Here is a 144,179-nt window from a genome sequence, read left to right on the forward strand (position 1 = left end):
GATTAAACTTTAGGCATGAAAAAGACTTGTCCGACAGAGCTATAGAAAAGGTTATTCCAGAACGACGAATGGTCTTACTGTATCTTATGAATCACTCATGACAACATGTAGCATCGATGCGTGAAGCTGGGATTGAACTCCCGACCTATTTAAGACAACGTGTGATTTGTTTGCTTGACTGAAGCACTATTTTGGTAAATCTAAAGCATCCCTCTGACAGCTGCAATGTATACGTATGGGTCTCATGTTGAACGACGATGCTTCTTGCATACATACATACATACATACATACATACATACATACATACATCGTAAATATAATAATGGAGTTAACGAAGAATGCTTAAACTTAAGCTTATGAAATAAATGTGGAAACTGTGTTCTTAGGTATCATTTTTCCTAAAATACATTGAGATAGAGTATGTGTCGAAAAGTCAATTATCTAAATAAATCAAGATTTAAATCTTGATTTGATTTGATTTGATTTATTTCAGCACAAGAAAATAAACATTCAGTACACAGTTATACAGAAAACAGTTACAACAGACAAAATAAACGTTATTGTGCTGGGATAACACAGTTAAGTTAAAAACTTATTTCCACTGTGGTCCCACACAGAACAGACAAACTCAACTTTACCAAAATACAGATTAAACTCACAAGAGACAAAACACCAATCAGTAAAAAAGGAAGTCAGCCTTTACACATCGATCCATTAAATCATAAAAGTATCTTTTCAACCTTTTCTTAAAAAGAGTACTAGAAGTTACGCTCTGTACATTACTTGGTACTTTGTTTCATTGCACACTGGCTGTATACACAAAACTATTCTGATAAAACCGAGCCCCGCCTGGAATAAAAATAGAATAGGGACCGGGTCTAGTTCTATATACATGACTATTAAAAACAAATGGATCGGATAGATACTTCGGGGCCAATCCTGTTCTAACTCTATGTACATGGTTGAGCTTAATATATGAAACCCTGTGGCCGACGGGGAGCCATCCCAATTCTTTGAAGTGAGTTGGTTCAATATGAGTCCGCGGTGGCATATCCAGGACAAATCGAATAACCTTATTTTGAGAAGTTTGAAGTTTGTGTTTGCTTTTCATAGTCAAGGCACTATACCAATATGAGCTGGCATAATCAAAATGGCATTGAACTAGACAATTGGCGAGTAGTTTTCTGATATTAGTATCAAGAATTTCTTATTGCGATATAAAAACTTCAGACGAGAGTGCGATTTTTTAACAACCTTTAGCTGCCATAGATTCACTTGACAAGGATTGGTCCAAGTCAGCTCCAAGGTATTGAACACATTGTCTGGCAGCGATATCGACACGCCATACGAAACATGCATCTCCGAACATTGTTTTAGTTTTCGATTAGAGCCAAACTAGTTTAGTGACATTTAAGTAAATTCATGGCAATGAATAACAAAAGTTATTGTCACCATATACAAGGTGGAAGACAAACCTGATTTATGAATATCCAAGTGGGGTTAAATTTTATCGTGCATTGTTTGGGAATATTTAGGTATAGCATCATTGCGTATGGTAAATGGTATGGCTTTCCAAATATTGGCAAATAATGGGTTGATTACCTCTAATCAGCACAATTGGTGAACCTGTGGACATGGCTAATTAATATGCAAACATGTATTCTTAGTTTGTATAAGTTTATCAAAAAAATTGAATTGGATGGGTGACATTATATTTCTGCAGCAAAATGCATATTATGATAAAATTGTAATAAACTAAACTACTGATTAGGTTGATTAGCATGCACTATCTTCAAAATCTGATCAGTTCTTGTCATTATTATCGAACATTTCATTTGAGATGAGTGAGACAACAATTTCATACAGAATCAAACAAAAAACCAAACAAACAGACAGACAGACAGACAGACAGACAGACAGAGGCAGGCAGGCAGGCAGACAGACAGACAGACAGACAGACAGACAGAAATTGACAAACACAACCTCCCTCACTCACTGCAGGTAATAATTGATTGACCTAGTAATGTGATTACTACTGCAAATACAAATCTGTTTTGATAATTAAAGATATTCCTCAAACAAGGCTGTTATATCAATCATGTATTTTTGAGACAAAATCAATCAATCAATCAATCAATCAATCAATCAATCAATCAATCAATCAATCAATCAATTAATCAATCAATCAATCAAGATTCAAATAAATAAATCAATCAATCAATCAATCAATTAATCAAGTTTATTGACATGGGCAGGTGGCGTTTCGTTATAAATACCCTCAGATAAAGTATTTTACAAATATAAACTGTGAATAAATAGATGTGTGATAAATGGTAATGTTTTTAAAAATTATAGTACAATTTATTATAATTATATTACTTTATTTTATTTTATTGCAAGTTTTGGAAATATGTTTGATATCCTGTCCTGTTAAGTCGTGTTATCATAAATTTTAGGCATTTTACAAACTACACCTTAATATAGGATTCCACATCTTTTCGAAGCACTTTGCACAAATAAAACCACGCAAGAATCTGTCAATGCAATATTGAAATCAAGATTAATAGCAAACCAGTAAATAACCATTTAAAATTCAGTCTTCAGCAACTGACCTTATGATCTTAATGTTCTTATCAACTAATAAGAGAGTAACCAGAGTTTTAATCGAATAACTAAAATACAAGTGTCAAAGGTGAACAGCTGAATTTACTGCATTCATTAGATCTGTTAGATGTATGCATGGAATTAGTAACATACAAAATGTATGATATATGACAATGGAACAACTAAGCCTTACAGCCTCGTTCTGCTCTGATACCAGGCTCATTACTTTTCAGATAATCAATATCATAATACAATGTTGCATCTCATTGTCTTTCATATATAAGGGTTTGGACAGACTGTACTCCTTATTGTGTTTACATGAACACAACATTTCATCTGTAGAATATGCTTACAGCTTATAAAACCAAAGTTGTGTCAACATTACAAACTTACAAGACATCCTAAAGAATTTACCAAGTAGTTGTGATTTTTTCACAATGAAAATCGTTTCTACACTCAATATGCATACCATGGATCAGATATTTGCCTTGAATGTGAATAGTCCTCTAGATATATATTTGCCTAGAGTCAAGCTGTGTTGAGATTTAGATATTTCTCCCCTCTCATCTAGCATTTTGCTAATTTGATTTTACTTTGATTTGACTTTGATAAAACTTTGGTAAGAAAACAGTGCAAATTCTTATTAGGCTTTCAATTTGCCTGCTGTGAGACGACATCAATAGTGTCATCATGCAAATAGAACCAAAAAATGTGATTGCAGCAGTACTGTATAAACATGATTTCCATATCATTGACATTGCCGTGTCTAATTATAGGTTTGAATACACAAACACTAGGGAAATGATAGGCATGAAATAGTCGAAATCCCCTCATGACTTGACTATAGGCTAGATTTTTCCAGGCATAGGAAAAGACAATTTGGGCAAAACTATGTACCCAATTATTTACCTTAGATCTTTTGATCAAATATCAAGTGCCATCCTTCACAAGAAATAAACCAAGTAATCTGAGTGTAGGTTTTAACTAAAAATTACAGTCTGACATAATTTGCATGTCAGTCAATTGGCTCTAATTACTTTACTTGGACAAAATCACACAACTATAAAGCACAAGCAATATATCCATTGAGTACCAAGAAAATTGGTCCATGTTTAACCTTTGAAAGGGAATTCCAGTCCAGGAAATGAAGCTATTTACATAAACTTTCACATCACACAAATTGCACACAATTACCAAGAAACAGCAAATTGAACTGTATTTTACCTTCCTTGTTCAATGTTATGTGAATTCATGGGACTCTCCAGAATGAAAAATTTATCAAAATACTTTCATTTCCTAAAGTGGCATTGCCCTTTAAATAACTGACCCAAAACAACATATTTCTACTTTATTTAGATCCCGAGACGGTCATCTTGTAATAAACAGGGTGTTATCTACATCTCCCAAGAAATACCCTTATCAAATACGTCTTATCTGGTGCGCAGCTTTCCAGCTTAAGTCTTTTGACAACAAGTCATACTATTGCAACTTATTTGCATATGAAAGATTGAATCAACTATTTTGGTTTGAACAACCCCAAGCATTAGACAATTTAGTCCTAAAATAACTTTTTACTCTATTTGCATAAAACAGATATACGCCTACTTTCCCTGGAACAATTTCTAAACTAGACATCGAAAGGTTTTATCATAAGCAGGTGCCCAATTTATTGTAAAATGCATTACAGAGCATTTCTGAAGAAAGATAGTCATGACACTAAAGAGACACACATTTCAGTCTTTTAAATGTCAAAAGCTTTACTTTCAGAATGTGAACATCCCGTTTGAATGATAACATTGTCCTTTCTCTACAACATGGATATCAAATATCTGGCAGTTACCATGGATTCTAGGTTTAGTAAAATGAAGCCATTTACAAGAAGAGCAATGAAAAAATACAACCAATTTAATCTCTGGGGTATGATTTCAAACAGACGATTGGGATTTTATGTGAATGTCAACATCACATGAAGTGTTTCCTTCTATACTATCATTTCCTGGGAAAGATAATTGCCCATCTTTATCATTTGCTGTATTGCATACAGTCTGAGCAAAGTGATCCATTGACATTTCTACATCTATTTCAGATTTCTGTGATGAAGAACTAATATGATTCTCTCTTTTAATCTCGCTTTCTTGGATGACGCTCATATTCTCTGCTGGACAAATTATTATTGTAACATCAGAATTTTTCATGACTCCACCTTTGGAATTAGATTCATCTCTTTCTAAGACACCGGCACTTTGGAAACTACATATATCTGACGTTTGTGCTCCATGCCTGCATATATAAAACAGAAAGGTTATACTTCATTAGGTTGTCATTACTTGAACAATCATTTGATATTTTGTATTATACTATCTGCAATATTTCATCAGAATGTCTGTTGCTATTAACACTGTCTGCATATCTGAAATAGATGATTAATGGATAAATTTCATCTAATATCAATGTTACAGATGGAGTCTTTTCCACAGACTAAAAACTCTGATTGGAACTTTTCTTAAATCATCAGGCTTATAAAGGTAATATCTAAAGAGTGTTCTTGCACTCAGAGATGACGTTGAAAGGAATAATATGAGTAGGTGACATCTATAGAAAAAATATATAAATTGGATAAAAGCATTAGGGTGATTAATTTACTAATACAAAATCACCTCATATTTCATAACACAAAAGAAATATCTAGAAACATATTACAAACTTAGATGTCTCAGTCTCAATGGTGTCATCAAAGGAATCTTGAATTACTTGTTAATATGTAAACCATCATATCAGTCTGAGTACTTTGACTTAGTTATTATGTGAATCAGTAATCTAATGAAGCCAAAATTGAGAGATGTAATGAATTAACTGAAGCCATTTCTTTAAACAAAACTACTCTATGGTATGTATAGTTATGTAAACTGACATAGGGTGACCTTTTCATGTTTCCCATCAATTTTTTTCTCTGACCCCATTTTATAAAATGATTTTGTTGAATCAAGGAAATGTTGGTTTCACATCTCGAGACACAAAAACAAAAAGGGGCTGCCTTCATGAACAGTACCATGAGTTACAATGTAACTTTTGAACTGAACTACCCAGACAACTGTGTAACATTGTTATCAATCTTTACTACTCATGCAGAAGATGATGACTCCACATGTCTGTTTGCTGTATAGGCTACTAAATAATACAATCAAGTCACTTTGCCTTAGTCAATGAACCAGGGCTAGGTAATTACTCATTTGTTGAAGATGTAAGCATCAACTAGCTCAGCATTGTCCAATCCTTAATCAAATCATTCACTAGCTGTCAGCCAAGCACAAATTGATTTAATCAAATTATCGTAATCAATCAGCTAATCTTGACAGTATTGCACAAGTATTCAGGCAAGTACACTTGGACAAATCGGCAGCTGTGACTAGACTGCAAGTTTAGCCTGTACATGATAATACAGTCATTTGAGAATTAGGAGTAGTGTTTGAAAGTGGCCATAGGATGAGGTTTACGTACATATTTAGGATTTTTTAATTTCTAAAACAATTTTATCATGAAAGAACGTTGATTAAGTCTGTGTTTATAACTCAATAGATTGCAAAAACGTTTGTTATTGTATGTACAATAACAAACATTTTATATGTTTGTTAATTTTTGGCTAATTATTAAGTTACAAACCAATGACTTGCCATATATTGTTTCACATTGATTTTTCAAGTAGAAAGTCATGATACAATTGTGGTATGAATTAAAAATCAAAAATAAATACGCAATCTTCATCCATATGGCCACTTTAATTTGTTCATGTGGGGCAAATGTTTCTAATGGAACAATAAATTTGAGCAGAGGGTGTGTAAATGAGGCGAGTATGAGACTAAGGTCTACCTTCGACTTAATTTACTCATGGTAATCTCTCCCCTCGAGTCAAAAGTGGTACTGCGTCTCATACTACCCCTGGAGAGAGATGGTAGTTAGGTGAGCCTCATCAGGTAGGGTAAAAGTTTGGTAAAGGTTGGTATATTAGACTTTTCATGGAGTGATATAATAGCAGCATTTTGTTATGCTTAGGGCACCCAGCAAAATTATCTTTACTAATCTTACATCACACAACCTTTGTACAATAGCATAATAATAGTTGGTAAATCTGGCTAGTAGGAGAGAGTGCCTGCTGGACATAAGGGTGAAGAATTGAGGGACAGAAGCAAAGTTAGGTGCTACACACCTCTTGAAACAAAGACTTACAAATGCTGAGGCTAAATGTGAGAACAAAAAGAAGCTCCTAGCATTGTTTGTTTTGGAGAAGTCACATGATGCAAGATTGGTGAAAATTTCCCCTACACATAAAGAAATGCAGCTGGGATAAACTCAACCTTTTCTTTGTTCTCCTATCAAGAAATTCAATCATATTAGTTATTAGCACTGACACTATACCACATTGATCTGCTATATCACATAAGACAAATGAACGCTCATTACTTCAAGAGTGTCTGTCTTTCAGGTTCAGTGGTAGCAGCATCTTCTGTTGTTTCAGCTATATTTGTTGTCTTACTGCCAGCAGTTGTAATAATCTCATCAAGAGCACGTGGTCGAAGACAATATTTTGCCACACATGCAGAGATGCCTATTAAGACTGCCATACAAGCAAGGAGAATTGGTATAGTTGCAGGGCCATGGTGTGTCCCCATAGTGATAAAGGCAATACATAGAAGTGGAGAAACAAAGATAACCATAAAGATAAGTCCAAAAACCTTATCATTTAGTTGGTGCATGCGACTCAAACTCTTGCGACGGATTTCTTCAGCTTCATCAATGACACTTTCACATTGTTCCTCTGACTTTTTCTTTCTTTTTGACTTCCACATGTTTGACATGAAGGCCCTGGATGTAAATGAGATTGGGTTGGTAAAATCCTGCAAATGAATGGGGATAGCAAGAAGTGAGTCTTACCATAGACACTACACGAATTTTAATTGCTCTTACTATTTAACTATACTATTTACTATTTGTTTCATTATTTGCACATTTCATAAAAATACATACAGAGAAAATCAAAGTATTAAGGCAGAGAATATGACATAGAATAGAGGAAATTAAGGACACCAAACATTCCACAACATACTACTATATGAAATCATCTTTGACAAAATAACAGAAACAACGGGATTACATGATAAATAAAACCTGGTCTTTTTACTCAAATTCTCATCAAATGATGAATAAACAAACCAACACACATATTATAATACTAGTATTCATATCAAAGATCATTTATGCCAATTTAGTACACCAAGACTTTTTGTTCATGGTATTAAATTTTGTTTGAAAAACAATCACTTATTTAGAGGATATGAACCCACTTGAAAGTTGCACTATCAACCTTGTACATCATACCAAATGTCATAGCAAACACGTAAAGCCTAGACTGGGACTCCGGGATGACATGATTGTTCCAAACCTACACTCATGGCCCCAAGAAGTCAACATATGTTAACTCCCAACATTTCCAATACAGACACTTTATAATGTAAATTGTGGTGTCAAGTCAATTAAAGGCCACTGTGCTGGAGAGAAGACTGTCTAAAAATACATTCTGCTAAAGTAAGGTTATGGATGATACTTCTTATATTAGAGAAAGAGGATATAAGCAACTGACTCAGAAAATGAACAATCTGTTGTTTGTGAATGTCAGTACCTCACTAATGGTTACAAGTATGGTGGCAGTATTGCATGGTGGGAATTGTCTGTTCACCACGATATGGCCATGGATCACACTTTTGTCGATTGCCAATGAAACAATGATGCAATTCCCTACTATTACCATTTACATGCAATAACAGTTGAACATGGAAAATTGGTTTTGTTAAGTTTGATTTCAACATGTATATTATGGCATATTGAAATAACTAAATATTTCATCACCGAGTTATGAAAAATCTGAAATTGGGTCACATTGGTTCCAACTCAAATTAAATGTCTTTATCAATAACTGTGCACATGAGAGAAAATAACAAACATGCGATTCTAATCAGCGATGCCACAAATCTGAGGGTTGATTTTGAGTTGTTTTCCGCCTTAAGATTTTGAAGCGAGACCTACAGAGCATTCCGAGTTAAAAGTGGGCGATATTTGACATTTTTGTTAGGCGTATAACGGTATACAGTACTGTACTTGAGACAAATTCAAAATATTAGTCCCACTCTCTACAAATTCAACAACAATTTCAAGTCACGTCTCCAGCTAGCTCCCCTTTGCTTTGGCACACTAGATATTGATATAACTGAACACTGACGTAAAGACAGGAACTGATGATAAGTCATTGAGTGACGTCATAGACACACGTGACACACATAAAACGTAATAATACCACACTCGACTCTGAAACTAACACTTAGTACTATGTGAGTTGAGTAAATAAAGATTGAGTGCGTGATATAAAAACAAGGCATGTATACATGTTATAAGAAAGATGTTCCTTTTAAAAAACGGTGAACACATTCCTGTGTAATGACAGCTTGTAGCTATCTCAGTATCTGTACACCACCGGCTTTTGGGATCCTATGTGAATTGACCTGACCTAAGGCTGAGGACAATTCGTGACCTGACGGCGAACTTGTCCAGAATAGCGAGTAGGTTTAAACACTAACGCTTACCTTGTAGTTGTTGTAAAGATGTGTGATCAAGCTGGTTCAAGCCATTTGTCAAAGAACGAGCGAATAAACGCCGATTTTTGGGACAACAATATTATAACCCACGTCCGCCATCACAACAACTTCGAAACTAGGTCACACTCAGATTGAAATTTGAACGATGGTGGCGCGCGACATCATCACACGTCCAAGTGACATAATTTCAGTGCGCGCGTATGTGTATGTGTGTGTATGTGTGTGTGTGTGTGGGGGGGGGTCATATAACCTTTGCAACGTACAACATGATTGATTAAGGAAGGATATTTAATTTAAAATTTTGAGCATTTAGAATTTTTATCAACCTTGAGTGATCTTGAATCGTAACATCAGGCATACTGTAAATAGTTTTTTCATGTATCTCGATTGGTAACCTAGATAGCTTAGAGCTTTTAAAATCAATAAACACACTCGAAAAAATAAAGACTAATTTTAATTTGTAATCTGATCAAGGATGTGGCGCCATTCATTGAAAGATAGAGACAAAACTTTCTGGAAAGGTTTCCTATGAGACGAATAGTTCACTTTTGGTAAAGATTGGACACCCTGTCGCGATTTGGTTTACGTTTAAGTGACGCCATGAGTAAAGTGAAAATTTACTATAAATTGACAAATCAGGTTTCAATTAAAATAAAGATTATTATTGGATGTTAACACCCATTACAGTAGTTTAATTAAATTACACTTTTAATTATAAAATATGCACTGTTCATTCAGAAGAACAAATTGTGGGTGAAACATGACACAGTAGTTCATATTTAATCAAATTACATTTTTTTAAAAATCAAATCGACCCTACATGCCTCAAGATTAATTAAGCTAGTAATCGATCAAACTTGTGCTCTATTATCACAGGAAGACAAAAATGTAAGTGCTATTGTATGTGAGGCTGTGTATGTGTAATGTTGTTCAGCAACCCCCCCCCCCCAAAAAAAAAAGAAAAAAAGAAAAAGAAAAGAAAAGCAAACCCTCTCTCTTTTGCGATCAAATACAGCACATGCATAACTGAAATCAAAGGTCGCCATGTTTTTGGGGTTTTTTGTTGGTACATTTCAATCAAAGTACAAATGTACATAGACCATTTTCCTCAAATCCCCTCACAACCTTTGATGTTACATTACTCACAGAATAATTTCAATATGATAGCTTCCCTTGAAATCAGAAAGTTTGGTTGTGTCCGTTGGTGGATAATAATAAGGGCCAAAGCTAATTCTAGAACCTGTTAAATCTTACCAAATTTCTCCATTCTGAGATTGGAGTTTTTGTAAGTCGGGGGAACACTTCTTCCTCTTTTAATATTTACATTTTAATTTTTACATAATAACCAAAAGATGCGTCACAACACATACACAGAAAATGTCATCATATTCTTTATTCCAAAGGTTAATATATTCATACATTTTGACTCACAAATCATTCATTTGTAAACAAATATTTTCAGTATTCTCTACAATTTGTACTCCATGTATTATAGCATTGACCATGGCCAAATGTCCATGTTATAATTGGCAACTCGAAAGATGAATTTTCAACACAGTCATGTTCTTGAATAGATTTAGAGATAAGAAACTGAAATAAAAATACACAATATTGCACAATAAAAAAGATTGATTTTTTGGAAGGGGCAGGATTAGCAGTGGGAAGAGGAAGAGGAAGAGGAATTCGTCGCTACATCAAGCTGGACTTGTTTTTGTAAATTGACAAGTCTTGTCCTGAAATTTTCAAGAGTTTGAAAGTAATATATTTGTTTTTCAAAAAACAGATTTAATAGTGAAATGATAGTCTTTGTACAAATATAACCTTTGACACCATTCTTTGGTTTGAGTATGAACATAGCATGATTTTCTAAGATATCAAAAAATTAACATGCCTATTTTGTCAATATTACATTTTATTCTTCTTGGACCCACCCCCAGAAATCTGTTCCATGCATATATTTCATATCATTCCTTTAATCAATCACATAATAATACTGCTTTTCATTGGTAAAAGTAGTAAATTATAGCAGTTCAAATTTGGAATCCCATTTTCTGTTGAGACAACGTAACAGAAAGTACAGCATGATATTTAAGGAATTACAAAGGCATCTTAATATACTAGTGGATTTGTTTTCAAATTAGAGTAAATTAAGCATGCTTGCACGATATCATCTGATTAATTATATTGTTCAAAAACTTTGCTCTCAGACATAATCCAATACATAGTTTTCTAAAGCTATCTCTCTGTATTCTTGAAGTGACAGCTTTAACATTTTGGTAAAGTGATTAGATATTCCATCTCTCTATATAAAATACTAGTAAATGTAGTTTTATGATAATGTATATCAAAATATACACCCATTATGCTCCTCTCTGGTTATAGGGTAATTATCTAATTTATCTTTTACATGTCCCTGTCTGGCTGCAAGGCAATCATCAGTCTTTTCAAACTATACACTAAACTGTGTGTCCTTCTCTAGTTACAGGGCATGCAGTCACCTATACCTCAGTCTATTCAAACTTTATACATATTCTCTCTGGTTACAGGCAATTGATCATCCGTCAATTCAATCCATCCATATCTCTGGAATGGTAATGGATAATGGAAAATATATTGTTCACGGTTCCATGAATCAATAGGATAGTAATATAAAGTTATTTTGGAATGGTAAATTAGAAACGAATGTGACATTTTGATCCTTCTACTACAGATCTTGATCACTCAATGTTTTAAATTATTCAGTGATAACATCTTGAGAACTTGCAGAATAAAGTATGTCCATAAATTAATGGTAGCTGACACCCCTTGTCCCTGTGCATTATGGGTCTACTCTTTCTGGTGTAGATGGCTTCTTTTACTTTTAATCATACAGAGGAGACCCATTATGAACAGGGACCTAGGATACCAACTACCATCAATTTATGGTTGTATTATTGCACCATTTCCAAGGACATTAACGCTGAATAATCAAATTATTGCATGATCAAGGTCTGTAGTACACAGCTTGATACATCACATTCCTTTCTAATTTACTGTTCCAGAGTAACCATATATTACAGTCCTATTAATTCTTGGACAAAATGACAATATATTTCCTTCATCGATGTCTCCTTCTCTGGTTTCTGGACAATAATCTAAACCTCACTCTTCTCAGGATACATCACAGTTTTGCAGTGTTCTGGTACACTTGCTCTGTATTCATCACTGGCAGCAATACCAATCCACAATATGATGGGAATAGCAGTGATAATCATTCCAATGTAAGCTGCAAACCTATAGTTGGACCTGTATAAGTATACATTTCACAAGGGTCACAATTTATAAACTACATTAATTAAAGCTGCACTAGCTGCAACTGGAATATTTTTTTTGAAAATGTTTTGTCAGATAAAATAACTTACTTGTCATATATTATACACCCCAAATAGTATTGAATCACATTTACTTCAATCTATTTTTGCATTATTTACTTTTCCTTCTGGTAACAAAACATCAGTATATCAATGTGTAAGCTTAGACATTTCTACTGATCATTTTATCAATATTCAGTCCTGATTTTGATTAAAAAGCTTCATCCATGTCACAGTTTGCATTTTTTGGGTAATATACTTACTCTTCAGAGTTTCTACAGATCAGTAACCAAGCTGTGGCAAAGAAAAGCCCACCAAGTTCCCTATGAAAGAATTAATAAACATACAAGAAATAACTTAATAGCTGTTCTCTTATAAATGAAAGACAAGTTAGTTGTTATTTCAATATGTTCTTCTGAATTGCAAAATGATAATTATATTAAAGGCAATGATAGGTATAATCACTTATTGTATTCATTTGCTCATTTCAATGATGTAGTATTGGTACATTTCCTCCTAAATACTGTATGTGTGTGATCTACATGTATGCATGTATGTATACATATGTATGCAAGAATGCACGCATACATTGTGTGCACATGCATGTGTGTGTGTGTGTTTAAGTTAAGATATGTATATATGTATGTATGCATGTATGTGTGTGTGTATGTATGTATGTATGTATGTATGTATGTATGTATGTATGTATGTATGTATGTATGTATGTGTATGTATGTATGTATGTATGTATGTATGTATGTATGTATGTATGTTTGTATGTATGTATGTATGTATGTATGTATGTATGTATGTATGTATGTATGTATGTATGTATGTGTGTGTGTATGTATGTATGCATTCATATATTGTGTGCATGTGCACACACACGCGCATGCATGCATGCGTGTATCATTAGTGACAATCAGCTACACAAATTATTACTCCCAAAAACTAGAATCATACAGCACAGAAAACATACCTTGCTTCCTCCATTTCATAAAATTTCTGATCTGTTGTACTGTTCATGATAATTTTCATCTGGTACAAGGTGAAAACACAGATGCCGATAATGTGAAGTAAAGATGCCACCCTCCATATTGGATTACCTGTTGGATAGAAATTGAAAAAGCTCAACAATGTTATCTTTGTACTAAATCTCAATACATAATGCATTGCATAGATTCTCTTTGATTTCTTGTCCTCCTTTTATACCAAACATATAAAGAATCTGTACAAACTCCTGAATTAATTATATTTAAATTTTCATCTCATTTGACACTATTCTTGAATCATGTTGATAACCCCTAAATTACTTACTAGTTAAAATCTAGGGAGATTTCTTTTCTCCTAACAAGAAATTAAATTCAAATTCACAAAGAAAAGGCAGAGTAAATAAATGAAAAAGGACAATGTAGATGATAATTCATATATTTATTCTAAGGATATTATTTAGTGCTCCCATACTCAACTCATTGAAGTGTTCCCGTTGTAAATTCATTTATTCATGATAGTGCCTGAGGATTTTTTTGTTGAAAGGTTTTTCAATCCAACTAATGAAAGACTCTCCAAATGAAAATTAATGAAGAGTATGAAAAGGAAGTCCCATTTCTGCATATCATTAGCCTATATCCTTCGCACTGGCAGATTTTGACTTCACAAACACTTAGGACTAATTTAAATCTAAAATTAGACTCTGATTTTAGACAGCGACAGTTCAGTTCAACCCCACTTAGATACGTCTACATCCATCGTGACATCCATCTACATTTGTAATTGACTGATCTTGTCTACAGACACAGACTCATCAGTTCTGATCATGTGATGACACCTATGACATCATCTGACAAAGCTGCCGGGTAGATTTAAAACCCAGTAAGTATTGGTGACTGTTTTATGGCCAACACTTCATAAAATATTGAAGCAGAAGTCTAAGCATATGTGGACTGGACATAAGTTGAAATTTGCCAATGAAAGGATCTACTCTAATATATTGTAAGATCTTTGAAAATTGAAATCACAATTATTTTTCATTTAATTGATATATGATTGTGTCAATTTGAGCAATCTCAAGATACATTGTATTATGTAATGGCAATAATGTCGTATTTTATGATGTGAATGTTTATTTGATTTATCATTATCTGTCTTGTCATATTTCATCCCATTCTTTGAGTCCATGTCTGTATAATACTAAAGAATCATAAATAGTTTCCCAGACTTTATAATAATTACTAACTTCATGATAATGATTTGCACTTACTTGTTGCATTGGCTGATATAACCAGAACAAAACAGAGCATTGCAGGAATTAAGTAAACGGCCTAGAAAAAAAACAGTAGTTAAATAGGAAATAAACTAAATGAAAACCATAAAATATTTATTCATCAAACATCAACACATAACATGATTGCTGTGTTATGATACTGTGAAAAGGAGGACTTGAATTTCTAGTAACAGCTTTGCCAAATAATGAACAAAGTCCAAATGACCTCAGTAACATCATAAATGTAGAATCATCAACATGTGCATGATCTCTCTCTCTCTCTCTCTCTCTCTCTCTCTCTCTCTCTCTCTCTCTCTCTCTCTCTCTCTCTCTCTCTCTCTCTCTCTCTCTCTCTCTCTCTCTCTCTCTCTCTCTCTCTCTCTCTCTCTCTCTCTCTCTCTCTCTCTCTCTCTCATGGTATTACATACACAGTCTGAAAAAATATGGTATGGTCTTACTCACTATCCATATTTCTGGGTCAGGGTCATTTTTCTGAAGAACAAAATAAAACAAGAAATGTTGCCATAGTATTTATTATATTGAAACAGTATATTGTGAATAATAAACTTCTATTGGCAGGAAATTGACAGGATAATGTTACATGTTCTAATACCATACAATTCTATAGTGAAATTATGATCTTTATTGGTTATTGTCTGGTTATCAGACATTAATAACTAAAAAAATTAAGAAGATTCAGTACTTGTTGCTGAGCTAGCTAATTTTAACACTAAATATTTTTTTCAATTAAGATATCAAAGTGTATGAAATTAGCCATATATATTTATAAATGAACAATATTATCAGAAATAAACTGCAAAGGAATCTATGCAGCTGTCTTAATTTTGTTTCAAATTACAGTACCTTTTAGTAATACTTGCAAACAGAACAAAAGAAATTATGGTATGTGAAAAAAATAGGACCAAGTATGCTAGTATTTGTATTTAGTACAGTAGCAATATTATTACAGTGAGATCATGTTAGAGTCAGGGTTTTTATCATGATTTGTCCAGTGTACATGATTAAAATTTATAGCTTACCTGCACATATGCGAACAAGGAAAATAAACCTGCAAGAAATAGGTTTACCAGTTTCCATTCCAGCGGTTCTTGACTGTTTTTTAAGTCTGGCATTGTAGGTGTTACGTGCAAACGTACACTGACATCTAATTTATCTCCATGTCAATGAATAATAAAAGATGTAAAGGTTTATGAACGTGCTCGTGATTGTTCGTACCACTGCATATTGTGAGCGACCTTTGACCTTTGAACTGTGACCTCGTTGCCAACTTCTGTCTCTCTCAACGAAAAGGGTGATTTTCTGACGTGCAATGAGTACCACACCTCAGTCAACAGCCCACTAGTTTTCCATATCTCTTCATGATAAGGAAACGGGGGAGAAAACATGACCACGCTCCTGGCGGCTAGCGCGTAAGTGTACATCATACATGCATATTGATAGTATACGCCATTGCTACAAATTGTTGTACATCATGTCATGTATTATATTAATTATATTATTTCATACGTGGGAGACGGTATTTTGATGTCGAAGTTGGATCGCTACTCCAAATTCAGTTACAAGTACACAACACAACACAACCCGCCACACACCATCGTCGTAAACCATGGCCTCGTTTACAGCTCTGGTTTGCGAGAATGCCACACACGAGTTCACTCGTATTTAGTGAATTTGAAAAACACACTTTCAGCCAGCTGTGCTGAAATGTAATGAATGATTCAAGCATGATTTTTTTTAAATTTGAATACATGCATGTCGACTACAGCTAGTTGAAGTCATATACCTCCATGAAACCATATGCATACTAAAATATCACCCAAACATACAATACCAAGATGTAAGCAAATGCAAGATGCATGTATTATGAAGCTAAATTAATGTGTAAATACTATATAGCATGTATTCATTTGTGCTGTATTTTGTGCTGTATATCTATTTCATTGTCAGTGATAATGTAGATTGCAATCTCCTGAATTGTGATGAGTAAATTATAAGCAACTTCAAACTTACATATAAAATGCATTAATTTAACAAGCCAATACTAACACATAATCTGTGATTCGATCTCTCCTCTTCAATTCTTTCTTGCTCTGTTTTTCTTGCTTTCTATCTGTCCTAGACCTAAGTATGATCTTAAGAAGGACATCGTTGTTTCTGCTGTCATTTTTGACACAGAAAAGAGAAGATATATTAATCTTGCCAATTTAACCAAATATTATGTGAGTAGTTTGTATACAGTACTATATAGTGTGTTAAGTTAATGTGCAGTGTTTTTGTTAAGGGCGGTTAAAGCAAGGTAAAATATACTCGCGTTCCACAATCATTTTACTTGGGTTCCCCACACAAATTATGGTATCAGTATGGTACCGGTATGGTATGGAAAAATTGGCAAATTATACCAGATTTCCCTCCTCTGTTACTTTGGTTCCCAGACCTTAGCAAAAACACTGGATGTGTTAATAGCATTGATCCATTTTGTCATTTGTTGCTAAATTCAAAAATATTTTGGGTACTCGTTTTCAATATACAAAAATGTATGCTGTTTCAAAATTTGGAAATTTTTCAGACAGAAGATGGGTGCCCATCCTCACCTGTAAACATATATTGTGGTCCTTGGCTTTGATATTATGTTGATGCAATAGCTCATTGCTATCAACTTCAATCATGCTTCAATGTTTGGTAAAAAAATGGATTAAAGCATGCCAGCGTAACCTGATCCAAGTGACTTCAGGAAAGTTTTTATCAAGTGTTAATTCCACTTTTCTCCAACATTTGACATCAATACTGTATGAGCAGTAGATTAATTGTCTCTCTGATAAATTGTATGTTTCAAATGTCATTCATGGTCAATGCTATTAATGTGAAAGAGTTGAAAAATACATTTTTTTCATCAAGTGCACCGGTCCCTCACTGAGTCATGTAAAGCACTGACATTAATTGGCTGGTAAGATAAATGGAACTTCAACATCAAAACCATGTATATTATGACAAATTTATATGGAGAGAACATAAAAAATCATGTCGATCTGTAAATAAAATGAATATCTAGATAAAAAATATTCAAAGCCTCTTTTGTAAACCGTATGTATTAAGACCTGTGTTATTGCCATTGTAACTAAGAAATACTTCCTCCTTTTGCTGTACATACTGCTCTACTTCACCACAAGAGGGAGACATTCATTGGAATGGTTCATTGAGTTGTTCTTCCATCCAGTTACATTGCTCTTTATTATCACTAAAGGGTGATTTATCTAAAATGTCAATTTGTGGTGACTCATTGTGTTTATTCTATAGAAAAAGTAAACATCATTTGGGGGAAAAATTGAAATGACTAACATGCCCTTTATGGATAGACCATGATCTTTAATTAACTCAGTCTCAACACTCAAAATATATTGCTGTTTTGATCATTCTTATTGTGGTCAAAGCAGTGATGTTGTATGACAAAATGACCCAAACATATATATTGTATTATCCCAAATTTATTATATATTCTTACAATATATGTTATGATATATCAAATGAACATTTCTACTCAAAGTCCAAAAAAATGTTTGATGTGAGGCCCAAATGTTTACTGACATCTCATTGGTATCATCAGAGGTGTACTACATTCATTCTTCTATATGTTATGTTTTTAAAAAATTTGTATAACAATGGTTATGATCAGCTTTAATATGTAAATATGTAATTTAAAAAGAATCATAGAAATATGCATGATATGTGTACTATGTGTTTAACAAAACATTCCAAGTGTTTTGACAATCAGATATGATATTACCACAATGCCAGTTATTTATACTATGTGAGTTGTTTTGTGTGTTTATAATATAGGTGTATTTCATTGAAGTGACTTTGAAGAGTAGGAGATCTTACATCATAGTCAGACGATATAGTCAGTTTGATGGTTTGCAGGCTAGACTAGATGACAGGTTTCCATTGCAAGCAGGGAATGTGTCTACCGCTCCAAGAACATTACCAGAACTACCAGGTCAGTTAACATAACTCTAGATCTCAAAATCAACCATCATCATACATGTCATATCGCTTTTAGGTCAGTGGTATGTATAAAGAAGTCATTTTTTGACACTTGTGGATGCGGTACCAATTTTCTTGCATCTTGGCAAAATTTGATTTGTTGTATTCTTTTCTAATCATTTCTTCATTTATAAAAATGGCTAGATTTTTAGATAAAATTGCACAATATGAAGCCAAAAAAACAAGAGAAAAAAGTGTATGGTTTTAGTAACCCAACCCTACCTTGTCTTTACTATCAACAAGTGTGGTGCTGTGACAAATACTTTCAGAACAACAAGTGCAGCTAGTTGAAGTGCAGGTTGTCACCTGTAGGCCCTTAAGCAGCGTACTTTATATATTTTACTTGTGCATTGTTGAAAGAGACATACCAGGCCTACATGTATCTATTGTAAGTTTTGAAAAAATTTTGATATAAGATTCAAGAACCATCACAAGATATCAGTACGGTTTTGCAATAAAAATAGACAACATACAAAACAGTGACAACTTTTTATTCTCCTTTCCAGGTAAGATTTACCTGAAGAGAAGTGCTGTCCGAGAAGTGGCAGATAAGCGGATACCTGACATCAATAGATACCTAAAGGTAAATAAATAGAAACTTAAAGATACATAAATAGAAACATACTCATAACTCAGTCATGTTATTGTCAAAGAGATGTCTGGGTGTGCAATACACAAATACTAGCACTGACATGGATTCATCCTGTGCTATTTACTTATTCTCAACAGTTTATATGTTTTGTACTACTAAATAATGAAAAATGTGTAACGAAATATCAAATTTTGTAGATCTGTAAGTTTACTCAATGCCTTTCCTTTAGATTTATATATGCTGTGAGAAATGCCATAAAAGTCCTAATTTGAAATGCATCTTTACGGGAAGTTTTAGGCATTTTTGCAAACTGATACATGTACATGCACTGAAGTGTTAGCTTTCACCAAGTCTAGTTTTGTATTGTGATCGCTATATGAAACATTACAGTAATGCTGAAAAGCTTTATTTTGACTAAGTTCAATTATGTAACACCATTGACGTGTACAAAACACTATTCTGAAGAGAAACCACAGCTTAATTTTAGAATTGGTATTTCACAACTTCTTCTTGCCTCATAATAATTTATACTCTCAGTTGTCAATATCCTTCACTACTCTAACAAGTGATGTCAATATCCTTCACTACTCTAACAAGTGATGTCAATTTCCTTCACACAGAAACTAGTTAGCCTTGATCCCAAATTTTCTCAGCATGAGATAGTGTTGGATTTTCTAAGTCAAACACCAGCTGATATTGATACCCCAGTCATCAAAGGACCTGATGGGAAGGTGCAATATGTGACTCCAGCTGAGAAAGCTAGGCTGCAAGCAAGACAACAGGAAGTGGATGGAGCTGAAGAGATGAAAGGAGCGTATGTATTGTAGAGTGGTGTTAATTTTGTATAATTTCAAATATTCATTTATCAGACTTAAGAATTTCAATTTTTTTGCTTCAATTATAGGTAGTCATTGGCACATTTGCAAACTGTCTTTACATTCAGTGATTCATGAAATGTATAAACAGTAAAAAAACACACCAGGTATTAGCAATGATCTATATGCCAAAGATTCATAAGTTGAACATCTAGAAGAATGTTTGTGTCTTAAAATAGTCTAGTTCCCAACTTTCACCGTCTAGTCAAGCCCATGACTCTCGCACAGAATTCTGTGCTCCCCCAACAGCATTCATATAAACATGCTGACGTTGCATCCCCACATGATTTTAGTTTAAAGAGACAGGAGGTGGAGTCCTGGTTGGACATTTGCATATCGTATCAGTCCTATAAACATGAGAAAGGTCAAAAAATGTTTGAGCGATGACAACAGCCTGTCAATTTGTGATGGATTACTACTGACATGCACTGTTCGTGCTTCGCTCAGACCACAATTAACGCCTCAAGTCACAGGCTTGACTAGATGGTGAAAGTATGAAAACAATATCACCGTCGGGAACTAGACTACTTAATTTAGTACCAACGATGCTGTTTATCTTCTTATTGTGACAGAACATTTAAGCCTACATCATCAATAAAATCTACTGGTGAGCCCCCCATTGCTACAGTCCAGCCAGTGAAAACAATTAGTGGACCAAGAATGGAGGTAGGTACTTGTAATAATTAGGATAACTAACCATTGCTCTCTCATCTAGATGGCTAAAAACCTATATATACATTATTAAGGGATGTAGGTAAGGGCCAGTAGCTGGCAAACACTACCAGCTACTCCACAATTTCTTACTGGCTACCTTTTCAGGAATTTGTGTTTTAAAAATTCTTTGTTTCAACCACCACCAATCTATTGTTGGGCATATTCATGAGTCTCTCTCATAGGTTTACTTTACCAATTTTTAATACAAATTAGCTACATCCCTGGTATTAGAAGTTCAGGACATGTTGTCAACTTCTATAATGTATGTGTACTGTTACTGCCATACATACATGTAGTGTCTTCAAATAAGGTATTCTTAAACCAGGAATGAAGATGGCATGTATTCCCAGTATAAAAGTAACACCATTTCTCCCCCCCTCCCTCCCTCCCCCCCCCCCCTCTCTCTCTCTCTCTCTCTCTCTCTCTCTCTCTCTCTCTCTCTCTCTCTCTCTCTCTCTCTCTCTCTCTCTCTCTCTCTCTCTCTCTCTCTCTCTCTCTCTCTCTCTCTCTCTCTCTCTCTCATTTCTCTCAGATCTCTCTCACACTTTCTTTCTTTCTTTTAGTTTACTTTGGTGTGAATTTGTCTTCAATGGTATACTATTTTCACATTTTCAATTTCAAACATTTTCACTTAGTATGCCAATATGATAAATGATATACTAAATTTCATGATGGTTGTCCATTTTTTCTCCACCAGGCTTTACATGATTTTTACTCCACATCTTCACACGAGTTAAGTTTCAAGAAAGGTGATGTAATACCATTGATTAGTAAAGTAGATGCCAACTGGTTTGAGGTAAGGACATGCCATTTTGTATATTCTCTAATGTCTACAGATAATTGAAAGGGGATAAATATCAGGGGGGGGGGGGGGAGGAGGAATAAAGTTAATGTTTTGATATTAAATATATGTAATTTCCATAGGTTATCCAGAAGTAGGGGGATACATGTACTTGCTACAAATCATAGCACATTTTTTCAATTTATTTGACACTGTTGGTTCATCACTTGAGCACCCATACTGTCTTTATCATGAATTTAATGATACTATAATATCAATTTGTTCTTTGTGTCAGGGTTCCCATCATGGAAAGCTTGGACTAGTTCCTGCTCCATTTGTCAAGATAATAGAGGATGTTATAGATGCAGGATGGGAGGTAAAGTCTCTGTCTCAGATTTGAATGATGACATCTAGAAATTTCAAGTCATCAAAATAGACATTGGTTTTTTCGTATGTACTCAATATTCTAATCCCCTTGTACTTACACTTTTTCACACAAAGCAATTATTTGGATCCTTTGCACCGAAAGTTAGAGATGTTGTGATCCATACAACATTTCAATCATGTAGTTTAAATATAAAATTTAATGTACTTGGCTTTTACAACCTATCTACTGGCCCAAGTCAAAATATTTTATAATGTGTAACTTGGTCTGGTAGAATAGGTAATATGACCAAGTTCAATATCAAACTCGTATCTTTCTCCTCAAGTTCTAGTCTCCTCACGAAATGTGCATTCTCTGTAGTTGGACTGATCTTTGTTTGTTCAACAAACTAATATGGTCATTATAAAGAAAAAATAAACCAATGACACACCATCATATTCATGCAATATTTTCTATTTTTGTGTATGTTTAGGATGAGTGGGAAGATGATTCACCAACAACTGTGATAAGATGTTATTATGAAGGCTCCATAAAGTAAGTACTGGTACATTGTACTTACAAACCTTTGGTCCATCAATTGGTGGCAAATACTAGTACACAAGTTTTTTATATATTTGTGTGAAGGCTTTGTATATGAGATATAGATGTAGATGTACAGTTTATAAGTAGATGAGACTCATGTACTTTGGACAATTTGTGGATGAAGCTAGCAGTACCTTGAGAACTTTTTAGATGTAGTGTCAGGAGGTTCCATCTACTTTTGGTGCGAGTAGGAGATCTACAGTAGATCTAGTATGGACATTCTTAATGAAGCAATGCCTTTGAGAACTTTGTAGGTGAAGTGTCAATGGGTTTCATTTACAGTAGAGCTCGTTTTAAAATGGTAATATAGTATAGTACTGGAAAATACCTGATGACTAAAATATTTAGATTATTGTTGACATTGTAGTGTGTGTAGTGTATGTAATCAAAACATGAGATTGAAAATATGTCTAACAACCAAAACATTTTGGTCAGTGTCAATACAGTAAATTCTTGAACTATTTCAACATTTTTCAGAATGTGACAAGATGCGCTTTCAACAAAATGTTTGATTGTTCACCATAAATGAAACACTGTCAAGAACATAAGAACCTGTAAATATGTGGTGTAATGAGAGAAACACACTAATACCAGTATATAGTTTATCTTACCAAGCATTGACAGTTATTTCGTCTCTTTTTTTCAGAGACATTGATGTAGATCCAAAATTAGCTGACAAGCCAACATATCCCAAACTTTGTGAAGCAGTCAGGTAAATTAAGATATTGTTTTCAGTTTGAATTCTGCAATAAAAGTATTAAACCAATTTATAACATTTACAGAAAAGTAATCGTTGTACTGAGCAGTGTTACATTACAAGTTTTAGATTCAGTGTAATTCATAATGCCCTTTCAACTCTGGTCTCGTCTTTTTGAAAACTTTGAGATCAGTATGTGTAACTAGTCAAAAAACTACTATTTTGTAAATTGTTTTTCTACAATATTTATACAAAGAAACGTATGTGTTCATACTTTCACATTAAATTTTACTTTTAGCTTACTCTTCGTCACATCTTTATTTGTTTGCTGCTTTCAATTACAATTATTGATTTCAAAATCATTCTTTACAAACATGGCTGACTACTGTACTTTTTTTTTTAGCTCTTGTAGTAAATACACCAGTTGTATAAAAACTGAGATTTTGGAGCCAATTTGTAATAAATATTTTAGTAGAATTACTACCGTATGTTCTATATTAATTATTCATCAGGAGCTCTCTTGGGAGTAAAAACCTCATACTTAACTATCAGGATATACAAGGAGATTTGATAATGCTGAAAGACCAGAGCGATATTGATCTGCTACTTGTGGAAGCATCAGTTAATCCTCAACAAGCAATTTCTGGTTATGTACCATGGGAATTACATATCTCAAAAGAAGGGGATTATTCTGTGTATAATGTAAACCCGTACAGATACTAGTCACTTTGTGACTCTTTCCTCAGTGTGATTGCAGAATAAGTGTACAATTGCATTAATTTTAAAAATATACATGTGATTACGTTTTGCAATATTTTTTTGTACATGTGATTACGTTTTGCAATATTTTCCTCGTTGAAATACTTAGATCCGTTTACTGTGCTTTTCAGTGAATATCCAACTCTTCAAAAGTGAAGTATAGTAGTCCCCATTTTTTAGTTGTTCAGCCAAGTGGTGATATACAAGTAACATAAGGGGTCTTTTATTATGACTCGAGAATTAGGATACTGATGTACTAGTTTTTAAATCTTATCAAAGTAATATTTGGAATAGCTGAATCGTATCATGTACAAGTTAGATGTATGACACTTGTCTGAAATATCAGCTGTTTTTAATCGAGCTAGTGTACAAATCTGATGACAGTACACACATTGTTGTGATGTAGATCTTGTGATACAGAATTAATGACATAGGGCACTCATTGTCATGATGTAGAACTACTGAAGTGATGACAAAGGGCACACATTTCTATGATGTAGAGTTAGTACAGATCTGATAACAATGGTCACATATTTCGGTGATGTAAAACTACAGATATGATGACATAGACACATCGATGTGTTGACGACTACAGAAGTGATGACATAAAACCCTTAACTACAGATCTGATGACAATGGGCACATATATACATGATGTAAAGCTACAGATCTGGTGACACAGATACGTCGATGTGTTGAAGAACTACAGAAGTGATGACATAAACCCTTCATCATGTTAAACTACAGATCTGATGACAATGGGCACATATATACATGATGTAAAGCTACAGATCTGATGACATAGATACACATTGTTGTGATGTAGAACTACAGAAGTGATGACATAGGGCACATATTTCCATGATATAAAGCTACAGATATGACAACATATCGCATTGATGATTTGTGAGTAGAACAAACCAATATACAACTCTGGTATTTTGAGTTTTAAATTCTATACCTTTATGTGTGTGATGTTACATATTCATGCAGTGATGTTATTTTGTAAATTTCTACATCAAAAATATGAATCATATTGTGTATTTGTATTGTTGAACAATTTTATGTCAAATGTTTAAATAAGAATAATATATAAAATCATAAGATTTGTCATTTGAATAATAAATATTGGATGTTTTATGTATATATTTTAATAAACAATAATTAAAAACAGTAATTTTTACACTGCAATGCCAAATGTTTTGTGAGATTTGTAATAAAGATGTTGATTTTTAATTTCTCTGTTTGTTGTGGTTTGTGAATGAATTATACTTGCATGAAATGTACCAGAAATGTATTTTACCAGTCATTGTAACTGTCTCTGACGTCTTCAGGAGTCTCATGTTGGTATTTACATGCCCCGTTAGTATTTATATTTGAAGTGAAATAAGTCATTTTGGTGTGCAACTTGTTCTAAGTGGAATCTTGCAAATTCATCAACTTTATGTAATGTATGAGAAATTTCAGATATAAAATTTAATCTTCAGTCTGGGAGAAAACATGGTTTACAAATACCACTGTCCAGATTTTCTTCTTTTTTTTTCATGGTATCTCGTTCATTTGTATCAATACATTCAATATTGAATTATTTCAATGTTTTAAGTAAATCAGTTGAGTATTAGACTCGACAGTCGTTCGTGCCTTTTTTGCTACGTTTTCTCTAAAACTAAAGTCGTTGCCTCGCTCCGATCCGGAGCAATACTACAATAACCGCATACTGATAGTGAGGGTCATACGACTTTAGTTTTAGATAAAACGTAGCAAAAACAGGCATGGACGACTGTCGACAGTCTAAGGAGTATAAATCCATACACAAGTACATTTAAACTGAACACCAATGGAACAGTAACACTTTTTCACAGATTCAGTTGACATTGTACATTCAAGTGCATTGTATGTGGTGGTACAACTTTCGTTATCTGGCCATCTTCACAGTACTAAATTTAGTCCTTTGACCCAGTCTTTACATTCTACTTCAATACACATCCATACTTCAACACCAGAGGGCGCACTTCTCAAAGGTTTACACACTCGTTCCCCAGCAAATAACACACTCACACTGCAAATGCATCATATATATATATAGTGAAATATTTAGATTTTTATTTTTACAACACAAAATTTTCATAGTGGCATGATTGAAACAAACATTATAAAAACTAATCCAAAACACACAAAGAAATATAATAAACCCTGAAAACATTTACACTGAATCAAAATCAACTTTGCAGTCAATCCTTTAATACATATATTCCATCTCTTGAAAATTAACACAATTGGCAGAATTCAAGCTTTCTCTCCATAAGCACTTCAAAATCTTTTTTGGTCAAAATGATTGTACATTTCAGTGCCGTGTATTAAGTTAAATCATAGGTGTCCAGTAACAGCACCAATGTTCGGTAGTGCAATTGCCACCGCTGAAATCTTATGCATCACATTGTCTTGAATAAACATTTTAACTCTTCTTTCATGCAAAAACAAAGCTTGTACCTACTGTTGTTTGCTTGACACACTTTTGTGATGACCGAAAAAATCAGTGTTAGGAAATTTTACAGTTGCTGATAGCACTCAAGTCGCCATTGCTGAGATGAGATGCATCACATTGTCTTAAAATACATCGTAACTGCCATTCATGCATGATGTGAATCAAAGCTTATAACTACAGTTGTTTGCTTGATACACTTTTGTGATTTCAGAAATTCAGTGTTTGGAAAGTTCACCAGTTCCTGATAACACACTTCAGAGTGTGAATCACATAGCAGAGATATACGGTGTAATGTATTGTCTTGAAACTGCCTTTTTATGTAAGCACATGCTTATATCTATAGCTATGTGCTCGAGACACCTAAATCACAGGACTAGAAAATTTCCCCAGTGCTCAATAGACTCAATAGTAGATACAAAATCCACCCACCTGACAGGTGAGATAGATTCTCCTATACCTATAAAGTCTGATGTTTGTCATTTTGATATTAAATACAGTCTGTTTGGGTTTTGTGCTCAAGTCAAGTCAGGAAGATGAATCAACAAATTGCCTTGCACAAAATATTGAACAGAATACTCAATAATTAGGGACTTTATCACCTTGCTGAACTACAAGTTTGTAAGTGACATACCCTGAAACTGGAAAGAAACAATCACAGGACAACACTGTGTGTTGGATATTTCCTAATACTATGTAAAACATAACACCTATGGCTGGGGGGGCTGGGGGTTGAAACACCTTTCTTGAAATGAACAGTAGGGAAAGTAAAAACATGAACATTTTACAAAATGACACCATGCATGTTTACTGGCAAGAGTGAAAGTTAACTTGTAAATGATATTTTAACTCTCAAATCGGAATAATCATCTCAAAATGTCGCTAAACACGAAATGTATTGTGTAGGGCATAACAACATACAGAACTTGTGCTTTTATAGTTTTTTTTATTTATGAATATTGGATATCATATCCTAACCTAAGTCTTTTTTTTTGCATACTTTGTGATTTTTAAATTTCAGACAAGTATCAAGGCTGTCATCTGCTTATTATCAATCATCTAATACGGCCACTATACTCACACACAAGCTATTTCATTGTGGGAATCCAAAATAAAATAAATTAATCCAAGATTCGATATGCAAATTTCACGACACAAACATGTCGTTATTCTTAGATATTTTGCAAGTTGACATGTTTATCTTTCCCAAACCACTCATGAACTTAAACAATTTAACAAATGTAAAAGAAGCCTTCAATCCCAAGTTTTCTGATACCGATTATGCTGCAGAGTACTCAATATTTTACCCTACGCATGTTTCGTCAGTATCCATGGCAACAAAAGAAGGCAGTATGTGCTATAATGTACTTTTTGGCCTTAATACTGAAATCCTAATTATATAACTACTTTTCTTTATGTTTTGTTTTTGATTTCTTTTTTGTTTTCTTATGTTTATGTTTTCTTTTCTTCGCTTTGCTGCCGTCCTCTTCCTTGCCGGATATTTTTTTCTTCTTGTTCTTATGTTTTTTATGTTTTTTGTGTTTTTTGTGTTTCTTGTGACTTTTGTGAACAGGACTTTTACTTGGACTTCTGCTTTGGCTGTGACTATCACTAGAGCTACTACGACTTCTACTCCTACTCTTCTCACCCCCAGAATCACCAGCCACAGACTCATCTTCACTTTCCGACTCGCTGGACTCATTGTAATCAGGCTGAAAATTAGCTTCGTTTTGGTCCAAGTCAAGTTCACTTTTAGGGGAGTTTGACGCTGACAGTGCATTGCTGCTCCCCGACTCATAGTCTTCTTTGTCCCACTTAGACACAGGTACTGTTATGGTTATCATTTCTTCAGTTTTACCATCTGTGTTTTCTGCACCACTTGCCATGCCTTCTTTCTTGACTGTAACTTCACGGTTACCTTTCTGCTGGTTTGGCTCTTCCTTCACTGTAATAACTGATGATACTTTCTCTTTAAGTTTTTCCTCTGCTTTGATTATTTTACTTTCAACCATTCCAGGTCTTTTTTTCCTCACTGGACTACCACTTGATCCAGCACTGGAGTAGTCCACGACCTTGACTTTGGATTTCATTTCTGTCTTTATAGCTGATTCCACTTTCACGGGTGCAGTTTCAGTTTGAATGACAATTATATTGCTCCTGCTGGTGAGTTCTGTTTGTGGACTTTCAGTTTTCAACTGAACAGAGTCAATTTTTTCTGCCTTTATCTGAACAGGTTCTTTTTCAGCTTTATCGGCTTCCTCTTTTTTAACTGTAGTATCATCATTAATTTTATTTGCAACATCCCCTGTCTGATTCTCTTTTGTTTCTTCTGGGATATCTTTCATGTTTGGAGAAAACACATCACCTTTTGCCACTTTCACAACTGGTTCATCAATAGCATCACCAGCATCTGAAGATTTAGAGTGTTTTCTTTTCTTCTTTTCTTTTGATTTCTCCTTCTTTTTAGTTTTAGATTTCCTCTCTCCATCAGTGCCTGACTGTACAGCATCGCCTTCACCTTCTTGTATAGTACCATCTGCAGCCATATCAGTTGCTGTTTTCTTACCTTTATCCCCCGACTTTCTTTTCTTTTCTTTCTTTTTCTTTCTGTCTTTTTTAGGTGAAGCCTGTTCAGTTTGCTTGATTTCAGTTGTTCGGTTTTGTACCTTGGAAGACTTTGATTCTTTTTTAGTTGATGATGTAGTTCTTTCTGTTTTTCTAACATCTCTTGGCTTTTCTGTAGTTTGCGTTCTTCTGGGGTCAACATTACTTTTCTGTACATCCTTTCTAAGTTTTTCTTTACTTCTCTGCCTATCTCTATCTCTGTCTTTATTTTCTTTTCCGAGATTTCTCTCAGTGCTTGTTGATTTTGTTCTTTTCCTTGGTCTCTCAGTTTTGAGAGGAGACCCAGATCTTGGTGCGGGGCGTTTGAGGAGTCTGTCCCTAGAGTCTGGTCTGTCCCGGGTATCTGGTCGTAATCTGCTAGCTGCAGCTCTGGATGGAGGCATTGGTGGTGAAAGGCGACGTCGTTGAGGTGACCAACCTCTTTCATCTAGTAGTGCAGGAGGCGGTGTTCTGTATCTGCTATCGTAATGTCTGGACTCATACCTCAGATCAGCTCGTGGATCAGCTCGTGGGTCACCCCGTAGATCCGTTCTTGGATCTGAGCGAGGATCAGCTCGTGGATCTGAGCGAGGATCAGCTCGTGGATCTGAACGAGGCTCAGCCCTTGGATCAGACCGTGGATCATATCTGGGATCTGACCTTGGATCTGACCTAGGGTCATACCTTGGATCATAACGTGGATCATATCTTGGATCGTGTCTCTCATATCGATCATCATATCTGACATCATAGCGAGGAGGTGGTTCAAATCTATCATAGTATCTTGGATCATATTTAGGGCCATCATATCTTGCAGCATCATATCTGTAATCGTATGGTACAGGTTGATGTGATGGAGACCATCCTCTTCTTTGTCTGTAATAATGTGGAGGCGAGTTTGATCTTCGATTATATTGATACCGCGAAGCTCCATAAGGTGACCGTGAACGTGACCTTCGGTATGCTGGTGGTGGCGATCTTGAATACCTCCTCGCTGGTGACCATGATCTCTGTCTTGACCTTGATCTTTGTCGTGACCATGACCTTGATCTTGACCGTGGTCTGGATCTGTTCCTTGATCTTGATCTTGATCTCAACCGTGAACGAGACCTTGATCTGCTGAAATATTTTGGAGATTTGCTTCTGCTACGACCACTGAATGAGGTTGAGCGTGATCGTGGACGTGATCGAGAACGAGAACGAGAGCGTGCACGTGATCTTGAACGTGAACGATAACTTGATGAACTGGAGTAATATGATGACCCCGAATTTGATGAGGTAGAACGAGACCGAGACCGAGACCGAGACCGAGACCGCGACCTAGAACGAGAGGAGGAACTTTTACGAGTCAATTGTCGAAGTTTCTGATCACGTTTATATTCCATCAATTCTCTTTCAAAGTCATCCATAGGGTCTGGCTTCTTCTTAGGTTCAAGAATTCTGAAAACAAAAGGAAAATATGGTGATTATACAGTTGAATCTATGATTGTCATCCTTGACAGCAATTAGACTGACAGCAGCCATGGGGACAGAGACAACTACACTTGATTGTCACTGAGATTAATAACAATTCTTCATTTAGTTGTCAAAGTACCTTTTAAATAAAATCAATTAGACTACAAATGTATCACTTCATGGCAAATGGTAATGCTACAAATCTATGTAAATAATAAATGCCTTTTGTGCTAACAGCATTTATACATTGAATCAAGGCAGGGGGCATGTGGGCTTGGACACTGGGCTGCAACGAGCAGATTACCTAAACATGCTGCCAGTGACAATCACACTACATTGTAGTTAACCAAGTGGGTGGAAAACACTTAGCATGACAAACAGACTTTCTGAATCAATTTTAGTTTTAAACTTTTACTGCTATATTTCTGTCACTATCAAAAGAAAAGTTCATTCTATCAAGACTGACACCTACTGTTTCAATTTCTTTTGTTCCCTGTAGAATTCCTCTTCAGTAAGTGGTCTGTCACCAACGGGTCCAGGATAGACAGCTGGTGGTGGTGGTGGTGGTGGTGGTCCATGTGGAAAGTTCGGTAAAGGTGGTCCTGGTGGTCCAGGCATACCTGGCGGTCTCATTGGTCCACCAGGGGGACCAGGCATTGGTGGTCCAGGTTGATGCATTGGTGGTCTTGGCATAGGACCTGGATGTCTTACTGGAGGAGGTCCTCTGTAACCTGGAGGTGGTGGTCCTGGTGGTCTTGGTGGTGGTGGTTGTACACCTGGAGGTGGTGGCATTCCTGGTGGTGAGGTGATACCTGGTGGTGGAGGTGGCCCTCGCGGTCTTGGTCCTCCAGGTCCAGGACCAGGATGTCTGGGAGGTTGTGAATATCCTGGATGCTGTGGTGGAGGGGGACCATGCATACCAGGTGGTGGTGGAGGTCCTGTAGTACCTGGAGGCATGGGTCCTCTAGGTGGTGGGGGGCCTCCAGGTCCCATTCGAATAGGTGGACCGGTTTTAGAGGCTGGGCCTGGAACACCAATAGGAACATTCTTGTCTGATTGACAGACAAGGAAAAAAGATACATTACCACATTGTCCAGACCTTCTCACCCTCATGCAATAAAGGAGGGGCATTCAACATGCAGAACATTCCACGGGATTTCTACATTATTACATTCATGAAGTATAATTGAGAACTATCACAAAAGGTACATGTCACATGATTTCAAACATAACATATTACCATGCAAACTATACCTAAATCACAGTGGTTTATCATTCATGAAAATATTTTCACCACAACTACTCCACCCTAGCATTTTACTGATATTCTCTAATCACATGCACTCCAGTTATGATATGAATAAACATCACCACTGATCATGCTCAATACTTTATATTTTTCTCTCTGTTTATAGTCAACTTAAAAAGACACTAATTTTCACTTTACTTTGAAACTAAACACTGCACTTTTTCATTTACTTCAAATCAAAGACGAGATGGTATACCGGTAGTAGACAAAATGACTCATCACTTTTCAATTGCAATATATACTCACTTGGCAATGGTCTTGGTCCTCTCAGTTTAGCTGGAGCTAAATTCTGACTCACAATTGGAACGTTTGCCCTCTGAAAGCCCACAGGAAAGGGAAAATAGATTATTACTATGGCTATTTTATTAGTGACATACATTGCACTATGAAATACAGATTTTCCAGCCAAATGGTTTATATGTTACCTTCAATGAAACACAAAGAACTTGATGCACGTTGGTAGATCTTGTATATACCAGTTAATTGATAATCACATACATGTATTCTACCAGCAGAGATGATTAGTGTGTGTGTCACCTCTGTGTATGCATGATCTGCATAAATTTATCTTCCTAATTGGTCACAAATTTACTATTCTTGGTCTTCCTCAGAACTATGTTATTGAAAGATGCAATACAAATCTTACCATTCTGTACAATCACAGCCACACAGACACTGATTAATGTAGTTGGATCCTTTGCATAAACTATTTAGAATTCAAAAATCTAATAAAATAGTGTAACTTACAATAAGCAAGAGAGACACTAGATAAGTGAACAGTCATATTTTGTGACATCCTAAATGGTGAGAGGTGCTATATATAAAATCTCACACATCTACTTTCGATATATCACAATTATGACTCTTACCTGCATACTTGTATTGAATGGTACATTGACACTTAACGGCATTTCATCTTGTACAGGTGTACTTGGTCTGCCATCATCAGATGACTGTGGTGGTGGTGTTGGTAATTGAGAACTACCACCAAGAGTGTTATTTTGTGGTATTTGTATAGGAGGTGGATGAGGTTTACTCCTCATAGTACTGGGAGGTGGCGGTCTAACATGCATAGGTTCTGGGTGTCTTGTCATTTGTGGTGGTGGTGGTGGTGGTGGTGGTGGTGGCAGCTGCCTCCTTCTTACTTTGGTATATCCAGTTTCATTTTTGAAATTGGTCACTGCCTGAAAAGATCACGTATACATATACACTGTAGTTTTTAAGTCTTGATCAGTTAACAAACTGCCTTGTTTGCTTGGTGACTATCACATGAGTCATCAATAATAGTACACATACAGTCTACTTCGATTTATTGGTATCCTCCAAACAGCTTTTTGGTAAAAATCACAAATATGGCAAGGTTTGGAGGTAGTGGGTTATCTCCTGAAATGTATGATTACAACAATGCCATGCCCAGTCAATCATTATTAAATTTAAAGCTTCAAATACAACAGTTAATAGGTTTACCGTGAGAACAAATTTTCATAGACGCTGGGTTCACAAAGTTACTTTTTATGAAAATTTCTACTCTGAAAGTCAATGTCTTTTTTTCTGGAATTCACGTCAATTTTTTTTACTCTGAACATAAAGTTTCATTATTAAACTCATAGGGTTGTCGGTGGCTGAGTGGTTAAACCACTTGCCTCTTACCACTGCGGTCGGGGTTCGAACCCCATTCAGGGTTTGATTAAATTTACCACGCTGTAAGTAAGAAGAGTGTCGTTCAGTTTGACTCTACCGAACAACGCAGGTTTTCCCCGGGTACTCCGGTTTCCTCCTGCATTAACACTGAACCCATGAGGGATGGCCCTCACTGGACTTCTTGGGAGACAAGTGTTTATATGCTTAAAGAACTATCCAGTATAAATAAAGATTATTATTATTATTATTATTATCTGATTTACTGTGTACTGTGAACATTAAACATGTCATATTATGATTTAAATTATCACCACTGTCCAGGAACACCTGGGGTCTATGATTCGCTTGAAAATAATACCAGATTTATTTGAACTACAACAAGGAAATCATCATCTAGAAAATGGTAGTAAACCTAAGGATAGATTCTCATGCAAGGTCAAACTCAATAACAACATTCTGACACAAACGTATCTTCAGTGAGTTTACGAGAGATAATTTGTTACATCAAGACTTTAGAGTGTTTTCCTTGCATTTAAATATCACAATTTGTTCACATTCTTACCTGTCTTAGAAATTTATTTGCAATAAGTGAATCTGGGGAAACATCTGTCTCGTGGCATGAAGGACAAGTATGTTCTTCTGTTTCTAGAAGGGCATTTCTTATACCTGTAAATATAAAGAAATGAATCATAAAATAAACAGTGAAAAAATAAATGCGTAAATATGTAAGATATGTATAAAAACAAAATTTAGTAAATACTGTGGAACCTGTGAAAACACATTCAATACATATCCTTTGGATTGTTGAGATTGTTTTTATTTATTTATTTATTTATCTGTATGTTTGTTGTGCTTGTTTATTTCTTATATAGGGGTTGGGGTATTAACTTACAATCATCACAGTAGCTGTTCCCACAGCAAGGCACAACCACAGCATCTGTTAATAAGTCATTACAAATCTGACACTGTAGTTCTGTTGGTACTGCTGTTTCTTCAAGGAAAGCAGGCACTTGTGGTTTCATTTCTGGTATAAATGGTGGCTTCTCTTTCTTCCCTGTCCTGTATGCTTCACTGTAAAACCAAACACATACATCATCATTTACAGTTAACATGTGAAACTTTTCGGAGATTGATTCACATATTTCTGTCTTTGCAAAAATATGCACACTTATGCATCAAATATAGAAGAAGTATATTGTCCTCCAGAAGGTGTTAACATTGCATCAACCAGGTAAAAGGCAGAAACTAAGCATACTTGCGCATCAATTATACAAAATCTCAGACCACTAAAATTAGTCATCTGAGACAAAATGTAGGTACAGCATCGAGCCTAGATGGTGTTAACATTGTGCCAATGAGGTAACTGTCAAAATCTCTGCATACTTACGCATCAATTATAGGTACAGCATAGTGTCCAGATGGTGTTAACATTGCACCAGGTATAGAAGGATCATCAACGGTCTTCATAAAACTACGGGGGATACCAGTACTGGCTTTCATTTGTCGTACTTCAGTTCTACCATCCTGTAATTGCAATACACCAAAGTTTAAAACAGTATCACTGTAACCAGCCCTTACTACCTGTGATGTTGATACACTGTGTTTTGGTTAAAAAGACCACAGTTTTGGAGAGACTACTTAATGCATCTTAATTCTTTGGTATTGAAATATTTCTTTTTCTGTCAACAGGGATAAGAATTTTTCCATTTTTGTTAATTTATTTCATTATTTTTAAGCTGTTGTCTTTTTAGACAATAAATGTGGATAAGTTTATGTATATCTTTACACACATAAAAATACAATGCCTCAACTCAAAATCATTATTTCTCTTTTAATGAGGAGCACTGCTTTATAAGTTAATTTTGACTTGAATCTAGCTAATAGAGTACTCTTTTGGTTATTATTTCTAAATCAAACTTTCCTTCAGTATGCGGTGGACACTGACAGAAAAACTTGACGTGTGAGTGCAAGTGTGGCGTATGTAGGGTATTTGAACAAGTGTTTACAAGGTTCTCTGCACCCATACTTTCACTCACTGCACTCGTGAAAGTACAGCAGAAAACACTGCAAGCACAAGTGCAAATACCCATAAGTACCCACACTGGAACTCACATGGCATGGGGTTTTGTTATTATTACATGTTTATCTGAAACGCCAAATTTTCATAAATCATACAAATTATACAGCGCGATCCGATGATTTCATGTGTAGTGAACAATGGTGTACTCATTTGTATATCATTTGCATGCAGGTATGCAATGATGTTTTCGGCATTGCACTGCAGTGAAAATACCACTAGTATGTGCACACACCAGTGCATGTAATCTCAGGTACATAATTATGTAATAATAATACTTACTGCATTTGTTGGACAGTGCCTGATGTGATGACCTGGTTTGTGACACCGAAAACATAGATAGGAAGGTGGTGGAGGACCTGTTGAATACCGTGACTTTGGGTACCTGTAATAGTCAAGATTTCTACAACCCTTAACAAAAATTGTGGTATTACTATGATAATAAGTTTATTTCTGTGTACAAGCTAGACCTAAATTATGGTATTAAATACACTAGCTTGTCTGTGAGGCCATCAAAACATTGTAACAGCATTAATCAAAAGTTGCTAGTTTTATTGTGTAGCATCAGAAATAAGTACAGAAATTGCCTCAGTGGATGGCTAAATTTGACATTACAAGGATGCTTGGTAGATAGAAAGTGTAAGCATGAAATTACAGTAATTAATTCCTTTTACTTTCATAAACTGGTGGATATACTACAAAACAACTATGATTTATGGTATGTCATGTTTTTCATTAAAGCAATAAGTGTGACGGTTGATTAATTGCAAACAAAACTATGGTTATCAGTCTGACACACTTGTCATACCTTGCTAAATATTCTATTTATTTATTTGACTTTGGGATGTGACCTTGCAAGAGAAGGTCAAGGTAAGTGATCTCAATTTGCACAACAATCAGATACCGGTACACCATACTTTTACATTACATTGGTTATACTGTGTGTATATATTTTTTTCAATCAACTGCTTTCATTATTTTCTTAGTAAGCCGACATGTCATCGTAAACAGCACAATTACTAAATGCATACTTTCATTGCACCTACTATGACGTTTGACTCAAACAGGAGTATCTGACTAAATGCCAGTCTCAATGATCACACAGTGATAAAATGAAAACCTTTACACCTTCATCACATTTTAATTTTTGCAATGATGTCTACAAATGATTCAAGTTTAAAATTTGACATTAAAAATGTCAAGCAAGGTCATTCTCCGTATGTCATATACGTGAAGGTATGGAATGAGTCACATATATTTACTACAGAATTAACTTTAAATTTGACCTTGCCATTCAAGTCATTATTCCAATTCACAATATGACCTAATTTACAACATAAAGTTGATGAGCACACATCTTTTTCATAAATACCACATGGTTAATAAGAGATGTTTTGATCACTTCATTAAAAATACCTATCAACAATAATTTGAATATTTGATTGATCATATTTAACAAGCCCACGGTTTGTTCTTTTAGGAAGAACCCTAAAATATCTCTTTTCAGGAGAGCTTTCACCACGTATACATAATTGTACAGCGCCTCTGAACTTTACTTAGTATTGGATACTGGCACTTCATAAATGCCTTGATTGATTGATTGATTGATTGATATGCATGAAATGATGTCTGATGAGTCTTGATGGCCACAGCCAACAAGTAAGCCGGGCCACTGAACCATACTACAAGCAATTTAACTATATCTGGTGCCAGCTGTGGAAAATCACAATTTAACAACGTTATACAAGTACAACAATTTGAAAACTCTTCATTAGAAGAACATTTTTTGGACAGATTAACATGTACTGTGATCCATGATCTTCAGGCTTCTGAATCCTCCATCTTGTTTCAAGTTCTCTAATTTTTGTATGTATACTTACGTTGATGGATCATAATCTTTGCCAGACTGGGACATCATTGCTGTAATCTTGTCATCTTCTGAGGCAACAGCACTAACCAGATCTGCCGTCTGTAGAATAGAAAACATAGCACTGGATGCATATAGAGGGCCTAAAACCACACTATTGTCAAACAATCCAAGTAGTGTGTTTCAAACAATAACTTTGATTAACCAACAAGTCTGCCAAAATGTTTTGATCACTTCATTAAAACTTACTATCACCAATAATTTGAATTTTTGAATATTTAACAAGTCCATCAAATTGATTTGACCATTTCATTGAAACATCTATCAATCATGCGCTGATCATGTATGACTTCTCTTTACTATAAGTTCAAAGTCTTGTTTTCTTCTGTTTTATTGTAGCCCTTTCAATGGTGATCACCTCAGACTATATTTTCTATGTATTCCAGCAACACCTCGTTTGATAGCATATATAAGTGTATAAAGTGGTACACTTTCAAGAAACTTTGGGAGTAAGGTAAGAAAGAAATTTGAACAGTGAACATAAAACATTTGAAGCAGTGCATACAGTTTCTCTTTTTAGGTGTTTACATCTAGATGAATTGCACCAATGTAATCAAATTTTGAGTTTAGACAGTTTATATGTTGTTAATTTCACAAATTGCTAGATTTATGTGCCATCACGATCGGTTGCTTGCTAAGAACTGAAAATAACACCGTCTAATCTGATACCATGGAAACGGGCTAATTTTGTTCGGTTTCAAAATGGAAAGAGAAATGATACAGAAATCCCTTGGATTAACAAGTGTCATGTCGTCACGGAAACACAGGTACATGCAAGTAGACCAACAAATTTGTCACTTGAGGTGCTATTTGACCTTTCACCTTCAAGTGACAAATTCATCAGTCTTGTCTTCATTGCCTCTTCAGTAGGCATCTTGATCTTGTCTCCATAGCAACACAGGTATCATATTTCGAATACCCATCTGACATCAATAACTGCCTTGCACCAAGTCACACAATGTAAATATCACTTTTTTATTTGGTAACTTAGACAAAATATATTAAATCTATTTACAGATGAAATGGTTAAGAAAAATACAATACTTGCCAGTCTCTCTCAAAAGAAAATTTCATCAATGAATTGCCAAAGTTATCACATCTCAAAACTAATCTGACCAGGGTAAAAATGTTGAACTGTTTCACACAAAAATTTAAATTTACATTATAAAATGTACCACACAAAATCACTTATGGAAAAGTGAAAATAGAAAAAAAAGCCGACACCTTTCTACTTGTTTGACACCACTATACATTAGGGTAGTATGTTCCTTGGAAATATAAATCTTTCAAAAAACTTCTGCTATTCAAGAAAACAACTCATTCTCATGGAAATTTTCTTAACCAAGCTCAAAATTATATAAAAACTAACCCATTCTAGAATCCAAAATGGCTGCCAAATATGGTGTTACCCCTTTTGGGAAATAAATGATCATTGATATCCTTGAAAGGAAGAGTGGATCTAAAAATGTTGTTTCTTACTTTAAAATGACTAAGAACAAGATTTAAATATGGCAAACTTTCAAGAGAGTTGAATTTGTTGATTTTGAGGGAAATTTTCTCCAAGGTGCAGGCTACCTTAAAGTGCAACATGTTTGTAGTGACATCTCGAGTCCTCAGTGAGAACATATATACACATGCATCACCATATCTACATCTAGTGTATAACAACATTATGGCATAGTATATTCTCAAGTTCAATGACAATCAATACATAATCTTGAGACACTGTTATCAAAATCTATAGAATATCATTCTTCCCATTTCAAGCACATTTACTTTGTCTGACATTTTGCTGAACTGGATTCATGTAGTCTAGTTCCTGATGACCATATTCCAATTTTACACCATACGTTATCTTCACACTGATCAATGTTGTTACTCTAGGCATTAAATGTGGTTAAACGCCGTTCTGAGTGAAGCGCAAATGGCTCATGTTAGTAGTAATCCATCACAAAGTGACAGGCTGTCGTCATCACTCATTAATATTCATTTGTAAATATGTGAGACAACTCGTTGTCGGAGAGAAACCTAACTCCACCTCCAGTCTGTTGAACCTAAAATCACATGGGGATGTGACAATGTCATCATGTTTATATGAACGCTGTGGGAAAGAGGGGGGGGGGGGGGGAACAGAATTCTGTGCGAGAGTAATGACATTGACTAGACGTAATGTGTGAAGATAATGTAGTGTAAAATCGGAATACAGTCGTCAGGAACTAGACTAGGATTAATAATGCTACTTAAAATAATGAATTTATTTCCTCATCAATGTCAAAATATTTTGAAAATTAGTCACATTCATGAACCTGATTGACATAAGGTAACTGATATCTCTTAGACCCAACTTGTTCATTACAGGGAATTTGGTTGATTACAGAATGTATGCAATGTAACATGATAGTCCAACAATCTCTATAATATGCATCTGTCTCGTTAACATCATTTTCTCAGAATTGTAAAACAAGGAACTTAAAATGAAGGTATCATTACAAAGTCTAGACTTCTAGGTACCGTCTTCATCAGTATTATCCAAAAGAAGTCACGAATTCATTGCTGTAAATGTCCAATCCAAAAGCCACGGTAAGAAAATGTTCCTGATACAACATTCCCAACCCTATCCCCACTCCAGTTACATTGTAAATCAATTTTACTGTGTAAACATTGTCTTTTATGTGTTATATACAGTAATATCAAAAAACATCTATATTTGTATGTATGTGCACTTGTAATATACATTATATCATACATGTTTACATACTATGAACATCAAACAACAGTTTTGCTTCTACTTTCCAGGTATTTGTTGTAATTATAACTGCATAACAAGGAATATCTTGACAGTTTTCCAGCATTTCCGTGTACTGTGTAATATACTATTCCATGGAGGCCTATTCATCACATATGTAGGTCCTCCCCTAACAGTCACTACATATTCAATAACCCCATGCTTACTTCTTCTATATACTTGTGGTAATGGCCTTATATATATTTTGATACACAAGAGGTTGTATATTGATGGCACCATGACAGCACAAACATTTTTGGACAACAACAAAAGGAGATACAGGAAAATTCTTCAACTTCAAATGGTATTTTACAGGAAACAAACGTACATAACACAGAACAGTTACACAAAAGTGGCGAGGGAATGCAAAATCTTTTCAAATTCAAAGCAATGTTCTGAATGGCAAGAAGGTAAGTTGTGTAAAAATGTACAATGCTGATGTAAAATGTACATGTATAGCTACAATGTATATAAACTTGACCAGTAATTTCATCAGCAAACCATCTAAAACCTGGAATGTCATCATAGAACATACAATGTAAAGTCAACAAGTGATATAGGTTGTGTTACTGTTCAGTTTGCTATTCATTTCACTATAATATTCAGAATTTAGCGTTGTACATAAATAGCCTCTGCAGTAGCCTGGGTAGTCAGCCTGGCAAACATTCTCTCTACATAGCCAGTTGCAGATAATGAGTTGTAGCCAAAAATACTGAAATAGATAATGCTGAGTTCCCAAGCTGAGTGGTGAGACTGGTTGCCAGGTCAACCATCCAGACTTCTAGCGAGACTTACAAACATAATGCCCTGTCATCGTCTTCTAAGATCTATGTTACAGATCTAATAAACTGTGTTATAAACATGGTCTTTGAAAAGCAAGAATGTTTGATTTCAGTTACAAGGCCAAGGTCAATTTTACAATCCTAACTTGTGATACAAATATTTGAGTATATGCAGAATATATGGTAATTGAAAAGTCTTCTCAAATTATTGTACCACATTCACTAAATGGAAATGAAATAGAACATGACACACTTGCGATTACATTATAGCATATCTACAAGATAACAAGATTAAATGTCAAAGGTTTGATTAAAACATCAATAATTCAGTAACATAAACTCATTTTGTTTCCTCACTTTACATATTATAGTATGTAACAGTATATTATTATATAAAACTGAAATGCATTTGTCTTTGCTGAAACTAGTGATGCAGCAAAACATGCATGCAGTTGCAAACTTTGCTTATAGCTTGAGGTGCATTAAGTTGTACCACGATATTAGGTACCAGATGAACTGTACTGGTGTTTGGCCGTTGGTGTTTTCAAATAACACCATATCAATTGGTGAAGACAGAATATGCATAAAATACACACTGTAACATGTGAAACATCACTTCATGTGACTGAATCAGAATGGTCCTCATGTAAATGTACATAAAACTAAGAAAACAAAATAAGTCTTTCTCAGGTTGAAGATTTACACTTGTATGACATGTTTGGTGAAGAAAAAAAGTAAACTCAAACAAAAAACATGTATACCTAACTACATACTACTACTAGTATCATCTAGAATAATCAAGGAATACTGACTGCAATATTTTTTGTCATGCCTTGAACAGTTATCTTTGACAGTAGAATATGTTAGCATACCCAAAAGAATCAATCTGGCTACCATTGATGACTAACTGCCTGACTTAGTGCCTTGCTGTCTTCACTGGTTTTAAAGATGACATCACCTATGCCTTGTTGATTCTGCGAAGCTCTGATATCACTCAAATGGCATTAGTTCAATTTTTGCTTCAATCTAAAGCAGTGCAACCGGTCTTTATGTCAAAGCACCTTTTAATTACACTGATTAATTTTAACATCAGAGGCAGCCATGTTGGAAAAACAGTTGAAATGGATAGTATAAAAAGAACTCTATGATAGGTCAACCTAATGACAAATAATACCAGCTTGTACTGTTTGGGCGCATACTAATATATACAACTCTAAAAGAAGAGAGATCAAGGGATGATGACGAGAAAAGATGTTAGAATCCCTTGATTATTGAAGATGATGATAGCCATGGTAATATTTTCTTTCAATCATATCTCTATAAACAGTTCAAAACATCTCTAAAAAAAATATACAATATATATCAATTCTGGCATTCTGATCTGCACAATGTTATACAAGAAAAAAATGCAAAACTTACTGAACTGATACTATAGTGTGATACAGTGTACCTTTTAACACAGTTTTATACTAGTTGTACATGATATTTACTATCACCAGTGTTCTCCAACGGACATTTAAGCATGTCATTCAATAAAAGTAGGAAATCATATTTGCATTATAACAAAACACATCATTCATATGTAAATTTATCGTGATGCTTGGGTATGGTCCTGGGGAGAACCCCCGAGATTCATCATACAACTTACATTATATCAAATACATAACTTAAAAATATATTTTTCACTATATACATCGTATTAAGTACTTTAAACACAGCAAAGTTTTGAGATGTGATAAAATGGTCATGAAATTACTGAAATTTAAAAACTTTTATTTTAATATATACCTGACTGAGCTTTGCAAGTGACATGGAACGGTCTTCAATCTGCTTTATAGTTGATAAAAGAACATAATCATTAGTGTCAATGGATAAACAAAAGAATAGAGGGACAGCAAGTTATACAATGTGTTTGTTTGTTTGTATGTATGTATGTATGTATGTATGTATGTATGTATGTATGTATGTATGTATGTATGTATGTATGTGTGTGTGTATGTATGTATGTGAACCATGCAAAATCCATTCAGTGAGGAGTGTTTTCTACCAACATTTTTGTACACCTCTGTCTATACTGTCCCAGCACCATTTGTCAGATATTTAACCAGATATTGTGGGATGTGAAATGATGTACTAGATTAGACTCTACAGTTATGAAAGCAATAGTTCAACCTGAATTGGGTATAGTTGGGGGAGGGGGGGGGGGGGGGGGGGGGGTAGATTTCAGAAGTAAATTCTATCGAATGGTCTAATCAAGGGATGGGGGTTGTGGGTTGGCGAATAGATGTTACTGATAAGCCAATTTTATGGAATGGTATAAAATGGCAGGGTCTAAAAATTGCAATCAACAGTTGAATGTACATTTGTATGTCTGTAATGTCTTTATCAGTGAAAGTTTCAGTTTTAAGATTTGACTGGATCTCCAGTGGTCATGATAATTACTGTGGTGGTCACATTATGCTGGTCTTCTTGAACATTCAAACATTCATTTTTCTATCTTAAGATGTTACTTATGGCAAAAGTACAGCAGCACAAGTGAAGTCTATTTTATATGAATAAAAGCATCACAGTTTGAAATTAGAATGGTGGACATTAAATACAAGAATTATCATAAATTGTATAAGGTATATGCAATGGTCTACACAAATGCATTGTGTTATCTTTAAGTGAAGAATATCTTGGACTGAGAAATCTGTCTGTAGTGGACACCAACAGTGGGCCCGCTAAGTCTATTTGATATGCCATGATGCTCAACATTCATGAGTGCTTTTAACAATGTGCCGTTTTCTGCTGCACTTTCAACCATAGTGAACACTGCAAGCTGTTGAGTCAATACCCATGCAGTATGCCACTTTTGGGTGTTGAGTGAAGTTTTGTTAGGAAACCAACACAAGCATGTCATGATTTGCTGTACACTGAATTTTTATTTTATCAGCATGTTTGTTCTGTCTTGAAAATTGAGTGCATTTTAATATGCGGACACACAGTTTAACTATTTTTTCACGTTCTTTTCTTTTGCTACATTAAATTTTTATTTTATCTGTTATGTTCATGGTCTCGAAAATTGTGTATTTATACTGCAACAGTTATACACTTTTTTCATGTTCTCTCTCACAAAATGTACAAATGTGATTCCTTCTACCCGTATAACACATACACTACTTGCTACTTACGAAAATTAATCTGTCATTCCAGCACATTAAAAGCTATGAACTTTCAATGAAGCAATTAATTTTCATTTCAATTCAAACCAACAAGGATAATGTACATACTACAACTCAATAATGCTAATACATCATTGTTTGACTGTAAACATTTGTGCGAACACAATTCATCCAATTTTTTGGATGTATGCATCACTGGGGACGTGTCATAAACAGAGGACAAATGGGGCTTTTCTGTTCTCATTCCCTTTTAAAATAAGATAGTTATTCACAGTTCTAAATCTTTTTGTGTAGTGGTGACACGGTGTGCCTTCTAATAATAGCCAAATTTTGTTGTGAGTCAAAATGAGAAAAACTGGCATTGCTTGTGAGTCACCACATAGTAAGAAATAAATTTTGGTGCGTCACTAGAAATTGTGTACATCAGTGGCACGTCAAATTGGCTTTGAGGGCACACTGGAGACCTATAATAATTTGAATATGAAATGGCGTTCACAAAACATTTTCCCAATATGTTGCTTCTTTCAGCAACAAAATACTTGTGACCTAAGGGGTTTGACAAGAGATCCCCTAGGTTAAGGGCCTTTTCTTTGGCTGAACAAAGAAAAATACAATGTATTGGGAAACAATATCTAATTATGCCACAATATCATTCAGTGACATCATAATAAAAATACATGTGCATGTGTGTCACAGAGTATTACAACTTTTGAAGTGTAGGGCAGTTGTAGCCTTCGATCAGTAATTAGAGGGGGGGGGGGGGGGGGGGTCAGGCCCAGGCTGTTGCATAATATATGACCTGATTCTGTCGTGCTAAAAAAGTGGCCCTCCCTCCCCTTTAAAATATTGTTATTTACAATGGTTTTGATGCTGTTAGACATGAAAAAGGCCATTAATCCCAGAATCAATGGTTTAAAGGATGCAGTCCCACCGCTGCAACCACATTGAAAATTTCAAGGATATGGTTATTTCCCAACTACTACCACCAGAGTGAATTCACTGCATTAATCAATACCCGAGTTTTGATCTCAGTGGCTGAGCTGAAGGCAAGAAAATTAACTCCCAAACACTAGATGAGCACACTCCCGATATTGTCAGACCAAGGTCAGCATCTCTAGTATCTTACCCGACTTCCTATTTTACTCCTGCAATACCCACTGTGACTTCTCTCCTCACATCACACCTATGACAATTAATTCACTACATCGATGTCAGCAGCAATTTGATTGGCATGCTCTGAAATTACAGTACTTAACCCCAACACTACCTAACCCTAACCAATGTAGCAGCAGTGAGATACCAACTTCCAATAACGAGTTAAAGTAAAACTATGACCCTCCACTTATCCCATTTTCTAAAGTATGGTCCTCCCCCTAGAACCGATTTGTAAAAAGTAACCAATCCCCTAATCCCCCCCCCCCCCCCAAACATATACAAGTACAGCAGGGAAACATAACGCTAATGAGAACAGAATCATGTGACAAAATTAGTCCAAGGAAATCATGATTGATTCATATATGAGAAACTTGATTTGATCTTGAAGTCAAATGGGATGATGTTCCTCTAACACAATTAATCCAATAACAGGAATTCCTGCACATTGACACATCAAATAGAAGATTTTCGAGTTCACCTTCAGGCAAGGATGCCAATATGAACTTGGAAATCTACCAATTGGGTGGAATTGGTGTATTATGAATGGAAGTTCAATGTTGTCGTAGCAAGTTGAAGCAAACATTTCTGCAGACACACACATTGTGGTTGAAACAATATGAATATGGCAAAAAAATGACAATTTCATTTGATGTTTAACTCTTCAACATATCGTGTTGTTTGCCTCATTGACATGCTGTGTATCTTTAGTGTTTGAGAGGGGGAATACATATTGCTATAACCTCAAATGGTGCAAAGTTTTGCATCATTTGTTACATGCAAACTATGGTATTCTTGTGTTTGATCAAGAATGGGTTATGGCCAGGCCGGCTCTAGACAACCCACTGCAAATATGGGCTTCTGATTGGTTATGTGGGTCATCAAGCCACATCATGATTTGCAGCAGCAATGGAACAACAACTACAAATTTCATGGGGTGGGTTGATTGTGATCATGAAATTATGACACAACCCCATGATGCGCGAGTGCAAGTTTGGCATACTCGGACGAGTGGTTGCAGTGTTCTCTACGGTTATACTTTCACTAGCATAGCGAGTGAAAGTGCAGGAGAAAACACTGCAACTACAAGTACCCACAAATACCCACACTGGCATTAATGTGGCACTGGGTTGTCACACTACATAGGTTTATCCGAAACAACAATTTCTGTAAAAAATGACATTTGGTGATTGCCCGCTTTCACGTAGAACGAATGCTCATGTCTTCATTTGCATGCAGGCAATAATATTTTCGGTATTGCACTGCAGTGCAAATACCACTAGTATGTGCGCGCACCAGTACATATGTAATAAAGAAGAGTGACATTTTTCACACATGGAAAAAGAAAGACTGGAATTCTAACCAGGACAAGGGTAATATAAATGTACGCTTTATTTCAATGATGTTGTTTTTCATCTGTTTTTAAGTTGATCATATTTTTACATATGAATGTTTCTTACAATTTATGAACAATGATATGAATACTTCAAACTTTACGTCATATGCAAGCCAAGTTGACTGCACTCAAACAAAATACATCATGTATATGGGATTTTACACCATGGTTGTCCTACATAAACATCAACATTTGCCTAGGCCATTTGTTTTAAATGCCTGACATATAAATCAAAATGTTTAGTCACTGTTACTCTCTGATTCTTCATAATTAATTATGCTTGCAAATTTGCCTAATTATATTATTGCCAAATATTTTTCTTAATCCAGCAGCATTTCAAAAATGCTCCTGACCATTAAGATTTGTCATTGACACAGCCTCGTCAGTCACACCTACTAGTATTTTCCTTGTCTGGACAAAGAACAATTTTGGGAACTATCGTCTATAACACATTTGCATTTGCATTTGTCAATTCTCAGTTTGTCTCCAATGTACATAGTAGTTACAAATGTCTCCATACCTGCTGATGAAATAACATTTTATCATATACCAATAATCACGACCGTATGTATTGCTATGGAGAAATCGCGAGCTCTACCCGGGTAATAATTTTCAGTATCACGGATTGGCACACTTTGCCATAATAAGGTCAGTTGTGGGAATTTTGAAAAAATTTCTTTCCTGTTGCTATTTGTAAACGAATGAGCGAACTACAAAACTTGTTTGTCATCATGGCAGAAGCCGATGATATTCAACAGTGGCTTCAGGAAATTCCTTTAAACAGTATTCTATTTAGCATTAGTGCGAAACTACTGATAAGGAAATTTTGGATTCAATGAGCAATGCATGTACAGCTTGTGAAACCAAATGGAGACAGTAGCCAGTCCTCTCGTATGATTATGAAGAACTGTATAAAGCTCACTGTATATAATTTTCTGAAATGCTGTGTTTGTGTATTTCTTGCGACTTGAATGATGCATATAGCATGTGTGAATGCAGGGAGCTAAAGATTATGAATGTACAGAAATGAGGTCACATCAATCTGCCTGGCCATACATATGATGTGGCTTTGGCTTACATCAAGACTTACATGTGGCCTTGGCTTACAAAATACATCGAGACAAACAAAAGGCCATTTATTTTCAGTATACTGTCCCTTTATACAACCTTGGTTACAAAACCCATATTTGGGCCATAAAGATTAATATTTGCTTGATTTCTAAATTTGTTGACAGAAATCCAGACAAACCAGTAGCCAGTTTCTATGAATTATATTAGAGTAACTAGATATATAAACCATATAAAATGTCATATCCATAGTAATACAAATTTTATGTTTATTTATCACTCATTTTTGCTGTGACTAGCCTCAAACCCAGTGTATAATATAACGTACTACACAAAGCATGGATCCATGCTAGGTAACCTGGTATCGTAAATTAACATATACGGTTTCATTTATGCTATACCTATAAAAGTGGCACAAGCTGAGTTTGTAAGTACTTTTCCACCCCTGTGGTTTACCAAAATCAATTAAATAAATAATTATTAAAGTTGGTAATAATCGGGGTTCGTTTGTCATTTTAATATACGTCATTGATAATGAACAGCATTCCTAAATATCAGATTTGAGTTTTGCCAAAAGGTGAAGTATGCTGCAGTTGGTAGAATACTGTAATATGTACATGCACCTTTCACTATGCAGCAAAAGATTACCCACAAGAACCTGTGAACTCAGCTTATGTCCATTTACGTAACCCCTTTCAATGTCATACTGGTGTATACACTATCACAGGCCCTATGGCTACACAAGTCTGTTCACTATCAAAACAGAACTAACAAACTTTTGAAGACTCACTTCACTAATATAATCTTGGACAGACTTCAGGCAAAGCATCATTATTAAGGGGCTTTGGATTTTCAAATTAATTATTCTTGGTTGCGAGTCATGTTTGTGGCAATGCTCATAAATACAGTTGTGCTCAAGGAAATTCCATCAAACATGCAAATAGCAGTAGCAAAACTGTAATTAAATTAGAAAGTATACACACTGCTTTGCAATATTTGTTAATTAATATAAATGCATGATACACAAACGAAATTGATTTCTGACACTTCAAAAATGTAGTAATATGCAAGTATAACCTTCCAGATCAAGTATAAGACTTATTTTCACTTCCGTTTGTCTGTGGTTAGTACAAACATGTATGTATAATATAATTTGTCACCTCAAAACTTGTGACGGAAGACACAAGTCTAATAAATATGCCTTCAGAATTGAGCTGCTGTGGCATTTGGTCATAACTGCATTCAATGGGGTTTAATTAATGTGCAGTACCATTCTTAAAGTAATCAAAATTGACAAAAACAAATTACAACCAATCAGTAATTTTCCATTTCACTGATAAGGTTCAATGACAAAGAACAAAAACTAGCAATATGAAATATCAGATTTAGTTTTGCACTTCATGTTTAGGAAGTTATTTGTATTTCGTCTTTGTTTCTACTCTGGAACTAGCAAAGGTTTTGGCAGAAGAAATTAACAGCCTTGTTAATAACCCATTTTCCACTAGCATTCAACATTTGTATAGAACAGAAAACTTATTGCTGAAAACACACTCGTAAAAATCCTGGCAAGTGTATGTCATTTCTAATTCAGACAACTGAATAAAGAGAACCACACATTTGAGCAAATTTCATCATGAATATGTACGTCACAAATCAAAACACGATTTTAGAAATCGTAATAAAAATAACCTATGAAATTATACAACTAAAAAGCTAGATTGTAATGACAACAGTTCCCAGCGGTAAAGTGAAGACCAAAATTAAAAAGATTAGGATAGCATACTCTAATACACTCATCTTTAATATGACGATTCAACTACTGTTATTTGTCTTGTCGTGTGGAAGTCTTTCTCTAGGGATTACAGTATTTGTATGTGCTCATGTACAAAGATGTTCATACACATTATGTGTAAGTGTTCATGTACAAAGACATTCATACACACTACAGCATAGTTCTTGTTATCTCCAGCATCATGTCATAACAACAACTAGGATGTCTAAAAAGTATGATAAATTTACATGAAAGCAATCTGAATAAAACGCTCACTGGAAATATAAAAAAAATTGTACATGTAGGTCACACATATAGAAAAAAATTTCTTTGAATGAAGTATTTTCAACAAAAAAGTGTTAAAATACAGTTTACCAAGACTACCTTTGTCCAAAGAAATATGCAACATTCACATCCACCACATCAATTTAGTTACATGGTAAATACTGAAATACTTTTGTGACAAGACATACAAGGGCAAATTCACAGCACACTAGAAAGACAACAGTACAATACAAATGTATATGGAGCTATTCAAATTTCTCACAATCTATACAACGTGAGCACAGCACCTGTTAATAGACTATATGACTGGTGAGATCAAACTGAAAAACTGATTGAGTGGTTTGTAGGTCAACTCTACGCATGTGTGCTTACAAGCATACTGAATGGATTTTGCATTTGAGCATTTAAATACCCTGGTTCACCTTGAAAAGCAGTACAATGTTTTTGTTTGTTGTGTGTAAGTACATTGTATGAATAGAAACACACAGATGAGGATTCTCAGAATCCTTTCAATGCTTTATTTACTTTTCAAAAGAGGAAGAAAAGTCACACTCTGGAACTCTTTGTTATAAAAATACGAAGAAAAAAAATAAGACTTAAAATTCATGTTATAAATAAATATGTATATCTGCATGAAAATCTTTTTTTAACTTGTGTAATAAATACTCTGGTATAAAAATAAAATTATGTATTGCTAGTCTCTTGATTTCAAAATGTATAGAAATATCCTTTGAATATAACATTGATTTCACAGCATCTTATGGAAAACCTTATGACATATGAATTGATACAGTCCATCAACAAGGTCATAGGTTACCACAGACTTGTATTGCACATTCTAAATTTATTTCATTCTGTATGAACACTGTAATCTTTTTCAGGTACACTGCACTGCAATATAAATGTGTTCAATTCTTTCCACTTTCCAACACACATAGATGGTATTTTGCAAATACCACATCCTTTTAATGATCATACGAACAAGTTTCATGAAGTACTTAATATAGCGCATGCAACTTGACAAAATCGCAGGAGGGAAATTACTTTTAATCTGTGCAAGACATGGCACAATTTACCTGAACTCAGTTTAGTACTGAAAGATCATTCTACACACCCACTTTTTAACATTAATAAACATAAAGGCTTACTCTAGACCGTAACTTAATACTATCATCAATGATACTCTTACATACTGGTTTGTGATCTGGTAAACCGTTCGCATCTGTTGGCTCCCTGTAATAAAACAGAATGAGAAATATCACATTAGTTCAACTGTGGATGAAGTATTATCTAGGCAACCATCTCTTCCTTTGAAAATATGAAAGTAAACACAAAAGAACATGGAACTGGCTATGCCAACTATGGATAAACAAGTTGTCTTACACGCATGTAAATATATTTTCTACCTTAGTTACCAAGGTCATAAAAATTTGTATTTGTTTCAATAGACAGAATTTCCTCCACAGTCAATCCACCCTATGTAAAAATAGTGTTGGTTTTTGCAGGCTAGGAAATGGTAACCAGGTAACACTTTCCAGTTTCACAAGTATTCTAATAGGTTCTCCTGTTATATTTACATTTTCGAAGCATATACCTGCACCTCACTTCATGTTAATTTCTCCTACTTTACTACCATTGGTCTGTAAGTTTAGCACAGAGTAAATTATAATATTCTTGACTTACACTCGAATATTGGCTCTCACACCACCCAAGGGTATCCTCTTAACGATGACCGATTCATTTTTTTGAATGAGATGTGATTCATCCTTGTATTCTACAGGATAAATTAAAAAAAATATGGTCAGATTATTTCACTGCATATTTATGATCTTTTTTTACATGCACATATATTAGCTACATCAGTATATGGGATTCAATAACTATTTAGTGGTGATCAACAACTTAACAATGCAACATATATCACTTTAACAAAAACTCAAACATGTAACTTTCAGATAAGCCTTTACCGTGTGTTTTACAGTACTGTTATCATGAACAATGACATGAATTCATGAACAATGAACAATGACATGAATTCCTGTTTTGCACTAAAAGACATGAAGGCACTTTCCACTAATGGTTTCCTAGTTGGAGACATACAACCCTAAATCCTGTCATGGCCACAGTTTTTTACATGGCCTTGACCAAAATATGTCCTCAAAATTGTTAAAATTGGCCATATGGCTGAGAAATAGGTATTCAATTTGGATCTTTCATCAATAAAACAACTTTACAATCTGAAACCCCACAGAGAAGTCTGTATTTATAACTCAACAAACTGCAAAAATAAGTTTGTTGTGCATACAGGAAGCAAGTGATTTGTAATCAAGGTCTTATACAATTATTTATTTGCAGTTATTGAGTTACAAACAGATTTGGTCCAAGTTGTTTCACATTCTGTACATAGAAAAATAAAGTACAGTTCTATTAATCAAAAATCCACAATTAATACCAATTGTTCATACATATAACCACCTTGTTATAGCATTGCATCACAATCAGTCCACTCCAGACCAGACATGACTATCTCTAACCAATGAAATACAAATCAGTTTTGCAGAGTCATGTCTGGCATATCCTATGTGCTTTTGAGTTCTTACCTTCCCCACTTTGGGCATTTGTTATCTGCAAATCGAATTCTGCAGACTTTCCTATCTTCTTCTGGATGCTGATGGCCTTCTTCAGATCAGCTAGTGATATGTGAAGTCCATCGAATGTTACTGTGTCGTAATCTACACTACTCTTGAATTTGTAGTGAACAGAAGACATGGCGGCCCTTTATTAGCCCCGCACAAAGAAAGCGTCTACGTCGGCTAATTCAAATAAATATAAAAGTTGCACTTATATGGTTTCGTCAGATTTTATGACTGGCAAAAACAGGCTCCATTTACATTAAATGTACTTTGAAGCTATATCTGGAAACAAAATTCAAAATGCAGAAGTAAACATCTGAGTTGAGACTGGAACAGCCGGTACCAAACGCCGTTTGAAAATTGATGGCGTTGAGGGCCAGTAATGTGCCAGTATGTTTGAAGTCGTTGGTATATACAATACTTCTCCTTCTCCAAAAATATACTGAGATAGTGGTACAATTCAAGTCTTATGCAACGAAATGAAGTTCTTAATGAACTTCTAGTCTTGTATGTGGGAATGTTGTCTCCGAACTTCAAAAAGATTTCGCAGAGTCCGTTGACGAATCCAGGGTATAACTTTCGTCAGATTTTGCGTTATATTACACTGTTTGAATCGGCGTAAATTCCTTGTAATCAAACTCAGGTATCTTCATACCAATGGTCCAAGCAAACGACAATATGTTGTACGCTCGTCGAGGAACAATATATATTTACTTTTTACATTTCGTCGAGCGATTGTTCAGTCCAAAACATGGACGACGCAATAAGTTAGACAGGAAGTGTGGGGTTTCTTATGATGAAAATCGTGGTCTGGGTCAAACTATTCTTTGAATGGGTATGGCAAAGTCAGAATCGGTATAGTTACTTGAAACAAATATGTAATCTTTTGTTCGAATTCATTACACAATACAATTCACCACCTTAGTTTTCATACTATTGATATATTAATAGTCCAATTAAATAATTTAACGATTCATAATAGGGAAATATAGACCCATCCTGCCTACCATTAATTAGTTTATGCGAGAAAAGGTCATCGGTGGTCACACTGCTGAGCAAGCGAAAAATGAAATCTCGTGATGTTTTACGTTGTTTGCGAATTTCCAATATGGCGTGCCTGAACAAGTCGTAGTCACCTGTCTGTCAGTGCAATTTTAGGTAATTTTTCTTGCTTGTGTGCCATTACTACGAAATGTGAAGGTATGTAAAAATACTTTGGTATTTTTTCTTTCAGTGTGGTTGTTGTTTATCGTATTTTTTATGCCTCTAAAATAAGCAGACGTTTTCCCCAAGTAGGCCTCTTCCGGGTTTCCCCCATATGATACGTGCATTGTTTACGTCGTCCCTGCAAATTTCGAACCGCCATATTGAGAATTTTAGAATATCTGAAGTTAATTTGTCGTTCCATTGTGCCAACATTGTTATATTTTATAATACGACTTTTGGCATCATCAGTATTTAATGCAAGTAATTAAAGGAAATTGGGAAAGTAAAGCAAATTTCCTTTCATTCAAACTTAGTCAACCCATCTGGCGATGTTTGTGACTCATTTCGGATGTTACGTAATGATGAAGTCAAGGGTGTCAGCCATACAAGTTCTTATAAGACCTGTAAGAGATCGGTGATGGCAGTTCATTAAATTTACTTAAACAAATTAGTTCACTACTGCAGCCCAGGAACCACAACTGTCATTATTTCCCCATCAAAGGGCAGTTCTCATTCATATATATTCCAGAGCAGAAAGCACTGGGGGGTCAATGTCCAAAATAATAATAATGTTACGTCAGGTGTGGGTTTTGTTTGTCTGTTGATATTGATAATCGCATTACCTTGTGTGTTTGTTTGCATACATGCTCTGTATGCCTGTATCATGTATGTGTATAGCTTCACAGCGTAGCTCCTTCCACATGTGCATGCATTTCATTTGTGTACAAAATTCAACAAATAGTGAATGGGAGAATTAACATTTTAAATATTTTAGTGTATCACAAATGTGCTAGAAGTTACTTTCATATGTTTTCTTTAAATGATCTCCACTGTAGTGAAATCGAATATATACCAGTTAGATGTATAGCAAATTTCTAATTTCTTATGCAAGTTTGTAAAATCATACCATATTCTCATAATAAGACTATTTTCAAAAACATGTTGCTTAAACTTAAAGTTGAGTGTGTCACATCATGGTCACAAACATATCTGTAATAATGAAATATACTTATGTATATTAAATTAATAAAATTCTAGGTGCTGGTAATAAATAATTTGTCTTTAAAATACTAAATTAAACAGTATTAGCTGTGCTGTGTCACCCACATGCATGCCTGGTGTCCTCATGTCTGTCTTGCCTACATTACCTTTAAAGGTCAGTTATATCATAGACAATAGAGAGGGAGCTATTGTCTATGGTTATATTGAAGTAACGTGAATAATATTATATATATATTATAAATTATGTTATGAAAAAGTGAAAATTATCAGTAACTTGAGTGAGACACAAACAGAAACCTGATTCCACTCTTGATTTCCTGTATGAACAAAGCGCTTTGAAAAGGATGGCCTCTCTTCACAACGTTATATTCAGAAACTTCATTTATTAAAAATTATAGCTACTGTGTGGGAGACATAATGCTATGCTCATGCGGGTAGGTACTGTAATCATTTGCTGAGACTGCATAATAGGCTTTAGCATGTCAAGTAAGATGTTGTGACTTTGGTTGTCTGTCTTCATAAATTACCATAAACTAAGGTTATACATGTAGGTAATGCAGTTTTAGAAATTCTACATCAGTGAGTTGATAATTTTGATCAGTCATAAGGATTTAATGATATAATATTAGTACATTGGAAAGTGGTTGCCAAATTAGTCTGTAAGGTACAAATGTACATTCATGTACGCTGTGACAGAGTGCCCTCAGGCATCAGCCAACCTCTATAGGAGCAAGGCCAATGAGGGCTGAGCTACATGAGAGGTATCTTACACTTATAGTCTGTTTCCAAATAAGCAGGCTGACATTTCTATCACTTTTATATGTTATGTCAACAGTTTATTGTGCCTTCAGGGTGGGAGGACTTAAATGTATGACTTGGAAGTACTGCCAAGCAAATATTCTAATGAAAAAGTCTTTGTTCTTGAATATATCATCAGGTCCATAAGGCAGCTTTTGTTATCGCTCAATTCTGAATGTCAAAGTTGCATTCCCACTTGTGCCTAGCAGTAGGACAAGCAAAAAAGACAGTTTGACAAAATCTGTCCATCACAACAGGTGAAATGTTACAGGCAGTATAACATTTGGTCACACTCTGAGAAATAAAATAGTCTATGTATTCTGAAATTCCTGACTTGAAATGATTAAATGTGTGCATAATTATAAACTTCAGAAATTGTATTCTTATTCATCACCAGACTAATTTTTGCTGACAATGGATAGCAAGCACAAGGAGCTCTTTGAAAAGGCCAGTGATCTACACAGAAAACAAAAATACAATGAAGCAGCGAAGATATTCACAGAGGCATTGGAGGCACTTTCACCCAAAAATAACAACACAAGTAGTAGCTCTAGACGTAGTGGTAACAGTAGCACTCAGTCCACTGACACTGAAACACATGTATCTTACTTAATGGGTAGAGCAACATGCTATCTCAAACTGGTAAGTGTCTAAATGTTTACTTTTAGCAGGAAATTTATATATGAAAATAGGGTAGACAGAGCATAGTTACATGTAGTCTTTTGAATTGTCCTATGTCGACCTATCAGAGCCTGATGGGCCAAAGTTATCTGTCTGCTGCACATCTGGGTCATGTCGCTCCTGCTCTCTCTCTCTGATATCATCTCTCCATCGTCTCTCCATCATCATTGACGTCTTCCAGCTGATTACTTGCCATTTCTTGGTTGTCATTCTGTGGATCTGATTGTTGAATAATTATATGAAAGTATGTAAAATTTCCACTATGAGTATGATGATTTTGCCATTACTGAGATCAAAATAAGGTCTTTCTTTAAATCTGTTGTCGTTGATGTTTATTAGATTGTTTTTATTTCCTTGTATTTCAGAAACACTATGAAAAGTTGATAGAAGACTGCGATTCCATATTAGCTCTAACAGACAATAAAAACAGCAAAGCACTAACCAGGAAAACAATAGCACTTAATAAATTAGGCAAATATAGTGAAGCACATGATGTAGCCCAGTTGTGGTCCAATGTAGAACCAGAGGTAAGTGTTATCAACTTAGGCCTCAAAAAATGTTTGGTTCCAGTTACCCAACCCCACCTAGTTTTTCACTGCCAACCCTAAACTTGTTTTAGACTTTTACGTATTCAAGAAAAAAATAAATAAAAGTGCGAAAATTTTGAAGTCTTGAGAGAAATAGAGTGGCAGCAGAAACTGACCTCAACTGAAAAAGACAATATAAAACTGTTCTTCCAATCTGTACTGGCTGTACATCTGATGGAAAGAAACCAGTAACACAGACCATATGGAAAAGAACAGAAAACATAACTACCTGAACTAGACACTTATACATGAAAAAAAATCTACCTACCCTACCTATTCTAAAATTGAGTATAATTGGAACCACACAATTTTTCTTATGCCTTACAGCAAACTTCTTAAAACAAACTGTATGTGTGTCAAGGATATGAGAGATTCTTCTCATTGAATTGTACAAGTATGGTCTGTATTTACCTTTGGGATTGAAAGCATTAAAATCCAGCCATTAGAAGAAAAAAACACTTAACTTCCCATTAATCATATATATATGATATTTATAATGGCAGGTGATAGTTTGGCCAACAGACATTTATGACAGAGCATGTCAAATGAATTGCATTCAGACAACTGACAAAAAAAACCACCTAAAATTGTATCCATGTGTCTCTCAGAATATATTTACATGTACTAGCTCCAGTTTGTTCAAGCATTTCTTTCAAAACTTTCTGACCTTTGAACCCCACATTCTGTAATCTTAGTCTAATCTGAACCTCTGTTTTATATGTGTGTGATAATGTATCACTAGATTTATGGGTCTGCAAAACTCGAATTTTTGTTTAGTGTTTGTGCTTCAATTCAGTGTGGTAGACAGAGATTTCCTTGTAAAAGGATTACAGCTTCATATTATGCAATATTGATGAAAATTACATCTATGGTCACCAATGCCAGACATACAAATTGTTAATACTGCTTTAGGGAATGAAGGAAGGGATTACTGATCTAAGCTTTATATCATCCATTTGCCAAACTTGCTAATAACTAGCAGACATCGTGACTTTAATAAACATACCAGCTTTTGGAAATCAGTGAGCTTTTGCATAATGATATAATTTTTTTGTAATTCATTGTACATGAACCCAAATCTTCCCATACTCTATGGGATTGTGCTTTTCAATTAAATGAAAATTATCACTTTTATATTGTATCGTAAATTTATTGTAGCTGTATGAAATATACCTTTATGCATATTTTAATGTATGTATGTCTATTGAACCTACCCTCTCCTTTGTCATGGTATATTTTTAATCACAAGAAAGGGGAAGTGTTTCGATCATTTCCGTATGTTATAATGTGCCTACGTGCATAGAAAGTGTACATTAATGTGACCAGGGTAGAATATTATACAGTAGTTTTTACATTGTTAAAAACAGTTATCAATAGTATAAACTTAGCTTTATTACTAATTTGTTTTGCAGTTGCATTAATTTTTTACTTATCATTTTATTAATGATGTTAAACAACAGATCATTCCATTCTAACTTGCTGATAGTACTATGTTTCAATTTGAAAATGATTACACAGCGAAAACACAAATGTCATTTAAAAGCAGGGATAACATTGCAATTCGAAGTACAAATTAGTATCAGTCCAACTACAGTGATATGGTATGACAAACTTTTCAGTAAAGATGGACTTGAGTACATTGCATAACTTGAGTTTGAATAAAAGGACAAGTCCAAGTCCAAGTCTGGTTAAAACTTCTGCTTTATTTGAATCCCTGCAAATAAACATTCCGTTTCAATATCAAATATGAATTGTTACACTCTCACTTAAATCAGAGTATTTTTACCCACAGTAATAAAAGTTAAACACAAGAGATCTAGGTGTAGGTTTAGGCACAAGATCTTTTTTATGTTGAGAACAAAATAAATTTGCTAGAATGAGAGACTTATATAATTTAGGATATTATCATGTTTATCTACATGTCATTTCAAAATGGATGCCAGACTCGTAATGACCTCATATCCTGTGTGGGATGTATTCATTATCTGGAAACCAAGATCACCATTAGCTTATGCTGTATAACAACTCAGTTATGCTTTGCACAGGAACTGACAAAATGTTCACATTGCAAAACTCTAAAATTATATAAGATTCTGGAATGATTTAAAATTAGGATGATGTAACTGATTCAGTACTGTAGAATAGTGCTACCTATACAAATGTACATTTGCATACATTGCAAATGTGAGAATCGTGAATGTAAATACAACCAAAAAAATTGTTTCCTTCCTGTGCAATCATATATTAGTTTTGAACTCAGAGCATACACAATGTACCTAGTATATTTTGGCTAAATCATTCAGCCTTTTTCAGCTTTTACTTTCTTGATGTAGGGCTTCATGTAAAAATTGATATTCTGAAATAATGTAAAATTTAAAAAGCAATGAAATTGAAACAACATCAATTTTGCAAAGGAAAAAAAAAGCTGTGAATTGATAAAGTCATAGTTGTGGTATTTGAATGGGGCATTACTTTGAATGACAAGTATTGAAATTACTCAAGACAAGATTATCCAATCCTTGATAGTAAATTAGGTCAACAAGTGTGATGTTTGGCTTGATACTGATAGACTTAATCTCAAAATTGATATGTTGAAGGCAACATACATGTAATCAGGAATGTCCAAACAAAATTGTTTATGGCTTATGACCGTTGGCAGGAAAATTTAATTTTGATTACAGGCTTTTGCCAGTTTTGATTAAAAAACAAACAAACATACACACCCACAAATAGACTAAAAACTGTTATTCCAATATTAATGGTGATGTTCCGGGGAAGGGGGGGGGGGGGGGGGTGTTCCGATGAAAAGTGTTCAAGATGAGGTACTAGGTTTTGGGATCAACAAATTTTGGTGACAATGCTGAAGCCCAAAAATTGCTGCATTACGTGGTCTGATATTTGGTTGGCTGCTCTTAGCTCTAGCAGACATGTGAGTGGGTGTTCTTAGACTCTAGTTTAATCTTCATCACATGCAATATGTATATAGCAATTGCAAACTAGGTTGATTGCTTCTCTCATAATAAGGTATAGGTGAATTTCAGTTCTACATGTATTCAGTCATGCTTCAATGCCAGTGAATTTAGTGCTTGAGAAGAAAAAAAAGTTCTTTTTCTGAATCAAACAGTATTATTTGCCATCTTACAGTTGTTATTTGCAGCATCAATGTGTTGAAAGGTAAATGTGTATGTTGAAAAAATATAGGTTAGAAATGGACATCACTACATGTTGTTTAAGTATATGTGTGTTGAAGAGATGATTAATAGGTATATGTATTCTGCCTGTCTGTTTTATTTTGATGTGTATTTCACTATAACATAGATTGACCTTTCATTTGTTCCTCTCTTTCTAGAACACTCAAGCACTAAAGGAGTTAAATAGGCTTAAGAAGATATTAGATGCTTTACAGGAGGAGGTAGTGCACCTTTTACTCTTTTTAAATTCTAGTTTTCTCCCCCCCCCCCCCCATGCTAGTTACTCAAGTACAGCAAATGTACATGTATGTTAATGATTTTACAGTGACAAACAAGGAAGTGGATACATTTACAAATTGAAACTCAGCAGGAGAGAGAATTTGCAATTCATGAAAAACGATAGTTGTGTCATTGTATTGTTTAAAGAAAGATAACCTTTTATAGTTTAAACTTTATGATATACATGTATATCTTTTGTATTGTTCTGTAGCGAATGTAGACAGATATTTTAAGACGCAGGGTTTTCATGTGAATTATTCCAAGAAACTACTGAATAATTAAAAAAAATGTCTGTAATATTATCAATATCATGATAAACAGCTTGTCATATACCTTGTACATGCTATAACTAAGATGTATATGGAGGATCTATTCGGATATAGCTGCAAGCCGTGTTGACAATTTGGCCTTGCAAACCATTGAAAAGATTGCTGTGTCCTGAAATACGGTGGACTCTGATCCCAGATCAGAGTAGTTTGGATAATGGGAATTACGCATGTACGTGTAATATGCCATGGTGATTGTTAATACAAATGTAGTTATTGCACTTTGTGTGAGCATACAGGATACTTTGTACTGAAACTGTAAATGTCAAGGATAATGTAGTGGTGTACATGTAAATAATTATATACAACAGAATTAGGTCTATTATTATCCCCACCATAAGGTGCTTCTAGACTGTAGACCATAGATATGAATACATACATGTAGTTGTGACTGCTGGACGTACATAACTATATAGCTATCATCACAAGATACGACAAAACAATTCAAATGGGGATCCTACATACCTTAGTACAGTGTTCTCCTTAGTATCAAATTAACAATGTATATTTGTACGCTTAAATGTCATGGAAAGAATTGAAATGATATATATGAGTGTTTTGTAAATTGTTATTCAAACTAGCAGCTGTGCAATTAGCAATTAATCGAAAGAACACTGAAATATTTACAGTTGAGTGAACATTTGATGTTTCTTATCAGACCAATCAATAAATATTCCCAGTCCAACTGTAAAGACTCAAACATGTGTAATAACTGCATAGAGATTATTTATTGAGTAATGTTTGTAAGCAAAGAATTGTAATTCTGTTTTTCTCAACTTGTAGTATTTTGTGTACAAACAAAAACCCCCCTTGTTGAAAAAGGATTAAAATTAAAGTGACATTTGATGATATGCAAGCAGTTAATTTATTATTTACATTGACTATTTACTCTCTATCGTTCTTTCTTTTTCTTTGGGGTGGAGGTGGGGGATAATTATGTCAGGATGCTTAAAATATAACAAAAACTAGTTCCTCCTGTCTGTGCTTAAGTTTTATCATTACCATCAAAATAAGGATACACATTGAGTGTGTTTAGCTTAGAAATATCATCCAATACAGATCAACAGTGCAATGTACATTATGAAAAGACTGAGAATAGATTGATATTACAATTAGATCAATTGTACTGACTGTGTATATGAGTCAAACAGTGTTGTATACTTTCCTGTGAATATTACATAGATAACTGTGAACTGTCTTCAGGTACATGTTTCACTGCAATGTTTGTAATATCATATTATGAACATTGCAGTAAAGCATCTACCTGAAGACATATTATGGGTCTGTCATGTCTGTTGCACAAAAGAGCTTTTATTTGACAAAGTTTTTATTAAGGGGCACAAGTTGAGTTTATATATATTGGGGCATGACTTTTGCTCTATATTAAAATATACCTGTTGCATTCTGTTGTGATTACTGAAGCATAAAATTTAGCCATCACTCACACTCACAGCTCTCACTGTTGGCTGAACTCAAACCTAATATAATACATAAATGATTCAATTACATAATGTATATTATATCATTATGTATGCATACTAAAATGTCAACAAGACCATCATTATTATAAAATTATAATATGATATCAAGTGTGTTAACAACACCGGAATATGATATTACCACTATACTAGAATAGATTTAGTGAATATTAGTGCAGTTGTAGTATTTTCTGTACAAACAAATACCACCATGGTAGAGAGAGGTTTACTAAATGAAAGAATTTTGTTTCATGACCGAGATCTGAAGGTAGTTCCTGACAAGAGAAATCTTTGTACCGATGTGTTTATTTGATAGGGTGCAGATGAAGAGGAATTACTTAGTAGCTTAGAAGACATGGAGGCGCTCATGCCACCTGATGGTGTCAACCAACTTTCTCCTATAATTACATCTAAAGTCAGTACAAAGTCACAACAACAGCAACACGCTGGCAGTGTAAATAAAAAGAAAAGTAGTAGTAGTAAACATAAGTCAAAGTGTACAGGTAAGTTATAGTAACCTCCAATCTGACAAGATGTAGTGTAGTCGCCATGATTTCTTGTTTAGCTCTTACATTTATTGTCATTTGTTCTTTTGTGAGCACCTGTTACCTACGTCTGATACAATACCATAGGTTTTCTCAAGCCACACGAGCGTGCTGAGTGAATTTACTCAACGAATGAGAACTTGTAATGTGCCAAAACAATATTTCAGAGCGCTCTGGTTGAAAAGAGCTCGAGGAGAGAGCGCAGACAACTATTTTATCATATTGTTTGGTGGTTTTCTTTCATTGTTCAATTTTGAACATTGAGTATTACATTGTAAGATTCTGATTGGCTACTCGTAAGTACGAGATTGAGTTCGAGAACACCTATGGTAATTGTGTCAGATATAAATAACAGGTGCTTACAAAAGAACAAACGACAATAAACGTAAGAGCTAAAAAGTACACTACATCGGATTTATCAGATTGCAATAACCTCATACTTAAATACTTCATTAGCCCAGACAGTTAACTATATTACTTGACACACTAGCGAGTGGCCATGTCATGCTAGATAGTCATCTCTCTCTTCACTAATACTTCATTTATTGGAATTACATACATTGCTCCTTTTTTGGCATGCTTTGTTCTCTAATTTACCACAACATACAAGAAACTAATAAAGGTAGAAACAATTTTTACTCATGAATTGTGGTAAAATTTTGGATTCGGTTGATCACACTGACATTTATTTAATAATTGAGTATATTAGCTAATTTACATATGAATAGAATATTTTGTGATGTTGATCGATTATCATTGTTTTGCTGATGTGATAGGTTGTTTGCCCATATCCCATAAACTCACTAGGGAGAACTCAAAATACCTACATATATATCAGCTCACATACTATGTGTTACAGTGGGGACCAAAAACACAAGAACAATTTTACCAGACCCTAAAATGATTCACTAACATATCATATATTGTTCTTTTTTTGCCAGATTCTTCTCTATTTTGTTCTTATTGTGATGTGCAATGTTCAACACATGTTGATCTTCACTTGCATTGTATCAGTGAAAGTCATCAAGCCATTATTATGTCAGATGACGGCAGGGATTGGAAATATAGGCCGCCACCTAGAGGTGTAACTAGTGACGAATACATACTTTGTAATAGGTATGTATGGTGCTCTCAACTTTTCATTTCCTGATACGTGAGGTTGATATATGGAAACAAGGTACACTGTACATGTATCAATCAATGGTATATTACAAGAAAAGAGTTTTGATACACTTCATAGATTTGTAATTTCTTGCGCTCAATGCACAAAAGAGTTTGAAGTCGTCATACAGGTATTTGGACTGTAAAACAGTCATTGGTTGCGCCCTACATGCTTTGGTAACTCTCAGTTAGAGCTGGCCTGTGCAGAGCATGTGGAACACTGCCGATGACTATTCTACCATCCAGCAATTTTAAAATTAAAGAGAAAATTTGTAGTAATGGCTTGTATTTGTTGATTCCGATTATGGCGAAACTTTCTGATAAGTTCAAAGATGACACAAATGAGATTTGAATTTGTAGAAGCCAAACTTTTCATTTTGCCAAAAAAAAAAAAAAATGATCTAGTGATCCAAATGTTCCAAAAGGTGCAAAGATGTTTGAAAGTCTTTCGAAGAGTTACATGTAATAGAGAAAAAAACGTGGGTTTTTTTGGCAACAGTGTTTGTTTATTTCAAACCTGCCTTTTGGAATTTCAATATGTGATATTGATGTCAGCCACCGAGATACAATTTCACTGAGACTGGGATTTGTGTGTTTTTGTCACCAGGTTTCCTAGGTGTAGATTTGGTGATCAGTGTACAGCAGCACATTCAGACGATGAATTATCAGAATGGCAGGAAAGGTATAAATATAGACAAATGAAAATGCAGAGAGCAAAAGAGAAAAAACTACACGGAATCAGTTATGGAGAACAGATACTGGAGAAATGGATGAATTCACCAACTCCTCTGAATGTGGTAAGGTTTTCAGATGCATGTACCTGTAAATATCATGATTGCATATAGAGGTATACACATGTACAGTGTAGGTCAGCAGTTGCATGTACCACACATGAAGTGTAGGGGGTATGGGGTCTTAGTATATTAAAGTGTATAGCATGTAGGGACGGGGGTCTCGTATATGGAAGTGTAGCATGTATTCATATTATTGTAACAGTAGGTATTACAATCACACAGTGGTTCTAGTGAGAAAAATGTGTGATATCTTTTGGATGTGGATACAATTGTCATCCAGGATAAACGTTTAGATGTTATTTCCCGGGGTATTTCTTCGTTCAGCCAAGGAAAATACTCGTGACTCAGAGTCACTATGAGTCACTAGACAGGAAAGTGACAAACCTTCAGGTCATGAGTATTATCCAGCTGAAAGAAGAAAAATGTTGGCGAACAACATAATTATACCAGTGCCAGTAATATCACAGAAAAATCAGGGAAAGTAATAGCAATTTTGAACGTTTTGACTCATATTTCGAACACAGCAGAACCAAGCAGTTAGATAGACACATGTTGTTATGACATAGACACACGTTGTCATGACGTGGAACAACCAGGACATAAATTCCATATTTTTTGTTCAACTAGGTTTGTGCATGGGACTTGAATTCTCTGTATTGTCTATGCAGTTTATTATATGTACATATTTATTTGTCCATAAATTCAAGCTTGACAGATAAATTTCACACACTCAGCCCTCTGAACATTTGAAATTTGGAAAGCTTTCCCACATCCCTCATAGCAGAGCACAAGAATGAGATCCTTTCTCTTATTATTCTTGATAAGATATCTATTTTATCTTTGATATCTTTACAGTTGACTGAATCTATAGAAGATGTTAAAGTGACTGTAAATGCTGACTATGACATGACAGTAAGCTCTAAGAAATCATCTCATACCTGGACCTTCACCCTGCACTGCAAGGTAAGATGACAGCCATATCTAATATAAAACATCAATTTGGATTAAGCTCTGACTTCACACTGATTCTGTCATACGTTTGATTTCCTGCATCTACTGATGTATCTTTATAGTGAAATGAAAGTCATTTTGAACTGCTGTCATTTTCAATGTAAAATATGCTACCTTATTGGTGAAAATGAAATAATTCAACATCTTACACATCAATTAATTGAAATTAAAATTAATTAAAATGTGAACAAAAGTCCATCCCAGGTACCCATTCATGCAGGTTAGTTGATTGGGGAGCAGTGATGATTAAAATCTTGTCCAAGACTTTAGCCAGTCAGAAACAAAAGGCTTTGTTTAGTCTGAATCTGGCAACTGCAAATATCAAGCTCTCTAACTATTCAACCATCATGACAACACAATGAGATATCCTTTCTTAGCACACTAAGTGCTGCATTTGATCCATCTGTTTGTAATCAATGAATGTCTTTTATCTATCTTTCCTTGCAGGCACCAAGGCAACTAAGTAGAGTAGCACTTTTGTATGATATTCATCGTTCTCATTTCCATATATCCAGCGTATCATTTGGTGACAGCAAACGACAAACACAACAAGAAGTCAATCCAAACTGCCAGGAGTGGGTACAGTTGAAAAACCACAACAATAACAACATCAAGAGCTCAGAGCGTCTGTACCGAGTCAAGCTATCATTTACTTCTCAGATCTTTGGCACGTTTCGGCAATCTATCGTCTTTGATTTTGGTGCAGAGCCAGTGCTAATGAAGAGGGTATCTGTTGACGCTGTATCTCCGTCAGACCTGAAGCAACTTGATGAGGCACGCGACACAATACTTTGTACAACTGAAAGATGGGACCGAAGCAATAAAAGTATCATCAATTTTGAACCACCAGTCATAGATTCCACAGATAGAGACAAAGGATTATTATCATTCTACTCACAACCAACGACATCAGACAAACTTATCAATCAGACTGTCTTAAACAAATCTTTGACCAAGAACAACTATAAATCTAGAATGCACGACTTACTTTACATTGAAGAAATGGCACAGTACAAATATATCAGCAGGTGAGTACTTGAAACTCTACTTACAAAAAAAAAAACTAGGAAGGGAATGGTCTTATTCTTCCTTACAGGTGAAATTCTTAGTGCAATAAGTATGTTTCTGAGTGAAAAACTTTTCTCACAAAAGCTTAGTATTTAGGCAAATGTAGGCTAGTTCAGTGAAAATGGTGTTAATGACAGGATGTAGGTTCTTGTGGAATAACACTGTGTTTCATCAATGATTGTAAGGAGTATGGTGAAAATTTCCTAAGTCCTTTGAACTTTTTACCAGGGTTCCTCACCAAAAGTATGGTACAATATATGGGCAGTATATATTTCAATAGCATATATAATTACTCTGTACTGTGGACTCTGCATATCTGTAACCATACAGAAATTAGTGTTGAATAAAACTTGCTTTGTTTAAATATATACACTTCAAACACAACAATTGCCATACAGAATGAAATCCTAAATTTAAGACAATTCCACCATCAAACTGAGCAACCCCCACCCCTATCAAGTAAATTTTGAAAATTACCTTCATATAATGGAATAGATTTATAAATATACTAAAAATCTAATTGTCTTGTTCTATTTAGGTACAATGTAAAAACAGCACTACAGTTGATATCTAGTTTCTTGCTCCTACCTGGGAGAATGCAAGGTGCGAAGTTTGCCCAGAATGGTGAACTCTTTGCCCAGATGAAGATGAACGATGAGTTGTCAGAACAGACACCAGCTGGAAGATTAGTACTCAATAGCTGTAACTCTGTCTTACTTACACCGTATGCTGGCAATAAAATGCCAGACATTGTCTATGAAACAGCTGTGGAAGAAAAGGGCAAAGGTTTCATCCTTCTCAGGTTGTCCAAGAGATGTGTAGAGGAAAATAAACTGAAAAAAGACACTGAATGGAGAGTTGAAGTGCAATTCCAATTGAACAGGTAAGTAGGATGACATTCTTGAACAACCTGTGGTTGCACAAATGCATTATTGCAGTCATTTGTCAGTTTAAACTTTCAGAACTTTTACTGCTTAAAAAATGTGTAAAGTAATGTGCCGTAATATCCATGTGATCTTTAATTTCATGGACATAAGAATGCTTAAAAATTTCTATATACACAATGAAGTTAATTTCTTCAAACAACAGTGAAAACAAATATCATTTACTTCCAATATTTCAATAACTGACAGTCAGCTTCATCTGGGAATGAGACATGACCCAAGAAAGGTCACGGCCTCAAGTGGTAAGGTTAGTGTTGGGGTCACCCTGCAGACCTTATGTCATCAGTACACTCATGTACATCTGTATGGTCACCCTTAGTATTTACAGTTGCAAGTTTTATTGCTTCATCCATGCATGATTTATAAGCACTATGTATTTCCTTCGACAGACTTCCATCATGTGAAATGCATTATGCAGTGGACAAAATTCCAGACATTAATATGGTATTCCCGGATACGACAGCATCACCTGATATTCCGTGGGCCCCTCACAGGTAAGAGATCTAATCCGTCCAGTACTTGAACATGGTTTTATTGGCCTTTAAATATGGTATAGTAAAATAATTACCTTTTGTAAACCAGTTCGTGAAATTTGAAACAGATGTAATAACATGAACAATATGCTGTCATCATGTAGACTATTTATTGCATGTCCCATGTTTTCAATTTCTCATTCTGCAACTTTGTGGTTTATGTATGGCACAAAAACTTTTGATTTAACTCATTTGATTTAACTCATTTGATAGGCAATGGAGTGAGAAACTAGACACAAGGTTAAATCCTAAACAGAAGGAAGCAGTTATTGCCATGACAACACCATTAGACACCAAAGTTCCACCAATACTAGTGATTGGTCCATTTGGTACAGGCAAGACATTTACCATAGCTCAGGCAACTAAACTGATCTTACAGCAACCCAATACAAGGATACTCATTTGTACACATTCTAACAGGTGAGTACAGCATTTTATCATCTTGCCTTTGACTGGCTGGCTGTGTCAGGGTCTCTACACGTGTATTGTTTTAGTATTCGACAACTCCCTAATCCTTTTACCATTCAGAGTTTTGAGTATATGTGTTTACATGATAGATAGTGTTTGGTACATGTTTGTTTCATCAAGAATGATTGTGTTTTGATCAATAAACACTCTTTAGTGTGATCCTAGTGCTATGAGCACTATCAAAGTGTAGGTTGGTCTGTTTATCTTTAACATTAACTGTTAGAAATGTTTTTTGAAATAAAACGGTTTCTTTGGTGTGTACATCTAAATGAAAACATGTAAATCCACTGTTATCAGAAAAACAAAAGATTATGTAGTTTGGCCACTTGGAGCACTGTGTTTAAAACACATTTGCTTTTGGACCAGAACATCTTCCAACCACAAGGTGGCAGGCTTCAATATGCATTCTCTTCCCATTGAACCAGAAGTGAAGGCCCTGGTAGTTGAATACTATGGTCTTCTTTGTGAAAATCAACATTTCCCAAAGTGTAACAGCAAAATTTGATGACATTTTCAACTAGTCAAAAGATGCTACCTTACTTACTTTGTTTCAGATGATGTAATGTTCTAGTAGCTCACAGTCAATTCAGACACATTTGTTGACTGTTTATATGCTGCCATGCAATTTTAGCCCTCATTTTTCCTCACATGGGATGTGCTCTTGTGACATTTTCAAAAATGACTACAATGTGGTAAACCTGAATGTGGCAGCAGATTGATAGGGCATTCATAAATCACTTGTATTGGCCATATTTTAGATCAAGATGAAAGTTTTTGAATTGTAACAAAAAATTTTGTATCATTAGCTTATGTTATTAAGTGTGTTAGCTGTATTGGAGGTGCTATAGACTGCATCAACAGAAGTCAAAAAATCTTAAAATCTTATTCATTTTGAAAAATCTCAGGAATTCTCGGTAGTCAGTCATGTTTGTGTTTTGAAAGTTATTCCTTTCATTTACAGTGAGATAAGCTTTACTTTTTTTATTTTGTTTTCAGCGCTGCCGATTTATATATAAAAGACTACTTACATTCATATATAGAGGCAGGCCATGACGAAGCCAAACCACTCAGAATCTACTTCAAGGACCGTTGGGTTCGAACCGTCCATAATGTTGTACAACGGTACAGTCTGATTAAGGATGGTTCATTTTACATGCCAACCAAAGATGACGTGGTCAAACACCGTGTGATTGTAGCTACGCTGAGTACATCTCGCTATCTTAGCCACTTAGACTTAGATCCAGGTAAGCAAGGAATTACTGTTTGTTCACTCTCAATATTTGTCCTAAGTGTTCTTTATAAACCAGCTAATGAATATCTCTTTAATTACTTCTGTATGGTTACCCTTTTTGACAAACTCTTTGTACGAAAAGCACTGGATACATTGAAGAATGATATTCAAGCTATTATATTGGAAAACCAAACATAGGTTCTTTTTTGAAACTACAGAAGTAATTAAATTGTCTAATATTTTACAGTAAACTCTACAAAACTTTGTTCTCTACCAGTCACAAAGATTTTAGCATTTTTGACAAAACATAGCAAAAATCTGTCAAAATTGAAAAGAAACATCAAATTCCTTGAGATCCATGCCCCTTCTTAGTGATGTATTCATAACATGCTTTGATTTTCATACTCATCATATTATTCACATATATCCCCTAGGTTTCTTTTCTCACATACTTATTGATGAAGCAGCTCAAGCCATGGAATGTGAAACCATCATGCCAATCGCCTTAGCAACTCAACATACTAGAATAGTACTAGCAGGAGATCATATGCAGGTATGGATGCTTTCATTTCAATACTGTGTTATTTCTACAAGTAGACATCTGTATACATTGGGGACCGCTCATAAACTGTATTCCATGCATCTTCCTTGACACATTGCAACAACTTAGTGTTTCAGTTGAAGTTCTACATGTACAACGTAATCAGAGAGGCACCACATAGGATCAAAGTGTACTTCATTTATTGTAAAAGGCTTTCTAGTCAAGACTAGAACAGTGATTCTGTACAGTTATGGAAAGTTAGTGTGTTTTTAGCTAAGGTTGAGGAACCCCTGTAACAGAAAGGGGTATATGTGGTAGTATTTCCTATACAATCTATCAATGTTTTGTTTGGGAACCTTGGTGGCATGGGGACCCAGGTAGATTTTTTGCCTACTTACCAGCCTAAACAGTAATATGAAAGTAGAAGAAAATGTTGTAAAGTTTTTTATTAACCCACATTCCTTTGTTTGCCATTTAAATTGTGTAAAGTATATGCAGTATTTGAATCAATGACATACTTTGTGTCTCTCTCTTTTCAGTTGAGTCCTGAAGTTTACTCTGACTTTGCCAGGGAACGTAATCTCCATGTGTCTTTACTTGAGAGGTTGTTTGAATATTATCCCTATGAACACTCCTGTAAGATCATGCTGTGTGAGAATTACCGTTCCCATGAAGCCATTGTCGATTACACCTCCAGGTTATTTTATGAGGGAAAACTGCTTGCCAGTGGGAAACAACCGCCACACAGTGATTTCTATCCACTCACATTCTTTACTGCCAGAGGAGAAGACATTCAAGACAGGAATAGTACAGCGTTTTATAACAATGCAGAGGTAGGATGGCGTGGATTTCAAAATGACTATCAAATGAGTCTCATTAGCACAACTGGTGTCAGATGCTCCATACGCCAGTTATCAGAAAAACAAAAGGTTGTCAAGTTTGACCACTAGGTGTCAAAATAGGTTGTGGGCAGGAAGTGTAGGCAGTGACAGTTGAATTCTGAAACCCAGTACAAAAAATTGTTATTTCCTAGAGTTTCACATCTTAAATAAATGGTACTCTCAGTTGGTCAAAATAAATCCGCTTATTTTGTGACCAGATTTTGTTGATTGTTTTGTTGTAGGTGTTTGAGATTGTAGAGAGAATAGAGGAATTACAGAGGAAATGGCCATTGGAGTGGGGTAAACATGATGAGACTACCATCGGTGTTGTAGCTCCATATGCTGATCAGGTATTCCGTATCAGATCAGAGTTGAGAAAGAAAAGACTCCATGGTGTCAGTGTAGAAAGAGTACTCAATGTCCAGGGTAAGTCTGTCTCAATTGTATCCGTAAAGCTCTTAACAGGAAAACATCCCCCCACATCACCTTTCTTTTTTGTATTTGTAGATAGATTCTAAGTCTCATCAACAAACTCTTATAAGAAAAATGTTGTATTTTTTAGATAAACACCAGGATTGAACTGTTGAATGTTCATTTTCCAAAGTCATTTTTTCCGATCTCTATATTTTCGCTTGGAGCAGCTTCTTAGCCAAAGAGTAATTTCACCACAAATTACTTCTTTTTTTTTTTGCATTTTTTGGATGGTTATTGTAAAATAAATCCAATGATTGACTTTATCGACACACAAAAATTTCCACAGAGTTATACCACAACACATGAGCAATAAATAATATGAATGAATATGAATATGAATGTCAAAATATTGTTAAAAGTGCTTACTACTAAAGAGAAGACTGACTTAGTTTGAAAGTGATACAGGTTGGTTATAAAAATTTGGCTCGGACAGTGATGATTATAATTATCATATTTACTAGCTTTAGCACTTTTTATTAGTAACTCAATTTTATTTTGATGTAGGTAAACAATTCCGAGCACTCTTCATCAGTACAGTACGCACAAGAAATACATGTAAATCACAATCTACCAAGAAAACCAGCAAAGGACTAAGTCTGTCGGGTGAATCCAGCAAAGAAGATGACGTGGACTATGGCTTCCTCTCCAATGCCAAACTACTCAACACTGCCATTACAAGAGCACAGTCATTGGTTGCAGTCGTAGGAGATCCCGTATCACTGTGTTCTGTAGGGAAATGCAGGTAATTGTTTTATATCTGGTTTCCTCCCTTTTATTACTGGCAATACTCATCTTGACCATGAACTCTATAATCAGTACCGATAGTAACTGTATCCAAAGATGATTTGTCATACCCTGACTTTTCAATAGGGAAGGAATTTTACACACAACCTTGTGCTGTCCAGACTAAACCTTTCCTCATTGTTCGTAAAGTATCTCTGTTAATGATTGCCATACATAAAACTTTTAAGCCACATCTCTTTCAAGTTTCAACAACCTTAACAATTTCATTGTGTACTTCTAGATATAGGACAGTTATCTTAGCATTGTCATCAGTGGGCACTGATGAAACTTGTTTAAAACTGTCAAAAAAAAAGGGTGGGGTGGGTTGGTGGTTAAAACTTCACATAAGGGGAGGTGTATGTATGAATGACTTAAATTTGTGTGTTTTCCTGCAATCTAGCTGTCTTTTGCTAAAAGTGTTTCTTTAGTTTCCAGACCTCAAGTTAGCAAACTAATTTTTTTTCCTTCCTTTTTTTTTGGCAGAAAACTATGGGAACAGTTCATTAAACTCAGCAATGACCATGACAGCTTATTTGGTATCACATACAGCAATATACGATCACAACTTGATGGGGTTGAACTCAAGAAGACATACACACTGAATCCACTAGCACCAGAGTTCATTCCAAGGGCTCTGCGAGCTCAGATGGTGGGAATGCCCTTTATCCAAGGATCCGGAGCAGTTCCAGTCAGTGCAGCAGGCATACCAGATGGGAGTAGTCGAGGGCATACTTTTCCAAGTGGACAGGTACAGGGTCTCCAAGCTAGTTCAATTACAGGAAATCCAGTCAGACCATATGGTCCTTATTTACCCATGACTGGTGCTTCACCAGTACGACCAGCTAGTCCTGTACATCGGATAGATCCACATACTGGTATGAGTTATGTGTATGTGCCCAGTATGTATAATCCTGGAGTTCTCATGCCGGTACCTCTGCGAGTTCTTCCAAATGGTCAACTTATGCAGCCGTATGTTGATCCAGGATACATGTACCTACCAAGGGTGCAACAATATGGGATGAACCCCATGATGGTACATCAGGTGTCTCCACCTGGTGTTGGGCCTCATACACCTCCACCACAACCTCAGCAGCAGCAGCAACAGCAGCAGCAAATGCAGCAAGCTGACAAATCTCAGGGTAATAAGGATTTAGATAAGCACAGAGCAGAACCACAAGTTTTAGCTAGAGGTAGTAGTAATAGTAACATTAAAGAAGCCAAACTTAATCTGAATGCTGTTGAAAATAAAGATGAAGTCCTGGCCAAAATGAAGGAAAGACAACTACAAGAAGAATACAAATACTTGGTTAGAACACGTGGTATAGAGTATGCAAATCACTTCATTAATACGCAAAAAACAGCAAATCATAATCCGATGTTTAGGGAACAAAGTCGACAGGACCAGCAGCAACAACAGCAGCAACAGCAACAGCAGCAGCAGAAACAACAACAACATCACCTTGTACAACTGCAACAGAAACATCTTCAGAACTACCAGGAACAGCTTCAACAGAAAAACCACCAAGGCTTTGAACAGCAACAGTTTTACATTCATCAGTGGCTTGAACAGCAACACCAGCAGTTGGTTGGAGGCAATAAGCTGGCCGCTGCACAAGGAGGTGGAGGAGGGGGTGGACATGTGGCTGAGGGGGTTGCAGGCAACTCAAATACAGGTAGACAACAAGAGAACCAATCTATGACCAAAGTAATGGGTAATATGCAAAATTATGTAAATCCAATGGGTGGCAGCCAATCAGGAGGAAACCAACCACAACAGCAACAGGGGGCTGTCAATAGGAATCCACAAGTGGGTGTGTTCGCTTCTCAATCTGTTCATTCTGGACAGGCTAACAGAGCGGCAGAACTTGCAATGATGGAGAGAATGCAACGCAACAAAGCTGCAGCTGCAGCCGTGGCAGCCACCGTTGGCAACGCCAGTCAACAGCCGAAAGGGGCTAATGAGAGGTGGGCAGGTGCCAGTGGTGGTCATGCAGCAGATGAAAATGAATGGAATCAACAAAACAGTGGCTGGAATGATACCAGTTATAACTGGAGTCATTCACAGACAAGTGGTGCTGGTGGTGGAGGTGACATGCGCTCGCAGCGTCAGCCAATAAACATGGGACCTGCAGAGACAGCAGCACCAACCACTGGACGTAACACTCCCCTATATGAAAGACAGAGTGAAAGAAATTCACCAGCGTACAGGATGTGGCAACAACAACAGCACCTGCAGAAGCAGCAGCAGCAGCAACAACAACAACAACAGCAGCAGCAGCAGTGGCAGGAACAGCAGCAACAACAAATCCAGCCACAGTCGCCATCAACAGAAAATTATCAACACAGTATGATGCAGAACAGACTGTACAACCAGCCGCTTTCACCGTTGTCACAACCACTGTCGATGAACAACCAGACTGATAAAGTACAAGTGCCTTCTAACCAATCACAACCACAGTCTACAAGTCCAACATCAATGACAGAACAACAACAACAACAACAACAAGGTCCCGGTGGCCAGCAAGCTAAGAAAGACATCAAGACACCAGCTGGCATGTCTTACGCCAGTGCACTGCGAGCACCTCCGAAACCCAAACCCAAACCTGTCACTGATGACAGAAAGACAGCATCACCGGATCCATTGACACTAATCAAAGATCTGAATATTAGGTCTAATAACGATGGATATTATTCCTACTTCAACTGACATTTAGTAACTTTTACGTCAAGGATTTGACAGATTTCAGAATATGACTTTTTTCAAATTGATATATTTCACTTTATTGTACAAGGTATGACTTCTCCATTGTTAGCAATGGTACAAACACATTTTTGATTGAGTCTACAACCAATAGTATTTGTATATATTAAAAACTAAATCATCTTTACTATATTTGCCATTTCTATATCTTTATTTTTGACTTTTTATGAAACTTCCAGATCATTTGTAATTATATTGGTGCACTTGTTACAGTGGTGTGCATGTACTTCATAAAGGAAGAAAAAAAAACTGAAAAAATAGTAAAAGAAATGAAAAATTTCCTCTTTGAATTTTTTTTTTTTTTTTTTTGATTAACTCGAAAAGGCCTTTGATAGTTTCTTGTGTATATATGTAAATACCGATAAAAAAAAATAGTTATTGATGATGATAAACTTTATAGGGTGGTTTTTGCTTCAAGACAAATCTTCTTCAGATTGGGTAGCATACAAAAAATTGAAAAATAATGTGGAGATGAATGATGTATTCACATGCCAGTTTAGTAAAGAGAGTAGCTTCATTGCAACAGGTTTATTATTTGTAATTTTTTTTTTTTTTTCGTGTGTGTTTTGCTTTGAGAAATTATAGATGTGTTAGTATATTGTGGTCACCTTTCTGGTATATAATCCTGGTAATGAAGTTAGGTGCTAATGTTTTGATTTCATGTTGATTTCTATTACTACTACATTGTGATTCTTGAAATAGCCTAGAAAACTGTTTGGTGTGTTTACGTTTACTAATTACCATATAATGGTCTCTTTTTGTGTTTTAAAGAGCTGATACTGATGACGAGGGATATTTGTGTCAATAGTATGATTTTGTGCTTGGTGAAATGTTATAAATTATCATGAAGTTACAAAAGTTTCCTGTACAGCTCAGAGTAATGCACATGTGTAAGTCCGTGAAGTAAATCATTTTCATCACGTACGTACACACAAGTTATAAAGCAAGAACAAAGTATGTAAAATTATAGACAGTGATTCGTAAACAAGTGTGTCTCCACAATTGCATATCTCTGTCATCATGAAGCAAAACATACATTACAGTCGAAATTGAAAATGTGTCAAATATGACGAAACAATGTCCTCACCAATATTGCCTCGTAACATTGTTTCAAATAGTCAACGTTTGGTCATCCCAAAACTGGGCACTGACAAATTCAAAATGTTTAGAAATTAATTTTCTTACAATAGCGTACTTGATATTTCGAAGTTTCAACTTCCATTTCTTCTGTTGAGAATTTTCATGTTATATGTCAATGTAGTACATACGCCCTCATTAGTGTACATAGGGAGTGGACATGTTCAGCAAAAAAAAAAAAATCAATTTCATTAAAAAACTAACTTCTATGATATTTTAAGTTGCTGATTTCTTGAAGAGAAACTTAAGAGAAAAAAAGTAAAAAAAAAAAAAGTAAAATTCAAAATGAACCCAAAAAAATCATAAATAGAAGAAAAATTTTAAAAATCGGAAAACTGCAAAAATAAGATAAAAACAAAAGGAGTCGTGTTTTGCTTCAGCAGAACACTTTGTAGGGTAGGAGCATATTAACAGGGTGTTTTTGGTGTGTCTTTAGGTCAAAAAAAAAGAATGAAAAAAAGACTAATTCTAACCAAGTTTAGTTTTGAAAACTTGTTGATATTGTTGAAGTAGAAAATAAGTAGAATATGTTCTATCCAGGCCTGAAATCACTGTAAATATTGGACATGTATCATATGAAACTCTTACATTGAAAAAAAAGAAAAAAAAAGGATTTCTTTCTTCCTACTGTATATATAGATATCCAACAAGACTTGAGACTTGTTCTTTAATATCATGCCCCATTATGTACATATTGCCATCATCACAGAGTAGTCATTTGCTGTTGTAGTTTTTTCCCTTATTTTATGTATAGAGTGTAGTTATCGATCAACAGCAAAAATAACATTGCTTCAAACTTAGTGGTAGTATTTATAAACATCTGAGAAGTTAAAAAAAAAAAAAAATGGAAAGAGACAAAAAAAAAGTGAAGACATTTTCCAATATTTTTCTATACTTTATGATGTAGTTTGTGTGTCTTCTATATATTTGTAGGATTTGGTCATCTTAGTGTTGGTGGGTGCATGGTATAGGCCCCCATGCAAGTATCTTTAGCCTGTCATACAGTATGATATATTTGTGATACCGTACTTCTGGATATTTTTACTGTTATTAGGGTGTTGAAAATAATGCCACATAGAAAAGTGAAGCCCTCAGTATTACAGTTTTGTTTTACGTTAAGGGGTCCAACCGTATTCCCAAACCATGACTCCCTATGTTGATCACAAAAGTATAGTTTTCATGTTGTATGAATATTTTCTTTGGAATATGCATACACATTGCCTCCTTTGTTATAACTAGTTCGCATCATGGGGTTTCTTACACCCTAGAAATTGATGTAAGTACACGTATGGAACAAGTTCGTTAGAGAAATCAATTTCTTGCTCAAGAATAACTAGATGTAGTTCTGAATAAAGCAGGACTGCTTTGTAAGCAACATTGCCAGAGAACTAATTCTATATGCCACCAAGGGTTAGAAAGAGGTAATCAAAATTTCAAATACAGGCAAACTGAGTGTTTTCCCTTTAATAAGTTATCCTATTATAGGGGTGTAGTAGTGCGGTAAATTGCATCAGAATAACTTTCTATATGCACATGTCGTCTTCAATACTTCATTCCTCCTACAACTATTAACATCTGCCATATTTGAGAGAGAATGAAGAATCATTCACACAACACTTAGCATGTACAAATTAACAACCATCAAAAATACTCAGTAAAAGTATCCAGAGGTGTGTGTAGCTCATAATGTCACAATTAGAGTGATATTCACTTGTAGATGATCAAAAATTATGAACAGAATTTTTATTGGTAGAAGTGGAAGACTTTTGATGACCATTAGAATTGTAACTTTTTCACATATTTAGCTTAAAATCTTACTACAAGCTGCTTGTAACATTTACAGTAATTTAGAGTTAGAAGTTGTCAATGGGACCAAATCTTGAGGTCATAATTATGTGTGACTTGTTTATAGCATTCATTTGCAACTAGTAGTGTCTATATTTTTGTGTGTCAACTTCGCCCTTTTTTTTGAGCATATTCGTTGAAACTAACTTTAAATTGATATATTTGCCAATTTATAAAACAAAAAATAGTTCTATTTTGTAATTTATGTGAGTATAATAGTGTTTTTTGTTGCAGGTGTGTTAGAGTATCAATACAGGTGTTATTTTGATTGGTGTAGGGTGTCTGTAGAACGCTTTGTTAACAGTTGTACAGTATGAGAAAGCAAAAATAGGACATAGCTTTTTGTGTGTGTGAAATTAAGGAGCTGATAATTCATGGCTAAAAGTTGTTTACCATTTGCGAATATTTGTTGGTGTAGCTGTAGTAGTATCTTTGTTTGAAGTAGATGTATTTATTTGTAATGTAGGTAAGTGTGAGTGTTTAGGGTAGGTTGTGTGGGGTTTTTTGACAGATAGCAGTAATGTAGAGTACATTGGGTGTGGTGACGGTAATATTTCTTTGTTTTATTTTAGTGGTGTTTTTGTCATGGTTAAGGTATGAGGGGTTTGCTCTCAGTGCATAGTGTAGATTTGATTGACACCATGTTTGTTTTTCCATAGATTAAGCTTGTTTACGTCCAACTAGAAAGATTTGATCATGATATCTCTTCTGTAAAATTTTTGTATGTAGTGTCATGTTTTGTAGTGTTTAATTCAAAACTCATTCATAGCCATAAATTGTGGGTGTATTCCAGCAAATATGATGCTGTCATGCCTATTGGACCATTTGGGTCACGTGATATACATACTGTCATTCTATTGGGTTATTTGTTTTTGCCATGTGACAGTCATGTGATTTGAATGATCCAATAGTCATTGATCAAATCTTGTTGACTGGTTTATCCCAAATGTTTACATGTTGACCATACAATTGTACTGTGTGACCAGGGTTTTATATGGCACTGTCATCAGCTTCAATGGGTTATACTCTGCCTTCCTTTATGACAGTGCATATTTTGTATTTTCAAACTCCTAGCCTCCTCTGCAATCATTTATTATACAATGGTCACTCTGACAGAGTGATGATGCAAATCGCATTTTGGTAGGCTTCAGTAATCTGTGCATTCTGATTGGTTGGACACAATGATTCTTTTTCTCTGGCCATGTGCCAAATGTTCGTATTACCCTCAGACCACCAATATTGCATTGGTTGTTGGGTACTACCATTACCAAATAAGGTGATAAAGTTTCTACATTTATATAGATTTACATAAAGTGATTGACATGACCTCAGTCTCATTCTGCCCAATCAGAATCTACATACTGTTTTACTTTTCAGCCTGAAAAAAATGATATTTGTATCATTGCCTAGAAAGCAAGCATGAGGATATTGTAAGTTCTGCTTGCACTGCAGACTAGGAGTAACTTGTCATTTTACATGGGTTGACTACCCCAACATTCAACTGCCATTGACATTGTGTATTGTGTAATTCCTTTCATGAATTTGTTGGTGATATGTTCCAAGTTACCCACAACTTAGTCCATTCTTTTGACATTGTAAATTTCTATTCACAAAGTTAGAAATTATGAGTTCAGAGTGGACGAGACACAAGTTGTTCAGCCATTAAATTTCTTTCTGTGGAGAGTTGGTATAGTAGCTCAGCCTAGGTCAGAGTTCAAAGGTGGCAATTAGGAAGTTACATAGGTCAGAGTTCAAAGGTGACAACTAGGAAGTTACATAGGTCAGAGTTCAAAGGTGACAACTAGGAAGTATCTAGGTCAGAGTTCAAAGGTAGCAACTAGGAAGTTACATAGGTCAGAGTTCAAAGGTGGTAACCAGGAAGTTACATAGGTCAGAGTTCAAAGGTGACAACTAGGAAGTTACATAGGTCAGAGTTCAAAGGTGGTAACTAGGAAGTTACATAGGTCAGAGTTCAAAGGTGGTAACTAGGAAGCTATCTAGGTCAGAGTTCAGAGGTGACAACAAGGAAGCTCTAGGTCAGAGTTCAAAGTTGACAAGTAGGACGCTGTGTACACTTAGGTTAGAGTTCAAAGGTGACAACTAGGAAGTTATTAGCATCACTTTGCATATTTCTGGTGCTAATTGTCTCCCTGAAACAGTGTGATTTATAAAATGACAAATGACCACGAGTCACGAAAAAGTCAGTTTTTCCTTCAACCAGAATATAATGTACATTTGAATATGTCTGTTGAACGTGGTCACTCTTACGGGTTTACATAATGAGCTAATCCACTAGTGCAACATTGAAATCACCATGTTTCAGAGGAGGAACTATACAATGTTACCATGAACAACGTAAGGAGTGGACACTAATCACCAGTTATTGAGGTAGCTTATTAAGAATGGAAACTTTGTAATATTCTATTTTGTAACTCTTGTTTTTTTCCAAAAAAGACCAAATTTTATTCTTTGAAATCATAGCAAATACCAAGATAATAGATACTAAATATCTTGAATTCCAAATTTCAAGCTAGCATTTAATTGCCAATGGTAACTGGTGATTGTAGTTCATCTTCAGCAAACTCTTCAGTGTGGGGTAACTTGGAGAAGAAGAAAAAAATATCCGAAAATTGTGATATAGTTTGCAAAAGGAAGTATGGAACATAACTCCAAAAGCAGAGTTACTGTGACAGGGCTGTGGTTTTGGGTAGTGATGGTACAAATTCAGGGGGAGGTTCGATTGAGTTGTGCTTCACATCAGCACTTCCCCCCCACTTCACTTTATTTGCTCATTACAAGTTATGTAAAATTTGATGTTCGGATGTAAGCCATGCCAGAATTTCAGCCAACCTCAGTTGACAAGTTCATTGGATAACTGAAACATGAAGTATTGTACTTCTGAAAGACTTAATCTACTTTAATAGGGTGTTACAACTGTGTATATAGAACTTATATAGTTTCTTTCAGTTTCTAGACTTTTGTGGCAGTTTTATCTTTTTCTCTCTTCAAAGATTTTATATAGAAATCCCTCTTGATACATTTTGGTATATTTGACAGCTGTGGATGGAAGCATGATCCTGACATTTTGTATTTACAAAATATGTTTTGAGTTCAAATTGTGCAAACATTTCCAGTTATAACGTTTTCCTCATTCTGCTCCCCCCAAAAGTATGAGTCAAAACAGCTTTGATGAACCAGATATCTTTCATCCGGTCAATTTTTTTAGAGGAATAACCACCAGAATATAAGAAATAGTATGGTATTGGTTTAGAATACAGTCCCTGAAAAACAAGTAATAACAGTATATAGAATAGATCGAACAGCCACAAAACACACGCTCACAAGTGTGAAAGTCAAACTTGAAGAATGTACTTGACATTACTAGTATAGAATGACTTTATGTAGTAAGGGGAAAGATGTCGAGGTAGAGCCTGTCTGAAGGGTTGGGTTATTCTTATATTGGCCAGTACTGTTTTACAGAGTGTTTGTAATTGGGAATTATAGTCTAGTTATTCAAATAATGTAGATGAGTGTGTACGTGTTTCATCCAGTGTAAATTGTACCTGGTTTTATGATTTCATGTAAATTAACTGTAAAATCTTCACTTTGCATTATTGTCATATTTTGTCAGGTCGAGCAAAAAAATGGCCAAGTACAAGCTTCAGAAATAGATGATTCTTTGAAAGTTTACCTACCTCACTATCAACAACTCATCTTCTATGTTAATATATTATCTCCAGTAATAGCAAGACTATCATATAGAACCTGAAGCCTGTACTGTACAGTTTTTTCCTACTATAGCCCAAATGTATGCAATTTTTTTATTTTGATGTTTTGTATTGCATTATCCATCCCAAGCATGCATTTGTATACCAGTTTCTGTCGTTTTAAGATGGTGTGTATTTTGCTGTATACAAAGGCCCCCATCAACAATGTGTTCCTGGTGAACCGGTTACCTTTACTGTAAAGTGCAGACTCAGAACAATTAGATTATGATAATTAAGTATGTTACATAAACAGGTATTTGGGTATACCTTTACAAAATCTAGGACTTCATATATAGTTACAGAACCATAGTTGTAACATCCTACTTATCAAGTGTTTCTGTTGTAGTTCAAGTCCATATAAATGAAATGGTTGGCTAGCTGGCATTAATAAAGAAAGCATGCCGAGTGCTTACAACATCATTTCTATGTTGTGTGTGTTCAACATCATTTCTGAGTTTGTGTGTTGTAAAAGGTGAATGTGGAGTGATGATGGTCGAATGGTTAGACTGACTGGCTTGGAATGTGCAGGTTGCAGGTTCAAGCCCTGTCACTGACATGTGTTTCTGAAATGGCTAATATTTGAACCAGGATTGTGCCTCAGTCACTCCAGCTGTATAATTTGGGGACCTGGTAGGATAGAGTTTGCAATGTGAATGCTTTAATCCTGTGCACTTATAGTGGATGCAATGGATTGTATGCTTCCCATGGAGTTGAGGCCATATAAAAACCAACGTTATTATTATTATTGCATGTATTGTTATATAAATGACATATATGTCTGAATATCAGTAGATGATGTCTGTCAAATACATACCTCTATTCATCCATTATAGCAGTAAGTATATCTGCATGGATGCTTCCAAGATTAAAGCTGCAAAACAATCTACACAACTATTAAATACAAAAGGGAAATTGGAGACCTCTTTACAAGACTATTCTAATATCTGGATAGCACATGCTATTTTACTATGGTAAGAACTAATACTTTACTTCTATGTGCCTGAATGGGGACATAATTTAAAAAGAAAGTTAGTGGCAACAAATAAATACTACAAAGTGTCTGTAACATGCAGGAAATGGCTGGATTTTTATATTAAAGTGGCCCTGAAGGTCAAAATGTACAATCTAATCATCTTAAACGTTATAGAAAAGCCAGGACCCCCCCCCCCCCCCCCCCCCATTTAGGCAATGGTGTATGACGAATAGCATGCACATCAAATCTATACTCCAGATATCAAATCATTAACTAGCCTACTCAGAGACTAGGACAGATTCCCCACTTCGACCTTTCATACTCCCTCTATTTGGCTGCAATTTACACAACGTTACTTTGATCTGAAATGCGGCCGTATATTGCTACCATTCTTCTGTGTATTTGCGTCCGAGTAGACGAGTCTATCGGCGCAAATGGGCCAATTGTTACAACCCCAAACGGACAAGTGGAAGGAGTATACCTAGATGAAGCTAACGTGTTCTTTGGTATTCCCTACGCTGTTCCACCCATAGGGGATATGAGATGGCGTCATGCTCTGCCTGCCAAGAGTTGGAGTCCTACAGTATTCCAGGCTGTGAAGGCTCCTCCTGGGTGTTATCAACACTGTGGAACACCACCACATACTTGCCCTGCTACCGTATGTAACATGGTTTAATTTTTTTTATTTCATTTGATAAGTCTGGATTATAAATATTCGCATCGTGTTCAGAATCGTAGATTTCATTAAACAAAAAGTCAACGAACTATGCTAACATAACAATATGAAAGAAACCTCGATTTGTCATGAAAGTAAGTGTTAGCAACCATGCAGTCAACGTTTTCATTTGATCATCGCTTATAAGTTACAGAGTGACATTGATCAAAGTTGGAAATTGAAAAAAAAAATTTTTTTGACATATCCATTATATCCATAAACACGGCTATATTCCAAACTGTACCAAACATTGACCAGTCCATTCGTGTACTTTGATGTCATTGATTTATACAGGTCAGTGAAGATTGTCTATACCTGACTATCTTTACACCCCGGACTACGACCACTAGTTCAAAGTTCCCTGTGATGATGTTCCTACATGGCGGCAACTTCATTGAGGGCAGTGGATATTCAGACTTGACAGACGGTAGATACTACGCCAACCATACTGATACTATTTCAGTACTTATAAACTATAGACTAGGTGGGTATTACCAACACAAGTTTGTGGTATTAAACTATGTATGATGTATATTGTACTTTTTTGCACAGGCAGGTGGCAGTTTTCCAACTCGCGATCGCATGTCGCAGGTCACAGTTTTGCAACTCGCAGGTCGCAGATCGCGATCGGATTACCATAGTCTACCCCAATAAAGTACATGTATCCGTAAGACTAAGCCTCGACTATAGTTGAACTCTGATTCGAGCTACAACACCCCCTCCCCTCCCTCGCTAAAGCAGATAACCATAACTTATTATATTTTTGTATCTTCAGGTGCATTTGGTTTCTTAGTCACTGGTAATAGCAGTGAAGATGCGACTGGTAACTATGGCATCTTGGACCAACGTCTGGCGTTACAATGGGTCCAAACTAACATTGCTTCATTCGGAGGAGACCCCAACAGGGTAAACATGTACACATTTTACTAGTACATGTATTAGTAATGTCAGAAGCGCACAAGCAATTACATTGTAAGAAAATTATCACGGTAGTTAGACGCTGGGTTAGATGTTGCTACTAAATGCGTATATATTGGTTACAATCTGTAAGATGCTAAAAGTCGAAAGGACTCAGAGATGTTATTTCCTACGTTCATTGTAATTCTTTCTCTTCAACTTTTAGGTAACGTTATTTGGTCAAAGCGCTGGTTCACAATCTGTGGCAGTGCATCTGGCATCACCAGGCAGTGAAAACCTGTTTCATCGTGGAATCATTGAAAGTTTCCCGTTCTCTGTGCCATTTAAGAAAGACTTTGAAGCTATCATTCTTGGTAACGACTTCGCCGATGCTTTGAACTGTTCCCATGGTGATCTGAAATGTATGCGTTCCAAGCCACCTAAAGACATCTACGAGGCACAGGGTAAAGTTGGCGGGACGATCATCAATCCGCTGAGTTTATTTGAAATGTTTGAACAATGGGGTCCCTATGTAGATGGCAAAGATATTAAGCAGCAGTCTGTAGATTCCTTCATGAAAGGTGATTTTCACAAAATGCCGATCATTATAGGAAGCACAAGCGCTGAAGCACGTATCAATGTCTTTGGAGCATTTAATAAGCCAATGGACCTGCTACAGGTATACGAATTTGTTTTCGCGCTTTTCCCAACCCACTTCCTGAAGGTTATTGCCCAGTATCCTCCCGATCCACCAGGTAGCGATCAAAGGGAACCCCTCACCACTGCTGCCAATCACGTTGTATTCGTCTGTCCGGAGCGTGCAGCTCTGCGAGGTATCGCAAAACATGGTCAGGGTGACGTCTGGATGTATCTGTTCGACCATGTCCTTTCCTTCGATGGATGGGGTCCGCATTGGCACTTCTGTGTCAATTATTCGTGTCATGGAGCAGAACTCGCTTTCCTATTCCACTCTGCTGGACTTGGTGGTTTTAAATATACGCCTGGTGAAGAAGTGTTGTCTCGAAGCATGGTGTATTACTGGTCAAACATGGCTCACACAGGGAATCCAAACGATAGCACATGGCGAAAGGGCACAAACATGGTACGGAATGGGGAGTTTGCTGAATGGCCGATGTTTAGTAACTCTACGAGTGATGGATATTACATGCATTTGATGACACCGAATGACCAAGCTGACAAAGACTATTTAAAAGATAAATGTGATTTCTGGGATTCGTTGAACGTATATCCTTAACACGCAGCATAGATGGATAATAACAATCAATCGCCGTGACGTAATCATGACGTCATACAAGTACATTTTAAATTCGGCTCAGACAATTTTCATGAATAACTACTCCGACCTGCTCTTTTTCTCATAATTAGCGAGTTTCATGTGAAATTTACAGGTTACATAAAACGATAAAAGTAATAAGTGTACATTTCACTCGATATGCGATTTGAAATAAATGTTGGAAAATATCTGGCGTTGCAGTGTTTATTACAAGTATGTTGAGAGTACAGATTTATGTTTTCTTCCTCTAAACAATAATATTTGTATTTGTTTTTGTTTTATTTCTTTATGGCCTTCCCCGGTGACTTTACAGATTTTGGCAATCTTAACAGCATTGTTTATTGTCATTGTTCATCTATTTTTGGGGTTTTTATTTATTTTTATTTTTTTTATAGATATAACCTATTAAGTAAGGGCCATCTGTGAGCTCACTACCCAGCCTATTCCCAGGTTTTGAGCAAGAATGATTTTGACTTATTGGGTAAATTTCAATTTAGGAAGTCGTGCCCATTACAACTGAAAACTGCTTCTTGCACACGACAACAATAACACTGATGTAATAATTTCAGTAATGCGCCACCTACATGTGCTATACAACAATTGGCACTATTTTTCGCCAATCCAATGTTTGGAGATTGCAAGACTTCAGGTAGGTATAGTAATAGGGTAATAATGAAATGAACCATACAGATTATGGTATGTTTTAATGTAAATTTTATTTGCATTTCAAGCATAGCAAAAATGTAAATATCTTTTAAGTTTGAAAAATTGCTCAACCCGTTATAAAAGAAAATATTACTGAAGTATTATTGACAATGTCTTTCCTTTTCTTTCTTTTTTCATTCATTCATTCATTCATTCATTCATTTGTTTGTTTGTTTGTTTGTTTGTTTGTTTGTTTGTTTGTTTTGGTTAGTTAGTGTGTTAATTTGTTTGTTTGTTTGTTTGTTGAATGTAATCATCCATAGAATTGATGCCCCATGGCCAGGGAGCAGGTGATAAAGTTTTCATTCGTAGTAATTACTATTAGATAAAACTCAATACCATATACCACGACATTTCAAAGACAATGTTTAGAAAATAGTCAAACTAAAGTTCACTTTGTACATACACTCTTTGTAAATAGCTTCACCTCTACTCATCAATGTATGTCCATCATGTTTCACTCAGTCAGCAGTGTATGGCATGGGGAGGGGGGGGGGCTACTTCTCATATTTGAGTGTATATATATATGTGTGCTGCCCTTTTGGGGTGTTTTCTACCCCTTTGGTCTAAAATGTGGTCTGTTTTGGGTTTTTTTTAGTCGAAAACAGGGTCCAATTCACTTTATTTATTTCAATTTTGCTTGGACTAAAATGTGGTCCATTGTCCTGTTACCAAATTATAGCTGCCATTTATTGCCTCAAAATGTTGCCTCCTAAGGAAAATGTATTTAGGTCTAAACTTTCATCTTTTAAAAACCTGTAATGATCTAAAATGGGGTATTGATTTTAGGTCTAATTAGGTCTAAAACTGGGCCTGGTGTTTCCAGCACTAGCCACACACCGTACCCCTACCAGAAATGGCCACTGGTACCGCCCCAAGGTTTGATATGCCACTACTCTGAGTTTACCAGCATCACTTTAAAATGACTATATATGTCAATCATGACATGACAGAAATACAATACTGTACTCTTCAAATTCTAAAAATATAACAATACTTTAAAAGTCTGTAAAATGTAATTGAAAAGTGTACTCTTTATTCAAATATACCCACAATCAATTTGATTAAAAGCTGATGTAGTAGATGGCTATTTATTCATTATTAGCATTACCTTGCTTGAATTGTCTTTGAAATGTCGTGGTATATGGTAGTGACCCAGACCAAAACATAAACATGTAAAAAGGACATTTCAAGCAAAACACAAAGGTGAATTAATGCCAGTAGTGTATAAATGACAGTCCTACTACATCAGATTTTTACAACCCAGTATTTATCATGTAAGATTTAAGAACACCAAGTAGATATGTTTGAGTTGTGTGAAACTGATAATAGTGATAATATGATTTTCTCACAGTAATCCTTAGCATGGTACAACAATTTTATTTATGCTTGTCTGACAGGTCCCCCCCCCTCCCCCTTACACACACAAACTCTGTCATTACATTTCTGAAAAGGGGTACTTGTTATTACTTTTCAGAAAAGGGGTACTTTTGTGGAATATCGTAATATGTATAGGTATTGCTATCATATGGAAGAAGAAAACATCCAATGTGTCTCCCAAGTACGTAAAAATAACTTCATAATATATCAGTTCTGCTTCCACATCTCAAACATATCTATGGGTTGAGCAATTTTATTATAATGCATAGATCATCAGTTTCTGGCTCAAATCATTATATTTTAGAATTTTTTTACAGAAAGTTTTCATTTCCATGATTTTACAATAAATAATAGAAATACAGTCTGACTATTAGCCATACAAATCATGGACGGAGTCAAGTTGTATTTAATACATACTTTCCAGTTGTAAATGTTCTTTTTACCCTGCTAAATGTAAATAGAACAGTTTTTGATAAAATCATCCATATATATATTTATATATATATATATATATTTATATTATAGTACTGAACCAGAAAAAGATGAAAATCTTGAGTAAATATGGCATGCTTGGCAGTTAGCTCTGTTATTGGTAAATGGTAAACATGATTGGCAGACACTAAACTTATACCACTGTGGAAACCAAGCTTTCACCCTACTAAGATAGACACATTACAACCAGAAACAGTGAAGTAAAGCACTTTCTCAATATGCTACACTCGTTTATAGCATTCACATCAAGTATAAAAGTATACTGTTTCAATTGGTTTATGTACAAGCCCAGCATTTCTTTCTAATGTGGTCAATTGGCAAATGAAACTATACTTTTACACTTGATATGGATGCTATAAATGATTGTGGTACATATTGAAAACGCTTTACTTTGGTGTTAAGGGTTGTACTTGATATGGATGCTATAAATGATTGTGGTACATATTGAAAACGTTTTACTGTGGTGTTAAGGGTTGTAAACTCTAAAAGTATTCTTTCTTGATGTGATAGATGTGGGTGATAGCAATGTCTTTGTTGTGTGGATATTATCACCTAGTAATCAAGACGAGTATAAACACTGGAAATCCACCAAATATATACACTGTAAAATCACGGAAGTCATTAGAAATATGTCACCCCACTGTAAGTATAACATCCATGCAATATCTTATAAGTTGTATAAACATGTCATACATTTACACTGTAAGAGGTACATTGCTCCGCCCTCATTATCCTTGAAAGGGCTTGACTGATGTGTGAGGGCGCCCTGTCACCATGTACCTTACACACTAATAAACATGTTACAACAATAGTTTTTAGTTTGTGTCTATCTTAGTTAGCTGAAAGCTTGCTTTCCACTGTTGTAAGTACAAATACAGGACAAGTGCTTAATATAGAAAAATTACAGCAGCTATTCTCTGAATTTCAATAAAGTTCTACTAAACACAATGTTGGACCTTTGTGTTGTGGAATCAAGCAATGGAATTTTATCAGTTTGTCGAATTCTTCAAGGTTTACTTATAAGTATCACATCGACATACTATCGTATTTATACTCGATATTGTAGTATTTGATACCATAAATCTTTGAATACATGATTCTGAATCTTAAAAGTGGCACAAGCTGAGTTTAAAAACATTTTACCTAAATTGAAAATACATACATAAAAACCCAATTAAACTAATCTGGTACCGTAATGTTTATGTCATTGCATGCATTCTGTGACATCACAATGCCTTCTGGCATTGTTAAAACAGTTGACTGCATAATAAGGATAATACCTCAAAATAATTTAAATACAGACAATACATTATGTCATTAGATTGCTTATAAGTTACATCTGAAAACCAGGTTTTAGTTCAATCAATCTGAAATGATGATTATAAAGTATGCTTCAGTAAGTAGAGAGGGTATACCGCTCTTACCTTTTGAACATGCAGCAAAAATTACGGCTATAAACATAAACTCAACTTGTGCACCTTTAAATTTGTATTTGATACAAATTATATTTACACTGTAATTGTTAACAGTATGTACATATTGGGTTTTGAAATATTTTGAGTAAAATTCTCATATTTACATGATAACCATTAAAAATTCATGTGTAAAATATTTCAAAATTCCAGTAGAACTGACACTATGTAGTAATAATATACCATCACAGTATATTTATGATTAGTGGAATGTTTGGCATTAACATATCGGTATTATGATCTTATCGAAATATACAATTACATTATATGCAAAAAGTGTAATCCAAAACTTTAAAATCTGCCAATTTTGCTGCTGTTTCTTTATACATGCAATGTATACATGTCACTTGTCTTTGTGCTCTTATTGAAACCTAAGCTAAGAACTTGTCCAGTTGAATGAACTCATTGGTGAAAACTTCAAGTGCGTTCAGAAATCTGTCGTCATTTATACATCATAAAATTGATCCCAATGACTGACACTAATATGAGTTAGATGTCATATACATTGGTGTTCTGTGTGTATACACACAGCATACTTACACCATTTGGCGCAAGAATTGTGGTGAGATGCCTGCAGACCTACTTCTAGCTAGCTCTCAATAATTAATGTCCATATGCCGTCACGCTGTAAGGTCAGAGGTCAACTTCAGGAGTCAAAACTGTTTGAGGTGATGTGTTTGATCTCGGCTGTCACTATATATAGTCTTACCATGCACCAAAAGTTTGGAGATAATCTCAGAAGCCTGTCGACTGCACATTAACACTGTTTTGATGATTAACTTGAAATATCCACAGAATATGCTACACTTTATAGCAGTATAGATCTATAACAAGGAATCTCTTATCAACACAAGTATATATATATATATGTAATTTTCAGTAGTTAATATCTGCTTGTTATCAGATAATTACGTCTTTACTCAAGTTTCATCACAAAAAAATACAGTTAATTTACACGAATAAACAAAATGCTATGATCCAGGTCATCAATCCATAGAAAATTTTGGCAACTTTAAAGTGACATGACTATCATTTCATTTTATTCACCTACAGAAGTGTGACCTCTGAACTCTGACACCACCTGACCCTCACTGAATATGTTGAGAAGCTAAGCACACAAAATAATAGGTCTGTACTCTGAATGCCATTATAGCACCACGAACTAATGGATTCAGGTCCCAAGTATGGCATGTATCGGTTACATGAAACACCCGTTAACATCTTCTGCTCCTCACGTCCACATATATATTTTTTGTTAATGAGTTTATCCAACTGGACATGCTCAAGATGAATGAATAATCTGGTTAATATATGCTAACATGATTTTAAGCAGACCATTCACTCATCTACATTATGATATGTCTGCCATTTACCATTATCCTTTGCAAAAAATACAACTTAAATATTTTCAAAAACACAGCGCTTTGAGCGTAATGCAATATACTATAAATTATGTAAATTGATAAACATGTAACTTTATAAGTTACACTATGTAGTACGTAACACTATATAATATCTACAACACTGAAGATGCCTATTCTAACTGATACACACTAACAAAGACCACTAAAAAGTAGGTTGTAGTAAAGAAATTTACTGACATGACATGTAGTAAGTTGGTATTCGTATTTGCAATTAGTACATATAGGTGACTGGTCTGAACTAGTCTAGAAACTATCTGTGGCTTCGAATCTCTGTTCACATCTAGAGCCCAATGAACTGCTTAGATTAAAATTGAAATTAAAACGAAGCCACCCATTTATAACAGTAGTCATAATGCCAATAATAAGTTTAATATTTGGGGTAGTTATACACAATGTCCAAATATGGTACATTTATCATACCAAGACACTACATATGTACACTGTTTACATCATTCTGACAGTTGGGGGTTCACTCATTTGCATGAACAACTTTTGGTTCATGATTTCTGATTGAGCTAGATGGGGTGAAGAGAAATCTTGAGATCTGAAGCCACAGATAGTGTCTAGACTAGGCCCAATGCAAGTAAATTGGCAATTTATATCAATTAAATGGTAAACAAGTACAATAACCTCAGTTCTCTGCAGTGTGACAGCTTTTCCTTATATCTTTTTTAATATACAGTCTTTTCCCTTTGCACCAACTGGGACTCACAAATACCACTGGTGCAATCACTGTGTTTAAAAGGAGTGCTGATAAACACTTTAAAATTTGCATGTGTGATAAAGCTGTACACATAATTTGAATACCAATACCATACATGGAGTACTGTACAATATCCAATTTATATATCAACTTTTAGCCTATCAGAAACCATTCAAATATCAACTGTTAGCCTAAGAGAGAAAAAATGCTATTCCAAGACTCTATACATCAGAAAGTTAGAAGATATATCATGCCAGTTTACTTGTTGTCATAATGCAGTCACCTTTATGTATCTGTCCCCATAGTTACAGTAATATCATCAGAATGGGATTATTGAATCTTACTACTAAACCTGAGGAAGTGCTATATCATGTTGTTGGGGTATAAATTCTGACTGAATTTCACCATTATCAACAGCTTGAACAGCTTCAATTGTACCTTCAGCTTCATCCTCCTCTGGTTGTAGTATCATAGCATCTGTGAGTTTGTCACTACTGTCTTCAGCACCTACTGCTTGTATTGGACTAGCCACGTCTTCATCTTTCTCATCATCATCATCATCTATTGGCTCAAATTGGTTGGCTGGAATATTATCTGTTACCAGGAAAAAAAGATGGTTACTCACAAATAATCAGTGGTCGATCTCACTTTGAGTAAATGAGAAATGGGTATGTATTTCCAGTTTGTGCATGCTTCTGCCATGCACTTCCCAATATTTTTATGCATGGTAACATTTCAATACACGAGGAAGCATCAGATGCATGTATACAGACATTGTCATAAACAACAGTTTTTACAGCACCGTCAAGATGTCACTATGTCGCGGAAGAAATATCAGCTCTTGTTTTGAGAGAAAACGATGTTGAGACTCGATACAGTGATTAAATTTGCATGCTTGATAAATCTGAACACACAATTTGAATACCAATGCCATACATGGAGTACTTAAGCAATAAACCACCCCCTGGGGATGGTATACCAAGAGGTTTTGACCAGTGAACGAAATATATGCACGAGCGATAGCGAGTGCATATATTGAGTTCACTGGTCAAAACCGTGTGGTATACCATTCCCAGGGGTGGTTTATCGCTATTATATTATACCAGTATATTGAAAATGTCGGAAACAAGATAAGACGCAACATTTTCTGGTTTCATTTGCGCCCCCATCCCTGCACGGACTACAACATTCGTAGACGAACAGTGAACATCAAAATTTGGACGCGTGCCAACTGTGCATTATCGCTCATTTTGAAGCGCTAGTTCGGTGTCTATACCAATCAGATCTCTAAATTTGCGCCATCAATATACTGGTATAATATAATATGCAATATCCAATTTACCATATGAATATCAACTTTTAGCCTATGAGAGAAAAAAAATGCTATTCCAAGACTCTATACATCAGAAAGTTGGAAGATATATCATGCCAGTTTACTTGTTGTCATAATGCAGTCACCTTTATGTATCTGTCCCCATAGTTACAGTAATATCATCAAAATGGGGTTATTGAATCTTACTACTAAACCTGAGGAAGTGGTATATCAGGTTGTAGGGGTATAAATACTGACTGAATTTCACCATTATCAACAGCTTGAACAGCTTCAATTGTACCTTCAGCTCCATCTTCCTCTGGTTGTAGTATCATAGCATCTGTGAGTTTGTCACCACTGTCTTCAGCACCGTCTGCTTGTATTGGACTAGCCATGTCTTCATCTTTTTCAGCACCATTTATTAGCTCAAATTGCTCAAATTGGTTGGCTTGGATATTACCTAATGCCAGGAAAAAAAAGACTCACAAATAATCAGCGGCCGATCTCACTTTGAGTAAAAGAGAAATTGGTATGTATTTTCAGTTTGCGCATGCTTCTGCAACATACTTCCCTGTATATTTATGCATGGCAACATTTCAATACCCGAGGTAGCATCAGACACATGTACAGACATCATTGTTAACAACAGCCTCTTTTTCAGCACCGCAAGATGACACGGTGTCATGGAAGAGATGTCAGCTCTGATTTGCGAGAAATCAATGTACAGACATGTCATAAACAGTAGCCTCTTTATGACATCATCAAAAATTTAGATGCACCGTCAAGATGTCACGGTGTTGCGGAAGAAATATCAGCTCTCTAGTTTGCGAGAAATCACTGTGGAGACTGGACACGGTGATCACTTGTGTCTATTACCTACATCCTTTGCAGTCATTTACTTGAATTTGTTGTGGGTGCAATAATTGAATCAATATATTATACTTTTTACTTTCATCGAAATTTAAAGTTATCTCTAGTCCTGATTAAATCCCTTGATCTAACTATTATTATGACACAAATAAAAGTTACAAAACAAAACAACACATAACATAATTCTATGACATAAAATCTATGTCTGTTATGAATTATATTTACCATTTTTTTGCCACGAGCAGTGATTCCTCAAAAAATCCATCAACTTTTTACGATAACGCAAGGCAAGAACTAATATTAGAATAAAACTGACGACTGATAAAGCTATAGCAAGAATGAGCTCTGTTTTGCCGTCCTTTGCGATGACATGTTGTTCTACATCGTCATTGGATGATGGTTCTTGAGTAGTGTTTTTGAGATTGTTGTCTTCAGATTGCTTCATATGTTGTATCCAAGCTGAGTAAGTAAATGAGAAAGAACCATTAATATCTTTCATGATTGGAAGGCTATATAACATATTTTATCAATAATTTATACAGAATGATTCCATGTACATACTTAGTTATTTTATACTTCGATGAAACCTCAAAGAATAGTTCCCCCAAAAACCTAGTAAATTTAGAGTTTTGACCACAAACATGGCCACCATTCGACCAAATTTGAATATGTCTTGAAACAAAGAGACATACATATGTCCCATAAGATGCCAAGTTTGTGCCAGGTTTACCGTTTGAATGAAATTGGATATTGCATGTCTGAGAAATGATGTATTATGGACAGATAGATGCACAGACGGACAGACACACACACACACATATGCACAGACAGGACCCATTCTAATAGTCCCCTCTTCAGGAGACTAAAAAAACCTAACACAAGTGAACCAGATATGACATTTATATACATGGTACATTTTGTACGTCTGTCAACAGATTTGATAATAGAATACAGGAGTGAAGTCAACTTGGCCAATTACAATCTATATAGTATACTTCTATATGTGTAGTATGTCACAAATGAAAACTTACCAGCACATTCAACTTGATATGAGTCACTTGTTCTCAATTCTTTGCAGTCATGGCATGTCGTTTGAAAACACCAATACCCAAGTTGACAGTCACTCTCAACTTCACACTTGTCAACTGTTGATGGAGTGCCGATATTATCATCACTACCACCACCACCACCACCACCACCACCACCACCACCACCACCACCATCATCATCATCATGGCTAGCATCATCATCTTCATCCTCATCCTCATCATCATTTCCAGTACGAGTCACATTACCTGTAGTACACAAAATGATTATTAAACCTGCACTAGCTGCAACTGGGACATTTTTTTTCACCAAGTAACTAAAGATATAGTCACTGAAATGGTCATTTACTTACAAAAAGACATTGTATCTGTTAATTAGAAGTCAATATTATCCATAGGTAGTGTAGTGACAGGTTTATATCTAGAGCAAAAGCTTGGTTTTGAATCTGTCACCATGTTCAAAGTACACTTATAGTTGTAACTGGAGTATCATTTTACAATGAGAAAACCACAACATATTCAGGTTGGCAACTGATAAAATACCATAGACGGGGCTCCATCAATGGTGGAGGGTCTATGAAAATACCAATAATTAGACATTGTACATGTTAGTCAGTGGTCAACATTATCCACTGAGCTTCTCTTCTTCGATGAGTTACCAGTACTTCTGAACTAAATTCAGTGACTGAATTTAGTATTTTGGAAATGTATGGTTTTACGATACAGACAGGATTTCACAGAGAAAAGTCAAAAGAATTATTAATATGCAAATATTTTTGTGGCTAATTTTCTGAAGATGGATCAGCACGAAGAACTTTGTTATATACCATGTATAATGCCATTTTCAGTTGTGACTTTATTTTCCAGCAAGATATTGGAAATTAATATATTCCCCTGGTAATAAAAAAACTGATGTTTTAATATGTTTCAGTTTTCCTATGTCATCTTTTGTCACATCTTTTTCCTTTGTTATGTCTCGGAGTCCTTCTGACTGGCACAGCAGATATTAATAGTCTGACTACCAAGTACATAACAGCTGGATTACATGCCAACAATAATTAAGTAATAGATAGTCAATGAGTTCAGGAGGGTTATGTGCCAATAAACGAGGGGGTGTAGCCCCCGAGTTTTTGGCACATAACCCTACCGAACGAGTTGTCTATCTTACTTATACTATGGCGTGATTGGCTCAAACGGATCTTTTTCAAAGTTTTGTGTAATTTGTTGCATGCAAATTGAGTGCTGAGCGTAATATAGGTCACACCCCTAAGAAAGAGTGGGTTATGGCTCCATATAACCAACCGAAATCAAAGTCTCTGATTGGCCAAGTCGGTCTAGCCATAGTATAAGTTATTATCATCTTAATTTAAGTTTTATCATGACTGACCTTTGCACTTGATTGGCCTATCCATTGGGCCCCAGGCAGCACATGGTTCACAGGATCCAGGTGGAACCAAACATGTGTAGTCATCAGGACAGTTGTCATCTACTTGACATTCAATGACATCATCAGGAATGGGATTACAAGCTACGTATGTTAATGCCACCAACAAATTCAACAAGATAGTGACATCAGTTACTTTGGTTCTCATGGTTTGGCACTGTTTTCTGAAATAAAAAAGTTGATAAATTCCATTCATCACGGATGTAAACTTTGTCTTACTCATGAAAAAATGACAGTAAAATTTGTGAGCATAAGAACTCTCTGAATCCGCAAATAAACAGATAACAAATACTCATCTGCCATGCAGTTAATATTATTTTTTGCCCTATTTGGATATTTATAGAGAGCTAAAGGAGGACCTAAATTATATGCGGAAAAGACTATATCTGCTAAGACTCAATGAAATAAATATTAAATCATACACTTTTACAAAAGGTTCCTCCATTATTTCAATTGACTTTCTCAGTGTTTACGACGCTAGTATAAAATATAGTATTTCGGAAATGCAAGTGTTCTGAGCATGCGTACATCAATGTAGTGATACAGTGCAGTAATAATCACAGACAAGTGTCTGTGGAAAATGGATGGATAATATTTGAAACACATACATAACCTATGCTAGACATATATGATATGCATGTAGTGTTAGTTGATGACAATGCGCACCTACGATATATATATGTAAATTCCTGAAAAATGGAAAATATTAAATAAAAGATTTTATATACAATGTGATGACACTGGCAGGCTACATTTTGTACGTCATCGTGGTAACGTCAAGCCGTTCCACAGGCATTTGTTTCCCGAGTTATGTCTCAGAATATTTCTATCAGAATACAATAAAATGTGGATAATATCGTTAATATTGACGTACATAACCAACTATATACGAAAGGGGTAAAATTACACTTGTTTCTGTGATCGCGCAGGTTCACTCACTGCGAAAGAAGACACGTGTCACAAATGCCTGTGAGCCGTTCCTAAAATGTAGATAGACGAATAACGTTACTTACTTGTCAGGAAGATAATATTCAGATCTCTCGGCTTCTCATTTATGAAGACAGCCTCGAAAGTCTGGAGCACTCTGTGATCATTCAGTGACGATGTCTGTCTCCTCGACAGTGACCTGATATGAGTGTACAGAATAGAATGGGAGACGAGACTGGGCGTGACAGTACAAATACACACAGACGCATGAGCTATATTTAGCTCGCCGGGGATTTCCCACCGCCACTACGTCACAGAGAAGGTGGTCAGAGTTACGTTTCCTAGAGGGCGCACCAACACCGCTGATCTGGAAGGTTGGGGGAGGGGGACTCCAGTAAACGATGGTTGAGTTAGAAAAAATACTGCGGAATGAGTGCAGTAATATAACTAATCAACTGTGTTTCCACCTTTGAAAACAAAATCCATGTTTTATTGATAGCAAATAACAAATTGCACGAGAGTACAGCTCAGCTCAGCGATGCTGATGCGGGAACAAAAATTTTGTACTTGTAGTTAGTTCGCAGAATTTAAACACCAACATATAAATACGCAGAAAGCAGGCAGAAAACATTTACATACTGTTAACAAATTTATATGAAATTATAAATTTATGGTTTACTAGAACATAAGCGGTAAAAATTATAGGCACAGAATCAGAAACGTTCAAGATTTCACTGAGCTCATACAGTATCACAAACTTAATAAATAATTTGCATATGATACAATAGTTTAGCCATTGTTGCCTTATTTTAATTTCTTGCTTTCATACTTAAATTCATTCTTAATTCTCATACGTCATTATCACCACAACCACCATCATCATCATCCCCATCATCACCACCATCACTATTATCACCACCACCACCACCACCACCATCACAACCATCATCACTATCATCACCACCACAACCATCATAATCACTATCATCACCACCACCACCATCACTATAATCACCACCATAATCACCACCACCCCCACACCCATCATCATCATCATCATCATCATCATCACCACCACCATCATCACAACCATCATCATCATCATCATCACCATCATCATCATCATCATCACCACCATCATCATCACCTCCACCACCACAACCATCATCATCACTATCACTTCAACTTAAATTTCTGTATAACTATATGCTAGTGCTGCATTGATACTTTTTCTGGTTTAATAACAAACATCGGTTTCATGTTCTCAGATATACGATATTATGATTACTGAAGTCCAATGAAAAGTGGTTGTGTACATTTCATTTGTGGCATTTAGGGCAAATAAAGCAGAGTATCAAATTATGCTACACCAGAAGACGTGATAACCTGGGATTGGCTTAAGTTAGGGTTTCCTAGCTTCAACATGAGTTCACTGAGAATATTGATTATATCTCAAAATAAAGACAACAAACTGCCAGAAAAACAACAGTGGGTGCCTCTGATGCAAGTTCACATGATGATTTTATCAGTTTGTTTATATCTGTGAAAGTTATAATGTAGCAGTATAAGGTATAACATTCCTTCAGTAAACAGAGTTATGGGATCTGGAGTCATGTAGTGGTTATACTTTGATAAGTTAACCACACTAATTCCATAGCATGTCTTTGTCTCATTCTTTAATAAGCAAGCAAGCAAGCAAGCAAGCAAGCAAACAAACAAACAAACAAGCAAATGTACCATAGGTTTTTTTGCAGGTTTGAACTTCTTCTAGATGTTGGATTTGATCATATGCTCTGCCAGAAAGACAAGGTTGCGTACACTTTCAGGTTTAAAATTGAAGATCACTTTTATTCATATATTGAATACATCTCAAAAACAAGATAAAAAACTGAAACAATTGTACATGACAAAAGATTTTTAATGACTATCTCTATCACTGATCACTACTAGTGATATGAAAAAACAGTATTATCACATCGTTTATCATCATTTGAATTGATATTTTTATGAAAAAAATGATATCATTTCTATGTCATAGTTTTCTCCACTGCGTATGTTTTACAGGGTAATAATATATCTTTACTCAACAGGAATATTTACAGCCTTGGTATGTTGTATCTTAAGATTGATTAATTACATAACAGGAAAAAGGATGTTGATGAGTACAAATTACCATATACCCTTGTTTGTTATGACAGCTGATGCGTACATTTCACCTACAATTCTACAGCTGCCTATAACAATTCCTTCAAATTTATTTTACGAGCTACTTTCTAACAGTTAATTTTACTGCTTACTTTACTGGCTGAAAAGAACTTATCAAATTTATCATATAGCTTTGGTATGCTTTAAGCTTTTTGATTACCAATATCATGTGGGAGTTACATAAATCCCACACCACTAATATAGATAATATGTAATTCGGCAGTTATCATTGTCACCCATGTGATAAGTCTGTTATCAACTGTACCATATCACTTCGTATGTAAGAAATGTGTTGATATCACACAGATATAATAATTCATCCTCATCCATATCACATGGCTATATGGGTATTACCGGGTGATTGTCATCTATACATCACAAGTATCTTTTTCTGTTATCACCCAAAACCAAGAAATTTCACTTGCTGTTATCACACCACATCACATGGGTATGATATATAGACTTTATATTATCATGATACATCATTAGACCTTGATGGCATAATATTACATGTTACAGTAAAAGCGTTTATTAATTTGGATGCAATGCTTGGCTTAACAACAACCTGTCCCTTTGCTGTCACTTTTACTGCCACAGCAACCACCACTGCTCTTTGATCCCCTGCCTTCTGCCAAAAATTTGAATGGGTCTGCGTTATTCTCCTGAAAATGAAGAAATGATGGAGATTTGTGTTACAATTTTACACCCTACCCTATATATATCAACAAAATATCATATACCAGCTGGGAATTTTACTTTTTCGTACAACATTTTGCACTGTTGCACTGAAATTAGTGATAGTCAATACAAATCATCACTATGCAAAAACATGAATCATGGTGACAGACAGACAGACAGACAGACACACACACACACACACAGACACACACATAAACACAGACACAGACACACACACAGACAGACACAGACAGACAGACAGACAGACAGACAGACAGACACAGACAGGCAGGTAGGTAGACACAACACATATCAGATCAGAACATATACCTCTCCTTAAGGTATATGAAAAAAAACAGGAAGCTGTCACTCAAACCAAAGGAGAACATAAGGGTACCTATCACATAACACACACACACACACACACACACACACACACACACACACACACACACACACACACACACACACACACACACACACACTTAAATACAGATATTTTCTTTAGATAATGTTGTACTTACCTTTGTAGAAGGTGGGTCACCACAGCCCCCTGTTTTTGGCTTCTTACTGGGATCAAAGGAGAAATCCTCCTCTAATCTAGAAGTCTGCAGTATTGTAGCCACCTCAGAGTCAACACTGACAACGTCACCAGTCTATGGATAAAATAATGAAAACATTCTAGCTCTATTATTCCACAATAAAATGATACCTTCTATAGGAAGAGTAATACAGTAGTAGCTTGAGATATAAAGACTTCAGCACAGAATCAGTAGTCCAAGCCATTGGTATATTTTTTTTGGTTATGTGTTGTAATTTTCAATGTCTTTTTTCCATGATTACTAACTTTCTTTTTCTTTCAAAGACTTGTGTTTACCTAATGGGATTCTTGCATTTGCTGACAGATAGTCCCAGACAAAAACACTTAACGCATGCCCCACAAATGTGGTGAACCTTCAAAGAAGATATTCTTCAGCATACAAGATATCTATACTAACCTTGAAGACATTATCAGCATCTAAAACAAAACTATCAGGACATGCTGTGATACTTCCATTGTATATAGCCTGGGTGGCGTCGCATTTCTCACTGGGTAACTTGAACAATCGGTATGTCACAGATGCAAATTTTATGTCCCCTACAACAAAACATCATGTGTGAAAATTTAACAAAGAAAACATTACTTTTGTGTCCGTAAAATTATCATTCAGAACTCAAATAGAGCAAATAGTGAATAAAGGACCTGCAGACACTTTGCATATATTTTAATGGGATATTTCTGAGTCCCATTTTTTTCCTAGAAACTTCGAAAACAGTTTTTGATAATACTCTGTGCATACTATCCAGTTTTAGTCTCTTTCTTCTTTGGAAAATACAAACCCAAATATGTGACAAGAACCTTATTGGGGAAGTGCTCTGAAATAGTTTATTCTCACAAAAGATATGTCTGTATATGTTGAATTACAGCAAGATTCAAATCCTGATGTAACATTGCTGTAGTGATATTATTAGTTATGTATCATACATCTTATAAAGAGTAAGGAATTCTGTCTTGACTCGCCTTCTCTATTATTAGTATTTCTAAACCCTTATCTTAGCAGTAAATATTATATATGGATCAAGAGATGATTTGCCTGCAGTAAGAATAGCATGAGTTATAGCATTAGTCGATTCACAATCAGCAATGAAAGTGGTCTTACCGACAGCTTCTTCAAGTTTTTTATTGGCAATGTTGATAGGAGTTACATCAACAAGACGTGGCTTGGTAAATCCAACCTGATCAGCAATAGCAACTAAATCATCCCAATACAAAGCACCTGAAATACATTCACCTGTATTGAAACAGAAAAATGGGATTCATAAACATAAGTGACACTCATAATTAGTCTGTGAGGACTCAAAAATTAAAGTTTTTGGTCAGTGCAGTTTTAGGCTGTGCTCTTGTAAAGGGGCACAGTCTGAGTTTAGACGGTTGTTACTTTGGTTAGTAATACAAAATACTTTACATAAAACCATGGCTAAACTAATCAAGTATAATGTTTACAATGATTCATGTAGCCGTGATGTGTCACTTTTTTTTTCTTCTAACCATCCAACTCATGTGTTGTTCATGTAATGACAGGGATTTCCTCAGATTTGTTGATATGTACCAACAATTATGTCATCAAATCTTTCATATATTATATCTAAATACCAGGATTGAGTTATACCAGTATCAAGTAACGAATGAGTGTGCTTCACTAAGTAGAATACAATATGTAACACTTCATAGGCAACAAAAACTGCATCCACAAACCGTCTAAACTCAGCCTGCGCACTTTTAATATATCAAGATAAATATCTGATATCAATCCATCAAAGCAGTTCAACACCTATATTACACCTTCGATATATTACATTATTTCTCTGATATACATGGGTGTGGTGTAAACTTAACTGAAACATCTCTGATGCATGCACAGTGATAGTGTACACTCACTATGTATTGCAAAATTTAATATATATATAGTGCTACACAAACCATAACAAATATAATACTCAAAACTTAGCCAGCTATAACACTGAAGACATGGCAAATTGTCTCTCTTTCTTGTATTATTTGTAGCCTTTTATCAATGAAATTTAGTACTTCTATGTGTTTAGTCTTGTGGCAATGCAGTGATAAAACTTCTCCAAACAACAAAGCAAGTTCCAAGAAGAAAATCTGAGACATTTTTAATTTGACACAGATAGATACTTGTCCAATGCCTTTTCATTTGTTGTTGGTGATACACTATAGTTTACAATAGAGTACATAAATTGGAGGAGTTTACCCTTGAAAGGCATGCAACACATCTACAAGTTTATGTAACTCCAAAACAGCTTACATACTAGTACTACCAATACTAACCCCATAAAACTTCATCTTCTCTGACTTCTTTTGGCACACGTCTGTCTGCATAGACATCACTGAAGTAGAATTCACCTCCATCTTTCAGTACTCGGTAGGCTTCTTTTAACACCATTGGTTTGTCGGGTGACAAGTTTACAACACAGTTTGAACTAGCATGGAGGAGAGGAAAAAGAAGGATGTCTTTATTATCAAGTGATTTATAGACAGGTACAAAATTTGATACAGAGATAATAACTACTACAATTTTTGATTATAGTAAAATGTATTATGACAATTACTAATTACAGTGTCAGGTGTATGTTACTAAAATCATACAAAGAACCCTGAAATCTTTAGCTACATGATTGAATAATGCATAATTCATATGTATCATCATTCAAACATGATTGATATGACAGAACTCCATGACACGTGAGTGCAAGTGTGGTGTACTCTGAGTATTTGCATGTGTGTTTGTGGTTTTCTCTGCAGCAGTACTCTAATAAGTGTAGTGAGTACAAGTGCAGCAGAAAACGTGGCGAGCATGGCAAAATTTACCCTAAAGAGTACACAAACTCAGCCAAGTATATCCCTTTATAAACGTAACACCACACCTGTATTGCTACTACTGGTATACTCACATAATGATATCAAATGTATTGTCCTTGAGTCCGGCTTCATCAAGTTTCTCCATGTATCCTTTCACAAAATTCACATTACTCTTTTCATAGCCAAACTTTTCGGTGTGATAGTCAATGTGCTTCCTGGCAACTTCAAGCTAGATAAAAATTGATCAATATATCAACTCTGTGTACATAGAAATTACAAATATTTGCTCTTGTTATGAATCTCATTCTGTATATTATAATGTATTGCCTGCCCAAGGGGGTACGTCGTTCTTTACCAAAATTTCGAAGATGTCTGAACTGAAGGAAACTCCAGGTTATTTCCTGTTGAATGCATGTGTTATAATTTTTATTACACTGACTATTCAATTCTGACTCTCATCAATGAATACAGTATTAAATGTGTCCAGCACTATCACATAAAAAGTTGCTTTCATTTTTAGGTGAATTTCAAAATTTCACATATAGAATGCAGACATGACATAATTCTAAGCAACTGGAGCAACTTGGATGTCCCTACTGTTTGTTTGTTTGTTTGTAATATCTCATTAATTTCAGTTTGAATATGTTTGTTTGTGTCTATAGTAGCCTAGTCTAGAGGCTCTCTGAGGCCTGAATCTCAACATCTCTTATCATTCTCTCTAGCGCAATGAGAAATCGTGAACAAAAAATTGTTCATGCAAATGAGTAAAACCACAACTGTTAGTGTCACTGTGATGTAAACAGACAAATGTACCATATATGAACATTATGTAAGTGCCCCCCCCCCAAAAAAAAAAGAAAAAAAAAGAAAGAAAGAAAAAGAAAAAAGAAGTGAACTTGCTATTGGGCTGAATCTGTGACTGATTAACAAAGACATGATTTTAATGACACTGTTGTGGCTTCGTTTGAATTTTAAATTTCATCTCAGCACCTCACTGAGCTTGACATGCTAGAGAAAAGAATCAAGGCCTTAGATAGCCTCCAGACTAATAGCAGCCTATAGTCTTTATAAGAACATGACACTAGAGAAAAACACTTTGATATGATATACAAAGTGGATGCACAGGTCATGTGATTCGATTCTCACCAATGACACTAGCTAGATCAGCTTTTGTAAGAATGTCAATCTGTGACTATCAGTATTATGAAAATTATACTATGATAACAGATCTATAGGTGTACACTGCATACATACATACACACATACATACATACATACATACATACATACATACATACATACATACATACATACATACATACATACATACATACACACACACACACACACACACACACACACACATACATACATACATACATACATACCTGTGCATCTGTCATATCAATACCAGTCACATGGCCTTTCTCACCAACTAATTTACTGATGATGTAGCAATCTCTTCCTGAACCACTGCCTAAATCTAAAACACTGCAGCCTTCTAGACCATATGGTATTACAAGTCCACAGCCATAATATCTATGTACAGCAAAACAAAGAAAAACAATTGTGTGGTTAAACACTGGAAGATAAATACCACTATCTCTATCAAAATCTACAATGTCACATATGTATACACAATCATATATATATATTTGCTGTAAATTCTGGAAATTAAAATTCCAATACAAATATCTGACAACAGAGGGCGTTATTAATCAGGGAGGTCTATTGGCAGCTCCTGGAGTGGCCTACTACAGGACCAGTATAATTGTACCTGGACATAAACTAATCCTGTACAGAGTACATCCACTCAAGTACACTCGACAGCCTAGATATAATGCCTACACATAGCTTTGTCTAAAGAGGGGGCTATTCACCTGAAAGGTCTATTGATAGTATACATATATATTAGCTGACTATTACTACATGTACATTGTCTTCAGTAGATGTTTCAACATGGGCCTGTACATGGAACAGAAATGATATTGATTCAAGGGGACAGTCTTCACCAGAAAGGTCCATTGATGGAAAATATCTTACCTTGACACAACTTCATCATGTACAAGGGTTAAGGCCTGGCGGACATGTTTTGGTGGAGGAGTTGCATTGACACATACATCTGATGCTAAGTCATCTGTAGACTTCAATGTCTTGCTATAGTAGTCTTGTACACTATCACGTATCTCTTTATCTGACTGGTTCTGACCGAGGTCACCGGATTTACTGCCACCACAACAAGACATCTTGAATGAAGAAGGTAGTCAAAATAAAACTGAAAGAACAAGAAGACATATATAGTCACTCTTCAGTTTGATTATTGTTGGTATGGCAAGAAAATACAGCCTACTAGGCATACAAATGACTTCCTCATATATAGCACCTTATGACATTTACATGTATGTATGTATGTATGTATGTATGTATGTATGTATGTATGTATGTATCACTATGTATGTACATATGTATGCATGCATGTATGCATGCATGCATGCATGCATAGATGCAATATCTATGCATGCATGTATGTATGTATGTATGTATGTATGTATGTATGTATGTATGTATGTATGTATGTATGTATGTAAGTGTGTGTGTGTGTGTGCGTGTGCGTGCGTGCGTGTGTGTGTGTGTGTGTGTGTGTGTGTGTGTGTGTGTGTGTGTGTGTGTGCATGCTTAATTAAGTCTGGACTCGATTCTGACAATGTTCCTTTCAAACTTATGTTTCTTTCTCCAGGGTGTTTATGGACACTGTCAGAATCGAGTTCCGTACTGATCCGTCTGCTAGCGGGACTAGTATTCATGTACATGTATATGTGTGTACAATAATGTTACTGATGATGGCTATGTCGGAAAGAGTTACTTTTATACACCACCACCCCTCCCAACCCCCACCCCTCCCACCTATTACTCTCAACAGCGTCAAACCATGGATGTAGTACTAGTAGTAGGAGATGGTCAGTACGTATGACCATGGAAGTATAACCCATATACTTCCATGGTATGACAATATATACATGAGTGTACAGGTGCCATTTTGAGACACGATTTGCACCTTTTTACAAAGAACAAAGAGCAATAGAAACAACAAATGCTACAGGAGCACTACAAATAACATATTCATGTTCACAACTTACGTGGACCCTAGTATATGTCGGACTAAGTCGTAGTTAAAGTGGAAAGTTCTCAGTTGATCCTCGATGTTGTATTGGTTCAAAAGTCAAAGGTGAAATTTATAAAGAGCGCCACCTTGAGCTTAAATTAATACGGAGTGTCTCGTGACCGGCCCCTGTCAGCAGCACAACATGCTCGTGACAGGTTCGGGATTTTTACGGAATCAATTTGGTGTGTATTGAAAAACACGCTCTGGTTACCTTTGAAAATGATTGCCTTCGTACCCTGAATACTCAGAACTTCAAAAAATGTTGTTGTTGTTGCTGCTGCTGCTGCTGCTGCTGCTGCTGCTGCTGCTGCTGTTGTTGTTGTTGTTGTTGTTGTTGTTGTTGTTGTTGTTGTTGTTGTTGTTGTAAAGATACTTCATCGTACATTGTAGTATACATTTTTAGTGGTCTGAGTACACATGTATTATGACAAGTTTTTTTTAGATTAATGACCTTTACCCGTTGCACATGGATCGTGTCCTACGTACGTGGGAAAAACACGTGCTATCACATGTAAGTGAACAGTTTTGAGAACTGATATGTTTGAGCAATCAATTTCAAAGGTAATAATTAAGACCGTGTGTTTGACGCCGAAACACGTCGTAGGGGACGTCAAAAGTCACGCCTGTCACCAGCACGAAGTGACAGGCGCCGGGCATGCTGGTGACCGGCGACTGTCAAGAGACTCGGCCAATATAATTACAAGATGTATTCGTGTGTGTGTGTGTGTGCATGCATTTGTGTCTTGTCTTATTTATACTTACGAATAGAGCGTTTCAGCGGTCAGATACGCATATGAATGATGTCCACTGAATCAAGTTGCAGCATTTATATAGTTCAGCAAAAACTGACGAGTCATTCCTGTTGTTGTTCGTCACGCTGAGTCAGCAAATATTTTATGTTATCCACGTTCTAGAACAATCTAGAACTGTTGTATTGTGTATAAATTATGTACAGTACCTGAGAGGTCACTGCTTGTGGTTACATTCAGTGTAGACACATACATTCCATATGTAGGTCACTGTTTCTAGAATTTTGTCTCTGCAATGACAGTTTTGGTAGATGTTACTTGTATCTTATCGGACTGTAATTTTACAGTTTGACTTTTAAAAAAACTATTATAATGAATGGCACGTTGCTCAGATGATTGGCGTGGCCTTTATCTTATACAATGCGTACACTCAGTCATTAGGAGAATGCGTATGTTACTCGTAATGTCCCAAATGTGTGTTTAGTTTTTTTGCATACATTTCCTGTATTGACAGATACAAAGATACAGGTATGTCTTTGTATTGTAGGAGGCATTCGGTTGACGTCATGCGTTATGGTTTGCTTTTCTCAAATTTTTTTTTCATTGTGTATGCCCACATATTTACTGGTATTCCGTGCTCTGAGAAATAAATAACACGGAGGGCAGAATGTGGCATCAGATATACATACGTACAGTTTTGACAATAAATACTCTTATTTCATTGGATTGCATTGCTGAAATTGCATTGTTAAACCAAAAAGTCTGACAATTGTAGCATGTCGTCTCACATTGCTATTGACGGCTTCTCAATTCAGTAACACTGTCTGCTACTGTTCAATTTAATGTAAAAAAAAAAAAAAAAAAAAAATAGTGTTTGCTTTGTGCTATCTTTGATACATGAACACTTCAGACTAGAGTATTGGAATGGACAGTCTTTATTTAACATGTATACATTCAACGATAAATTCTTAATTCGTATAGCGTCAACCATCAAGCGAATTGTACAGTACACATCAAGTTTACAATCAAAAACGTTCTCCAAAAAAGTACAAAAATATCTGTCTAATTTTCTAAGGGAGAGATAACATAATGCAAATTATTATCATTATTTATACAAATCTTACATTTTTACGGATACTTGATTGGACGAAAATCGAAGTGAAATTATAAATTTACATATTATATCTTACATAAATATGGAGATTTACATGTAATTGTCAAATTTTGACCTCGTCAAGAAGGGCGACACTAATTAATATGCATGCTTTATGCCACCTTGCTTGATATATTCACTACGGATAACGAAAAGCTGGTCAACAATGAAATGTCTATCTTTTTAAACAATATTCTTCCCGAGGTAGGATTCAGAATAGTTTGAAGCCCGTGTAGACACAAATCTATCCTACCTCAGGTAGTACTTGGGACTGCCTCAGGTAGGACGACCTACGTGTAGATGGGGCTATTGTTATCATTAATCAAAACAAAATTATATAACATCATTACTGTGTTCCTGAAATTCGGAACTAAACTTTATTTACTCACTGTTGAAAATTTAGATTCCAGGCTTATCTTTTCAAAAAACTAACAAACAAAAATTTAGAAACCCGTGTCCCTGATTCGTGAAATCCCAAAACGATACTTGGATTTCATCAAACAATCCGTGATTTAATTATAATATATATCAATAGCACAAAATACTAACATATGCTTCACACTCTATAGGACTATGCAGGGGTATATACAGTATATATTATCACGTTTGCTCTACCGAGCAACTGTCCTGACGTTTGGACGTATCGATATTCACACGTTTAAGCCAAATTCCTTGAAACACGATTAAAACATAGTGAGACTTATGGGATCTCACATTAAACCTGCCTTTCTGGCATTATGACAAATAGTTGAATTATAATATAATTGTCATATCAATCTAATACACGAGACGTACTGATTCATTGATCAGTATGGACATTAAAATCACTAACCAATTCATGGTCTCACATCACTTGTCATGTGTAATTCTATTATTCCATAGTAACAAACTTATGCAAAATGAAAATAGCAAGCTAAAAAAGACAATAAAAGAGTTCATACAATGGTTTTTGTTTTAAAACAAAAGCAATATGCTTATGGTTAAAAATCACTGGTCAAGGTTGGTTTGGTCAAATTTGACAACCGCGTTAATTAAATTGATGAAACCTCGCCACATCATGCGCAAAGAATGGATTATTTGAAACATTTACTCTACTTGTTTTATAAAACACTTGGTTATCTCGTACTTCTCATTTCGTTAAATAACTTTAAAATATTTTATCTTGCTGAATACTTCTAATGAAAATCTACAATTTAGATTGTCAGAAATAAAACATTCACTGTCAGCAAACGACCAAACTTTGTTGCTTCTTTTGTCTCATTTGACCAAACCTCCTTAATTCAATTGTAACATTACCGATTGCAGTGTTAAAAAATTTTCAATAACACTGATCAATATGAAGTTAATGTAAATCAGGTAAGTATATACATCGTTCTAGATATATCACGAAGTGCACGAAATAAGAATACTTGGCAAAGTATATTATTTACTTAGCCAAATTATTCTTCTCTTGTATAACGATTTCTTGGCGGCAAGTACAATTAAGTCAGCAGACCTGAAACAAATGGTCGTCTGGCTCGACAAAAATCTTGCCAATATTGCTTCATTTTATCATCTAACTCAACAAAAACCTTACTAATATAACACTGCTACATCTTATAATCTTCTCGCTCAGCAAAAATCTCAAAAATCTACATTTTATAATATGGCTCAACAAATATCTCTATTAGTAAAAAAAAAATTCGAACCAGTAGAAATTCTGTTTTAATTGTAGTTGTGTAAAATACTGGTGACACAACTTGAAGTTTGTGTAAAATGTTATGGGATGTCACCTGTAGATGTTTATCTACACATGTTCAACAAGAGGATCCGTTGAAGTTCCATTGGGATCACCTATTTCTTCTTTTCCGGTAGGTATCGCCGCTGTTAATACAGAATAATATACATATAAATAAACACAAAACAACAACAAAAACGCCCTGAATGTACAAAGTCTTGAAAGCAATAACATTTCTATTGTCATTTCATCCATGTTCACAATCTTAAGGAGAGTCTTTTTAGACGATTTTGTGATTTTTATGCAATCCTGAAATGCGTTTGCGTACTTCCTCATTTTGAATTTTACAAGTGTGTGCTTCAGACCACCGGGTATTTGATCATCAATGAAGTAACAAAAACGCCTACCTTCTCGCCTATTCTTATACCAACGTCTAATAGAAAGAATCACCACAACAACGACCACTAAACTTGTAATCGGTAATCCAATAACTAACGCCTTCCTCAAAGCCTCTTCCTCATAAATAATTTTTTCATGGCCCAGCCATTCTGAAAAATAAGTATAGATATTGTTATCAACATTTACTTTAAATTTTCACACTTGAAATAATAATGGTTTACTTTTATGACAGTTTTACGGGTGTATCGTGTGATAATATCCCGATCTTATTCTGCTAGTGAGCCTTTGTATTTGTAAGTACATCTACAAACCAGTTACGAGGGTTCACTGTGAAAAGCATATTTTTGATGGAGAGTTGAGAGACATTTCTGTTCACTGACCAGTGTCTATTTTACTAGTAGTGTTTTATTTTCGTTGCAACATTGATAACTTACTATTAGGCATGTTGTACAGAGGCTTAAGTGAAAGTTGAGACTGTTTCAGAAACAGATGGGAAGATTGTTACCGTGTGTAGGTATATAAGATACCTCCATGGACACTGTTACTTTACAACTTCCATAGATATAAACAAATTGATAAAAGCACCGGGGGAACAACAGACTGTGGAGAAGAATAGAAGCTCAGACCACTATAGAGAACAAGTAAAGTCTGCTGGAATGCCTTTAACACCTTGCCCATATGCTAGTATTAGCTTTCTGTCGTCGGATTTCCAAGGTGCAATAAGATCAGCCTCAGACCACCACTATTTTTAGTGGTCTGAGGATCAGCCAAATCTCACAATTTGTGAGATGTGATTATGCAAATCAGTATTGGCCATGACACGAGTTCAATGACAACTAAAATCAAATACATCATTAGCGTGTCGTATCATATCCTTCAAATTCTGAAGAGTTAGTGATTATTTGTGATAATTAGTGATTTGAAGGCTACAGCAAGCTGTTTTCTTCTCCACTGTCTATGGGTGAACCTATATCACCCCTATATCATAGGCAACCGCTGTCGTTTTTGTATGCATTTATTGCCTCATTTCATTCAAGCTCGTCTAGAATTCTAAACTGGCACAGTATTGCGTATTAAAAACTTCATTACTAATATCAGTCTAGTCATGACGGTTGTTCGAACACAGGAATATGTGCTCACCCCAACCGTGTTCAACACGATGACGTCGTCGCATCCCCATGTGATTTAGTTGGTATTAGTAATGAAGTTTTTACTGTGCCAGATTAGAGTTCTAGACTACATTCAGCGCAAACGCACTGGTGTTTTTTCGTGGGTTGTAGTTAAACCATAGACCCTACGTAGGGTCTATGGTTAATGTAGGGTCTATGGTTAAACTAACTTACTGGAGCACTCGTTTTCGCATGCCTGTGTCTGAGACTGGCAGAGATCAGAGCAACTTTCACACGTCCCTGCATCCTTGTAGCACCATTGGCCTAATAAACAGTCCGATTCGTCGGTACATGGTTCGATCTCGACATTTACACTGATTTCAGTACCGTCGTCTCTGTCGTTTTCAAGTACAGTTATATCTGAAAGTGAAATTAGATGAAACATTATTATGCACTGAATATATTTGCACCAATACGTCCTATATTGTATATAGAGCAAGTCTTGGGAATTCAGTCCAATAGGAAATCAATGTAACCAAACCATCAAGTCGTTTGCTACTTTCTAAACCGTTACGCAAAATACTGTGGTATACACCTGGTTTTGATTGTATCAATACGGCTGCTATTTTTCGTAGTATATTTTCCTTTGTGGAAAATATGTAAAAGCATTTTTCAGATTTTCTCTTTCTGACGTCTTTGAACAAAAGTCATACCTGCGCATTTGAGTGGTGCATCGGAAGATTTGCTCCACGCTAAGCAGGACTCACAGGTACCAGGTCCGATAAGACAAACTTGGTTTGGAGGACATTCGTTATCAGATTCACACGGCCCAAAACTTGTTTCGTCATAAAGTGCACCAGAGCCCACTGCAAAGACTTCATTTCTGGCTGCAAAAATGGCAACGGCAGTCAGTAACAAGAACCGTCCACACATCCTACTAATAACACAGGCCATTTTCTGCAAGGAAAATGAACAAAATTCAAGATGATGAAAACAACTGAAAATGACAGGGTGTTAAAAAATTTGGTTTTTGAAAATTATGTAACCCCGGGGTCACAACCTTAATTGATAAGTCCCACTGTTAAAGGAGAGGTGCGTTCTCCTATGTATCTATGGCAACAGTGATTATTTGCTTGACATGGAAGAAATGTCAATATTGAAATCATAGACCTTTTACAAAATGTGAAAATCAGACTTGTCGACTTTCGTACTAATGAGTGTATTAGCGTTCTTCTTGGCTCATAATAAGTAATTCTGTAAGTGTCATGTGTACGTTGAACGTAAGAATTATTTTTGTAAAATGTGACGTGTCTTCTAAGCTGAACCTCGAGGGTGATTTTATAATAACGGTTAGAAAAATGAAGTATCACAATGCAAATATCTGTATATGAGAAACACGGGGGTTTAACATCATCTCTAAAATTATGTACGTAATGAAAAATATGATATACGTTCATAATTATTTTCATTTATTTTAACCCATGAGTACAAAATAGCAAATTATTTCTGCAAATCTTTTTGAATAAATCATATACACATACTTCTAGCATGTTTTGCTTAGATTACAAGACATGGATAAAACATACAATACCACAGTACAGTGTTGTAACTATGAACCCAAGAAGTTTCCACAATTATGTGTTTGACATTAACATTTTTATTTGTAGATGCTTTCCTGAAAACAAAGACACATTTTGGTCGTCTAGATATTGTATAGTCACACCTCCCACAGCAGACCAGTCAAAACTGTAAACTGGAATAAACCAGAATGTATACGTATACGGTCCTGTTACATATTTTCTTTTGGTGCTCAAGTGAGGACGTTTGGATAAACTGAAAATTAATTACCAAACCACGAATATGTCACTTCGCCATTCATTAAACGCATGATACGGCCGTGAATGGATGTATTGCTGTCGATGTACTTTGCCCAAACACTGTATTCAAAATTTATGACAAAAAACAGAGCTGACAAAAAAGTGTATTGAACTCCATAGTACTAGTACATAAAGGTGCCCATTTTAAAGCCAAAATATAAGAACACAACCTTGTAAATGATAAAGTGGGGGGGGGGGATTTCCCTTGAATTTTGTGACAAAGATAACAATTAATTCAGCCTAGTTATTAAAACATAGACAGTATACTATTAGATAAATTGTTTATCATTAAGAATTGATGTAAACATGATATCAATGCCAGGCATGGTTGGTTTATACTATGGTTTCTCTACAATATTCAAAGAACAACTTGGAACAAAACTGCAATCCACATGTAAAATGTTGATGTATGTTCTATTTCCCATTTAAAAATATTCTGCAATTCTAATATTGTCGCAATTCGGCCAGTAGGCTGCTATGTACAATATAAATAAAATATAAATAAATATGTCACAAAATAAGTTTTACGTAAAATAAGTTTGAACGAAGTCTTGAAATGATTCTAATAACATAATCTATTATCGGATGGACTTGAAAAAAAATTATAATTCATGGTACTGTCGCCGTGGCCTTGGCTTTTTTATTATGAAGAGTTTCTACCGGTATTTTGAAATGAATATGAATCTTTATTGCTTGCTTGTACAACGTAGCTTTTATAGAATCGGGAATCTATTGGGTTAGATTTCAATTCTTTCTATGGAGAGGGTGGGAAGACTACCAATATTATATTCTGAGAACATTCTGTTATAAATATGCATGTTTGATTGTCACAGCTATACTGTAGCCGAGTACTACCGTTCCATATGTGTATATATTTTCTACTTTTTTTACTCTCAATATAAACCTTTACTACACATGACATGTGCGGATTGAGCGATTGAAACGTTTCGATATAATGTGATCCCTGTTGTTGATTTTTTTAAATGCTGTATTAGTTTCGTTGAACTCCGACATTGTCATCAAATTCTGATTTACGACTTTTTGTAAACTACCGTGATCGATAAAAGCCTGCAATGCTCTGGTTTTAACCGGTTTTAAGTAATGGTCTGATATGGTAGGTACGTGTCTCTGTACGTGTGTACACATCTGAGATTGTCAAAATTATCTAGTATGTCAAGTTCCATTACTGATATGTTTTTTTTTTACAACTAATCCAGTGAAAATTAAGAATTTAGACACAAACCATCGTTAATGATGTAAACTTATATATCTTACATGTGTACACGGAGAACGATTACTGTTGGTTTTCAGTCTAAGACATGTGTGTGAAGAAAAATTATGACAATCTTAAATGTATCTAATTTTAATTCATATATTCAATATGACTGTATCTTATTCCATGAATGTTTGGATTGAGAGAAAACGCAACCAAAACACATACATGTGTTCGTACATGGCGTGGGCGCATGGTCTTAAAATATCACCCAACATGTGTATACCATACACACCGTGACACCATGCCCCTTGCTCCATTCACACATAAAATGAACACAATAGTATTTACTCGAGTTTACATATTCTCCCGTTTATCATAATATGAAAATGATTAAACCCTGGGTAGGTAATGCAAAGTAGGTCATGGAAAAGTTTTAAAAATTGAAAAGTTGTATACAACTTTTGACAACTTTGTTTGACTAGCTTTGAAGTACATGTAAGTTAAATGACACCGATATACATAATACATGCCCTTACCTTCGTAATAGTATTAGAGCAGTTTAGATGATCGATTTCCACCAGTTTAAATTGCGATATGTACTAAGGCAATATATACAAATGTAGCAACATGCTATTTTATACACATCGTTCTTTTAACACGTGACATGCCATGGCCAGTCATCATGTTCAGATAATAATGACGTTTTATCTAAAAATAGGTATCAGGTAACGTTACGTTGTTGGTGCTGTAGTCCACATGCCACATATTTACATATTGCATTGTCTACCCAAGAAATATCAAAAAGAAAAAAAAAGAAATATTGAATGTCATCGAGGTGAGTAATTGAAAACACTATCAATGATTATAATTTGTGTTATTTGAGATATGCTCTACGCGAAATCCTCCCCACCCCACATCCCAATACACTCGGACAATAAATGACCTGCTTGTCACCTCAATGTACTTGTAACTCTGTTCGTCGATTTGTAAACAGGAAAGCGGTCTATCAACCCACGTCTTTATTGGCATCGTTATGTGAATATGTACACATCTGGAAAACGTGAAAGCAAATGCCTGTTATGTGCAACCAAATACATTAACCGACAGACTGACCATACTTTGGGAGTCTTCAGTAATTACAAGGAATAGCTGGGGAATGGTGTGTATGTGTGTGTGTGTGTGGGGGGGGGGGGTTACTTTTCACATATCGGTTCTCGGAGGATGGTCATACTTTAGAAAATAGAATTAGGGGAGGGTCACGTGCATTTTACTTGACATATTATCTATCTTTGCATTATTTTGTTATTTTGGCATCACATCGCAAATCTCGTTTCACCACAATACAATAAAACACATTGACTAAGTGTCGCTGAGATCATCTTTATTTCTGTATACATGACAAAGGCAACATGAGATATCTTTCACCTGTGTGTATGTGACTTTGAAAAGGAAAACTCGCCTATTACAAAACCTAGTCAGTGAGATACGCACTGACGGAGCGCCCTCACACATCGGTCAACCTCTCCTGCCATGCTAACAGTATACTAGTGGCGGGGTCGCGTTCGACCAACATGATATACATGTATTAACTAGTCACACAGTAACATAATTTATCACGTCAGACCTGGAATAGGATTATCATATATTATCCTCCAGAAATCAACACAGTGTGTGTGAATTTCAATATAGACTAATAATCGTAATCAAACAGTTACCATATTACATGCATATGATATGTGCCCATTCACTATTATTTGATCACATAAGAAAGTTGTCCATAGTCTGTGAAATTAACAACACAAGTAATTGACATCACATATGATGCATTAAATGTCAAAACGCGAGAAACTCGAACCTTTAACAGATGGCTCTTTTTGTAACAAAACAGCTGAAGAAAATAAAAGTTACAATACTAGTGAAATGGCCCTCCGTGTTCGAAAGTGTAGTCGTATCGCTATAGGCTTCTGATTAATTATCTTAACTAATAAACGCTACTACAGTTTGAGTGTGACGTCACCAACGGCGGTGGCGCTTCAGCAATAGGGAACTTGCAAACCCGCCGTGTTGAATGTTGCATCATGGGAAATGTGATAATAAATACTCATCCATTAGTATTGTAAACAATACTGTTACATTGTTTGTAACGACGAATGATCAATTCATATTTAGCCTGACCAGTGTGGAAGGTTTATTTCATCGGTAACTCCAGTTAAGACATTACGATAACCACAGATAATCCCATAGTCATTTGCATCTGCGCATGCTCAGTCTAGATTGCAAGTTCCCTATTGTTTTTGTTAGTTCAATTACAGTAATGTATTTAATAGTAGATGTATATTTCATTAAACGTACAGAAATAACAGTTTGACAAAATTCCTCTCTTAAAAAATATCTACATATAAACACTATAAACTATATCTACATGTACCAGACATCAAAGACTTTGAACTCATTTCAAAGTCATACATGATTATTTTTGCACCTTATCCAACACAGAAAATATAAGCATATGATAAGTACACGACTTTTACATTTTGTCTGACACAACTTCTGAGGTTATACGTTCAGTACTACAGTAAGTATTACAGCCAATGCTTCGGTCTCGACATCACCGATAAGCGTTTCATATATCAGATTAAACACGTGCATGTGTTTATATTCAATTATTTATATGTGAGATGATCCTCCAAGAATACCAGCATTTTATGCATACGTTGTCTTATATCACTTAATGACTCGATAACACGTAATAAACCATCGTGTTTCACAATATAAATCAATATAGACTGCATCAATATCATCGAATTGCTGGGTTTAAAGAACATCACGTAATACAATTGTGTTTCCCGCTATGCTATGTTAACTCTCATAGCTCAAAATTCAAAAGGTCAAAGTTCAAAATGTACGTTTGTGTACAGCTATAGCTGTATTGAATAACTTGATAAGTTGATAGAACCCGACAGGTACAGTTGTAAACTACTTCCAATGCTAACTAAGGGCAGCCTACCTAGGCCAACTAAATATCTTGAGTATGAATGCACCGTTTACAACTGTTCAACTAAAACCACTACATATTCATCACTGTCAGTTTGAAACATAAGAGTCTATAAAATTCAAGGGCTTATAACTCTATATGGTTCGTCCGATTATTGCATTACTTATAGTTGCCTGTTCAAAAGAAAAAATATACTAGAAGTATACATATTTCCTGACCGCAATTTGGTTCAGTGGTATTTGTTTTAAATGACTACTACACATATTACTTAGCATTACTATATACACGTGGTACAGTGTGAAACTGTGTTTGTTCCAAACATGTGTGTGTACTTTATATATTTGGAAAATGTAACACTCGTGTGCATATATGCATCACTAAATTTCCATTGGCTAACCGTGTTCCAAATGTTCACTACTTCAGTTACTTCATGCTGTTTCACTAACCCCCCCCCCCACCCCTCCCCCAAGTAATGGACACCAAATCGCAGATGCTTTATGCACCTTTGTTGATTGGTCTCTGCATTTTGTCACTGGTAAAGGAACCGTTAGTTCACAAAAGCATGTCACACACATGACCGTATTCCTTACTCTAGTGATACCCTACATAATCAAATCAAGTCAAGCTTCCTAATGGGTATCTTCAAGGAAATAGATTCAATCTTTGGATCCATTACTTTTTACTCTATTCCTTAGTTTGTAATGTCTTGTGTATGCCTGTGACGTCTTTTGGAGTAAGTTATCACATCATACGTGACGATAAAATGTGGGTTTTATATATATAAACCGACAAACATAATAAATCCCCCAAATACAAGTACAATTGACAACAGATTATCCGAATATCACATCCTTTTTCATTTACAGTCTATGTGCACAATTTCCAAAATATCATTGATCGTTAAGGTTGGTTATTAATTTCACAAATAGGCTAAAATGGCATAAGCTGAGTTTATAAGCTTTTGTACTCGGGTGAAAATATTATTCTACTATGGCGACACATACCTTCGAGAATATTTAAAGTCGTATTCTGGAGTTGGTTGCCTCGATATTCTAGTATACTACACTAATACGTCATCGAACCATTTACATATGATATGCCCTGAATACTAGGTGTGAGTTCTGTCAATGGATAATGATGATGATGATGATGATGATGATGATCAAGTATGCTTCAGTTGATAGAATGCTGTTGGTACGTTTTGGAATGAAGCAACAATTACCCCTCAAAACATACAGACTCAGCTTATGCCCCTTTAGCGGTTTAATAAAACCAAATACTACGTGTCCAGGGTGTTCAAATAATAGATTGTCAATTGTACTGTAAAGCGTTGTCCTTAGACAATGTATCTGAAATTACTATTTCTTGTCCTAGAAATTTGTGTTTCATTGACCGACTTCAAGTTGATGGCATATCAGTCTTTTTTTAATTTGTTCAATATCATTCTTAAGTTTGCAGTTATTTGTTAAGTTCAGTTCATACATACACCTCTTCTGAAGAACCTTCATGGTCTTGTTGGGCTTCAGTACTTAATTTGATACCTGGAAAACAGATAAAATTATAATATAGAAGGGCCTTGCATTTTCTTGAGTTGAGTCATTAAAGGGGAAGAGCAGATTTTCAAACAATGGATTTTTAATAGTACACAATCATGCAATGCCCTGAATATTTGACTCCATACGTCCTTATGTCAATTTACCGAATTACTGCGACCATTCGACTTGACAAAGCGTGCTATGTTGCAAGATCGTCTATTTGAAAATTGCAACTATTCATTGTAAACTACTGTAGCAAACTATAAAGTTCAACTTACGTTTTCGTCTTTTTAAGACGCATATGGTTACCACGACAACTAAAGCGAAGAATGCAGCGCCTACTAATGACAAAATTATTTCCAACTTCAACTGCTTAGAATTTTCTATTTCGGTCAACCACCCTAGAAATAAAAATCAAACCCAAGCGTTGTTATACATGGCAATATTTCCAATGCTATAACATTCAATTGGGGTTCAATGGCAATTGGGGTTACCCCCACAGACTTGGGGTTTGATATAATACTGTAACAATGATACAGGTAAACCTGTATGAACAATGTTAGAAATATATTAAACTTGCTGTGGTTAGGTTTTGTCTGTGTGAGCTACCTCCCTTTCCAAAGATGTTTGTTTACGACTATGCAACAAGCGTAACATGTCTTATTCTACAACTGTTACAGTGAAAGTTTAGTGTAGGTCATCTCAAACGTGGAATGAACTTGTTTGTTGAAAAACTATCTTCAAAAGGGTATAATAGAGAAAATTGTGGGAGCACAGTACGGGTTGACTTACGACTACACTCGTCTTCACATTCAAATGTTTGGGATTTACAGAGATCAGAGCAACTCTCACAGGTACCCATATCTCTGTAGCACCATTGACCAAGAGGACAGTCCCATTCTTCTACGCATGGCTTGATCTCGTACATATCACTGTCTTCAACATCATAATTATCACCATCACGATCATTATTGTCATCGACAACGTTCCCGATCACATCTATATATTGGTAGAGGAAACAATGTGTGTTATTTCGGTAATACTATTTTTATTGATCAATCTACATCGATTGAAATTGGACCAAATAGACATCGCAATATACGTGTTCTCGTCGTGGAAATGTAAGCATTCTGATTGGCTAGAACTAACCATATATGGAAGTTCGATGAACCATGATATATAGCCAGTTTAGAGTCAAAGTACGGCCAATACAACGCAGATGATTTGGTCAGTCGCTCCCTTTACATACTAGGTAGAGTTGTATTATTCAATCAAATTGGCCAGTTATATATATGAATGTTATATCTCAACATCCAAAATCACCACGAAATCAGCGTTAAAAGGTAAAATATGCCAAACATAAAATGAAATATTCATGAACAATTCTTGATCATTGCCGAAGCACTCACCGGAGCAGGCGACAGGTGCATTGTGAAGACTGACCCACGCAAGACAAGACTCGCATGTCCCACTACCATCAAGGCACACATGATCCACAGGACAATCTTCGTCAGTCTGGCAAGGTCCATAGTGAGTCTGGTCATATGTATAGTCAGCTATGTCTCCATTTGTGTCCAATGCGTTCACTGCATTGAAAACTGTTATCAGAGCCACTACTATACTTAATCCTGTCACCCTTCGCTGTCTCACCAAGTTCATGATCAAATTGGCGACTGTCCTCTTCAGCTGAAAATATAATTATTAAAGTGCACATGTGAAAATACGAAAACCTTAGAGCAAACCGCCTAACTTTTTCATTATACCTCATGATCGACCTATCTAAAGATTACATGTGTGTGTATGTGTTTTCTCTGGAAGCACACTAAATTTGTGATTAGTCGACGTCTCAGGTACTACAAAGAGCAAATATCGTCTGCCGATCTAAACGTACTGTTGACGACTTCAAATATATGACAATAGACCAATATCCATGATTACGACACCTACCTACCTTCATATAAATTCGTCAGAAAAGCCGTTTATAATTATACGCCTTCTGATGGGACACCAGTTCTGTTGTGACGCAGTCGAAATTCGTACGGCACATAGGGGGGATCCCCGATGACATAGGGCTTATGGAATTCTCTCGAATGCGATTGTTCAGGTGTTGTACGTACGTACGTGCTGCTATGCTATGTGTGAAATGTGGCGTACTAGTAGTTTGCTTTCTTCGTTTTCTCCTCCACTCCAATGCGCACAAGTGGATTACTTTTTCCTTTTCTGACTTGTAAACTCATCAACGTCAATTAGTGGGTTATTGCTAATGTTCAAAGTGCACTCCGTATCACTTTCGAATAACAAGAAGTGTTGACATTGCCACCCTAAATAGTTAAGAATTACCGGATGGATTCTGCTTCAACCTGATGCGCGTATGTACCGATGATTAGATATTGGCTTTTTACAAGAATTTTGTCTAAAATCAAACCCGAATTATATGTGTTATCAACACAGTTTTTATTTTGACCTCGTTACTTCTTTCTTTGCATAAAAAATGAATTTGACCTTTAATAAACTTTGACATGTAGTACTTTCACCCGGTATCCAGAAATTATTTGCCGAACACATTTGTTGAATTGCATACAAGTTTATCTAATGTTCTTTAATCATTGTAATACAAGTAATCCATGAGCATAGTCTGCTCATTAATCGATAATCAGAAAATACTACATACTTTTCGAAAACACGTATAACTGGCACACGTGTATACCTGGACCTGAATGGGCCATTTATTTAATCGCTTACTTTTAAATGTGATACAAACATTGAATACTGTAATCCTAATATCCATTTATTAATGGTGAGGTTACTTTTCGTGTAAATTCATATTTGATTCTGGTCGTCAATTAATAGACCCATGACAAAGGTTTCTCTAAAATGTGTTTACAGTTCGGACACATGAATTCAGGCATTTAATAGCACGAGTTTTTTATATTAAAGACCACGAGCAATAACACTCTCTTCTATACGCGTAATAATATAGTCAGAGATCTAGAGCTTCATCACTGCAAACATGCTTGTCTCTCATCTAATCAGACTGTCGGTTCTTAAAACCCGTAGTCATGTGGTTCAATAACTTTCATTGGTTCACCGGGTAGAACTGCTACAACAGCACCATTCATATTTCCAGAGTTTTTAATCAGTTCAACAAATGAGTCCGTCACGTGAGACATTCTATAGATATTGAAAGAAAGGGGACTGGGATGTTAGTGAAGGCGAAAAGAAAGAGCAAGCTCTCAGCAAAACATCGCGTCTTTGAAAACACAGACAAGCTTAGTAGCGCCAATAAGAAGCTTCATAACACTTGTTGAGTGAAATGATCGATTCAATACATGTCGGCAAAAGGGAACTTGCAATCTAGACTGGGCATGCTCAGATGCAAAGGACTATGGGATTATCTGTGGTTATCGTAATATCTTATCTGGAGCTACCGATGAAATAACCCCCCCCCCCCCCCACACACACACTGATCAGGCTAAATATAAATTGATCATTCGTGGTTATAAACAATGTAACAATATTGTTTACAATACTAATTGATTGGTATTTATTATCACATTTCCCATGATGCAACATTCAACATGGCGGGTTTGCAAGTTCCCTATTGGTGCGCGCATACTAACACATGTACATAACATGATCGATGTTTGAAACAGCAGACTAAACACTCACGGTACAAATTCATAAGCTGCATTCAATTTTTGAAACTCCTCAGGATTACGAGTTCTACATTTATGTTGTATAGGAGTATCTACTTTGCCAGGACAATATGCCGCTACAGTGACGTCATTTTCAGTCATTAGAGTGTCATTCTGTAAAAAAAGAGGAAAATTCAAATAATTCATCGATATCTTTCCTTTGAAATATTTTTGTTAATTTGTGAACAATCATATTTTTTTAGTGACGAACTGTACTTACAGCTATGTTCCTTGTAAAACCAACAATTCCACATTTTGTTGCACCATACACAGACAACATTGGGACGGATAAGAACGCTAAACAGAACAGGCAAAAGAACAAAGACTGTTAGAATTCTATTCAACTAAAAGTCAGTTATCGTTCACAGTTTGATTTGCTCATGATGAGGACTATATTCAACAACTATATAAATAGCATAATTATCGATATTCAATAATTGCCTAACCACTTTTTAGATGTCCTTTCTCTGATAAGCAGCAGACAGTAGCCATCAACTGACAACGGACTGGAGGAGTGTAATTAAACAAATTTGTACAACTTCAGATAGAATGATAACACTAACCAGTGAGCGATGCTGTATTGATGACGACTCCACCATTGCCGCCATTTTTGGTTCCCATGTGTTGGACTGCTAGGTACGTCCCCCGAATTACACCTTTCTGAGTCAACAAATTCAACATATAACACCAAGTGAGGGGTGGTTTTTTTAATGGCATTTCGCTTTTTTATACAAAGAAAATTAATAGTTCAGTGTCTACTATCTGGAACATTGGAAAGTGCCATATTGTCAACACCTGCGGGCGCTTCAGATTATGTACTATCAAGGAATGAAGCAAATTGTTTTGCACAGCGACCCTTTCGCCTGTTGTATCTACTTATATTTGTATATGAGAGTCAAGAGTTTGCTTACCATTACAATGGTATTGAAAAGAAACGTGGTTTTCCTTACAATCACGTGATTTAATAATCTGTGTTACGAAGATTGTCGTACAAATACATGTATATTGTTTGTCATATCTACATAATGATTATGTAAAATTATTAAACGCTTTGAAAAAAAAAATCAGTACTAGTATAAAGTTTCAGATATGGTGACTAACCTACCATATTAACATCTACTGTAGGTTCCCAGTCTAACTCATCCTGTACAGCAGCGTTGTTACATACAATATCTAGACGACCAAAATGTGTCTTTGTTTTCAGGAAAGCATCTACAAATAAAAACGTTAATATCAAACACATTGTGGAAACTTCTAGCAGTGTTCATAGTTCCAGCACTGTATTGTGGTATTGTATGTTTTATCCATGTCTTGTATTCTAAGCAAAACATGCCAACTTAATTAGAAGTACGTGAATGATTTATTCCAAACGATTTGCAGAAATAATTTGCTACTTTGTACTCATGGGTCAAAATAAATGAAAATATTTATGAACGTATATCATATTTTTCATTACGGACATAATTTTGAGATGATGTTAAACCCCCGTGTTTTTCATATACAGATATTTGCATTGTGCTATATCATTTTCTCTACCAGTTATTATATATAACACTATAGACTAAATGATTTATGGCATCTTACCTTCGAGATCTTGTTTAGAAGACACGTCACATTTTACAAAAATAATTCTTTCTTGTCCATGTTTTTCCTTTAATTCACGTTCAGTCTCTTTGCCCTTTTCCCCGTTAATATCTAATATAGCCACGCCCTGTCAATGCAAACATATGTATCAAGAAATAACACATAACAAGGCGATGAATGAGTATTTCTTACGTTCAACGTACACATGACACTTACAGAATTACTTATTATGAGCCAAGAAGAATGCTAATACACTCACTACGAAAGTCAACAAGTCTGTAAAAGGTCTATGATTTCAATATTGACATTTTTCCATGGGGTCTGTGAGGTCGTGACCCCTGGGTTACACTCAACTTTACAAAAGTGCGACGTAGGATCCAATCCTGCAATAATACGTCTTGCGATTATTGTAACGTCTGAAAAGTCCATGAACTAAACAGAAAGATTGAAGTATCAAGCCTCAGAACAGTTTGCCCAACGTATATAAAAAAAATGACAATTCGACTACACGGTTGTTAGCAATGTAAACAGTTGTTAGTTGACATGTTCTGGTTTAGAGCGCACTATCTCAGACCACTAGTGGTCTGATGCCCTATCAAGTAGGTTTGGGTCGAAATGTGTCATTACTACAAACAAGCTGTCATCATGAGAGGGTCGGTGTCAGAGTCCGAAGGTTATAGGTATGATATGAAATAGACATGGGTAACATGGTCAGATCTATGTCACCGTTTTCATTCTGTTACATTGTAAATTTCAACTTTAAAATGATTTTGATAATTCACAACAATACTCATACAGTGCGTGACGTAATACAAATTGTACAAAACTATGCAGAATCGTCAACTGCATAAAGTAGTAAATGAAAAAACACACTTCTGTATTATATCATCTTTATTATGTGTCCGCTTTGAAAAAAATGTTCATACTCATGAAGCTATGCATCTACATCTACAAATGTTCTATGTATACAGAGTACGACAGACAGACAGATATACAAAGACAGACAGACAGACAGAGACAGACAGACAGACATATAGATAGATAGATAGATAGATAGATAGATAGATAGATAGGTAGGTAGGTAGGTAGGTAGGTAGGTAGGTAGGTAGGTAGGTAGGTAGATAGATAGATAGATAGATAGATAGATAGATAGATAGATAGATAGATAGATAGATAGGTAGATAGGTAGATAGATAGATAGACAAGTATACATATAGATAGATAGAGGTAGACAGACAGACAGGCAGGCAGGCAGGCAGGCAGGCAGGCAGGCAGGCAGACAGACAGACAGACAGACAGACAGACAGACAGACAGACAGACAGACAGACAGACAGATAGATAGATAGATAGATAGATAGATAGATAGATAGATAGATAGATAGATAGATAGATAGATAGATAGATAGATAGATAGATTTGATAGATAGATAGATAGATAGATAGGTAGGTAGGTAGATAGGTAGATAGATAGATTTTTAGAAGGATAGATTCAATCACACGTTCTAGTATTATTTATTCAACCATAGGAATTACACAGGGGCCTTCTCGGTCTATTAGTCTACCAGGGATCACATTTTCCCATACCTCTGCCCAACGATTACTTTACCTAATATCTAATCCAACATTAGCTTCTAACTAATCATTTAGCATCTTCCACTTTTCGAGGACAGAAACAGTGCATGCTATCACCTACGATTAGATATCCCAGGACTGTTTGTACAGTGGACATGTCGCTAAACTGGTATAGCCTCGATCGCACCAATGTTTCACATTGTAGCGTGTGTCATCCCCTTTCAATATAGATTGATGTTATGTAATGATGTCGATGTACAGTATAATGAACCCGGATAATGAATGTCTTTTTTTCTTCTGTAAATTGTTATAAAAGGGAGTTAGCCTAACTGCAGCACAAAACGTACCAGAAGCTTACATGTATTACTTTCTGATCTTCGCACACAGCTGACAGACCAAGTAATGCCATAGCTCAGTAATAACACTCGAATCACTCTCACATCTCATATCCGACTCAACTTCTGTATGTGCGTACCAGGATCACACTTGAACTTAGAGGGAATTAGCTCAGACTATACACAGTTTGTGTTTAAAGATCTACACTGGAAATCAAGGCAAACACCCAGCATATTGCCTCGTTCATTGACTTCCCGCGAAGCCAAGTCCTCTTACCAAGTACTGAGTTGCCTGTCCTTTCAAGTGTCCTTTATTGTGACGTCCTTAAAGTCTAAATTTACATAACGCATGGCCAATGGCCGAATAATTATTTCTGGGCGTTATCATGCCCTAAAAGCATTCTCAAAATATTGATGAATGATCACTATGAATTCTAGATATTTATGAAATGCAGACTGTCGTCTCATGTATTCGAGTATGCTTGGAATCCTGTGTGGTCTGAATCCGACATCCTTGAGACAGTCTATTGACCTTTCAGTCAAACTAGGACATGCGATGTTGTTAAAATATTAAGTTTACTGAAAATATTAATATGTCATCTGTGACACATGTACACTACCTTTAGTTGCTCTTGCAATAATCGTTCTGATACCGCTCGTCCAATACCTTCTGCACCACCAGTAACTAATGCCACTTTACCAGATAACTCCATATTGTACTGTCAGGTTTGAATGTTAAAGCAGTAATATAGCACAGTGACCTTGTGACCCAGAATGCGCCACCATACGAAAGGGACGTTCAAGTTTGGTGGATGCGGATTGCGCTATATGTGAAATACCTAATCAATGGTTGGTGGTCTGACTACATCAGACCCATGCTATTGTTTATAGCTAGGTAAACAAACAAGCAAACAAAACAAATAAGCAAACTAAACAAATGGCCAAAGAAACAAAAAATATCCATAACAACAACAAAGTACACAAACAAAGCAAGTCTACAAAGAAAACCATATCACTCATAACCATAAAAAAATATGAAGGACAAAACAAATAAACAATAGCCCATCATAGCTAAGACTAATCATAGACTTATGTTGCAACGGATACTGCAACAACTGTAAACTTACAATGTTATAACATATAGTCTGCTAGTTGTACAGTAGAACTATTAAAGACACGTGTATATACATAGCTGGTAGTGAAAATGATTACAATATCCGTTGCATAGAAACGTTAATATTCACATTTAATCAAATGGAAGGCGAAATTATGAACGATAAGGGTAAATATCGTTCATAATTTCGCCTTCCAGTGTTGATATGTTTTCCTTACCATATATAACAACCAAGTACAATATATCGGCTATGTGAGGATTTATTTTTTAGAATTAACATTTCAAAGACTATGTAAATGCCTTCAACGATTCATAAACTTTTGGTCATGTTGCTTCTTTTGGCTGGGAGTGACTATGGCATTTTAAACTTGATTTGACGTTATGAAGATATAGACGGATAGAAGCAAACGAATAACCTTCGACCTTGGAATGGCGAGGTCAAAGGAATACATGCAAGCGATTCGTTGCTTCCTTCTCCCTATCCTCAAGTGAACTCATAAGTCGTCGAGTCCGCTACCATCATTGGATTATTTGGCATAACCGTCACGTCACAACAGTACCGTTCGTATTTTCTGGGTTAGTGATTAGTTGAACTGCAGTGTCGGAGGTATAAGACATTCTGTACAGAGGAATGACAGGTACGGAAGCTTAATGATATGGCAAGCCGTTCAGGCCAAAATTATTATTCTATTTTAGCTGTAGACTTCCGCCATTTCCCCTCTGTTTACTGGCACAGAATAAGACTAATCGTAGACTGAACATTTATCACTTTTAGGTGAAGTGTGGATGGACGGAGAACACTTATGACAGAGAATAGTCTATCATCTGCCAGTAGGAGCATCATTCTATGTATTCGTATGTATTCAAATCAAATGTCCACATGAGTGTACAGCGACCAATGTGTTTGGCCTACCGGAAGTCAGTCATTTGAGTCACTCCACCGTGACACCCATTTGTGGAAATTGAGTTGTCCGAACACGTACAACTTTTTTTTTCAAAAGAAAGTTTTTTTCCCAAAATAACTAATAGTAGTATCGGATCTTGGTCAAAAAAAAAGTTGAAAAAAAAGTTTAACAAAAAATATATTTTGACTTTCAATTATATATAATCCTTAAAAAACATTCCGGTTTGACGAAAAATAAAACAATAATCTCAAATAAATGAAAACTTGGTTGAATTAAATGATGGCATGGAATAAAAGTGTGGACCCCATCGAAAAACTACGCATAAACAGTTAAAATTAGTTTGTAACTACGAAAATTATAAAATACTACAGCTAAAATAGAATACTGATTTTGGCCTGAACGGCTTGCCATATACTGAGGACACAGGAGTATTTCTTTTAAACCACGTGAGTAGTTTTTATTTCATGGGAGTAGTTTTATTTTGGGTTTTTTACCATGGGAGTAGTTTTTATTTCATGGGAGTAGTTCTTTTTTACCATGGGAGTGTGTTTTTTATAGTTTTACCATGGGAGTATGTTTTTTTTTTACCACGCGAAGTTTTTATTTCATGGGAGATCCACTGTTTTGTCAACAATGTCAGACCATTCTATCATCACTGCTTGAAGTCGAAACACTGCTCGCCGAATTAAGGTAATCCGTACATGACATACTTTTTCGAGTGTCTTGTCGCTTTATACTTAACCCCTGAGATTGTGCTAGGGTTGAAAGAGTTGAAGGCAGTACTAGATATTGAACTAGTACCCGTGTATATCCAAACCCATGCCACCGTGACGGTCTAATGTACATGATATGCGACTCGAGTCATCTGTGATGATCACGTAACACATTTGTATGACTGGAGATACAAAAGATCCAAAACCTAAGACTTGTATTATTAGTATTAAACTCAAATTAAATGGAGCAGGCAGATGAAGTACGAGAAAATTAAAACACCAAAACCGATGATAGCCAAAAAACAACAACTATAAACACTGTACGAAAAGTCTTGATTTATCCACGGTGATATCTCCCCTGGGGGCTGTAGACAGTCAAATGTTGTATATCTTGTTGTTCGACATAAATAACTTTGCTGTTTCTATATCGTCACCCATGCATACTGTATACCTTTCTGCGCATTTGATCCCGACGACCCCACATTTCTGATCATTTCAACGTCGTTTCAGACACTGCAGACCTCTTCGTTTAGGCTGTGTAGGCATTCTTTATCAATGTCGTTGAAGGAGGACTATAACGTTAACAACGCTCATTTGCACGGTGCGGTCCCAAGCACGATATTGAAAGAATTAGGAGGTTTTATGTCCACATAGCCTGACAAAGAAGCACACAACATCCGCGCAAGCCATATATAACCATGATGCAAACTTGCTAAATGCTAGCTAAAAGTGCAGAACAGTGTATTAACTGACAGGTAAGGTGGGGCTTGGTATACAAGACTTCCTATAAATTACTCTATGCCAATGGTAGTAAGTATACAATTTCCCAATCACTGCTTTTTTTGCACATATCAATCTTCGAAAATTCCTACAAATTGAAATGGTGAGAATGTATGCCGATTGGTAGAGGTCAAAATCAACACATGTTATATGAATTTTAATTTTGTCTTATTGTAAGGGCGGCCTTATTTATTTTTCTGTTTCTCATCTCCCGACAGACCCCCCCCCCCCCGTTTGTCACGTCGGAGCAGCATGTGTCATGGCTAATAGAGTCTTCGAGGTTTGAGGGACAGGGCTCGAAATTAATGCCGTCGCGCGCAGGCCGCCAAATCTTCAGGCTGGACCGGAAGATTTTGGAAAGACCTGCCCAATTGATAGGTACATTTTGCTGCAATGTAATAGCTCAGAATATTTCATTTTCAAAATTATGCTTAAAATTGGTAAAAGGCATATTGCATTCATCAAAAAAACCAACATTTTTGACCAAATTTTTAGCTTTAAATCAGTTGTATCATCGGGGAAATGACCGACTTCGTAATAACATTTCATGACCCATGACATATGCATGACCTAGGAAGACGTTATTTGTTCATTGCGCATGTGCAATAAATGAAATTATCACAGCTTCACGATGTACAACTTACAAGCTTCAAATTGTGTCATAAACATAGGTTTTAGGCATGGATGTTACACAAATTGTACAAAATGACTCAAAAGGAGCAGTGATAGCTGATCATTTAAATGGTTTCGGCATTGGAATGTTTGAATGTAAATTTGTCGGTGTCGACACTGCAACAATGTATAATTGCTATTGCCTATTGCTAACATTAGTAACATTAACAACATTTACTAGTTGCAGAAGACGCGTTGTATTATCGAATCTTTCGAAAACCAGCAGCACTTCAGAATGATAAACTGCATACGAGACGATATATGTGATATGAACTGGAACATAGACTTTATTTATCAAAGACCTGAAACCTCACGGCTTCACCCCAAAGGCACAGCCAAAAGTCGACTGGATCACCCCAAGGACAGAGCCAGAAGTCAAGTGCCTAATTTTACAAATCACTAATACAGGAAAACTTGGAATGTCTATTGTCTAAACATGACTATATATAAATTACGCGAATGACGCGTAGGTCCTTGAATTTGAAACAAAAAGACGCCATGATGATAATTGTTTTCCAGACATGATAAGTTATTAAATAAGCTTACTAAAACATGTAGAACCATGACAGTATACTGTACTGCAAGGTCAACCAAGACAGTCTTAATTTTGTACACATGCATGGTACGTTACCGATGTTTACATTATTGCTTTTATAAGTACATTGTAAATCCTAAAGGAGTACTGATCGAGTTCTAGAAATGTTTACATGTTATCTGGTGGATTATTTTGACAAGTTCACACTGAAGAAAAATCTTTCATAGAAGTAAAATGATTTATAAAAATGAAAATTCCTCTAGCACACTGATGACAATCACGCAAGTGTTTCAAAAAGTTACATACTAAAGTTCAAATAGGATAACTTGGCTAGCGATATCAATGCCACTTTGATTAATATGACGAATGTATTAGTACTCCATGATAAAAGTATACAATAATTCATGGCTACAGATATACACCCATCAGGATGATAAGTATTCATCTTCTTACAAAGTTGTTTTACGGACTTGTCAAACTTGCTACAATGAAGGAAAGAGACATGTAACCTGTAAGGAATTCAATAAAGAGACGAGAAAAGAAGTTGTAGAGAGACTGACAGGACAGAAAGTACAGAGAATAGAACTGAAAAAATACAGATTTTTTTCCCTTGCCACCTTTTTTTATTTCGCCCGCCCGCCCCGCCCCGCCTGACTATTTTTGTTTATCTCAACTTACATACAGTAACAGACGTTGGAACGAAGTTGAACTTACATACAGTAACAGACGTTGGAACGAGGTTGAACTTACATACAGTAACAGACGTTGGAACGAGGTTGAACTTACATACAGTAACAGACGTTGAACTAAGTTGAAGATGATGACCAAAGACGAAAAGCGGGAATTCGATGCTACGAACTCCCAGCTTGATGCAACTGCTACACCTGAAGCAACTACAGCTAATGTACCTGTTATTGTAACGTCTAAACCTGTTGCAGCAACATCTGAACCTACTGCAGCAACATATGAACCTGCTGCAACTACATCTGAACCTCTCTCTGTAAACCTTGAACCTGCTGCTGCTGCTACAACTTCTGAACCTGTTGTTGCAACATCTGACTCTGCTGCTGCGAAGGCTGACCCTGTTGTCGCAATATCTGAAAGTCTTGCTGTAACATGTGAATATCTTGCCACAACCTGTGAATCTGCTGCAACAGCATCAGAACATGTCATTGCAGCTGCTACAAATGACACAACATCTAAATCTTATACTGAACAGAGAGCGATGGGACGGGTGAATGAAGCTTTTGAATTTAACGATGTTGTTAAGGAGGTGAAGAGAGATAGCAATGTGATGGTACCGAGTCTGGGAACTCTGGAAAATGAACATGAAGTGATTACTGATCCACTGTTTTGTCAACAATGTCAGACCATTCTAGCAGGTATGTCAGAACTGACAGCCTCGGAGACAAAGGACCCCTCAACTTGGAAGCGGTAAGCGTTTACATTACAGTTCAATCATGCACTATGTGCCTAATTATGTATACAAAATACTGTTAAGTTTTATTGCATGTGGCATTTGTCTTATTATAATCTTCTTGCGGCTAGTATCAAGTTTTAAATAAAAGCTGCAAGCAACGTTACAGCGGGCTAAGGTTCCACAAAACAACAAAACAGTACAGGCTTTGTGCATTCATAAAGTGTGATTCTGACTGTTGCTGTTGGCATGGTTACGTTTGCTAGACACATTCGTGTTCATACATTGAATACTCTAATAGTCTCCCTATCACCTGTTATGTGTGGACAAATCATATACAAATAATTCCTAGATGTTGATCTCGTTTGATAGCTATGTACACTCTCTACAGGAAAACATTAAAGTAACCTGGTGATAATCGTTCAAACTTTATACAGTAATATTGATTTATTATAAATAACTTTCTATCTAAAAGTAAGCCAGTTCAAAGATAGGGGGTTATTGCCAATAAGTAAATGTATATTCACTATAACAAACAACTCTTACTACTACTACTACTACTACTACTACTACTACTACTACTACTACTACTACTACTACTACTACTACTACTACTACTACATGCGCGCATGCCTTTGTACAGTTGCTTTATTAAAATCAGAAATGAATATTCATGTCTCATCCACATTAACACTTTGACAATGATTTATTACCACTGAAGGAAAATGGAACAGGACAACGAGGTAACAGAAACTATTGACAAACCACGTGCACGTAACCTCCTGCAAATCATTCGTGACGGAGGCTGGGGTTTGATGATCGTTCTGTCGGCTGCCACAATCGATGCTCTTATTTCATCATTTGGATATGGGATGAGTCCTCTTTTCCTTGAACTTAGAAGTCAGTTCAAGTCAACAGCAGAAGAAACGTCATGGGTTTTATCATTGCAGTATATATCCTACGTTTTCGGTAAACATAGCTATTATAATATTGTTGTACATTTTAGGCAATTGATAGTTTAGTATTCATATCATGAAGAAAAATACAAATATCAGCTTATTTTAGTGAAGTGACCCTCTGGAAAGATATACGTTTCACATTAGGAACAAAGGAATTGTTGTCACCTCGGACCATTATACTGATCTGAGAATTAACCTCGGCAAGAATGATTTTTAAAAAAAGGGGGGGGGGGACGCCACTCCGGTAAATAAAGGTATTCCCATAAACTATGGGGTCTGGAAGGTCATTTCATGATTTACTACAATTACTTGCGAGAAGCGGAACATCAAATTGATCTTGTGCCCTTTTTAGGGTATGTTTCCTGTGGGCCACATTACCTCATAGGAGTCAGTGGAACTGATTATTCATGATGAACAATTAATATGCATGACTCATAGATGATTATTCCCCTCAGTGTAAAACATCTCTCATCAAAATCTAAACATACAAGTACGAAATCGCAGAAGACAATTTTGTGTTGTTGTTGTTGTTGTTGTTGTTGTTGTTGTTGTGTTGTGTTGTGTTGTGTTGTGTTGTCTTGTGTTGTCTTGTCTTGTCTTGTCTTGTCTTGTCTATAACTCCTCTGCTTTTTTTCAATTTTCATTTTAGCGTTTATCGGCACGCAGTTAGCTCGTGCTATTGGACCTCGCAAGACAGTAATGATATCTGGAGCTGTGGCAGCCATTGGAACATTCGTTAGTTCGTTTGCTACGAATATATACTTTCTTTATCTAACCCTTGGGTTGGTAACAGGTATGTTAAAAAAAACACGAAAAGTTGAGGATTATTCTATAATTTTGCTATTTTGTAGTCATATCTGAAATTGGAAACGTTTTGATGTTTATAACAATCAAAGAAGCAAACAAATTGACATGTTTGGGTATGTTATAGGAGTCGTCATCGACAAAAACAGTGCATGCATGCAATTGTGATCGCATTTTGACAAAAAGGTGTTATTTTTCAATTATATTGTATCATGCTACTATGTGTCATTCTGATTGGATAATAACTGTGGTAAAATCCCATTTTACCACGGCTGGTAGTGGTAAAATGGGCCCCTAAACTAGCATATGAATAGTACATACAAGCTGAATGTGGAAACCAAAAGGGGGGGGGGGGCGTTTGACTATTAGAAAAATATGGGGTTTAAAACAAATAAATAAATAAACAATATGTAATATATCAAACCCAGCTAGCCAGGGGACCGTGTAGAACGGCTCGAGTCCATGTTTTGTGTTGATGCAGTGTGTGTGTGTGGGCGACATGAACGTATCCACTCATCAAAATATGCTCGTTCTCGACGATCTATTACCGTCGATCTTTTTCTGTACGTGCGAATTCGCCTTTTCAGGCATATAAATAACCACAGAAACACATTTAGAAGAAATAGACACATATTTTGATATAATATAATATGATATAATAGCAATAACCCCCGCGAAGGCGGGTATACACTCGAATTTGGTACAATTCGCGACATATAGCACTCGCCATTCGGCTCGTGCTATATGGAGCGAATTGTACCAAAATCTCGTGTATACCCGCCTTCGGCGGGGGTTATTGCTTAATTTGATATATTGGTTAGCATGTAAACTGTTTAGGATCTGGCATCTTCAACACATAGGGCTTCATGGAATGTATGTGAGACTATCGAAATTATCATTGTTTTCACATTTTGGGCTACCATGACAACAGTAAAATTATTTTCTGTTTGAGTGATCTCGCATAACAAACCTACAGACAGACAGACAGATAGACCGACAAACAAACAAAACATGTATAAGTGGAAACCAAACATTCCGTTAACCCCCCCCCCCCCACCACCACCACCACCACCACCACCCCACCCCCCTTGGCGGAGTTAATGCAGGAGAATATCAATCTGAACAATTCATCAGCCCATATCGTGACATGTTTTCTTCTTTCAACAGGTGTGGGTTTTGCAGGCAGTTTATCAACAGCCCTAGTAACCAATAAGAAATATTTCCCAAAGGAGAAAGAATATGACCTGGTCAACAGATTGGCAATGTTGGCGCCCGGTATAGCATTTTTTGTATTTCCACAAATAACACAAGTCTGTATTAACCAGTATGGTTGGCGAGGAGCTTTACTAGTTGAATCTGCAGTCATCGCCAATCTCTGTGTTTGTGGTGCCCTCTTAAGACCTTTGAAATCGGAGTCGACGTTAGTTCAATCAAGAGAAACAGCGACTAATCTCCCAAAAAGTTGCGATCTCAAAGAGCACAAACAGTCTTTCCGTGGACGTTTTTATGCATTATCTACACCAATTTTTGTCATGTATCTTATTTCTGTATTGACTCTGACACTTGCCGTCAGTGGATCAACGGTGCATTTACAATCACGGGCATTCGAAGCTCAAGTCGGTACTTTGCAGCAAACTGCCTTTCTTGTGTCTATAAGTGGAATATGCAGCATTGTTGGCCGAGTTTTTAGTATTTTCGTCGGGAATTGGTTGAAATTTTCCTGCATCATGACGTATATATTGAGTGTTTTCGTTATTTGCATTGCTTGTTTTATACCCCAGCTTGCAGATACCTACACAGGTTTTGTTATTCTGAGTGGACTCCTTGGCTTCGGTTCAGGGATGTCTTATTCTGTGTTCTTTTCTTGTGCATCCTACCTGATAAGCCCTGAGAAACAAGCTAATAAGAAGCAACTTGAGGCTGAAGTTGATCGAGTTGATGAACCTAAAGCTGACGTTGGTGATTCTTTCGCTGTTGTGATGTTTTTCACAGGGATAGGTTTGGTCATCGGGGCACCCATTGCAGGTGAGTAGCGTTATGGTTTACGAACCTGTCAGATTTGTATACTGTGTGTAAAACTCTGATGTAATAATGTAAAAATCAATGAGGACTGTTGTTTTTGAATTGACCATTACTTGTCATTTTGTAAAAACTATTTCCACTGTGCAATTTTGAAACATTAGGTTACTAGTATATCTCAGTGGGAATATCCAAACAAATTCTTACACTAATAATGAGAACAACCGGTTAAAGGGGTGCCCATCTTGTTGTAGTAGGAAATTTCTATAAATTGCACTAATTTTGTGGCACTAGAATAAAAAAAAAACGTTTTGTAATAGCTTTGCGATGAAATTTAACTTTGAACTTTTATACTTTCCAAAATGTCCAGGCCCACTTAAAGTACGCATGTTTTAGCCAAAGGGGCTCTCTTTCAAGAGACACCCCAGAAATAAAGCCGTTCTTCTAGCTAGTTAAATTTGACAGGCCACTTACTTCGTCTGTCTGTCTGTCTGTCTGTCTGTCTGTCTGTCTGTCTGTCTGTCTGTCTGTCTGTCTGTCTGTCTGGTCTGTCTGTCTGTCTATCTGTCTGTCTGTCTAGCGTAATTTGCTGATAGCTTTACTATGATAAACCCATGGATTGAGTGTGGAGTATGGATGGGGTGGGCTTAATTAGGCTTAGATTGAGGGTCAAGGCCAAGGCCAAGGCCAAGGCCAAATGGATATTTATTATTATACCACTTTCTTGCAGCCGTATAGGGATTTGGACATTTACAACGTTGGTGATGAAAACAAATTTTGTCTTGTTCATATTGTAACTATATAATACAATTACATTATTGCTTTTACACTTTTACAGGACGAGTTTATGACACCACCAACAACTATGACTATGCCTATTTCGTATTTGGAGCACTTAGTCTATTCAGTGGAGTCATCCTCATTCCGGGATACATTTGGACTAAAATACAGAAGAAAAAGAAGGGGGAAGGAGACATCGAGATAAAACACGATGGAGAAGAAACAACAATTATAATGGATGAACACATCACGTGCACCTAGCAACAGTAGAATCTTTGCAGACAGATCCGAGCCTGTAATTATTTCAATTCTACAGTTATCATAAGCGATAAATATTTTGGTTGCTAAGGGGTTTTATATACAAGTGGAACAATTATAACGCAGTTTATATAATTGACAAAATAACAAATTCCACTCAAACTGTTGATACATACATATGTGGGGTCACCATGGCTTAAAGTGGCCATATGCCATATGGATGAGAATTTGGTATTTATTTTGGATTTTTATTTGATAAAACAGCTTCACCATGTTTTTCTACTTGAAAAAATAATGCAAAATAACATATACCAAATCCATGTTCATAACTCAATACATTGCAAAAAGATGCAAAAAGTGTAAAAAGTTTGTTATTGTACGTACAATAACAAACATTTTACACATTGTTTAATGTTTTGCCGTTTATTGAGATGTGAACATGGACTTGGTATATGTTATTTCACATTATTTTTTCATGTAGAAAAACATGGTGAAGCGGTTTTATCAAATAAAAATCCAAAATAAATACCAAATTCTCATCCATATGGCCACTTTAATGCAACAATGCCTAGTAAGTGACGTTTTGCTTACTAGGATCCCGACTTCGTTACAGGCAACACTATTGGCTACTATCACTGATGAGAGAGTGCTTTTTTTTCGTTGTTTTTCGAGGTTTATAGAAACCTATCTTCCAAACATTTAAAGGGGAAACTGACAAAGTATAAAAATCATTATCGATGGACAGAATATCGTAATCTTAGATTTGTTGACTGGGTAGATTTCTACAACGGCTGAATTGTGAAATATTGAAATACATTTTATCAGTCAATAATTTATTCCACAGTAGGCCGAGTTGTATTGCTGACAAAAGCCCTCCTTATAATCAAGAATGGAGAATGAAGACACCTTACATCAATACTTTCAATTCCATTGTGAAATAGTTGATATGTCTATGTACTAGTATTGTATTGTACTGTGTTGTATTGTATTGTATTTTATTGCCAATGTCGTATGTCAACGTTTCCCTTATTCTTTTCAATGCTACGTCGTATTTGTCACATACAGAATGGCGAATCTCACGCGGTCAAGAAATATGCCTCCTTTTTGTCATATACTACCTGCACGCGTTGCTTGCACTGGAAATTACCACTGCATTGAAGCGTGAATGAATGCACACATCGCCATTCCTTGACAGAACGTGAAATTATATGGTTGTAATTTCACGTTTGTCATCAGTCTTTATGAAATGTCCGCTCATGTATACCATATAATTAATCATATATTTATATAATTTTGTATATTTATCATTTTTATCAGTGTACTTTGTGTTATTTTGTTCTTTGTGTATTGTTCAACCATAGATTATTGTATATTCCATACGTATTTTTGTGTGATATAAAATGTATGAATGCAAGACCAACTCTTTTGTTTCCTTTGCATTCTTTGTCATTCTTCCAACAAATGCAAAATCCAAGCTGCTTTCGGCAGACCGTAGACTAACCGCTTTAAAAATCATATTACTATCAAATTGTAAAGTATAGTAAAATGTATAGAAGCGCCTTGTAGACCGAATGTTGAGCATAGCAATGTGACTTTATTTCAGTAGATAGGTAGCGCTGAGATCGGACGAGCCGTCCTTGGCTAACGCTCTCAGCAGTCAAAATAAAAAATACAGAAACTGCAATATATAAACTTATTCATACATATTTAATTAGCGTCAGTACTGCGATATGTGGGCAATGAAAATTATAAATTAACGACATTAGTAGTATAATACCGTAACGGACATAGAACCCCCGACATGGAACGATGGTTGCTGCACATTAATAAGTTCCTTACGACAACAGCCATATATTGTGACAGTCCTACGACAAACTTTGATGAACAAAAGGCATTATAAGAATGAACACCCTGTATGGAAATATGGAGATTGAGGAATAACAGAGAACTGAACAAAGTGTTGCCATATGGATAAGAAATGGGTATTCATTTTGATAAAACAATTTGCTACGTTTTTCTACTGTAACAACTGTGAAACAGCATAAACCAAGCCCCCGTCCGTAACTCAGAATGTGTACAAAGCTGATAATGTGTAGAAAAGTTTCTTTACAAATCACTTCCTGTACGTACAATGACAAACGTTTGACAGAATTTTTACACAATAATTATTGAGTTACAAACACGGACTTTAGGAGCTATGAAGATCGACAGAGACAGAAACAAAAAAGTAACGTTTGACCTTTTTAACATAAATGAACACAGACCCTGTAACGGTGGGGGTCAAAGGTGAGCATATATAGATATACACACTCGACGCGACGCGTTGATTATTTCTTCCTGTTCTCAGGTGAACTTTCTATCAGCCAATTACCTCCAACGTCGTAAATCGCAGGCCTCTTTACGGCACCCTCCAAGGTCGTAATCCACATGCCTCTTTACGGTACCGTACTCGCCAAGAGGCCAAGGGTACTTATTTCGCTGCTACAGGAGACATTCTAATATGTGCTTTGGCTTTATAGTTTGCGCATAGACCGTGGGTGGAGGGTCTATTGCTTGCGAGAATTATTATCTTATCCTAAGTCCATAGCTTCTTTGGACATATTAACAGCGCATTATCATGTACAAAGGACAGAAAGAGATGATACCAGCCGTATTTTCGTTCTACTGTTTTTATTTTATTTTTCCCTTTTTCTATATTTCCGAATTTAATATATTTGCTTGGTATAACTATAAGGCGAAACAAAGGAGACTTGTATTGACATTTTTATATACGTCACATAGACAAACAAATTCCTAAGACATGTCTGTGTAAATCACATGTACGTGTAAATCACATGTACGTGTAACTGACATGTACGTGTAACTGATATGTACGTGTAACTGACATCTCCGTGTAAATGACATGTACGTGTAACTGATATGTACGTGTAACTGACATCTCCGTGTAAATGACATGTACGTGTAACTGATATGTACGTGTAAATGACATGTACGTGTAACTGATATGTACGTGTAAATGACATGTACGTGTAACTGATATGTACGTGTAAATGACATGTACGTGTAATTGATATGTACGTGTAAATGACATGTACGTGTAACTGATATGTACGTGTAAATGACATGTACGTGTAACTGATATGTACGTGTAAATGACATGTACGTGTAACTGATATGTACGTGTAAATGACATGTACGTGTAACTGACATATCCGTGTAAATCACATGTATGTGTAACTGATATGTACGTGTAAATGACATGTACGTGTAACTGATATGTACGTGTAAATGAATACTTACGGTACAAAGTCATGTTCATCCAGAAGATTCTTGTACTCAGCAGGGTTACGTAATCTGTATTTCTGCTGTAAAGGGGTGTCAACTTTACCGGGACAAATTGCTGCCACCTTGATGTTATTGTCTGTCATTAATACATCATTCTATAAAATTGAAGGATATATCATCTTTATTTTGATGATTTCACACATTTACTAAAGGTACTGTACTAGTAAATGTTTACCGGATACATAAAATCGTACAGCTATAATTATCTTTGGCTCTTTATTTTTGGGCTAGTTAACAGAGTATGAAAAGTTCTTTGTTTTTGCCTGTGGCTAGTTCCGGCTACTTCTTGCTCGTTCTAACACATGAGTAACATCAAATATCATCAAACTGTTGGTAAAGAGTGTACACTTAAAAAAAAAACAATAAAATGGCATCAAACGTGATACTCACAGCAATGTTTCTTGTAAAACCAACAATACCGTGCTTTGTTGCTCCATATACAGATAAATATGGAACTGCCATGAAAGCTGGTAGTAAAAGACAAATACTTTAGAACAATATTAAAAAACTGACCATACAGGATACTACACCCTTGTGAACCCAGTTGAACCTTACTCGGTTACCCAGACACTTGCCGTTGAGGGCTCCGTTCGGAGTCGGGGTGATGCCCTCAACGGCGAGAGTCTGGGTAACCGAGCCTAAGTATTACCTGAAATAATGTTTGCTTGCGCTTGAGCTACCTTTGTCTCAGTATTTTTTTGTTGCAGAATCATTTACAATATAACAATGTACACCTTCCCCACATTACAAACAACAGTGAAATAATCAGAACAAATAATTTGAAATATATAGGATCATTTGAATACTAGTAGTTGTTTCGATAGCTCTGCCAGATAACTGTTTTTGTCATCCAACTTTTTGCTAGTAAAATGGTATGAACTCAATACACAGATTGGTAAAATTACTAAATTGACACTAACCAGTGACTGATGCTGTGTTTATGACGATACCACCATTACCTCCATGTTTGGTTCCCAAATACTTTACTGCCAGGTACGTTCCCCGGATGACACCTTTCTAAGTAAAAATATTGCAAGCAATATGTTAGTATTGTTACAGACAAACGTACACAACTGTTAAAATGAGCCATTCTCGGCAGTACGTCGTGAAATGACCACAAGCCTTACATTAGATTTAAATTAGATGTAATATAAGCTACCTTGATCTGTCTTATATCAGCAGCAACGTACAACAACAACAACAAACAAACAAACAAACAAACAAACAAACAGACAGACAGACAAACAAACAAACAAACAAACAAACAAACAAACAAACAAACAAACAAAAACCCTCTGGTTATTAATATTATGTGTTCATTGTCGTTCCTGTTTATACATGTACGGTTATTTACGTAGAACGAACAAGTTAAGACGAAAGCCAAGTTACAGCAAGGGACAAGCAGACGAAACGACCCAGGAGACACTTATAAGCTTATATAGGCTAGGATGTAGCCTGAAATAATGTGTGTTCTTCATTGTTCATATATTTTTCTAAAAACTTGCCAGATTGACGTCCACTGTAGTTTCCCAATCTAACTCATCCTGTACAGCAGCATTGTTGAATACGTAGTCTAAACCACCAAAATAACTCTGTGCCTCTTGGAAGGCAGCTGAAAATAGAGAGAAAGTGATAAAATTACTACTACGCAAATATATCAGCAAACTAAGATAGCCAAAAACTAAACATATTGTTGTAACATGGCGCCGGACTTAAGCTGTCAATGGGCGGTGATGGCACTAGTTATACAAAATTTAATGCACTCGCAATACAACAGAATGGCGTCTCTAAGCTTTCCTGAAGTGACTACACATTCAACTTCGCTCTGATTTTACACTACCAAGGTGATTATATCTGTGATTCAGACCAATGCACCACTATCACCCATTTGTCTAATCTACTACATGCTAATTTAAGTTTGTGGCCATCTTAGTTTGCTGACAGCTTGCTTTCCGCAGTAGTATCCTATCATGTATGTGCACTGTGTAAACCGAACTTCAGTGCTACTAAGACGTCAAATTAATACATACGATAATGATAATCATGAATTGTCATTTCCTTACTATGGTTAAATAAACGTATGTATCATCAACCGGTCTTATCATTTTTATAGTGTTATTCTTCATAATTTCAGAATATCTTTAAAAAAACAAACAAACAAACAAACAAACAAACAAACAAACAAACAAACAAACAAACAAACAGATAAAAGCAATCTCTATCAAAGTTATGGCTATAAACTAATTTGTTTGGCCCAAATAATAATGAAATCATACGTCATATTCTACCTTCAAGGTCAGATTTAGAAGTCACATCACATTTAATGAAACGAATTCTCCCCTGTCCATGTTTGTTTGTTAGTTCTGATTCTGTCTTCTTTCCTCTGTCTTCATTGATATCTATTATGGCAATGCCCTGTGGGTGTAAATATTCAGATAGGTTAGCAAAGAATAACATAAATAATTTTTTTTTAATTCTATAAATTACAAAA

General features: G+C 35.7%; 12 protein-coding genes and 1 long non-coding RNA gene across 19 annotated transcripts in view; 4 read left to right on the forward strand and 9 right to left on the reverse strand.

Moving 5' to 3' along the window:
• Window positions 1–2,256: 2,256 nt before the first annotated feature.
• LOC144435295 (uncharacterized) lies at window positions 2,257–9,368 on the reverse strand. The gene is made up of 3 exons (XM_078123889.1): window positions 9,238–9,368; window positions 7,064–7,497; window positions 2,257–4,885 (listed from the first exon to the last, which is right to left on the reverse strand). The coding sequence occupies exons 2-3, from the start codon at window positions 7,456–7,458 to the stop codon at window positions 4,531–4,533; spliced, it is 750 nt and encodes a 249-aa protein (XP_077980015.1). The 5' UTR covers window positions 7,459–7,497; window positions 9,238–9,368; the 3' UTR covers window positions 2,257–4,530.
• A 2,909-nt stretch (window positions 9,369–12,277) lies between these two features.
• Window positions 12,278–16,094, reverse strand: LOC144435906 (transmembrane protein 220-like). Its single transcript, XM_078124547.1, has 6 exons — window positions 15,903–16,094; window positions 15,325–15,354; window positions 14,860–14,920; window positions 13,579–13,705; window positions 12,863–12,922; window positions 12,278–12,534 (listed from the first exon to the last, which is right to left on the reverse strand). Exons 1-6 carry the CDS (start codon window positions 15,993–15,995, stop codon window positions 12,384–12,386), a joined length of 522 nt encoding a protein of 173 aa, XP_077980673.1. The 5' UTR covers window positions 15,996–16,094; the 3' UTR covers window positions 12,278–12,383.
• Window positions 16,095–16,141: 47 nt separating this feature from the next.
• LOC144434977 (neutrophil cytosol factor 4-like) lies at window positions 16,142–24,270 on the forward strand. Its single transcript, XM_078123508.1, has 11 exons — window positions 16,142–16,292; window positions 17,003–17,102; window positions 18,718–18,874; window positions 19,428–19,504; window positions 20,134–20,327; window positions 20,961–21,054; window positions 21,800–21,898; window positions 22,179–22,259; window positions 22,741–22,802; window positions 23,497–23,562; window positions 24,060–24,270. The coding sequence occupies exons 1-11, from the start codon at window positions 16,267–16,269 to the stop codon at window positions 24,268–24,270; spliced, it is 1,167 nt and encodes a 388-aa protein (XP_077979634.1). The 5' UTR covers window positions 16,142–16,266.
• Window positions 24,271–27,298: 3,028 nt separating this feature from the next.
• Window positions 27,299–53,590, reverse strand: LOC144435576 (uncharacterized). Its single transcript, XM_078124161.1, has 15 exons — window positions 52,805–53,590; window positions 51,888–51,978; window positions 51,398–51,437; window positions 43,157–43,195; window positions 37,755–37,843; window positions 36,157–36,259; window positions 35,185–35,321; window positions 34,690–34,868; window positions 34,360–34,463; window positions 33,026–33,340; window positions 32,403–32,472; window positions 31,320–31,899; window positions 31,257–31,272; window positions 30,065–30,813; window positions 27,299–29,896 (listed from the first exon to the last, which is right to left on the reverse strand). Exons 1-15 carry the CDS (start codon window positions 52,971–52,973, stop codon window positions 28,192–28,194), a joined length of 4,386 nt encoding a protein of 1,461 aa, XP_077980287.1. The 5' UTR covers window positions 52,974–53,590; the 3' UTR covers window positions 27,299–28,191.
• A 352-nt stretch (window positions 53,591–53,942) lies between these two features.
• Window positions 53,943–82,707, forward strand: LOC144434978 (putative helicase with zinc finger domain). Its single transcript, XM_078123509.1, has 18 exons — window positions 53,943–54,037; window positions 56,241–56,485; window positions 56,890–57,051; window positions 60,461–60,523; window positions 62,702–62,888; window positions 63,872–64,046; window positions 64,699–64,888; window positions 65,741–65,848; window positions 66,344–66,924; window positions 67,503–67,847; window positions 68,298–68,402; window positions 68,655–68,861; window positions 69,906–70,153; window positions 70,575–70,693; window positions 71,221–71,514; window positions 71,805–71,988; window positions 72,541–72,778; window positions 73,303–82,707. The coding sequence occupies exons 2-18, from the start codon at window positions 56,258–56,260 to the stop codon at window positions 75,524–75,526; spliced, it is 5,658 nt and encodes a 1,885-aa protein (XP_077979635.1). The 5' UTR covers window positions 53,943–54,037; window positions 56,241–56,257; the 3' UTR covers window positions 75,527–82,707.
• Window positions 82,708–83,669: 962 nt separating this feature from the next.
• Window positions 83,670–86,169, forward strand: LOC144434981 (cAMP-regulated D2 protein-like). The gene is made up of 4 exons (XM_078123512.1): window positions 83,670–83,960; window positions 84,312–84,501; window positions 84,793–84,923; window positions 85,141–86,169. The coding sequence occupies exons 1-4, from the start codon at window positions 83,670–83,672 to the stop codon at window positions 86,167–86,169; spliced, it is 1,641 nt and encodes a 546-aa protein (XP_077979638.1).
• Window positions 86,170–90,469: 4,300 nt separating this feature from the next.
• LOC144434982 (uncharacterized) lies at window positions 90,470–98,192 on the reverse strand. The gene is made up of 6 exons (XM_078123513.1): window positions 98,070–98,192; window positions 97,000–97,220; window positions 95,598–95,861; window positions 94,792–95,025; window positions 93,998–94,156; window positions 90,470–92,978 (listed from the first exon to the last, which is right to left on the reverse strand). The coding sequence occupies exons 2-6, from the start codon at window positions 97,202–97,204 to the stop codon at window positions 92,731–92,733; spliced, it is 1,110 nt and encodes a 369-aa protein (XP_077979639.1). The 5' UTR covers window positions 97,205–97,220; window positions 98,070–98,192; the 3' UTR covers window positions 90,470–92,730.
• Window positions 98,193–99,866: 1,674 nt separating this feature from the next.
• Window positions 99,867–144,179, reverse strand: part of LOC144434925 (arsenite methyltransferase-like) — a 320,525-nt gene continuing 276,212 nt past the window's right edge. The window contains exons 1-10 of one of the 4 annotated variants that reach the window (XM_078123450.1): window positions 107,959–108,159; window positions 107,431–107,452; window positions 106,331–106,562; window positions 105,676–105,826; window positions 104,380–104,516; window positions 103,757–103,908; window positions 102,567–102,698; window positions 101,865–102,004; window positions 101,391–101,522; window positions 99,867–100,850 (exon numbers count right to left, since the gene is read on the reverse strand). In XM_078123450.1, the coding sequence (XP_077979576.1) occupies window positions 100,743–100,850; window positions 101,391–101,522; window positions 101,865–102,004; window positions 102,567–102,698; window positions 103,757–103,908; window positions 104,380–104,516; window positions 105,676–105,826; window positions 106,331–106,533 (1,155 nt within the window). In that variant the 5' untranslated portion in view covers window positions 106,534–106,562; window positions 107,431–107,452; window positions 107,959–108,159 and the 3' untranslated portion in view covers window positions 99,867–100,742. Of the gene's footprint in view, window positions 100,851–101,390; window positions 101,523–101,864; window positions 102,005–102,566; window positions 102,699–103,756; window positions 103,909–104,379; window positions 104,517–105,675; window positions 105,827–106,330; window positions 106,563–107,424; window positions 107,665–107,958; window positions 108,160–108,212; window positions 108,330–144,179 lie in introns of those variants that run through there. The other 3 variants (XM_078123448.1, XM_078123449.1, XM_078123451.1) reach the window with 3 other exon arrangements.
• Window positions 111,107–112,980, reverse strand: LOC144435999 (uncharacterized). Its single transcript, XR_013480918.1, has 3 exons — window positions 112,812–112,980; window positions 111,477–111,617; window positions 111,107–111,215 (listed from the first exon to the last, which is right to left on the reverse strand). It is a non-coding gene; the product is annotated as an uncharacterized LOC144435999 (long non-coding RNA).
• LOC144435202 (uncharacterized) lies at window positions 117,041–122,262 on the reverse strand. 2 transcript variants are annotated; one of them, XM_078123779.1, is made up of 5 exons: window positions 122,152–122,262; window positions 121,610–121,886; window positions 120,993–121,199; window positions 120,479–120,601; window positions 117,041–120,206 (listed from the first exon to the last, which is right to left on the reverse strand). In XM_078123779.1, the coding sequence occupies exons 1-5, from the start codon at window positions 122,155–122,157 to the stop codon at window positions 120,142–120,144; spliced, it is 678 nt and encodes a 225-aa protein (XP_077979905.1). In that variant the 5' UTR covers window positions 122,158–122,262; the 3' UTR covers window positions 117,041–120,141. The 2 variants fall into 2 exon arrangements, with proteins under 2 accessions (XP_077979905.1, XP_077979906.1); XM_078123780.1 differs by having other exon boundaries at window positions 122,148–122,218.
• On the reverse strand, window positions 123,245–128,100 carry LOC144434983 (15-hydroxyprostaglandin dehydrogenase [NAD(+)]-like). Its single transcript, XM_078123514.1, has 7 exons — window positions 128,008–128,100; window positions 125,480–125,606; window positions 125,001–125,107; window positions 124,459–124,555; window positions 124,116–124,192; window positions 123,870–124,009; window positions 123,245–123,371 (listed from the first exon to the last, which is right to left on the reverse strand). The coding sequence occupies exons 1-7, from the start codon at window positions 128,098–128,100 to the stop codon at window positions 123,245–123,247; spliced, it is 768 nt and encodes a 255-aa protein (XP_077979640.1).
• On the forward strand, window positions 128,995–138,610 carry LOC144435677 (monocarboxylate transporter 13-like). 3 transcript variants are annotated; one of them, XM_078124282.1, is made up of 6 exons: window positions 128,995–129,139; window positions 132,791–133,540; window positions 134,245–134,492; window positions 135,132–135,275; window positions 136,454–137,311; window positions 138,144–138,610. In XM_078124282.1, exons 2-6 carry the CDS (start codon window positions 132,924–132,926, stop codon window positions 138,344–138,346), a joined length of 2,070 nt encoding a protein of 689 aa, XP_077980408.1. In that variant the 5' UTR covers window positions 128,995–129,139; window positions 132,791–132,923; the 3' UTR covers window positions 138,347–138,610. The 3 variants fall into 3 exon arrangements, with proteins under 3 accessions (XP_077980408.1, XP_077980407.1, XP_077980409.1); XM_078124281.1 differs by lacking the exon at window positions 128,995–129,139 and adding an exon at window positions 129,326–129,356; XM_078124283.1 differs by lacking the exon at window positions 128,995–129,139 and having other exon boundaries at window positions 132,784–133,540; window positions 136,454–136,561.
• LOC144434985 (15-hydroxyprostaglandin dehydrogenase [NAD(+)]-like) overlaps window positions 141,640–144,179 on the reverse strand; it is a 7,909-nt gene continuing 5,369 nt past the window's right edge. The window contains exons 3-7 of the mRNA XM_078123517.1: window positions 143,977–144,103; window positions 143,194–143,300; window positions 142,609–142,705; window positions 142,079–142,155; window positions 141,640–141,783 (exon numbers count right to left, since the gene is read on the reverse strand). Of these exons, the coding sequence (XP_077979643.1) occupies window positions 141,640–141,783; window positions 142,079–142,155; window positions 142,609–142,705; window positions 143,194–143,300; window positions 143,977–144,103 (552 nt within the window). The remainder of the gene's footprint in view (window positions 141,784–142,078; window positions 142,156–142,608; window positions 142,706–143,193; window positions 143,301–143,976; window positions 144,104–144,179) is intronic.

This window comes from Glandiceps talaboti, chromosome 5, assembly GCF_964340395.1.
Source record: "Glandiceps talaboti chromosome 5, keGlaTala1.1, whole genome shotgun sequence".
Lineage (NCBI taxonomy): Eukaryota > Metazoa > Hemichordata > Enteropneusta > Spengelidae > Glandiceps > Glandiceps talaboti.

Coding starts and splice junctions, on each gene's coding strand:
- LOC144435295 (XM_078123889.1), bottom strand. CDS start 7,458: ATGTCAAACATGTGGAAGTCAAAAAGAAAGAAAAAGTCAGAGGAACAA. Junction 4,886..7,063: donor GAAAGACAGACACTCTTGAA/GTAATGAGCGTT, acceptor TTATATATGCAG/GCATGGAGCACAAACGTCAG.
- LOC144435906 (XM_078124547.1), bottom strand. CDS start 15,995: ATGCCAGACTTAAAAAACAGTCAAGAACCGCTGGAATGGAAACTGGTA. Junction 13,706..14,859: donor TATATCAGCCAATGCAACAA/GTAAGTGCAAAT, acceptor TCTATCCAACAG/GTAATCCAATATGGAGGGTG. Junction 12,535..12,862: donor ATCTGTAGAAACTCTGAAGA/GTAAGTATATTA, acceptor ATACTTATACAG/GTCCAACTATAGGTTTGCAG.
- LOC144434977 (XM_078123508.1), top strand. CDS start 16,267: ATGACCACGCTCCTGGCGGCTAGCGC. Junction 16,293..17,002: donor ACGCTCCTGGCGGCTAGCGC/GTAAGTGTACAT, acceptor TATCTGTCCTAG/ACCTAAGTATGATCTTAAGA. Junction 21,899..22,178: donor TAGATGCCAACTGGTTTGAG/GTAAGGACATGC, acceptor TCTTTGTGTCAG/GGTTCCCATCATGGAAAGCT.
- LOC144435576 (XM_078124161.1), bottom strand. CDS start 52,973: ATGTCTTCTGTTCACTACAAATTCAAGAGTAGTGTAGATTACGACACA. Junction 51,979..52,804: donor AAATGCCCAAAGTGGGGAAG/GTAAGAACTCAA, acceptor TTTATCCTGTAG/AATACAAGGATGAATCACAT. Junction 43,196..51,397: donor GTTTACCAGATCACAAACCA/GTATGTAAGAGT, acceptor ACTATAAAGCAG/ATTGAAGACCGTTCCATGTC.
- LOC144434978 (XM_078123509.1), top strand. CDS start 56,258: ATGGATAGCAAGCACAAGGAGCTCTTTGAAAAGGCCAGTGATCTACAC. Junction 60,524..62,701: donor TAGATGCTTTACAGGAGGAG/GTAGTGCACCTT, acceptor TTTATTTGATAG/GGTGCAGATGAAGAGGAATT. Junction 70,694..71,220: donor TAGCAGGAGATCATATGCAG/GTATGGATGCTT, acceptor CTCTCTTTTCAG/TTGAGTCCTGAAGTTTACTC.
- LOC144434981 (XM_078123512.1), top strand. CDS start 83,670: ATGCGGCCGTATATTGCTACCATTCTTCTGTGTATTTGCGTCCGAGTA. Junction 84,502..84,792: donor ACTTATAAACTATAGACTAG/GTGGGTATTACC, acceptor TTGTATCTTCAG/GTGCATTTGGTTTCTTAGTC. Junction 84,924..85,140: donor TCGGAGGAGACCCCAACAGG/GTAAACATGTAC, acceptor TTCAACTTTTAG/GTAACGTTATTTGGTCAAAG.
- LOC144434982 (XM_078123513.1), bottom strand. CDS start 97,204: ATGAGAACCAAAGTAACTGATGTCACTATCTTGTTGAATTTGTTGGTG. Junction 95,026..95,597: donor ATATCAAGTTGAATGTGCTG/GTAAGTTTTCAT, acceptor TTACTTACTCAG/CTTGGATACAACATATGAAG. Junction 92,979..93,997: donor AGAGGAAGATGGAGCTGAAG/GTACAATTGAAG, acceptor TCCTGGTAACAG/ATAATATTCCAGCCAACCAA.
- LOC144435202 (XM_078123779.1), bottom strand. Junction 120,602..120,992: donor ATGTGAAGACGAGTGTAGTC/GTAAGTCAACCC, acceptor TTTTATTTCTAG/GGTGGTTGACCGAAATAGAA. Junction 120,207..120,478: donor CGTCTTAAAAAGACGAAAAC/GTAAGTTGAACT, acceptor TCTGTTTTCCAG/GTATCAAATTAAGTACTGAA.
- LOC144434983 (XM_078123514.1), bottom strand. CDS start 128,100: ATGGAGTTATCTGGTAAAGTGGCATTAGTTACTGGTGGTGCAGAAGGT. Junction 124,556..125,000: donor CTACAGTAGATGTTAATATG/GTAGGTTAGTCA, acceptor TTGTTGACTCAG/AAAGGTGTAATTCGGGGGAC. Junction 124,193..124,458: donor CAATACAGCATCGCTCACTG/GTTAGTGTTATC, acceptor TGTTCTGTTTAG/CGTTCTTATCCGTCCCAATG.
- LOC144435677 (XM_078124282.1), top strand. CDS start 132,924: ATGATGACCAAAGACGAAAAGCGGGAATTCGATGCTACGAACTCCCAG. Junction 135,276..136,453: donor AACCCTTGGGTTGGTAACAG/GTATGTTAAAAA, acceptor TTCTTTCAACAG/GTGTGGGTTTTGCAGGCAGT. Junction 137,312..138,143: donor CATCGGGGCACCCATTGCAG/GTGAGTAGCGTT, acceptor ACACTTTTACAG/GACGAGTTTATGACACCACC.